This window comes from Psammomys obesus, unplaced genomic scaffold (genome assembly GCF_907164565.1).
Source record: "Psammomys obesus unplaced genomic scaffold, mPsaObe1.curated_primary_1811, whole genome shotgun sequence".
Classification (NCBI taxonomy): Eukaryota; Metazoa; Chordata; class Mammalia; order Rodentia; family Muridae; genus Psammomys; species Psammomys obesus.
In genome coordinates, this window is record NW_026589732.1 from 3,603,041 (window position 1) to 3,747,219 (window position 144,179).

General features: G+C 43.9%; 3 protein-coding genes across 4 annotated transcripts in view; 2 read left to right on the forward strand and 1 right to left on the reverse strand.

The window, feature by feature from the left end:
• Positions 1-29,758: 29,758 nt before the first annotated feature.
• Tgfbr1 (transforming growth factor beta receptor 1) lies at positions 29,759-86,964 on the forward strand. Of its 2 annotated transcripts, none has more exons than XM_055605326.1 (9): positions 29,759-29,939; positions 55,389-55,634; positions 59,102-59,344; positions 66,836-67,066; positions 73,116-73,283; positions 73,845-74,001; positions 75,968-76,092; positions 77,315-77,445; positions 82,702-86,964. In XM_055605326.1, the coding sequence occupies exons 1-9, from the start codon at positions 29,849-29,851 to the stop codon at positions 82,825-82,827; spliced, it is 1,518 nt and encodes a 505-aa protein (XP_055461301.1). In that variant the 5' UTR covers positions 29,759-29,848; the 3' UTR covers positions 82,828-86,964. The 2 variants fall into 2 exon arrangements, with proteins under 2 accessions (XP_055461301.1, XP_055461302.1); XM_055605327.1 differs by having other exon boundaries at positions 59,114-59,344.
• Positions 86,965-138,175: 51,211 nt separating this feature from the next.
• Alg2 (ALG2 alpha-1,3/1,6-mannosyltransferase) lies at positions 138,176-143,197 on the reverse strand. The gene is made up of 2 exons (XM_055605390.1): positions 142,799-143,197; positions 138,176-140,761 (listed from the first exon to the last, which is right to left on the reverse strand). Exons 1-2 carry the CDS (start codon positions 143,141-143,143, stop codon positions 139,862-139,864), a joined length of 1,245 nt encoding a protein of 414 aa, XP_055461365.1. The 5' UTR covers positions 143,144-143,197; the 3' UTR covers positions 138,176-139,861.
• A 294-nt stretch (positions 143,198-143,491) lies between these two features.
• Sec61b (SEC61 translocon subunit beta) overlaps positions 143,492-144,179 on the forward strand; it is a 7,869-nt gene continuing 7,181 nt past the window's right edge. The window contains exons 1-2 of the mRNA XM_055605236.1: positions 143,492-143,586; positions 143,744-143,841. Coding sequence (XP_055461211.1) covers positions 143,584-143,586; positions 143,744-143,841 — 101 coding nt within the window. The 5' untranslated portion in view covers positions 143,492-143,583. The remainder of the gene's footprint in view (positions 143,587-143,743; positions 143,842-144,179) is intronic.

Genomic DNA, 144,179 nt, shown 5'->3' on the forward strand with positions numbered 1-144,179 from the left:
AAAGAGTGCTTATAACAAAAAGGAGACAACTTTGTAAATTCAAATTTATATTCTCAGTGAAATTTTAGAGGATAATAAATTAGATACATTTAGGAGAACCAGAAACAGTCCTTGGAGATAAAAACGAGCCAGGGAGATGGCTGAGTGGGTAAAAATGCCACCGTGCCAGCTTGATGACCCGAGTTTCAGCCCCATCCCCATGGTAGAAAGAACCAGCTCTAGAAAGTTGTCCTCTGGCCTCAATACACATACACACAGATACACACATGCTTGAACACACACTCGGAAGGGGAGTAGATTTCAAAATTACAGCATCTAGGTACCCAACCTGTGGAAAAACCTTTTGGAAACTTGTAACCAAATAAAAATTGATAGAGAATTGAGATCTCACACAGTAGAGGACAAGAAACCACAATAGAAATCTAATGAGAAAAAAAGTCAGAATCATTTACAGTTATGTTCAAAGTAGTGGTTTCTAATGTGTGCCTCATCTGGACTGAGGACCCTTTCCTTTACTATTCTAACATGTGTTGGAAAAGTGTAAGAAGATAGTAAATTCATAATTCACACTTATTTTCATCTAATATGAAACTAAAATGGATACATGAGAAATTACAGTGTGTTGAAGGAACGATATTTTACAACTAATGACAGACTGTATGTTGTTAGGGTCTGTATTATTAGGCTACATGTTGTTAGAATGTACATGTTTAGGATGTATATTTTCAGGATGGTATATTGTTGGAACGGTAAATGACTAAGTTTGCACTCATGCTTCTGGTCATGGAAAACAAAAGCCGCAAGTGGGCGTGTCTTGAGGTGGACTCCTAGACGCAGGAGTTAAGTCAGGACCATGAATCACAGCTATGGCTGTAGCGGGGCTAAAGGGCAAAGGCCGAAATAGGAGCACTTACTGCAACCTCTCCGGAGGCGGCTTCTACCCCTTGTCATCAGGGCCCAGGCACCGTTCTGCTCCATGCAGTACGGGTTTTGTTTTCTGCAGTTTCCATTATCCATGATCACCCACCATCCAGAAATATTAAATAGAAAATACCACCTCACAGTATTCCCAACTTTTACATTTGCATCATTCTGCACAGCACAGACATTCTCCCCATGCTGCTTGCTTTTAACAGTCATCTTGAGACACTCTAGGATCATCTGATAATAGTATTGATGAGGTATTGTCTAGACCAGATCAGCCTGCTGTAGGCATGTTTGTGGGAATTTCCATATACGTATATACACACACATATGTGTGTATATCTATCTATTTATCTACATTTATCTGTCTGTCTAGCTATCGTATATGAATGATATAAACATAGCGCATGAGTGTATTGCCTGTGTATATGTGTGTATACCGCGTACATTCCTTGGAGGTCAGAGAGGTTGTCAGGTTCCTGAAACTGGAGTTGTCGCTGCTTGTGGACCATTGTGTGGGTGCTGGGAACTGAACCCAGGTCCCAAACAAGTGCAACAAATGCCCTTAACTGCTAGATCATCTCCGCAGCCCCGTTTCTTTAGCTGGCTTTAACTGAGGTCAGATGCTGCCCGCGGATGAGCTGGGCCCTGAGCTGTCTGAGCGGAGAAGGTGTGGGAGCATGCCGGCCACTGGAGGCGTGACTAGTTGCCTCAACTTCCCTTGATGTCCCTGCAATGGCAGCCTGTAACCTGGAGCTGCAAGCCAAACAAAGTGTTCTTCCTTAAGTGCTCTTGTCAAGCGTTTCATTACAGCAACAGAAATAAAAGTAGGACACCCCCACTGGTCACCTAGTAAACACCCCAGTATTCCAGAGACTGTCAAAACGTCCACTAACTTCTATTTTGTTTAATGGCCCAAGGCAGAGAATACCTCAGGAGAGTCTGGCAGGCATATTTATGGCAAAAGAAAGAAAATGCATGAATAAAATTAGAGTGAAAATATGAACCACTGACATAGAAGCCATTTTAGAATAAGAAGGATTCTGGGGGGGGGTATTGGAGGCGGCTATGATTAAGATGAGTTATACACACATGTGAAGTTCTCAAAGAATAAATACAAGGTACTGTAAAACTGCAAAGGAGCCTATGTACAATTTATAAATTTGAATTTTAAGATGCAGATACAATGAATAATATGCTGTGAAGATGTCACAAGCACAAGTGACGCAGACAGTCTGAACGTTTTACCAGCTGTAAACTAAACCAAAAGGAATATTTTAAAAATTTGCTCGGCTCCCCATATTCTGCATTTGTATTCATGGGTTGTATTGGGGTGGTTCCTCAAAGAAGGAGGGAAGATGCTACAAAATGAAAAAAAATTGAAGGTGCAAGTGGCAAAACTGCCCACTGAGGCTGGGGATGCAGTTTTGTTGGTAAAAAAAAAAAAAAAAGCTTGCGTACCATGCACAAAGCCCTGGCTTCCGTCCTCAGCACTGCATAAGACATGAGTGACAGCACAGGCCTGTGACCCGAGAAGCTGGGAGGCAGAGGTAGGAGGGTCAGAAAGAAGCTCAAGGATATCTTTGGCAACATAGCAAGCTTGAAGCCAGCTTGGGCTATATGAGACTCAGTCTCAGAAAAAAACAATAACAACAACAACAAAAACCCAAACTGCCCATCGCATCCTACTCATTGTGTTAAGCACTATACATATATTCGTATGTGTGTATGCATCCTCATTTACAATTTCAAGATTGCTCTAACTCAATAAAACATACTCACTGCCTCTTTAAAGATCTACAGCCAAAGTGACACCATTGTATTCAGTCCAGCTGTAGTTCTAGGTTCTGTAGTGAGATCCATTTCTCTTGGATCCTGGTGCTGATTAAATGTTATTAATTAATTACTGGGAAGGTCAGAAAAAGAGCAACTTTCCTTGAGGATTTATATTCCAATGGAGTATATAGAATACACATGTAAACAGGTACATTGATGTGGTGATTCAGACAGTCCCCCAAACTGGAAAAGACAAAGTAATGGGGCTGAGTGGGACTTGGGGGAGCTAGGAGGAGCCCTCTACACTGGAGCGCAGAGGCTGGTGTGAAGGGATGGTATCCAAGTCAAGATGCTCAAAGTCAGATTTTTGAGCTGTCTTGATTAAGGTGTAAATATGAAGTGACTTGATTTCTTGCAGTTGCTGAAATCAGCTCAATCTCTACAGCACAGTCTTCTACAGCACAGATTTTAAAGACTCCTGGGAAAGTGCATTAGTTAAACCCATTCATAAGACAAACAGCACTTTAAATAATTGAACCAAGGGGAATTTGATGCAGACAATTAATTATATGGGTAGTGGAAAAGACGGGAAATGAATGGAGGATGGTAATGTCTGGTCCAGGTATTATGAAAAGACAGGCAGATGGAGAAGGATGAGTTTGCAGAGTTTGGAGGCTAGGACCAGAACACATAAGTAGGCTTGTGCTAGGCCTGGAGTCATATGGGAGAGATAGCCCACAGCAAAGGGATTGCTGGAAAGAGAGGGAGGGGCACTGAGTTTTTGGTTTTTTCCCTTGTGCACAGGTCTGCACCAAGGCAGAAGCCAGCTGAGCCAGCATCTTGGAAACTTCAGCCTGTAGGAAAGTGATGCCAGCCCCATAGAGAGCATGGGTGAAGAAGAGGAGGGGCTGGAGACACAGGAAAGACACAGGAAGATTGTGTAACTTCCTGGTTGTCGAGTCTATTCTCCTGTAAGACCCAACCTTAGCATCCTCTTATAGTGCTTTCCCTTTGGCCCATCCACACAGAGCTCTTTTGAGTTGGCAGCCTTTTAGGAAGGAAGATAAGGAGGCATGTGATCTGGGCCTGAAAGATCACCTCCCCTTCTTTCTTCATGGCCAGCTCGTCTCATGTGTCTGAGGTGAACAGAAAGGGAAGAAAACAAGGCTACTCCTGTGGCTACAACAGTCTTTTCTGGGTCGGCAGTTGCTGCTTCTCTGACTAGTGTAGGCCACCAGGGCCCTCACCATCATGAGCCCTTCAAATGCTGAGAGGAATACCTTATAGGCTCAATCCTAACCACTTCCTGACTAACTCACTGTGTCTAGCCCGACTCTCCTCCACTCAGCTCCCTTCTTCCTCCACCTTCACCTTGACATAAAGGCCAATTATTTCTTACCTCAGTCCAAAGGCAAATAGAATGGCATCAATTTGAGAACATCCCCTCTGCCCAGGACTTCCACCCTACACACCAGATTTGGGGGGCGTGGATAGGTGTATATGTTTGAACACTTGGTCCCCAGTTGGTGGAACTATTTGGTAAGGATTGGAAGGTGTGACCAGCCTGTTGAAGGGGGTGTGCCACTGGGGATGGGCTTTGAGGTTTCAAAGGCCTTGCCAGTTAGCTATTCCTCTCTCTACCTCCAACTTGTGGATACGATGTAAGCTCTCAGCTACTGCTCCAGTGCCTGCCTGCCTGCTGCCATGATGGCCAGAGACCCTCACCCTCTGAAACTGTAAGCAACCCCGATTAAATGCTTTCTCTATAAGTTGCCTTAGAAAGGTCATGGTGTCTCTTCGCAGCAATAGAAAAGTAACTAAGATAGGATCTTACCAAGAGTGACATTGTGAGGAGGAGGGTTTGCTCTTATCAAGAATCCTGGAGTATTCTGAAGGCAAGGGATCATGACCCCGTCTTTCCCTGTAATCCCGTCCCGGGCATCTCATAAAGATTGGGTCAGCAAGCTGTGGAAGTGGAGGGGAGTGTCATGGCCAGCAGCTGTATTCATTGTTTTTCTCACAACTGTTTCTTGTTGATGTGAACAAATACCCAACAGAAGTAAGCTAAGGGAGGAGAGGACTCTTCTGGCTCATGGCTTCAGGACACACAGTCTGCCATGGTGGGGAAGGTGCAGAGGTTTGAAAGATTCTGTTGTGGTGGTGGTAGCACAGGGAGGCAGCTTCTCACACTGTGGCGAATCAGGAAGCAGGGTGCCACACCAGAAGTGGACACGCATATCGCCTTCGTAGCTCTTCCTTTTGCATACCCTCAGGGACCCACTTCTGCTAGTTCAGGTAGAAGACCCAAAGGTATCAGAGCCTCCTCAGACAGTGTGACGACCTGGTGACCAAGCGTTCAAACTCATGAGCCTGTTGGGGACAACAGATAGCTCTCTTGGGAAGGCGTTCTGCTGACAGCCCCTTTGTCCTGACTGAGTTTTAGCTGGGATTCCAGACCACACAAAAGGTTTGGTGGAACAACTTTTGAACAACGGAAAGGAGGAAGAGTCACAACACTTGTGCAAAGAAGCGCTGTTGATTGATTTTACAACAGGAGTTTGTGTGTGTGCATGTGGTGTGGTGTGTGTTTGTGGTGTGTGTGGTATGTGCACGGTGTGCGTGGTGTATGTATGTGTGTGATGTATGTGGTGTGTTTGTAGTGTGTGTTTGTGGTGTGTGTGTGTACATGCATGTCCATGTACCTGCAGAGACTGGACAGAGTTACAGACGATTGCCTGTGGCCTGCTAAGGCGCTGGGCACTGAGCCAGGGTTTCCTGGGGAAGTAGTGTGTGTTCTTACTACCAAGCCTGCTCTCCAGCCCCTGGTTTCTTGTTTTGTTTGTTTTTGTTGTTTGTTTGTTTGTTTGTTTTTGTTTTTATTTTTCTGAAACAGCATCTTACTAAGTTACCTAGACTATTATAGTCCAAGGCCTTGAACTCATGGAACCTTTGCCTCATCCTCCCAAGCGCTAGGATTACAGGAATATATCACCAGGCTTGGCTTTGTTTTGCTTATTTAGCTTTATTTAGGTCTCTGTCCTATTCAGGGTTACTATTGCCGTGATGAAACACCATGACCAAAAAGCAAATTTGGGAGGAAAAGGTTTATTTGGGTTACATTTCCACATCATAATTCATCACTGAGGAAGTCAGGACGGGAACTCAAACAGGACAGGAAGCTGGCGGCAGGAGCTGCTGCAGAGGCCGTGGAGGGCTGGGCTCACTGGCTTGCTCCTCGTAGCTTGCTCAGCCTGCTTTCTTACAGAACCCAGGACCAGAAGCCCAGGCATGTAACCATCTACAGTGGCCTCGACCCTCCCCCATCAATCACTAATTAACAAAACACCCTATAGAATTGTGTACAGCCCAATCTTATGGTGGCATTTCTTAGACTGAGGTTTCCCACCCTCTCATGACTTTAGCTTGTATCAGGTTGACATTAAACTATCCGGCACAGTCTCTCTCTCTCCAGGGTCTTATGTAGCCCAAGATAGCTCAGAACTTCTGCCCCTGCTCCCCCTGTCTCCGCTTACAAGCGCTGGAATGATAAGCACACACTACCACACCCAGCTCTTTATGAGAAACAAAACCACCCTTGGCCCTTTTACATCCGGACACTGTCTCACAAGTGATACACCGTCAGTAGTGTGCATTTTATTTCTGAGACAGATATGCCAATTTGGCTCTTAGATCTTAGCAGATCTGCTGGGTTCAGCAGGACATTTTTGTGTTTGGGGTGAGCAGTATGACTTCTGTACCCTGCCAGGACTGTGGGGAGGCAGTAAATGATTACTGGTTGCAGCAATGTCCCCAAGAGCTTATGATGACATGTTGCCCTAGGCCGAAACAGAAGAGGTGGGAGAAATAGAGAGATTTTGGTAAAAATCAGAAAAGAAAATTTGCTGGAAGGTCTTGGTTCCAGTGTAACAATCCCTGGCTTTGGGCCTGGCTAGCTGCCTGGATAGTGATGCTGTTTCCTGGTATGGGAGGGACTCTACAAGCGTGAAATTTGCTCATATTTGTGTTTGTTTTGGTCATTATACTATCCCCAGGGTGTGGCAGAGTGTCTGCCAGTCAGTCCTGGCTCAATAAATAGACGGTGAATAACTGAAAAGGCAATCATTTGATCAGGGAGTAGTCTGTTGGGCATATACATTTGCAACCTAAGACCAATGGCATGTTGAATCATTCCCTGTGTTTGTCAAACCCATTTGAAAAAGAGAGAGAGGGGAATGAATTTCAGTTATGGTAACTGAGAACCACTTTCCAGGCCTTCTGAAGGAGAACAGCAGGATTCCCTGCACTTGTGGGAGAAGAGTACCTTCTTGTTCTCCTATATGCCCTGAAATCACTGGGAGAATCCACTGAACAACCAAAAACTGACCTGCATCCTGGTGTGACTCCTGCTTCTCCCCATAGCTCCAGAGGAAGGCCCATTTCCCATCAGCTTAGCTCTCTGGCCTCAGCTGTCTCAGAGTTCCAAGAGATTAGGAAGGTCCACGCTGACCCAGGCCCTGCCTTAAAATGCTGCCTTAAAACGGAGTACTCCTTTGTTACCCTCAATCACATCACATCCCCAAAACAGAGCAGTGGTTTTGCAGTTCTGGGAGGAAAAAGGTCAGCAATGCCCCTGCACTCATTGCTGCAGGTAGAGCAGCCTCTTTAGCCACCTTCTGCTCCCACCTGCTCTCAAACAGCCTAGCTTTGATGAGAGTCCTCGCCCAATCTTGGTGCCTGGATGTGATGTTGTATTTTTTTTTTTTTTCTGTGGTTCCTGGCTCATAATCCTCTCCTTGAGACAGGTCATAGAAACTGGATCTCTCTTCCTCAAGATAAGGCATATACTCCCATCTTTCTTAGAGCATCCAGCTTGGAGCATGATGGTACCTCATACCCATAATGTCAACACTTCAGTAGTGGAAACAGGAGGAGCCTGAATTCCAGGCCAGGGGGAGTGGGTGTGTGAAAAGAAACTCTTGAATCTACCCTCCTGACAGCAGATCATAAGACCCAAACCTGGGAATGGGTCCCACTTCATACCCTACTCCATACCCTTGAGCAAGGGATGCTGTGGAGTCTGACAGGCAGCCTCTTGGGCTGCCCCACCCAGGCCAGTGGTACCAGAGCACACCGTTTGTGTCCAGGCCTGTTTTGACAGTTTTTCCTGCTTTGACAGTACCTATGCAATAAAGTCTCCATGAAGACCCAACAGGACAGAGTTCAGAGAGCTCCCACACAGCTAACAAGGAGAATCCTGGAAGGTGGTGCTCCCCGAGGCTGGGACTGAGGCTTTGCATCCCTCTCCCACTTCAAGCCTATGTAGCTCTTGCTTAGGTCTCACGAGCAGTCCATACATCCAGAATTGAGCCCAAGCTAGACTGTAGAAGGACTTTTGGTGGTGAGTTAAAAGCCACCATTCCTCAGGAACTTGTGAAATAGTGTGTGTGTGTGTGTGTGTGTGTGTGTGTGTGTGTGTGTGTGTCACCCCCCCACCTCCCATGCCCAGAGGAGTCATTTCCCTTACCTCTGGCAGAAGGGACATCTGGTTCTCCTATTGGCATATATGGGGTGGCTACCAGCATACCAAAGCCCGTGTTGTCTTCTCAGTTTCCTCAGCGTCACAAGTACTTGGCACACATTTCAAAGTCCACACTGGCCTCCTAGCCCGTCTCATCTCTTCTATAGCCTCCCCCTCCCCAGCACTCATGGACTTTCCTCCTTCCTGCTTCTCACCCTTCTTATAATCCAGATACTCCTGCTAGTCTCTCCCTGTTCCCTCCCCACTCTCTGTCTCTTGCTATCCTCTTGCTCTCTCACTATGCTACATTTTCAATCTCTCGTTTTTCTCTGTTATCTTGATATCTCCACCACTCTCCCCCCTAGGCTTCCTCCAATACATCTGAATTTGAGCCTTGAGTTTGTTTCTACAGAGCCCAAACCTTGGCATCTCCTACCCACACTCTTTGGAATAGTTTTTATGATAAGCTTAAGTATTTGCTTGAGTTTGGTGAGGTGCTCCAGCAAACTTATCAGACCTGAGTAGGTGGTTGTGGGAACCCCAGTTCATAGGGATGGGAAGAGAAGCACATGTTGCCTGGACCTTACAGCTACCATCCGAGGGGTTCGATGGGGTGTCAGTTTGTGGATCATCCTTCAACCTGTGAGGTGTAATGCTGTTTCCAGTAGGTAGTATCAGAACGATTAAAGTAGAGGACAGCAGTTGGAACATCTGCTCACCAATTCGTTGCTTGCTTTCTGCTCGGGAGAAATCTCACCCCATCTGAGTACGCAGAGTGATCTGTGTGCTAAGTGCACAGTAGAAGAAACTGAATTTGAGCCTCAGTCCCCCCAAGTTCTGCAGAGCAGGGGCGGGTTTTCTGGGAACGAGTCATCGTCTCTGTAGCCTGGTATACTGAATCTCTAACTGGCCATTGTACCTCTCCTGAGGTTGGGGGCTCTCTACCAGAAGGTAAGGATGGCTGTGTTCCTAAGAAGAGCAGAGAAGGCTGCACAGGCAGACAGTGGAAACCTTCTTAGAACAAACCAGATAGAACACAGCATCTGGGACCGAATGAGCGTCTGGAAGCTAGTTTTCATTTTCTAACTTAAAGAGGCCAAGCTTCTGATGAGGAAGTGCAGACTCCCTCATTTGAGGAGAGCTTTACTGGTTAGGAAGTGAGGAGGGCAGGCCCTACCTCTGTCACCCAGCACAGAGGCTCTTGGAGAAGGACTCTTCCTCAGGTGGTGACTCAGCCTGGTGTGTCACGCCTTCCTCAGTCCTGCTCCGTCCAATTCTCCAAAGCCAAACAAATAGGAAGTGCGGCAGACGGACCCATTTTAGCAGCGGTCCACTTGGGTTTGTTTTGATGGGCACGAGTCCACTGGAAAGCAGTTCTTTCCCTTTGCATCTCTGCTGCAGCAAAGAAGCACTTTTAAAGGGTGATTTCAAAGAAGCAATATTCCCTGAGCAAAATGGACTCCTTGCACTGCCAAGTTGGATGGGCTAAATGTTCTGGCTTGTTCTGATGATGGACTTTATTAGAACCCTAGCATGCCAGGATCAGAAGGCACCTTAAGACCAACCCTCTTGCCCTCCGGAGAAAGAAACTGGATGCCGGATATGGGCCCATGGTGATTTAAGGATCAGCGAGCTGGAGGTAGAACAGAGACTAACTCAGAGGTCTTTCAAGTTGCCAGACAACAATGCTGCCATCTTGTCAGCCAGTGAGGTAGTTTGTTGTGAATTTGCTTCTAGAAGTCCTTGAAAACATGGATGGAAAATTCCAGTCTGGTGCTACAAGTGAGATGGTTGTGTGAGTTCAATTCTTGCCTGCCAAAAATATCCTTACAAAGAGGCAGCAATATACAGATGTTGTTTGGCTTTAAACATGGAGCCCTTGAGCTTAGCTATCAAGGTCATGGCCTTGCTCAAAGCAATCTCGCTTCCACTGCTTTTTCAGTTCCCAAGTGTCTGAGGTCTAAAGTTGTCTTTAGACAACTCAGGGAGATTTCTCTTCCTGAGTTTTCTACCATCTCTGATCCCCTCACTTCCCTGGCTCTCTCCCCTTTGTCTCATGTGCCAGGATGCTCAAGCCTGGGCCTTGCAGGTCCCCCATCCCTTACCTGTGAGTCTGAGTGCTACTAGATCTGTACCTCCAATTTGACACACCCCTGCCATAGTATAACAGAAGGTTTCTTGGTCTGTTGACACCCTTATCGGTTCAGCCAGCTGCCTGGAGGTGGTAAGGGAGAAGAAATGAGGATACATATTTCCTAGTTACCTGTCTGTGGGACTTTTAAGGGGCAACCACACTTTTCCATCGAAAAGCACAGCTGTCGAGCAGCTTCGCCTTTCCCAGAACTCAGCCTCAAAAATCACAGCAGCTCTCCCTTTCCTCCCCTGTCTAGGCATTGGGGAGGGGGGGTGAGACCTGCTGATGCTTATGCTTTGATGAGCCCTTTGGGGTTCTCTGTTCTCCCCTGTGACTTCTCCTCAACCTGCCATCCCCTTTTAAAACAATCCCTTTACTAAACTTGCCTCAGACTACCTGCCATCCTCTCTGCTGGATCTCACTCCAGACTAGAGCATTACCCCCGGCATCTGGGACTCAGTCAGCGCAAAGAGAAAGAGTCTCCACAGACCACTTTAAAGAGTCACTGTGACCGTGGGGCCCTAGAACTTGAATTCCTCCATCTTGATCACACATTCCTATCTTACTCTTCAGAACAAGCCTCTAAGAAGTCAAGGGGAGCCTTTGCATGGGCATGGCCAAAGACCAGGAAACCAGGCCCTGTCTGAGCCAGGATTAGGTATCCCTTGCAGCGGAGGAGCAAGGACGGAGTCTGGGATGTAGATGGAGCGTCTACCCTCTTAGCATCAGAGGTAGGGTACTTCTTCCTCGGGTTGGATACAGCCAGGGAAACTGATGCAGCTGCACACTTGGGGAGTGGAGGCTGTAGGATTAGGAGTAGAAGGTCATCATCCTTGGCTCTTCAGTGAGTTCGAGGCAGGCCAAGATGACACGAGACCCTGACTCAAAACAAAAGCAACAGCAACACTGGAAAGGGGACCTCAGTGTGTGGTTAGGCCCACGCACTAAGAACGCAAGTGATAATAGGGAAGGGCTGCTACCAGGACTGAAAAGCCCTTGACGAGCTGAATCATAGTCCTCTCCCTCATAATCTACCAGTTCAAACTCATCTCCTCTTGTCTAGCCATCCCATGCGCTCTTAAGCAGCAAGCCCCATTTTTGACAATGACAAGCTATTCAGCAATAGCCACGGTCTTTATTTCCATCCTTCATCGTGCTAGACACAAAATATGTTAGATTGAGGATAATTTATAGTCACTTACAACCTGCTTCCTTCCGACTGCCACTTGAGTATAAAACTGTGTGGATAGCAGTTTCACAGAAGAAATAGACAGTTAGCTGCAGAGCTACCCTGAGTGGTAATATTATCTCACATTTTTTACAGCGTTTCACAGTTTGTCAGACATTTTCTCATGCATTATGTATATTAGTTGATTCTCATAATAAACCCACTATATATATGTATGTATGTATGTGTTATATATGCATCTATGTAAATGATATATACACATACAGATATATGCATGCTATGCATAATGTGTCTAAAGAATAAGGCTTAAGAAAGAAAATGACTTACCCAAGGTCATGTAAGCAGGCAGAATGAATTCCTCTAGGTACTTCTTTATGGTCTCTTTGTGTAATACAATAGCTGTGATGATGTCTGCCTACTTGCATCTGTGAGCTCATTAAGCATGTAGTCTGTGGCTTGATATATATATATATATATATATATATATATATATAAATCCTCTTAGATCAGGACATAAAAGTTTTCCTTTACTTTAAGACTGTTTTGGCCCCTTCTATGTATCTTGCTTTTTCCCTTCTCTGAAACTCCCAGCCACTGTTGTGAGCTTTTTCTCTAGCACATGAATATGCTGTTAATAATATAGCACCTGCCCACATGTGTCATTGAGCTCTGTATGGACAGGTCCGTGGCTCCTTTATTCTCATTAGCTTTCCGTGCCTTCCATATATGCAGTGTCTGGTCTAACATGGTCCTGGACTGCCTTCCTCACTGTCACCTCCAAGGTGTTGAACATGTCTGGTCAAAGTGACAGAACATCTTTGGATGCCCAGTTGTGTTGCATAGCCTGTCTGCCACCACAGAGGAACCCTTTGTAGCCGCAGATCTGGTCTAGGCAGGAGGCAGGCTCTAGTGAAGTGCTTCACTCTTGGGCCCTACAGGCCTGCCGTGGAATTCAGGTATCTTCCGTCATAAGCTCTCCCTTCTAAATTTCCAGTGACGCGTGCCACCCACGGGAGTCCGTTAACCCAACTTCTGCTTCCTTACACACTTTCCCCTCAAATTTCTGAAGAATTCATGCCACATGTTCACAACCATTTCAACAACAAGCAGTTTTTGTAAAGCTAAAGGTTGGTGTTAGGGGAGAGACCACCTTGCCTAGCATGCTCATTGCCCTCGGTTCCGTCCCTCGAGCTACATAGGGTGGAAGGTAGGCATATTTGGATTGTGGGTCATGCACCATTAGTGAGTTCTAGAGTCAATTTAGTGGGTCCAGAATAAAATTCTCTAAAAGAGCAGTACTTTCCCAAACAGCCAATACTACAAAAGCATCAGAATGTGTTCCTAGTAGCAAGGGGCAAATAATCTTTTGTGAAAATTTTGTTTTAGGTATGTGTGTGTGTCCATCCTAGGTCACAATGTAAGATGTTTCTGTTTCTATGGACCAAGTTCAAAACTTCTTCACAAGCCACTGCTCAAGAGGAACATTGCAAGGACAGCGGCTCCTTACTCACCTACATCTGTTCCCTCTCTCCACCATTGTAGGACGATCTGTGGTTTGGATGAGCAGCCATGGATGACCTAAACCAGCAACAGTATTCTTAACTCAGTAGACACCATGAATGGGCAAGAATGAGTGGTTCAGGAATGGGCAGTAACCTTACCTAGATCAACTAGGTCATGCCATTCCCTGTCTGCAGTGGGAGATACAAATGACCAATTCCCTTCGGGGAAGCCAAGCAAACCCTCTCATGGGCCTGAGAATCTTAAAAGCATGAACTGTAGAGAAGCCCTGCGTGGCCAGAGAAACAAAAACAAACAAAAAAAAAAAAGGTGTTCAGCATTTTCCCGACTCCTGCCTGAAAGCAGAGTGTCTTTCAGAGGAGACAAGAACACTAACAAGACAGTGCACAAAGGGACTGCCAAGTGACATCATCAGAAACCAGCTTATAACATTATAATCTGCTGCCCTCAAGAAGGTTTTGTCAGCTGGGCATGGTGGCACATGCTTTTAATCCCAGCAATTGGGAGGCAGAGGCAGGAGAATCTCTGAGTTCAAAGCCAACTTGGTTCTACAAAGTGAATTCTAGCACAGCCAGGGGTACATCAAGAGAAAACCTTAGGGAAACACAAACTGTTAAGAAAAGTATGCTTAGGAAGGAATAAGTTACATTAAAAGGAAGGCAGGAAGGAAGAAAAGAAGGAAGGAAGCTTTGTCAGTGACCATGGGTTCTCTTAGGCTCTACCCCCCATAAAAAACAGTTCATATATTGGAAAGTCTTACATATGTAGGAGGCTGAATTCTCAGGGAGGGAGACAGAGACTTGGGTCATCAGTGTGATGTAGAAGATAGAGAAGCATTTGATTGTTCAAAGAGAGGTATAAGACAAAGAGAGATGGCCTAGAACGTATTTGTGGGGAGCAAGAGTGCTTGGAGACGGGCAGAGGGAAGAACAGTCTAGGACGACCTCACCTGGACTCTCGCTTCATGGTAGACAAAGCGGGGCCTGCCTGCTCTTCTCTCCTGACCTGCCAAGATGGTCTCTGCTCATCTGCTGGACTCTCAGAGCTTTCACAATAGAGCCCTGGACTGCGGGAAGGGGAGGGAGAAGGCCGAGTGCAGTGCTTTATCTATGGTGTGCAGAGTCCTCTCTAAAGGAAAGGGGAGGGGCTGACCTTGGCCACCCTGGGCGAGAAGTGTTACAGCGAACTCTCCTAGAACCGCTAACATCTTGTTTTTCAGCAACGTGACTTTAGTGTTTGGGGCTGAGTGAGACTGTCTTTTCTTTTGATCAGTGAGTGAGGAGGTGGCTAGGTTGGAGTTACAATGACAGGACAAATGACTAATTGTATGTGGCCATCTGCCCCCACTAAACAAGGAGAGATGAGCTGAAAGGGAGCCCTGTGAATGCTGGGAGGAGAAAGAGCGATGAGATGAATGGATGGGGCACTGCCTTTCCTTCCCCCACTGTGCTCTTGAAGATCCAGGAGGAGAGAAAAGTAGACTCCCAGAGCTGCCTCCACAGGGCTTTGCTTTTTTTTTTTTTTTTTTTAAGGAGGGAGGACTTCATTTAAGAGATAAATAAACAGAACCCTAAAGCAAGGTGCAGAGCACGACATTCTAGAAGTTCAGGCACTCATTCCGTAAGGCAGGTGGACCTCTGGTAGTTTCTTCCGTTTCCTTTAGCTTCAGGGCTAAATTCCTCTGGAAAGTACCTAGCCATCTCAACTACCTCACTGCACACTAGAAAGGGCTTGGGACTGCTTGCATTCTTAGGGCTTGAGGCAGAGGACACAAACCGTTCTTGGAGATTGAATGGGGGGGCAGGAGTGGGGCTGGAGGTGCTGACATGAGCTTTTCCCCCCGAGCAGTGTGCTCATCCCTGAGATGCTCTGAAAACTCTCCTAGGAAGGTATTCCGGCCTTAGCATTTGCTCTATGGCTGTGGGACTTGGCGTAGCTCAGCCTTGGCCCCATGAAGAAGCTGCAGCTCATCAACAGCAACCTTGCTTTCCTCTACACCCTCCCCCCCTCCCCCCAGAATCCAAAGATGGCTAGGCTGCTGGCTTCTCGGCTCCTTCCTAGAAATTCATATGACCTAGTTATGATGGGCTCATATGCCCCAGATACTGTGTGCCTATGTATATTGCCTTCTGGCTTTAACTTGGTCTAGCAAGTTCCTAAGCTGAGCCCCACACACAATGAACCCCTTGATTCTCTTGGAGATTGTAGAGCATGGAACACATGAAGGGTGAAAAAAAAAGGGATCAGAGGACCCCTGGGGACACAGTGAACGGATGGGGTTCAGCTGGATAAGGCATTAGTTGGTGAGATGTGGAAGGCGGTTGGTAGGAGAGAGGGGTAGTCCTTTTCTCTTGACAGCACTCACATTTCCCCCAGAGTGTGGCAATCAGCAGCTGTCAGTCTTTGTCTCTAGAGCATCCTTTCTGTAATAGGAACCCCATGACATTTCCTTTGGGAACAGCTTTGGTTAACTTCTCAGCCACTGGTGCCACTGGGTCTGGAAAGTTACCAAATACCACACCCCATTGGTCCTGACTACCCCCAAGGGAAGGCAGACACCTGGGGCTCAGCCAGGCACACTGTCTCAACCCTCTGGCTTCAGTGGTAATTTTCAACAAGAGGCAGTGTGGCAATCTACTCACTGGGCATTAGAAATGGGGGACTGTTTCCATCTTTGGTGACTATTGTCATAGGGTGATGGATGTTGCTGGCGTTTAGTGACCAGGAGTGTCAAATCCCAACAACGACCAGCAATAATCTACCCTATTCTCTATGGCGTCATCCTACACCAAAAGATGAACACCCTATCCTTGTTGGGCCAATCCATCTGTTCCTGAGATTTTAAAAATGTCTGGCAAGGGCTGGAGAGATCTTCCAGTAGTTAAGAGGGCTTCCTGGGTCTTCCAGAGGACTTGAGTTGGGGTTCTTAAAAGCCATAGCAGGAGGCTTGAAATAACACCTTATATTTAGTACCTTATAGCACATTATATATAATTACCAATATACTGTTAAATTATATTAATACACATCCTTAAAAGTATATCACATTATAACATCTAATACTATATATTATAACCTTACCTTACATACTTACCCCAGAGTCTACAACACTCTCTTCTTGCCTCTGTGGGCATGCATACACATAGGCATACTTTAACACAAACACACACAAATTAACATAAAAAATATGAAAACAGGGCAAGAAAGTTCTCTACCTCTGGGTTCACCAGCTAGAACAAACCTGAAACAATGTGGCCACGCCCCACCTCGCAAGGCACGCAAGAAGGTGTTTGAAGGAGAGAACAAGGGTGACATCCAGAAGAGGCTGAGATGAGACTTGAAGGTGGGGTGTGAGGGAGTTGGTAAAACCATCTGTCCTTGTCATTTTTGTGATGACAGCCAATATTAACTTTAAAATTTTCAAATTATAAATTTTTGATTATGCCCTTTGGAGCTGGGTTCCTTTCCGAAGACTCATGCAACCCAAAGAACCTTGACGATACCGATGCTTCAGAAATCAGCGGCCCTCCTCTGTGGGTGACGTTTGGGATGACTGTAGGTTTTGGAGACAGCCTTGGGAGCTGGAGAGAGGGCTCAGTGATTAAGGACACACACTGCTATTATTAGAGGACCCGGGTTTGGCTCCCAGCACCCACGTCAGGCAGCTCACGATGGGCTGTAACTGCAGCCCCAGGTGATGTCTCCTGGCACCACAGGTACTTGCACACATGAGGTACACATACATGTGCTCATGTAAACACACGAAATAAGATATTTTAAAACCCGGCTTTAGCTTTCTCTATTCTTCCCACCTCTCCCTTATGAGTTTTTAAAACAACCCAGGGAAGGGTCACCTATCAAACTAGTGACCGTCATAGAATCTCAGCACGATGTCATTTAGTAAGATAAAGCTGAAACAGAGGTGGAGATGTGACTAATGCTTCCTAGCCCACCTGGCACTCTGGAGAACGTCAAAACCAGGTCCACTGGGAGCAGGTAGCTGGCTGGGATCACCACGGCTACACAGATTGCATCGATTTGGTTTTAAAACTGGAACTTAGTTGGATATGGTAGTGTAAGAGATATGAGTGAAAGGGCAGAGAGTTGCTCATCCTCTAGCTGGGGTTTCCATGTGAGATACTAACAGAATCAGACAGGGGTCTCTAGAGGAAGAGAGTCGGTGTAGGTGTATGTATGTGTGTTAAAAAAGAAAGTTTTGCTAGAATGGATTACATGATGGTGCTGGGCAGTCCAACAGTAACTATCTGCATGCCGGAGAGCCCAGGAACCTGGCGGCTGCCCAATCCACAACGTTAGATCAGGGAACATCAGATTGACATCAGTTGACTAGATGCCTTAGCAGTCACAACCTGGTGCTGAAAACCTAGAATGTTCCTGGACATCTCTGGTCTTCAATCCACCTTTAAGGCCAGGAGCCTGACGTGGGCGAAGGATGACAGCAGGAGGTTAAATAGATTCACCAGCAAGGAGTGAAGAGGGGCAGTCTAAGGGTTTTAGCCTCAGACCTTTCTTTCTCTGGGCACCTGTCTGAAGGTGCCTGGGACTCCGAGAGAGGGTCTTCACCTCTCCAATTGATCCTTTTTAGAAAAGCCATCACGGGTCTGCCCAGAGGGATGTCACTTAGTTGATTCTAAGTACCCGAAGTTGACAATCAAGACTAAGTGTCCTGCAGCTCCATGGGGTCCTGCATTTCCACGAGGAGGCAGCTGACATCTCCCTGTAGCCCAGAGCATCCTTGTAGGCTCCTTGTGGCCAGATTCTACCTAGATGGACTGAGCTCTTTTGTCTTCCTACTAGGCATGCGTGGCTGGGGTTTGCCTGACTTAGCTGGGAAAATGAAGAAACCGATCACTTCTAACTGGCTTCAGTGGTAAAGGAGTGTGTGTGCCTGCCCCTCTGCAGTGTGCACTGTGTATAACCCTGCTACCAGCTCCCCCTCCCTCCCCTCTCCCATCACACAGACCAGCTCCAGAGGCACTGTGGGTTTCTTTGCCAGAATGCAGTATTAACTGTAACAGACATGGGAGGGACCCACTTGAAAAGTATTTGGTCCTACGATACAAAGAATTCTGATTCCGACTTCTCCAAAATTGCTCTCACTTTCTTCTCTTTCAAGCCGATTTCTCCAAATGGTTTGGTTACTATAATACTGTGTGTGTGTGTGTGTGTGTGTGTGTGTGTGTGTGTGTTTTGACTATGCTGTTTTCTCTCAAACATTTGTTATCTATACCCAACTTGAAACAAATCAGAGACAGAGCTTCTGTTTTGGGGGTTTTCTTGGGGTCTGTTAGTTTATGTTTCCTTTTGTACCTGTACCACAAGTACTTGAGAACAGAAAAGGGCTCTGCTCTTTTTCTGGGTGCTTGTGAGAATGTGTATCCAAGTCCTCATCCGGGATCCTGGTAGTCATTTGTCTTCTTAATTGCTCAAGCCACCGGGTTGAGCATGTCTCTGCAGATCTGCTGTGTCCGTTGAATTCTGACATCGGATGTGGAAAACTATGGTATGAATGTAGAGTTGTGAATGTGGACATGAACTGCGTGTGTGTGTGTGTGTGTGTGTGTGTGTGTGTATGTATGTATGTATATGTGTGTGTGTATGTATGTATGTGTGTGTGTGTGTGTGTGTGTGTGTGTGTGTGTGTGTGTGTAAAATTAAACTCTTGCAGGTTTTCAACAAAGAGGCCACATGGGTATCTACCTAAAGCCTTCTAGCTTGTTCCTTTTCCTTGTGCTTTCAAGAATGTGATAAAAGGGGAATTTGGGCTATAGGAAGGGATAATGGCAGTCTCTATTGAAAACCTTCAATTCATTTTGACCACAGGAGCACCTTCCTGATTGACCAGCAGAACAGCCAGGCCCTGCCAAGGATACAACTTGGATGGGGCGGGATGATAAGGAGAGAAGGACCAGTATTGAAGAAATACGAGGCATGTAATCTGGCAGGCAACAAATAAAGCAATAGTGACAGATGACAAACAGGCCGCCAGCTTCAGAGATTCTAGCGAGGATGCAATATGGACAGAGCGGCAGTAATATCTGAGGTGTAGAAAAACATGCACATTATGGAGGTGAGTTTGCCCAAAGCACACATACAAAACCTAGGCTGAGTTTAGGCCTGGGATTCCTGCCTCAGAAAAAGGAATGGTAAGAGGGAGACTGGGCCAGACTGGGAGGAACTGGCATTACAGAAGATGAAAAAAATAGCTTAGCTGTGGACCTAAGGCAGGAGCTTGCCCATGAGCTCACTGAGGCTGTGCCCAGAGAAAGAGGCTACAACAGATGAATGCCCAGTGGTTTGAGGACATACCTGATGTTGGTAGCTTCCAAAATGATAGCCACAGACCACTGATGTGGTGCCAGCTCTCGGAGGCATGGAGAAGCCACAATCTGTAGTCCCAAGCCCTGGGTCAGAGGATGTGAGAAGTCCATATTCCACTTTACTTCCCAAAGGGAGGGTGGTGAAGACCAGAGGGCATGCTTCCAAGGACACAGGGGAAGCAGGAGGGAGTAGGGTCAGCTTAATGCATTTCTATTTTTGGCAGAAAAAAACAAGCAAGGATTAGCTACTGGTATTACACACACACACACACACACACACACACACACACACACGCACGCACATTAAATATACCCATGAATTCACATGCCCAGAAAACAAAGTTTGCTTTTGTTTTCAGGTATTCATGGAACATTTATGAAATTAATCATAAATGTAAAAAGAAATTACTTGCCTAAGTAAAAATAATATGTGTTGGTCATATTCTTTAACAACAATGTATTTTAAAATGAGACATTCATAAGAAAAGCCTAAGTGAAAACAAAACAATACAAAACAAAATAAAACAAAACATTTTCCTAAAGTAACCCAAGCATTTGGGGAGCCAGCTTGAAAGACGGGGGTAGGGTAGACAGCCTGTGAGCATGTTTCTAATGTTAGAGAAGCAGAGAGACAATGCCAGAAGCAGAATTTCTCCGCTACTCTACTGGCAAAATAGCTTTTGTTTCAGTCCTCTCGGATTCCTAGAGTTGTTCCAACGCTGCTCTGCTGTAACAGAAAAACTGCTAGTGATTTTTATTTTGTCTGTGCCATGGGGGAGGTTGCATGAAAGAGATTTTGTTCTTGATTGTTGGTAGTGGTCACTCATGAGAAGGTAAAAAATGAAACAAAAACCCCCAAACCACAAACAAATAAAAATCCCTGAAAATCATAGGAAATACATCTTCCCAACTGCACTTATGAATTGTCAAAGAATGAGTGATTGTGAGTCTTCAACACCAAGGAAGGAAGGAGCTCAGCAGGACTGGAGTGCACAGCTGGCCAATGTTTTGAGGGCCTGTGCTGAGCCACATTCTCTTGAGCTTTGTCTTCTGCTCTCACAGGGGCTAGGAGGCAAAGTTCAGAAGCTAGCCAAGGCCCTTGGATATATCCCCACTCCCAGAGCTGAGACCCAAGGGGCCCACACCTCAGGTGAAATGGTAAACCAGAAAGAACTACTAACTCTGCCAACACCCTGAGTTTTCAGAGGCTGGATATAAATGACAAGATAGTGAGATTGCTGAGAATTTGAAGCCATGAGCTGGTATAGTTTAAAAAACAAACTTTATTTAGTTTTTGTGTGTGTATCTATACATGTTTGAATGCAATGGGGTGCACATGCCATGTCTTCACCCTCCAGTGACTGTTGCCAGGAATTAAAGTTAAATTCAAGGACCAACAGAACCAGGGGACTTGAGGTTATAACGCCCCAGAGCCCTTGACTGGCATTATGCGAAGCTTTTGTTCTGGATAGCTAAGAGTTCAAAGCAGAGACAGAGAAATAATGAAAAACACACGAAGTATTTCTCATCGCTATGACCAGTTGTGCTCAGGATACAGGAGGTCTCATGGCAGCATAGGGGCTGTTTGCACAGTACCCTGGAGCATGCTGCTAAGGAAGGGAGAGGAAACATCTTACCTGTGGCATTCCTTGTGTAGAGTCATTCCTCTCAAGGGAGTGAACAAGGGCGTATGGAAACAGGGTTTACACATCAGGATAGTGTAGGGAAGTCTATTATATGCAGGTTACAATGGGCAGTTGTGTAGAGGTCAGAGGTCAGACCAGACCAGAGTTAATTTTTTTCTTCCACTATGTGGGTCCCAGGGATTAAACTCAGGTTATCATGTTTTTGGGCAGGAGCCTTTCCCTGCTGAGCCACCGCTCCAGCCCCTTTAATTTTTTTCCCTCCCTTCCTTCCTTTCTTTTGAGACAGGGTCTCACTGTATAGGTCTAGCTGGCCTAGAATGCACTACGAGGACCAGGCTAGTGAAAAATTCAATCCACCTGTCTCTGCTTCCTGAGTGCTGTTATTAAAGGCATAGATCTTCCCCTCACATATTTAAATGCCCAGAGTCATACTACCTATTATTTAAAACAATAAATGAATAAAAAAATAAGCCAGCATCTCAATTTACAGTCACCATAGACTAGCAGTTGTCCTGGTGGCTTGTGTGTACATAGAGGCCAGTGGTGTCCTCTGCCTTATTATGTATTGAGGCGCTCACTATACTGTAAGTAAGGTCTCTCACTTCAACTCTGTAGTTCAGCGATGGAAAAGAGTATTCAATAAGTCATACTGGTATAGAAAAAAAATGAAGACAAATTCTTCAGATTTTTCATGTGCATTCATTTAAAGCAGCTTAGGGACTCAAATGTAAAGTCTTAAGTTGTAAACAACAAGAATGCCACACAGAAGAATGTCTTCGTGGTCGTGGCTTGGGCAGTGAAACTCTTCTGCAGGAAACTATAATGTGGGGTACACGGGCTGTTCAAGCCGGAGGACTGGACAAGCAGTGTGGCAGTCCCTCCTTGGATCGACATAAACAATGCATGCCCTTCCTTATAAGGTCCCAATGATACACCGTAGTACAATACCACTGAAGTGCACCCAGAGGAACTAATGAGTTTATCTGGGCTTATCTACAGGAGTGTGGGGGACCCCAAAGTGGCCACACTGTAAAGTCTTCATTCAGGAGGAATGATAGAGTCCCCATAGCCATAGAGATAGAATTCCCTCCAGTTAATCTCCCTAGTCTATACAGCCTAGTACCCAGAGGCCACGTCCAGTTAGGGCAGAATTTTGAACCTCACTGAGAGAAGTGGTTGGAATCCAATGACCCTCCACAACTCCTTCTCTGAAGAAATATGCACAGCCGACAGGCCAATGGCTGCAGTCTCTTGCCAGCAGGCACAGCTGATGTGGTGCAAACGGCGGCTGCTTTGCTTGGAGGACCATGCCCTACAACATCGAGAAGGAACCAAACGCAAATGGATGTGGTTGTGTTTCCATGCAGGCTCGCTGTAACAAATGTACCACTCTGTGTGGGGCATGGGTAGTGCGGGGGTGTGGGGGTAGGGGCAGGAGACGCGTGGGAAGGATCCTCATGTAATTTCAAGTCAGTTTGGCTACAAACCAAGAAAACATGCTCCAAAAAGTAAGGTCAAGGGATGGGATGTGGCTCCGGTGGCAAGATGTTCGCCTAGCATGCACAGAGTCCTGGGATTAATCCCCAGCGCTGCACAAACCCTGAGTGCTGACACACGTCTGCAATCCCAACATTTGGGAGTTAGAAGCAGAACGATGATAAATTCAAGGTCATCTTTGGGTACAGATTGAGTTTGAGGCCAGTGTGGGCTACATGAGACCGTGTCTCAATAGATGAATATAAATAAATAAATAGATAAATAAATAAATAGCCCACTAAAAATAAGAACATGAAAACCAACCAACCAAATGAACAAATGAATCCAGCCAAAAAAGAAAGCCAAGTTGCCTACAAATGAGAAACTATTTGACCGTTGTCTGATTTCACATCAGTAACAGCGGAAGGCAGAACCACTCCGCTGCTCTGGTTGTTGAAAGAAGACAGTCAGGGTAGCATTCTATGTCCAATGAAAACATTATCTAACACTGGTGATGAAAGAAAACCATTTATACCTAACCAGAGCTAAGATAGCATATTAGTTACGCTTTATTGCTGCAACAAGTACTTCATAGAAGGAAGGATTCATTTTGGACTTATAGTTCCAGAGAATTAGAGTCCATGATGGCAGGAGCAGCTGTGAGCTCATGTCCCCAGCCAAGAGGGAGGCCAAGAGCACACTGGGACTAGCAGGAGGCTTTTGAAACCTCAAGCCAATTCCCAGGGACATATTTCCTCCAACAAGGACACACCTCCTCCATCCCAGACAGTTTTCACCATCTAGGGACCAGGTATTCAAATGCCTAAGACTATTGGATGACTAAATGTTTACATGCATTTGCCTGTGTATGAGTGTGAGCGTGTGAGTGTAGGTGCCAACAAGGCAGGAGCTGGAGTTACAAGTGGTTATGTGAGGTTGGATTCTGGGAAACAAAGTGGGTTTCTCTGTGAGAATAGTATAGTGCAGTGTTAACCCCTGCCCCCTCTCCTGCCCCATCTCCTGACCTTCTTTATGACATGTGCGTTTCTAGTTGATTTCCTCTTTTAGGAGTCATATGGGTCAGAGCCCCACATCATGGAAGCTGCGCCCATGATGGCTCTACAATATGGTTGCCTAAACAAGACCCACATAATAACACCAGTTAGCATCCCAACATGGATGGGAGAAATCTCATATGGCCCTACCCTTAGATCAAGAGCTTCATGGCTGCTGAGAGACGGAGAATCAGCTTTCTTCAGGGACAAGCTCCCTAGGAGATTATTAACCCTAAGGGGCTAGTCCTAGATATATGTATATATACATGGACTAAATAGGTTGGTCTGTGTGTGTGTTTAAATATAATATTTAACAAAGAAGAGGTCATTAGTTTGAAAGGGAGGTGGAGGTGAGATGAAGGAGGTGGAAGAGAAAAAGGGGTAGAAGTGGTATAAAGGCAATACTGATTTTTGAAATTTTCCCCAAAGATAAAAAAATAAGTTAAAAATAAGGTGAATGATAATAATATTATTCTTTTAACAAAACAAATATAAATATAACCCTGCAAGATTGCATAGGTATAGGATATGCGTGTATATGAACATATATGTAATAGAATTGCTGAATGTGAGAAGCAAATAGCTAAAGGCTGAAAAGACTTTAGCATGACATAGAAATTGGCAAGAAAAAAAAAATATCAGTTTGAGCTTTGACCAGAAATATTTCAATTTAGAAACTGAATAGATAAAAATCAGGCTGTGATATCGATTCAATTTGGTAACTCCACATCTCTGTGTTCTCAAATATGTGGCCTGGGGTCAATGTTCATAAAATTCCCTCTGGGCCTCAAATGAGTTAAACCATATCCTTCTCATGTGAGTCTCTTGTCCCAGCTTGTTTATACTTATACCTCTGATCAACTGATTCAATTAGATTGCTAGAAGAGCCCACAGATCTCAAGAAAATGCCTAGACTTGCTAGCTGATTGTAAAGAATATTGCAAACGCTGTGAATGGAGAGACACACGGGATCAGCTGTGGGGGAGGGGCAGAGAACATCCATGCCTTGGAAGGAGCATCTTCCAGGAGCCTCCATGTGTTCAGCTACCCAGAAGTCGTCCCATCCCAGCCCTTGCATTGGCATGGTCGAAACATGGATGACCATGTAAAACATGACTGACTGGACAAGAGGGTATGCTATAGAGTGCTTAGCCTGGGTGGAACAGGTTAGCAAGGCAGTCAGTCTGATTCTGCAGCATCCCTGCAGAGCATAGAAAAAGACCCTTAAGTTCAGGTAATTACACCAAACAGGAGAAGTAAATTTCTTTATGTTTAATGCCTCCAAAATAGAAAAGTGTGTGGGGGTGGAGTGGGGGGGGGTCTTAGTTTACATGACGAGCTTCAGGGAAGAGAAATTCTAGTTGCTGTGGCTTACCTTGAGGATGAAAAGAATGCTAGGAATCATGAGTCATATATCACATATGTGTGTGTGTGTGTGTGTGTGTGTGTGTGTGTGTTTGTGTGTGTGTCTGTGTGTGTGTGAGGGAGAGAGAGAACGAGAGATAATTTCACCTCTATGCTTTGACTTTGGTCTCTGCTCAGTTTCTGCTCAAACCAGTGGGATGGGGTAGAAGTGGGCCCAATAATGTGCTAACTCTAAACCTAAGAGTCAAGCAATCTTACACACTTTCTCTAATTATCTTGGATCTTGGCACCGCCATGGTAGCAAGCCCAAGCTAGCCTGTTGGAGGGTGGAAAGCTACCTGGAGGGTCTGACTGGCCCTGGCAGCATGCTCATGCCAGAGCTTAGTCCAGCTGACACTGGCCTGGACCAGAGAAGGCACTGTGCCTACCCACAGTCTCACGGCCAATAATCCGTGTCTATGATTCCCAGCCACTAAGCTGTGAGGGGCATTGCTGCTCAGTTAGGAGCACAAAGAGTTGGCGATATCTAACAAGGGCACAAGTCAGTAATATTCTGCAGGTTAGAGAAGAAGAGAGAAAAATACCGTGACAGAATAGGCAGGCAAGCAGAAATAGAGTGTTCTGAGGTTTAAAACAAAGGCTTATTTTTCCTCGTGTAATAGGAAATAAGTAGGTGCTTTCGAGCTGATGTTGTTGATCACCGATTTACTGGGGTGGAGACCCATTTTTCTTCCTGTGAAACCTAACATGAGCCATTACCTCTGTGCTTACAAAGGCTGCTGTGTCTCCATAGGGTGCAGTTATGTTCCAGGAAGGAAAAAAAAAGTGAGAAAGTGATGTTTGCCCCTTGTTTAAATGGTGTATTAGGGTTCCCTAAAGGAACAGCACTGATAGATTGTGTATTTGTTGGTTTATTAGAATGTCTTATGGGGTGTGGTTTGGGAGTCCAACACTAGCTCCCCCACACTGGAAAGGCTGGGAATCCAGGACCTTCTCAGTCCATGAGGCTGGATATCTCAGCAGTCCTGTTCTGGTGTAAAAGCCTGGAGGATAGTTGGTCTTCTTCAGTCTGCATCTGATGCCCAGGGAAGCTGTTTCTAAAGTTGGTGAAGGAATGCTACAGGAATGGGATCCGTGAACTTGCTGATGAAAGCAAGGGCAAATGGGCAAAAAAAAGGGGGAGGGGGGCTCGAGAGATGGGTCAGCGGTTAGGAGCACTGTCTGCTCTTCCAGAGGTCCTGAGTTCAATTCCCAGCAACCACATGGTGGCTCACAACCATCTATACCCTATTCTACCTTCTTAGAGCACTAATATGCATAAAAGAAATAAATAAAATCTATAAAAAAAGAAAAGAAAAGAAAAGAAAGAACGAAAAGGAAAAAAAGAGAAAAGAAAAAGCTTCCAGGCACCATTAAGGGTGAATCTTCCCACTTCAAAGACCCTGAAGGAGTGGCTAGCGGCTTTTCTTTTAGTAGATTCCAGATCCAAATCCAGTCAGGTTGAAGGAGACCAACTCAGCTGGGAAGGAAATAGATCCTGTTCATGTTTTGCTGGAGTGAGTGAGCTGCTCTGCACGCTCACCTAAGTGTGGCACTGAACAAATCAACGCCCTCCCTTTCTCCCCACCCGTTCCCTCTCAGCGAATTACTTTCCCTAAAGAAGTTAGGATTCTGTTACCAAGCAAGTCTAGGAATGGACATAGAGGAGGCCGCTAGCGCCCTTTGCTCTCTGCATCAGAGAAAGTAGCTTACTTAAGATAGTCACCCAAAGGGAAAAACATCCAGCATAGTCAGTGTAAGGATCGAGAGGTTTTACTGTGGCGAGGGCAAGGCGCTGAAGATGGAGCTCCACGGCTGACTTGCTGAGGGCAGATCCTCTTTCAATTTCCCTTTAAGTCAAGACACCCTATAAGCAGAACACCCTATAAGCCTTTGAGAACCTGTGGAGACTAAGATGGGAATGAACATTTGTGATCGATGCCCTGTGTACAACCACTTATTTAGGCCTCACAACAAAACTGCGTGTAGGGAAGATAATTCTTACTTTGTCGTGGGGAGGGTGGGTGGGAGGTGTGGGGTGAGTGTGTGTGGCTGTGGGGGTGGGGAGAGGGGAGTGCGTGGCTGTTGGGGAGGGAGAAGGGATGGGTATAGATTAGGGAGTGAATAGAAATCAAGCAGGTCACAGACTCGAATCTAGAAATTGTCTAGGGTCGTTAAGGTCTGTAAGTCTCCAAGGCTGGAGGCTTCTTCCCGTGGCCCAGCCTTTCTCCAAATGTCCGTGGCTTCGTTCATTCATTGCCTTCTCAAGAGGCCAGGTGCCCTGAGCAGGAGAACCTCCTTGGCAGCGCAGATTCTTCTCCAGAGGAGCTTAGGCAGGCGTTCCAGGGCCCAGGCCTCGGCTTCCACATCAGGAAAACTGCAAACAGAGTCCACATTTTAAACTGACAGTTTACTGCCCCCTTCTAACACAGCTTATTTCCAGATCCGTCGCTCATGGAAATTTTTCTCCTAATATTGGAAGATACAACTTAAAAAAAGTCTGTTTCTCCTTCCTGTTCCTCAGTTTCCTAGCGAACACACTTAGTTCCATGGAAAATGTCCTGGACCTGGAAGTGTGTCATGGAAGAAATCCTGTTGATCAGTCAGTCCAGGCTTCACAAGGCAGAGGATTGGGTTAACATCATGCAGAGGGGATGGGCAAAGGAAATGGCATTCATTAAATATTTACCATGTCCCAGACACTGCTCCAGACACATTATGTCACTAAAGCACCCTGGACTTGTGATTCAGCCCCTTTCATTTATAAGTGGGTATGTGCTCTTGTGACTTGGTACCCACTGAAGATAATCAGAGGAAAATCCCATGAGGTTAATTATTCATGCATAGAATAAAAATCTCTTGAGATGTTATGCAAGTCGCAGACTAGACCAGGAAAATAAAAGAGGGGAAGGGTGGTCTTGGTGCGTGGCTGTAACCCCAGCCCTAGGGGCTTGGGGGCTGAGGCAGGAGGATTCCAAGTTTTCTAGCCTGGTTTGCATAGGGAGGTCCAGTCTTTACAAACCAAGGGTTGGGGGCTGGAGTGATAACGGAGTGGTAAAGAGCATTGTTGTGCTTGCTTTTGCAGAGGAAGTGGCTCTGTTCTTTGCACCTTTGTCAGGTAGTTTGCAACCACCTGTAACTCCAGTTCCAAAGGATTGGACGCCCTCTTCTGGACTCCACGAGCACTGCATGCACATGGCACGCATACGTAAACACACACAAATCTTAAAAAACAAACAAACAAAACCCCACAAGGGCTGGGGATGTAGCTTTTTGGTAGAGTAGTTGCCTAAGACGAACGAGGCTTTGAGGGTGGGGGTGAGGTGGGGACCGGCACCGGAGACTTCAGGTGTGACAGGCTAAGTCTCCCAGAGCGATTGCATTTGAACCTGGCCAGATTTAATCTCTGCAGCCCCGGTGCACTGGAGCCCGGAGCCTGGAGCTGACGGTTCTGCAGCCCCAGAGAGCAGGCCCTGGAGATCTGGCCTGTTTCAGGCTCAGGCAGGTTGAGGACTTGCTCAAGCGTGTCCTGGCTGGAGCCCATGAGCAGTCTCAGACCCCAGCTCTAACTCCCCACGGTTTCCCTTCATAGGAGACTCAAATTCTTGGAGAGTGGCTGTAAAGCAATTTACCAATCGATGCTAGAGGCCGGCTGATTCCCACTCTCGAGCTTTATTGAATTCCGAGTTCAAATCACACAGAAAATAACATTTTCTCCTTAAAAGGTTCTGCGGAAAAACGCTGTCGGTGCCATGCGGCCGCCTCCGTGGCTGTGTTTGTGTCTGAAGAAAGGACTAGTCTGACAGGAAGAATTACAAATCTGGAGCTCATTTTGGCGTCCCAGAGGGAAGGTGGGTGGAGCGTCTCACAGTAAATTAGGAATTCAGAATGAGAGCGGAGCTGAGTTTATTTGGGTTTTTAGTGACACCTCGAAATCATTACTCAGGCTCGTCGGAGGCAGCTCCAAGTGCTTCGCTCCGGGGCGGGATGCTCCGCGGGGCAATCCCCGCTCCTCGTGGGACTGTCCGCTTCCACGTGGGGTCAGGGAGGGTGGGAGGGAAGGACGGCGGCTGGGGATCCCCAATCTGGGTCTATTTACGCGGATGAGAGACAGAGGGCCGTTTGGGGGGTGTGTCTGAGCTCCGCCTCGGGAATCCGAAGCCGAGATCCGACTTCGGGACTGGAATTTGGGGACGGGGAGACGAGGTCCGGGGCGGACGCGGAGAGCGGGAGTGTTTTGCGAGGAAGAGGAAAGCTGGAAGTTGAGGCGCGGGTTTAGGAAGGGGACGTCGACCGCAGACGGTACTGAGGGTCTGAGCTGCGAGAGTTGAGCTCAGCGGGCGCCGGGGTGCGCCCGGGAAGTCAGGGTGGGGTAGACGGGCACAGTCTTTCCTTAAGCAACTCGCGCGGGCACACCCCGCGCCTAGCCCGGGGCTGCGGGCTGCGGGCGCCGTCGGGCGCGCCGGCTGGACCCTGCCCCCACCCTCCGGTACAGCTCAAGCAGCCCCGGCGGCGGCGGCTGGAGTAGCGGCGCCCAGCGGTGCGGGGGCGTGGCCAGAGGCCCAGCGAGCGCGGGGGCGTGGCTAGAGGCAGAAGCCCGCGGCCGCTCATTGGCCGCCTAGAGGCCCCGCGGGCGGGGCTCTCGGCCGGGTCCCTCTAGGGCCCTTGCGGGCGGCGGGAGGGGCGGGGTCAGCGGGAGCCCTGCAGCCAATGGGCGCGCGTCCCCCGAGCAGTTACAAAGGGCCGGAGCGAGGCCGCGGCGGCGGCGGGGAGGTGGGGCGAGGCGAGGCGAGGCGAGGCGAGGCTTGCCGAAGAGAAGCCGCGGCCGGGGCTGGGCCGGGCCACGGGCGGTGGCGGCGGGACCATGGAGGCTGCGGCCGCTGCTCCGCGTCCCCGGCTGCTTCTTACCCTGTTGGTGGCGGCGGCGGCGGCGACGCTGCTCCCGGGATCGGAAGGTGAGCGGGCGGGCGGGCGGCCGCGGGACGCGCGGGCCGGGCCCGGCCTCTGGCTCGCTTCTGCTCTTTCTCAAACATGGCGCGGGGCCGGGGGCGCAGGTGGCGGCGCCCGGCCAGCCGGGCTCTCCTGACCCGGCAGGCGCCACGCGAGCCGGGGCGGGGAGGAGAGGCGGGGCAGGAGCGGCGTCGGGCGCGGGCGGCCGAGCGCCGAGCGGAGGCCGGCTCTCCTGGGCTCCCGGGGGCCGCGGCGGGCGAGCCTGCCCGAGGTCGGGGGCTCCCCTCGGGGCGCGGGGCCGGCCGGGACCGTGGCCCCCGAGTCCCTGCCTCGGTGCGCCTGGGCCTGAGGCTGTCAGAGCGTGGACGGGCAGCGGCGTGGGGAGCTCCCCGGAGGGTCGGAAGGGGCGCCCTGGGCGGAGATCCCCGGTGGGCCGCGCCGCCGTGAGGGTCGGCGCCCGCCGAGGGCGACCCTTCTCCAGCCGGGGGCTTTGTGTGAGAGAAGCAGGCGCGAAGATGCGCGGAGTGTTCTCTCTTCGTGCGTCTGCGAAGAGTTGGGAGTCCAGTAACCAGAAGGCTTGCTAGTGGGAACTTGAACGTTTGCTGGCTCAGTCTGCAGGTTTGGGGACGTTTGAATGGGAATGATTCTGCACAGTTGATCAAATGCTTCATTTTCTCGAAGGGATTCTTAGGTGAAGGTAGTTTTAGAGTCAGATCTCGTGTGTAGCTGAGTTTTGAGGGAGATGTTGTATGGTTTTCCAAGGTATTCAAGCCGGTCTTGTGGTACTGGTTATCACTCCGTAGAGTCGGAAGAGTGAAAAACTTTGTCAGTAACCGAATTAAAATAGGAGAAAGCAAAATATTGAGGCTCAGCATTAACAACTAAAATACAGTATTTACCTTTCTGTTGCTGAGATTGGGTAACAAAACTCAAAAAAGCAAAACAAGCCACCCCAAAGTCTCTCCAGACTCAATGTCAGCTACTATTACCTTACTAGTTCCTGTCAGCCATTATTAACTTAATAGTTCCTGTTTATTAGAAGTGATTATAATGCAGATGCAAAGGTGTACCATAGTACAATGTCCGGCCCCCATAAACGAACCCTCAGGGCTACCAGTATTTGTCCTGTAAGTTGACTGAGGTGCAGGAGATTAAGTTCTTAGTAAGTGCAGAAGTTAGTGTTTACACTTAGGCCTTTCAGAGTTCAAAATCAGTGCACCTGCTACACCAAAGTAGCATTAGCCCACTTCAAGAACGGTTAATGTTGAATACTTCAAACTTAGGTATTTGTTTCTTAATTGACTTGAACTTTCCCTTTGCATAGGTCTGCATTAGAAGATGAGGTGGGGTTTTTGACATTTGCTTAGGAAGGAAATAACTGTGGGTAAAGTGGGGGGATCGTTATAATTATGCATCAAATACAAGTGGCCATTACTCTACAGTTATCTGGATAAAGGAATTCATTCTTTTCTACGTAAAACAAAGCAGGACACATATATTTAGCAGTTTTTTGTTTTGTTTTGTTTTTGATGCTGAGAAGATTGGTCCATGCACTGGAGGACTTTACAGCCTCCTTAGACAATTATGTAATACAAAACTAGCCTAGATGTTTTTATTACTCAAAGATGCTTTTTGTTACTCAAAGCCTAGACTAGCACTTCATAAACTTTTCCGGTTCCCCACCCTCTTTTCTCAAGAAATTGTATGTAACTTTGAGTATATTGATAAAGAAAGCTGGTGTATAAATCACATATACTGATAATAGATTATTAGTAAAATTATTTTAAAACAAATTATTGGTACATATAGTTTTATTAGAGATTAAAGCAAATTTTCTTAGTAATGGGATGGCTGAGTTTATTCTTACATAAAGAATTCAATGCCATGTCACATAATTACATATGTTTAGGGCCATTTCAGAAGTTGCTGGAAATTCTGTCTTAATAATAAGATGAAATTCATTTAACAATTTTTAAAATGAGACAAATATTAAGTTGTTGAACTTGAACATTAGTTTTTAAAATCAGACATTCACAGTACAGTGGATACACCACTTTGATACACATGAAGGATGAAAGCCTTTTCTGTAGTCAACCATATGTTTCTGGAAGAGTAGGAAATTTTGTGTGTACAGTAAAAGCATTAAAACTCATAAGGTAATAGTTTGGACTGTGTTATCACTGCATGACATGGTGACATGTATGTTTAAAACCAAGGCTGTAGTAAAATTGCATCATGCAACACAAGCATGCACTGCCAGAAACACCTCCCATTCATTACTCATTTGATTTTGAATTAATTTTTGGGTGTTGTACATTCAGAAGCCCTTTACTGTTGCCAGATTGTTGTGTGACCCTCCCTCCGCACCTCAGGATGGAGTTATGACTCATTTTAAGAAGCTATGGCCAGCTGGGTGTGGTGCCACGTGCTTGTGATCCCAGCACTCAGGGAGGTAAAGGAAGGTGGATCTCTGTAAGTTTGAGGCCAGCCTGGTCTACAAAGCCAGTCCAGGACAGCCAAGGCTACACAGGGAAACCCTGTCTCAAAAAACAAAAAATACGGCCAGCCGGGCATAGTGGTGCATGCCTTTAATCTCAGTACGCAAGAGGCAGATGCAGGCAGATCTCTGTGAGTTCAAGGCAGGTCTGATATACATAGTTCTAGGAAAACCAGTGGAGAGCTTTTCTCTAACCACTCCCAACCACCCAAAAAAGCTGCAGCTATGGCCTACATATGTTCATCTTGTCTGTTTGTCCTCATTGAGTCAGATGGCTGTTGCAGTGTAGCCTTCTTATTCAGAAGCTCCCATGTCTTTTAGTTTCTCTTAAAACTTGAAATTGCTCCTTTTTGAGTATTATTTATATTTCTCTGATAGCTTCTGTTCTCTCCAATATAGATTTTTATAGGGCTTTTGGTTCCTTGTCCGTGGTACACATTATTTTTCTGTTTATATTTGATCACGTTAGAATGCTGTTTGCTGCCTGCCGTTTTCATGATTTTCTTGAGGAAAAAAATGCCTAACATCTTTCTCTTTCCCTCTCTCCTGTTGAGCAACCCTTAGTGCTGCCAGGTGCTCCCTAAGTCTACCTTTTTTATTGGTATTGTTTCTGTCATGGAGGATTCTGTATGGACTGATGCCAGACTATCCTGGGCTGCCCAGTGAGGTTTTGAAGGTTTTCCATGTGAGGCTTGTGATTAGGGCTGTCCCACTTGAGAAATACTGTCTCTCTACAAACTCAGTTCTGCTGTTACTGCTTTCCCACCAGTTCCCAACTTTTTAGCCTCTTTGCTGCATGTTTCATTTTCTCTCATTTATGGGAATTTGAGGGCAGAAATTCTCAGACGTGACATTCTATGTAGGTTTCATTTAGCTTTGTTTGAATTCCATCTCTTGAAACTGTATAGCATTGAAAGTTTGTGTTATCTGTTGCCACCATCTTGCATTGTGAACTAGCTGTATTTGAGTATGTATTGAGTATCCAGGGGGTAAATTACACTTTTATGTCCTCAGAACCTAGCCCTGTGTCTTACATTCTGTTCTACAGAAATGTTTGTTAAGTGACTTCTGTTTGACTGAGCAATCCTATTTATGTAAGTACAGATTATGCTATATTAATTTAGAGTTACATATATGTATATATATAATTGGGGAAAGTTGCATGATATGGTAAACAAAACAGCTGCTTATTTTGTGATGCTTGTATAATTCATGAGATTGTGGAAATTAGATGAGAAAAGTATGTGTATTTAAATTGGTTTTTTAGCAATCAGTAAGACTTGTGTATAACCACTGCCCACTAGGCTGCTTGTGTTTTGATTGGTTAGATATCTATTCTGATTGGCTAATGCTCTTGTAGTGCCCATTGTTAAATGTTCTTAATATCACCTTTTGTGGAGAGACAATATTTGATGAGAAGTGGTAGTATAGGCTGAGGTTACCGGAGAGGGCTTTCCGGAACACGTTCTGACTGAAAATGACTTTGAAGGGTCTTTAGAATTCAGGGAGGCAAAGAAGAGGATTTGGTGATTTTTGTTTTGTTCTGTTTTTCCAGACAGGGTTTCTATGTGTAACAAGCCCTGGCTGTCCTCGAGTCCATTTGTAGACCAGGCTGGCCTCAAACTCATAGAGATCTGCCTGTTTCTGCCTCCAGAGTGCTGAAATTGAAAACATGAGCCACCACTTCCAGAGGATTTGATGATTTTAAATTTCTTGTCTTTATGTTCTCAATTACTGCAGGTTAAGAATTAAGCGAAATGATTCTTTAGTTTATGCTATATGTTTGCATGTATTAACTTGTATCATCTTTCCCCCAGTTGTCAAAATTCTTAACATGTGGCTGGAAATAAGACGGAACTGTAAATAAGTGGATGGATTTAGGAGACTAACATAATGGGATACTCGCCATCGCTAAGCATTTCAGTGTGAAGATTATAGGAATAAAGCATCATTTCAGTTTTCCATGGAGGATCCTGAGAGTAATTGAATTTCTCAGGGTTCCATGGTGCCAAACTAAGAAAGGAAGGAACTTTTATTTCCTAATTCCAAATCTTGTGTCTTGTCCTGTGCTTTAAAGTTAAGGACTTGAAGATAAAGGCGTGGTGGTTCCCCTAAGTCAAGCTGGTCTTGAATTAAGAGAATTTAAGAAAAGTCAGTTTTGTGGGAGGGGAGGAAGGAGGCTTACAGGTGAAGTCTCCAGGGAAAGTCACTACTTTTTATTGCTAATTAGGTAACTTGGTGTAGTGCTTACTAATTGGGAGAAGTGGGCGGGCAGTAGTTTTGGATTTGTCTTGGTTAAGTAAGGTGTAGTTGGATTAGGTGTAGCTGTGGGACAAGTTGCAAACTGTGAGCCCTTTGCTGCTCTTGTCATGGCTTATATAATGCAGTGTTTTCTGGACAGATGGACTGTGGTTAATATCATGTGATTGGGACACATTCTTACTTCCTGTTTCTGGAATTAAGGGCAGATGCTGGCATGTTTCTCAGGGATGTTTTTGCTTTTCCTCATTTCTCAAATGTATAGTCAGTTTGACCCACTCTAACTGCAGTGTTTAGGGCAACATTGAAGTCTCCCCACCCCTTTTTTGAGAAAGGATCTGATGTAGCCAAGGTAGCCTCAGACTTGCTAAGTAGCTAAGAATGACCTTGAACTTCTGTTCATACTGCTTCTACTTCCTTGAGTGCATAACAAGCCTATACTGCACAGATTGTTTGTTTATTTGTTGGGCAGTATTGAGGATTGAACCCAGAGTTGTTTTTGTTTGTTTTCAGCATACTAAGCAAGGGCTTAACCACCTGAACTAGATCCTTAGCACTGGATGCCTCTCTGAGCTGAATTTTCTTAATGACACATCCAAACATGTTCCACAACAATTAAAGTTTGTTTTGCTGAAGTAGATCCATATTTTAACTGTGTAGTTAGTTGGCCTTCAGTCCAGGCACTATAGGTTGGTCTAGTGACTGCTTCATTGTGAATTTGTAATTTGTTGACTTATCAATTTTTTTTGTTTTTGTTTTTCCTTACATCCATTTTTTAAATTCTGGTGGCATAAAGTTGATTATATGAGCCCAATTTTATTGATCTGATATGGTCTTTTATGAAACTGCTCCCTATTTGGCAATCTGAAAACAAGACATGCAACAGTAATTTCTAGCTTAAGTGACAGTTGTAACTTCCGGGCTATACAGATGGGCTGCATTAGCATTCATTAGAAGAATATATTACAAGAGTGTGCCAGGCTTTTACTACTTTGTCTCATTTAACCTAGTAGCCAACCCTGGATGTTAGTTAAATAGTAGCACACAAAAGGAGCAGCTTCTTGTTTACACGCTAATTCCAAAAAGACTGTTTGTTGCTACAAATCAAACCCAGGACCTTGCGCATGATGGGCAAGCCTTCTGTCCTGAGCTACATCCCTGAGCCCACGAAATGACTCCATTTGTTCCAAGTCTGGGCAGCCAGTGCTCAGAAGGGAAATGTGGAATTTGATGATATGTATCCTTTTCAGTGCTTTTTAACATCGACTGTAGATACTAAGGTTTTGTGTTTAACCTTTTGATAATAGAAGTTTTTATAATGGTATGACTGTACTTCAGTTAGAACAGCTATAGACTAAATAGTCTAACTACTGAGATGCAATATTACCATTAACCCCTTCTGTCTGGGTAGACAGAGCTGACGAGTTTGCTTAGATTGGGACCTAGTTTGTATCCATGAAGATGGATAAATGAGAAGTTCTGGTTTACATTTGACAGTCAAGGAAACTAAAGTTGTTGTTAATGAGTGATGAAGCTTGCATTTGAACGCTCTGGTTTAAGTTCTCTTTTCGTTGTGCTGCTGTGATATGCAGTGAGTGTATTGTTAGGGTTACTTCAGCAGTAAGTCCTTCCTTCCATGAGAAAATGAATCAAACTGGTTGTGTTAGTGTGAGTGTAAATTGTGTGCCCGTGTATGTGCGGAAGCCAGAAAGGTGCATCAAGCGCCTGTTCCTTTGAGACAGAATCTCTCCCTGAACCCGGGGCTCACATTTTCTCAGCTAGGCTGTAAGCCAGTAAACGACAGCAATCCTCCCATTTCTCCGTCCCTCAGAGCCGGGGGTATAGGCTTTTGTAGGAACCCCATTGTGCTACATTTGTGCTAAGACCTGCACTCTGGTCATCATGATTTTGTATCAAGCTATTGTAACTCCTGAGTCATCTCTTTAGCTCCCTTCCCCAACATTTTGTTTTTAATAGTTTTGAGACTTGCTACTGCTATGGAGCCTTTGCTTGCTGCTGTGTATTCCCAGGCTTTCCTGAGGCTTTCTGCCTTTGCTACTTGTGGGCTAGGATTACAGGCATGTACCACCATGCCTTGCTGCTTCAGCTTGTCTTAATTGCAGTTTGGTTCTGCAACTGCACTTGACTCCGCGTGTAATCTGTTCTTAAAGTTGTATTTTTGGGCACTTGGAGTATCACTTATGAGCCCAGTGATAGTTGATCACTTTATTTGTATTGATTTGTATAGCCCACAGCAACTCCTGCTTTTAAAAGTCAGTACAAAAGTGAAAACAACTAAAATTTTGGATTAGAGAAAAGAAAAACAGAGAACAAAAGGTCAGCAATCATTAAAATGGATGCTTTTTGCATTCCTGAACATTAAAACAAAACTCCTTTTTTTCAATTATCTTATTTTATTTTATTTATTTTACATGTGTGTGTGTGCAGGTGCCTGCGCTGTGTACTCTCGTGCAGATGCCAGTTGCTTTCCTACTGCTTTCTAGTCCTTTTTGAAACAGGGCCTCTGCAAGAACTTGGAGTTCGCTGTTTCTGCTAGCCTGGCTAGTGAAAATTCTGGGAGAGCGCCACCCGTCTCTGCTTCCCCGGACCCTTCAGCAAGGGCTGGGATTATGGATGTGTACAGCTATGCTCGACTTTCTGTTTGGATGCTGGGGCTCTTAATTCACCTTGCCACCCTTGCACAGCAAGCACTAACAATGGAGCCGTCATCTACCCCCTGAAAATACTCTTTAACCATTGTGTTTAGAAGTTTATCAGTGCTAATAAAAGTGCTTTACATTGGCAAACTTTCAGCTTGAAGAAGAAATTTTCCTAGCAAGTATTTGGTAATGATCAGTAAGATGGGAAGTATAGAAAACCTGGATGACAGGCTTTCATCTAGAAACCACAGTGCTGAGAAACAATGGTACTCAGATAGAGCAGGACTCCTTTGATGCTCAGATAGACAAGGACTCCTTTGCAGAGATGGTAGAACAAGGCAGAGGCCTTGCAGGGCAGCTCCGTAGGGTATAGTGGACTGAGAGAGAAGCATTCCTGGACTGGAGAGGATGTCACGTGTGGAAAAGGACCATGATAAAGTTTTAAGAATTTTAAGTGAGGAAGTAAAAGTTTGTTCGATTGGGGATGGGTGGGTAAGAGAATTGTGAAAATTGGGCTGGCAGTTTTACTGTGGAAAAAGATTATTTAACTGTACCACAGAGGAAGTGGAGCAGGACAGCTGCCGAGGGAGACTTTGGAATTGGTTTGGAGATGTTGGAAATGAAGTGGAAGGGGAGCTCTATGATATTATAGCCAAATCAGAAATATTCTGTTCTCTGGTTCCTGAATGGCCTCCTCTCTCACCTCTGGAAGTCGCTGTGATGTCCCTTTTTCTCATTGAAGCTTGTTCAGACCCATTTCACAAGTTGTTATATTCTTTTTCTTTTCTGTAACACTTTTCTTTTCACATGTTTTATTTACTTATATAAATACTATATATATAATATCTGTTTCTCTTTTCCTACTAGAAAGTAAACTTAAAGAAAGTGGGTATCTTTTTGTTTGTGTATCTTAAATGCATAGAAAGTACATTGTATATAATTAAGGTCTTAGCAGTAAAAATAGAGTGTAGAGATTAAGAAGGATTCCATGAAAAAAGACTGACAGGCCTGGGTACCTGGAAAATGTCTTTTAAAAGGAAGCTGGAAAGAGAGAGATAAAAGAGAAATGAATTCTGACTTGAGCAGATTGAATTAGAGGTAAAGATAGCCGAGAATAGTTAAGGAAGGAGTCAAGGTACAGACCATAGGCAAAGAAATGCCTTACCCTATTTTTCTTTCATCTGTTCTGTTCTTTGGCTCCTGGTAGTCTAAAAAGCCACCTGGAGAGGAGTGTTCTAGCTCAAGTCCTAGCTTAGATCTGCATCCTGCGTGGGTCGCTGGAATGCTCCTCACTTCTGGGTTGCAGGGCCTTACTTTGTATATTTTCCCTCTTTCCTAACACAAAAGATGTGCATTCAGAATGTGACATTTTGGTTATACTGAACTAAATAAACATGTCCAGTCTGTTTAAGAATATGCTTTGGTTCCTGGCTAAGATAGAAGGCAGGAAGATTCCTGTTTGGAGCTTAGGTTTATGCCATTGGCCTCAGGTCATGGTTGCTGATATTACAGGAATCTTTCTTGGAGTTCTCTGATCCTTGTACTGTTAATTTTTTTTTCCTGCTACTCTTCTCCATAAATCAAACATTGGTGCTGTATATCTCTAGACTGTTTCATTTTCTATTTGAATTGCTCTAACTGAAGTTTGTTTTCCTTCCAGTTCTGAAGGCAAGTTCCCAGAAAGTTACTAGAATAGATAAACAAAACCTGGCGTACTTTGTTTCTAAGAATAGATAGACAAAACCTGGCGTACTTGCCTATAATTATCTTCTAATGGGTGTGTTTCTTTGGGAAACACTTTTCAAGGGTTAAGTGCTGGTTTGGATGGCCATTGTGAAGATAGTACACAGCAGTGTCTGTCCTTCCTCACATGAGTCTGACATAGTAGATATTTAATAAATGGGAATTAATTACATATTTAAATAAGTAAAGAAGCAGAATTGTATGATACGCTGAAGCAATTTTCAGCTCAAGATAAGAACTTTCTTAATAGTAGCTGTCACGAAATGTCTGTCACTGCAGATATGCAGGTAGAGGCTGAAAAGCTGCAGAAGAAATTTCTTGAATTATGTGGAAGGTTGAACTTGATTATATTTAAGCTGTTTCTGCTGGCGAATTCTGTATATTTAGGTGTAACCCAAGCTTCCTTGCTGACTACTGTTTTAGCTAATATACAAGCTAAGTCCCAGTAGGATTCATAGTTTCAAGATGAGCATTATCTTCATGAGGCTAGAAAAGATGGCTCAGCAGCTAAGTGCCTGCTACATTTCCAGAGGACCAAAGTTTGGCTTCCAGCACCCACATCAGGTAGCTTACAACCTCCTGTAACTCTAGTTTCAGGGGATCTCACTCCCTCTTCTGGCCTCAACAGGCAGCTCTACTCACATGTAGGTACCCACACACAGACACAAATATCCATATACACACACTCACTCACGTAAAGATAAAAACCTTTTTTGAGCACTATCTTCTTGTAACTTCCTTATTATACAAGAATATTTTATTTATTGATTGTGTTGTACACTGGCCATTTTTTCAAAAAGGGATTTATCTTGAAATAAAATGAGACCAGAGATAAGGACTAGGAAAGATAAGAAATGGTAGCAAAAACAAAATAGTTGTCTACACTGTCGCTAAGGAAGGCGAACACAACACTGAGTTAGCTCTTAATTTTCTAGCAGCAAGGGGAAATGAGGAAGCTGAAGATCTCATTGCCTATTACTAAGAATTCATTAATATCCCCCACCCCAAGCAGCAAGATTACAGTACTCAGAATATCCAAGGGATAAAGTTATTGCTGGACTTGGCATTCCTGATTTCTTGTTCTGAGGCTCAGTCTTTAACACTTTCCTGGGGTTCAATTTAGTACCTACTGCCACTATCTTTCCTTATTGAAGGCTCTGATCCAAGCGTGAACATATGAATCCCTAATACCAATGGAACAGCTGATGGAAAGCTGGGACATTTGAATTAAGCTTTGCTAGAAGCTAGAGGATAATGGATATAAAGCAACATGAAACTATTTGGGCTGGCTTATAAAGACATTTTCCTAATGTTCTTAATTGACCTGTATCCATCTGGCAGACATCATCAAAGAATGGTCACCAAAGATGTACAGAATCAGATGTGTTTTTCTTCCAACAGGTCCAGGCAGGCCAGATGTTGAGCCTGTCTTTGCTGTGGGTTTCCTGTTTGAAAAGTCATTTCTGTGTGGTGGGCATTAAAAGTGATTACTTTAGGGGAGATGACATATACCCAGAGTGTGTTCCCCTGCTAATCCATCTTTATGTAAGCACCCTGGGAAATGAAGGATTTGTGTTTGTTATTCTTCATGACTTAGAAAAATATCTTTCCCTTTAAATTTTTTATATTTCTATCATCTATCTATCATAGTTGTTGACTGCTTTAGGTCCTTTTCAGCGTTCCCTTGATTTCAGCAAAAGGGCAGACCTAAAGTGCACCCTGTTTTTGATTACTTGCTTCAGAATAACTGTTTCATCTGGATTCTTAGGTGTGGACCTCACTGGTTACATAATAGTGTATTTATAGTTGTAGGACACCTTGTACAGGCATCCTGTTACATTTCTACAATATAAGATCCTTAAATATGCATGGAAATTCAAATAGATCCTGTGGCAAAAGCAAAAATGAAAAGCCTTTCTACTAGAAACTAAGACTGATGGTCATATTTGAGAGCACGGGACATGGAAGTTGTAGCCAGGCTTCTCAGAATATAGAGACAGAAGAGTAGAAACTGTGGCTTCTCACTTGTGTGTTCGTGCATATATATGTATATTTTTTGCTTGATTTATTCATTTCCAAGTTGAACTGTAATGTGCTCTAATTGAGTTTCTTTGTTTAGCACATGGCTGTTGATTTGAATATTCTCCAATTGAGAAACTGACACTTTAATTTTGTTATTCAATGTGCAACAGATTTAAATAAAACATCAAGATGGTCTATTGTAGACTTCCTTTAACAGTAATTATATGTAATTATTTTTACCAAAATAAACAAGTTAAAGTAGTTTTGGTTATTTTATCTAATTTTATATTTGGAAAAAATTTACAAACCAGGGGCCAATTTGCTTGTGTTCCTCAGTGAGGAAAAAATATCCTGATTGCAAGCTACACACAGCTTTGCAAAACAGGTCCTGGTACTGACAAATAAATAAAGACAAAGCATAATGTGATGGATTTCTTTCTTCTTTCTGTATTGTGAATTGAACCTCAGGCCTCACTCATTATAGGCAAGTGCTCAACCACAGAGCTTCATCTATCCCCAGCTGAAATATAGCTCCTCCTGGCCTCCTTTTAAAACCTGTTTGTTTGTTGGTTGGTTTGTTTGTTTGTTTGTAAAGACAGGGTCTTACTCAGTTGCCCTTCCTGTCTTTGAACTTGTGGTCCTACTCTCAACCTCTCAAGTAGCTGGAACCTAAATCCACTGGGCCTGGCTTATGGATTGCTTTGTTATGAACAAGTACTTGCTTTTTTTTCCTTTTTCTATTATTTTGTTTAGCTTCATGTGTTTTGCTTTTGTTGTCTTCCTTCTCGTGCCTTGTCTGTTTTGCTGTCAATGATCACCATTGGGTGTTCCATGGTATCTTTTTATTAAACAAAAAAGGCCAATTAAATATTTTAGTTAGAGCTTATCTATCATTGAACTTTTTCTTCTTCCTCTTCTTCTTCTTCCGCTTCCTCCTCGTCTTCCCCTTCCTCCTCTTCTTTCTCTTCTTTCTCTTTCTCTTCTTTTCTTCTTCTTCTTCTGAAACAGGGTCTTACTATGTAGCCCCAGTCAGTCTAGAACTCATTTAAAACAAGCTGGCCTACAATTCACAGAGATCCACCTGCCTCTGCCTCTTGAGTGCTGGGATTGAGTCAAATCCAGCTTGCCTTTGCTTTATGATGGGAAATGGAAAGAAGGAAAGAGGTTGGTGAGGAGGGAGTAGGCATCAGGCAGAAATATCAGAATTAGGAGTGCATTGCAAATAATGTGCCCTGAGGAAATAGTCTCCCTAAGCAGCTGGACGCTTTCCTCTAATTTAGCCTGGAGCCCCTGGAACTGGGAAAACAAGTCTCACAGAACATATGTGTGTAATCACCTGTGATCTATCTATCCTGCAAACATAGCTAGAGCTTAGTAATTAATGACTGTACGAAACTGTCATGATTCTGTAAGAGGAATCTTCTGTGCTGTATCTTCTTTTCTAAGCTTTGACTCCTCTGACACCAGCAGGTCTTTATCTTTCTTCCAACACTGCAGGCTTTCTGCAGTAACCACTTATTAGCAGCAGTTGGAAACCTGTCATATACCCACTGCCAAGTTTTTTGACATCTAGGTTTCCAGGTCTGAACACTTACTCTCATCACAGATTTTCCTGTACACATAGTTTAGGCTAAAGGGGCAAGTGTGTTCCCCAAAAGGAGTTCAGTTATTGTAAGGTGGTTGCTTCCTCACCCAAAGAGAGTCCATGATTCAGTGCTTTTTAAAAAGTATAGACAGGTTGAGAGTTGTTACAGAAGATTTACTTTTGGTGACTGAAGAAACCGCTTGCATGTTTTTTAAAATTTTTTATTATTCATTACAATTTATTCACTTTGTATCCCAGCTGTGGCCCCTCCCTTGTCTCCTCCCCGCCCTCCCTCCCTCTTCTCCCCCTATGCCCCTCCCCTAGTCCATTGATAGGGGAGGTCCTCCTCCCCTTTTGTTCCTGTAGGAGGGACTATAGCTACTTGCTTTCACACTTTGCTGAGGGAGATGAACATATTTCAGATGAGAGAAGACAAGAATACACAGACTTGTGTAACTACTATTTGTTGTCATTTACTGAGTTTGCAAGCTTTCTAATTGTGCCTACCATCTTTTTTTGCTAGGTTCAATCAATTTTTCACTCTGCAAATAAGTAGGAGTTAAGTAAAACTAAAATACAGAGAGAATCAAACAAAGTAGAATGAATTTGTTTCAGTAGAGCAGGGAATACAAAGAGTTGAATGTTGGAAGTGCTATTTTTTCTTAAATTAAAAGTCTTGGAGAATTATTTAACACTGTAAACTGTACATAGTAGCTTTAAAAAATCTAAGTACAGGGCAGATATTAAGCCCATGAATACTTAATAAATTTGAAAGGTTAGATTATATTTTTTTTGAAAATTTTCTTAGATCGTATTAATGCACACAGAGGACTGAAAATCTACCTGCTTCCGCACTCCAAGAAATAATACCACCTGAAACTTCAAAATAATATATATAAAAAAAGGCAAATCTAATAACAAGAAAAGGTAGCTATCGTAAGATTAATTCCAGACTGAGTAACAGTTGAACTGCAAAGCCTTAAGCTAAGAGGCATTTTATGCTAAATACCATTCCCCAAGATGTGTTACAATCTTTATGGAGCTAATAAAATATGTATATATGACTAAGACTGTTAGGCTATAAGAAGACATTTATGAAACCACTGTAGATTAAGAAAAGCAGGATTCAAATCACAGAATAAAGATTTAATAAATTCTAATTTTGTAATCATAAATAGCATTCTTTCAGAATAGTTCTGAATTTTCCAGAAAGCTTACCATATGGAGGTGCACAAAGAACACTCACATAGGAAATTAACAATAACCAAAAATAAATAAATTAAAGCAAAATAAATATATTCACTGGGAAATTTTATATTTTTTCAATAATTTTTTGGTTAAAGGAAATCTAGTTACAGATATCTAGAAATGAATATATACCCCACATATCAAAGCTAGTAGTTCTGCTAGAGTAATTCCTAAAGGAAAATTTGAAGGCAAGAAGTTTGAAAATCAAGCTGGAGGTAGAACATTTTGGTAAATATAAAGAAAATAGAAGTGCAGAAGAAAAATCTATTTGATTTTTAGTAGTTTATCTATCAATAAACTACTAAATTGTTTTTTGTTAGACATTATTAAAATAGATATTTGGTAAACTTTAAAAAGGAGATTATTTGAATAGAAAAAATGACAAAAAGGAGAATGGTTTCTTAATTTAACTTTAGTTCTTTCTAAGGTTGGTGCCAAATTGTCATTGTGCCTTCCTCCCCCAGTGTTCTCAAAAGTTTCTTGTTTTGCCTTTCTCATTAACATGTGGTGGGCTGCCATGCTCCTGTATGCAATGCTGGGGACTGAACCCTGAGCTGCTTTATGCTAGGCTCTACCCACTGAGGTATATCCTCAGCCCCTCCAAGTTTCTTTTGTTATGCAGTTTGCTAATAGCTTTTTTGAAAAAAATGAATATGTTGGTTTTTATGTTTTTTGTTTGTTTGTGTATTTATTTATATTGACTAAACTGCTATTTTCATTTGTTCCTGTGTCGTCTCCCCCAAGTGGTTTTCCTTTCGTTAACTTTCTTCCAGTTTAGTGTGGGTATCTTTCTTTTCAGAGAGCTTTTCCATTTCTATAATCACACTGCACTTTGCATGACATTCACCAGTGGTGTGTAATGTGGTAAACTAAAAGGCAAGAGTCTTACCCTCCACATCCTCCGAAGGGTGTTCCTTTTTGCTATGTGGGTTACACGTGACATTTTATGGAGGAAAAGCCACTAACCACTAATTTCTTCAGCAGTGGGTCCCATAGGCCCTGAGCTGTTTGTTGGCCCAGGTGTTATTTCCTGTGCCCTAAGTCAAAGGCAGCTCTGGAATGTAGTTATTACCGTCTTCTACCTCAGTTATATCTCAAACTGCAGGCTTAGTCAGGACAATCTTCTACATCCCTACACAGCCAAGGCATAGTGTCACCTACAGCTACTCTTGCTTTCCAGAGAGAAAACATGAAGTCCTTCATCTTATGCTATGTAGGTTTTCTCATCCTTTTTGTTCTTTTTTATTCTCCCAAAAAAATAAATATAAATTTGATGATGTAGCATTTCATCATCTGTTTCATCATCTGTAGAATAATGGACTAGAATCATTTCATGACCCACATTCTGGTTTGAATTTAACTAGTCAGGAGTGTTGCATATAAAGGTACTCCCAGAACCTATGTGAACTTGGGTCGTAACTGAAGATGTATTTCCTGTTGATACCTTCTGTGCTTCCACAGTAAAGTTCTTTTGCTAGTCTGGTTTAGGTGTTACCAAAAAAAACAAAAAACAAAAACCAAAAAACAAACAACCATATTTTTATAATATATAAATATATATTTTACATATAAATATATATTTTATAATAAATATAATATATAAACAGAGAATGTATATAGTCCACAAATGGAGAGATGATAGCTCTTGTGAGTGCCCACTGCTTTTGTGCCTGCAGTTTGTGTTGTGCCCTCTGTCAGAGCCTCCTAGAGCTGCCTGAAGATTAGCTCTGCTTGTTTGTGTAGCTTCTAAAATGGGTAGTAGTATGAAGTAGATGCTCTAAAGTACCTGTTGAATGAGTACATAACAAATTTGGATTATTAAGTGCTTTTAATACTGTGCTAGTATATAACCCCCAAATCTACATTTAACCCTCAGATCTCCTGTAATTAGTACTGTTACAGAGCATAAGTCAAATTTAGGCTTGCATAAATTAGTGACTTTTTCAGATTTACTTTGTGGTTGTCTTGAGTTGGAGTTCAATATAAGTTTGTTTATGAATTCTGTATGCTCGATGATTATGTTCTTATAATACCAACTAATCAAACTAAAATCTGCCAAGTTAAAGTGTTAGGATAATGTAAGAAATTCAGATATTATTTCATCACTAACCATCAGAAACAGAAGTTCCTCCTTAGGTTCTAGTGCAATGCTGCTTTCAGTACACCAACCTGCTTTAAGCACGCCCAGACTCAGGAGTATAGAGCAAAACCAAGAACTTGGCAGAACTGTAATTATGCCACATGGAGCTTTACTTCCTGCAGTTAATAACACGATCATTTCCTGTCCTTAAACATGCTGGTAAAATCAGTCTTCTGTATCTGATTGTGTCATAGTTGAGGTTCTCATTGCATTGTCATTCACACAGGTTTTTCAGTCATAAATACTGCTGGACATTGTTGTGTTTACGTTTTCATTCTCATTTCCTTAGACTAAATTTTAAGGAATGAAATGAATCAATTAAAAGGTAACTTTTCAAAGGCTTTGTGTGCTGTGACTGTGTGCAAATTATTTCCCAGAGTGAACAAAATTTTGAAATTGGCACAAAGCATCCCTAGGATGCATATGCTAATGCAGAGTTGTGAAGGAAGTCTAGAGAAAAAGGATGGAACATAGTGAAGCATCTTAACTATCTTTTCCGGCATCATTAGGTAAGTACACTCATCTGTTTGGAAGTTCACACATTTCTCGAAATGTATGTGTGGTAAAGTCTTCCACCCATCCTCTACGTACCCAGTACTTTCCTTTAAATTTATTTATTTATTATTACTGTGTGTGTAGGGTGTGTGTGTGTGTGTCTGTGTGTGTGTGTTATGTATGCCACTGCTAGAAGTTGTCTGTAAAGTGAGGATTTGTCTCCATGGCCAGGGTAACTTTCTGTTCCTACTTTAATTTTTTGATTATCTGAGAGTTTATGTTCAAATGACACTTATTAATACATAGTCACTTAATAACATTTTTCATTCTTTGAGAACTGTTGTCAGATTCCCCCACCCTGTTAAGTAGATCTTTATCTGGCACTTCTATAATTTATCTCATTTTGAACTTAAAACCTTTGTATTACTCCCTTCTATTGTTTCCTCTGCTCATTGGATAGCCTGTTCTTAGTGCCCCTTTGTGCATTACTAGTTAATACTATGTTAGCTAATTTCATGGAGTCTTTAAAAAAAAAATAAGTCTTATGAAAACTGTAATAAGGTCCATGTTTTTCCTTCCGCCCCCAAACTCCTATAATAATGACACAGACTCAAAATATATTTACAAATACCTAGGCCATATAGCTAGACTAGTTCATAACTGAAAATAATCCATTTATCCTGATCTACATTCTGCCATGTAGCTCAGGTACCATGCATCTGTCCCCCCATCCTCCTCTGTATCTCCCACACCTTGCTCTATCCCAGCATCCTTTCTGCCTGCCGGATGTTGCACCTCCTGTTCTAGCCTATTTTATTGACAGGTGTTATTCTCTTTCCATCTGTTCTCTTGAGGGTTGGACATATCCTATATCTGACTTAACTCTGTCAAATTTTTCTCTGATTCATCACTTTGTCTGCCTTTCAATTGGATGACATTGTTTGTGATTAAAGGTGTATGCTAAATTCCAGCCAGCAGGATTAAAGGTGTGTACTGAGGGCATGTCTGTATTCCAGCCAGATCAGGAAGAACTTTGCCAGTTTAGCCATATTACTGGATTAAAATTTCTCTACAACTTCATTTGACATGCCAGGTGTTTGGTATCTGATAGCCTTTCACATCACATCAAAGTCTGTAAAACTTAAAAATTCTGACTAATTCTGGAATATTTGAAAACATCACTGGCAGTAATTCTTGGTATTGAGCTGAGTTGTTGTTGTTGTTTTTTTTTTTTTTCTGTGAAAATAGTATTTTCTTTCTTTTAGTGTGGAATTGAAGTGAAATCTATGTACAGACATTTTAATAACCATCAAAATTTTAAGACTGAGTTGCAGGAAAGCAATCAGTGCAAATAATTAAAGTGATTATATGAACAATACCATCTGTGGTCATCCCTGTAAACAAGGGTGCATGAAAACAATGAACTAGACCACTCTGTGGGTAGAGAGAAAGGGTAAATAAAAAAGACGGTAAGCATATCCTCTAAACTCAGGAACAAGACTGTCCACTGTCTCTGCTTTTATTCAATATATTGCTTGAAGTCTTAGCTAGAGTAGTAATACAAGAGAAAAATAGGAAACAAATAGGAAAAGAGGTAAGACGTAAAGTTGTTACAGTAAAACACAAGATACAGATTGTGTTAGGTACATTTCTGTTGCTATGGTAAATATCTTGACAGAAATAACTTAAGGAAGAAAGGGTTTAATTTTGCTCCCAGCTTGAGGGTATAGTTCATCCTGTCAGGGATCATGGCACCTCAGGAGCTTGAGGCAGTTGGCCTATGTTATGCTACAGTCAGAAAGTCAAGAATGATGAATGCTTGTGTTCAGCTGGTGTTTGGGACCCCAGGTGCCATCCACACCTAGGCTGGGTCTTGCCACCTCATTAACGTGGTATAGTCAGTCCTTCACTGACATTTATAGATGAGCCCTCACAAGCATGTCTAAAGCTAACCTAATCTGGATACTCCCTCACAGGTATCCCCAGAGATGCTAGATCCTGTCAAGTTGACAGTGTTAACCATCACATACCCACAGTAAGAACTTTGTGTAATAAATTCCAATAGAATGGAAGTAATGCAAGAAACGATAAGTGGGAATACATGAAATTAAAATCTTCTATACAGCAAAGGGGATAATCAGCGGAGCAGAGAGAGCCTACAGAATGAGGCTGAAGAGTCTGATATATAGAATATATAAAGAGCTTCAAAAATTAAATATCAAAAATAATCACCCAGTTAATAGGTGGACTACTAAACAGAACACATTTGTCAAAAGAAAATATACAAAAGGCCAATAAATACTTGAAAAAGTATTCAACATTTTTAGCTATTAGCACATTGAAACTGCTTTGAGATTCCATCTAACTCCATCCAGCTACCATCAGGAAACCAATTGATAATAAATAGTGCCAAAAATGTGGAGAAATGGGAATCCTTATCATTCATTGTTTTGGGAGTATAAACTAGTCAAGATACTATGGGAGTCAATGTGTAAGTTCCTTAAAAAAATAAAATAAAATAGAACTACCATATGATCCAGCCATACCATTTCTGGATAAATGGACTTTGTATCTTAGCACAGATGTCCTAGTATATCCTTCAGAGAAAGTCACTGCTGGTCTAGCAGACAGTGAAAGATTAACGTCCTCAGCCACAGGTGGAAAAGGCACTCTTTCAGGGGGTGGGGGTTAAGTTCTCAGCTTCAATAGGGTCCTCCCACATATTCCCAAGTTATAGGATCCTATCCCAAGTTATAGGATCCTATTCCTTACCAATTAATGTTTTTTCTTTAACTGTTGATACCTTTTGAGTCTGAGGCTTGAATTTTCGTTGTAATTTAGCCAACCTTTTAAAAAGACCTTCAGTTTAATTTTCTGCAACTTGAGCTCTGTGGCTGTTAGAAAGATGATTCTCTTCCAAAGCATACTTAGAAACCTTTAGACTGTTTATGCACATCTGGAGCAAGTCAATTTTATCAGAGCCCATTGTTGTCTTTCACTGTATTCCGGGATGCTAGAAGTTGGTTAATTTTTATCATGGCGCTCATTCTTTCCGTTTGTCAATTAAATGGAGAGATCTTAGGAACAGCCATTCAGCATCATAATTTTTCTTATTTTTCCACAAATTGTCAAAAATTTTACATGCTGGGCTGGCGAGACGGCTCAGAGGTTAATAGCACTGGCTGCTCTTCCAAAGGTCCTAAGTTCAATTCCCAGCAACCACATGGTGGCTCACAACCATCTATAATGAGATCTGGTGCCCTCTTCTAGCATGCAGGTGTACACGCAAGCAGATCACTGTATATATAATAAATAAATATATTTTTAAGTTTTATATACAGAATCTGTTACCTCTCACAACTGGTGAGTCAGGATAATTAAATACATTGTCTCCTTAGGTTTGTAAAATAGTTTAGTTTGTTCGTTTGTGAAATAGGACTTTCAGTGCGCTCAGAGCTCCCAAAAGAGCTTCAGTAACCGTGTTGGCAAATTGAAAAGTCTATTCTAGATACTTAATATTCATTCTTCTACTTCTGTCCCTTTAGAACCCCACTCCTGGTACTGTTTTGTCTATTACTGTGATAAAACACCACAAACAGAAGTAACTTGGGAAGGGAGGAGTTTTATGTTTCTACATCGCTGTTAATTTTTCAAGGAAATCAGGACATTTTTTCAAGGAACTTAAAATGGGGCAGGAACCTGGAGGCAGGAGCTGAGACAGAGGCCATGGAGGAATGCTGCTTACTGGCTTGCTCCACATAGTTTGTTCAGCTTGCTTTCTTATAGAACCCAGGACCACCAGCATAAGGATGGCCCTACCCACAATGGGCTGGGCCCTCCCCCATCAATCACTAATGTTATGGAGACATTTCCTCAGTTGAGGCTCTCTGCTCTCTGATGACTCCAGCTTGTGTCACATTGACATACTAACCAGGACAACAGAGATACTTGCATATTCATGTTTATAGCTGCACTGTTCATAACAGCAAGGGTATGTAACCCCCTTAGATGTCCATCAGCAGATGAATGCACAAAAATGTAGTTCATGTATTCAACGGAATTTGGTTCAGTGGTATTCATATAGGAAAACAGATAGAACTGTAAATCATGTTGAATGAAATATGCCAGAAACAGAATGACAGATGCTGTTTTCTATCATGTGAGACCTGGATTTAAGTGTGTGTGATGGATCTAGAACAGAGATTGTGAGGATGTGAAGGATCTAAAGTGAGAAGGTAATGGAATACATGTGACATAAAAAGTGACTCTTTGTAAAGGGAAAGGTGATAGGAGGGCCTGGGGGGTGAACTGCAGGACAGCATACTGATACATACGTGTGAAAATCCAGTAATAACACTCATTACTTTGTATACTATCTAAAAAAGACTTAAAAATTAAAACTAAGATCTAGTTTAATTAAAAATGTGTTGATTACGTTTTTATTTGGGGTGTGGTGTGTGTAAGAGAAAAATGTGCCACTGCACGTGTGTGTAAGTGAGAGAACAACTTAAAAGAGTGTGTTTCCTCACTCTACCCTGTGGGTTCTGGGGCTCAAACTCGGGTCCCCAGGCTTGGTGGGACGTGCTTTTAGCCACTGAGCCATTTTGCCAGCCCTGCTTGATTAAAGAATGGTTTGTGTGTATGTTGGGGTGTATGGGAATGAGTACATGTGCATCACTGTGTGTGTGAGCAGAGGTCAGAGGACAGCTCTGACAAGCAGGGCTGGAACCTGGAGGCAGGAGCTGATGCAGAGGCCATGGAAGAGTGCCGCTTATTGGCTTGCTTCCTTGTGGCTTGCTCAGCCTGCCTACTTACAGAACCCAGGACCACCAGCCATAATGGACTGGGCCCTCCCCCATTAATCACTAATTGAGAAAAATGCCCTACAGCTGGATTTCATGGGGCATTTCATCCATTATGGTTCCTTCCTCTGTGATGACTCTAGAGCTTGTGTCAAGTTGACACACAAAACCAGCCAGTACATCATGTAATAGCAATGTTATATTCAATCATCTGATTTAGATTGGAAAAAATGGACTTTTAAAATTCCCGTAAGAGCTAAATTCTTGCCTTGCTGTGCATTGTGTTACATGATATTTATATTGTCTAGCAACCTTTCTTCTTGAAAGAGTAATAGGAGAAGCTCTTCAGCATCGACTGTTCTAAAATTTTATTATATGCTGACCTCTTTGAAAGGAAAAGTGCAAAATGTATTTTTCATAGTGTTTCTTAAATTGTAGACATGAAAACACAAAACTTAATGTTTTGGGCTCATTTACAGTTATAAATTAAATCTGTAAATTAAATACAAAGAGAACTACAAATAACAAAATGCAAGTTAATACAGTTAGTTGGCATGACAGTTAATGTTTCTGTTTCATTGTAGACATAAAATGGCCTTAGCTCTGCCTCTATTTTTCTATCTGTTTCACTGTTCTCACTGCAGTGATAATAAATGCTGCAAGTGGCTGGTCTCATCAGTAATGTTCAAGATAGTATTAATGACCTCAGGGCTTGTTGGTAAGTTCAGAATAATGAGATCCTGTACCTAACCAAAACACTTGCTAGCAAGCATTCCTCAAATATCAGTTTTAATGAGATGCTTTGTTTACTGGAAGATAGGGCTCACATTATACTATTATTGAAGTCTTTACTAAATGGTTTTCTAAACCAATTGTTGTTGGAAATGAGAAGAAAAAATGTCGTTGAACATTTCAGCCATATATACTGCTGTGAATGTTTGCAAGGTGTCCTACAAAGAAGGGCTTTATGTAAGGCTTACATGGATTCAGGGCACTGGCTATATCAACTCTTACAGTTTTACCTTGTGCTGTGCTCCTGTGATTTAAGTTTTACTTGTGTGTTTTTGTTGTATGCATACGGTGAATCTCACTGTATGTAAACTGTGTCAGAAGGACATTTGACCTGAATGTGCAGAAATAGCAGTGAAAGCTTTGTAATGCTTGTGGAGATAGACGGTGGTTACTCAGGATCCAGAATGCTTATCATTGTTGATAGACTTATCTTTGGAATGAAAATGTGTAACTCAGACTGCTTTCTCTTCGTATGTTTGTGACCTCTTAGATGGGAAATCATGTAGCAAATGTATTTTTCTGACACCACCTAGGGATTCAGAATAAAACAAAAAGGTAAACACTGCCTTTCCTAAAGTAATGAGAGACTAACAACAAACTATAGACAGATTTTTATGCATCTTTGAGGTATGTAGAGCTATTGTGGGAACAAACGAAACCAACCGCAGTTATCTGAAGGGAGGGTGTTGAGATCACATGTAGAGAGGATCTTTGAATAGGATCTTGAAGGATGAGAGACAGAGGAGAGGTAGGTTTAAGTAGGCAGAAAGAACTAAAACTCGTTGTGTATCTCTTTTGAACAGTTTTCTGTCTCTTTTCTTGAATTTCCTTCATACTTGGATAGAGTTAAGTCAAATGACTGAACTCTAGGAAGAAAGAAGAGTCTTCAATTTACTATTATTATTTATATGTGTGAGGGAATAAACACCAGTCAGAAGATAACTTTTTGGAGTTGATTCTTTCCATCTTTTATATGGGTTTGGGGGACTGAGCTCAGGTCAGCAGGTTGTGTGGCAAGTGCCTTTAACACACCAAACCATCGCATTGGCTCTGAAAATATTTCTTACAATCATCAAAACAAAACTTTGTTAATCTGTTAAGATAATATGCAAATGTGCTGATTTCAGCAGCAACCTTTTGAAGCAGCTGCTCGAGAAGAACCTGATGTTCATTCCCGAGTCAGGAGCTTAGCTGTCAAGTCAGTTCAGGGTCCCCAGACAACACACCCTTCGCTATGATGATTTGGTAGAAGGACTCATGGTGAGACAGTGTAGAATGACAGAAAAAATTAAAAGGCTGTGGGAAGGGAAACAAGTAAGAAACACAACTGATAAAATCAGAGTTGCTACAGAGAGTACTTTTCTTCCTACAGTCATCTCGAGCAAGATGCTCCAGATAACAGACTATGCTTACTTTGGGCTTGAGTGTTTGTGTCCACACCCTAAATCTAATGAAACCACCTTACATCACCACTTAGAGAAGGGAATTCTCAGCTGGCTCTCTTGAGCCTTGGTTGGTGTCCAGGGTTTTACTGGGGAATCAGTCATCAACCAATATAGTGGTTAGACTTTTCATTGACAGAAACAAATTGAGGATTACTGTCATTAGTCTTTAAGGAAGGGCTTAGTCTGTTCAGAGTTTTAGAGATTTCAGTTATCAAGTTGGGAAGGGCATGGCTGAACATCATCTTAAATGTGTTTATGTCTGTCTGTCTCTCTCTCTCCTTTTCTCATTTTATTCTATTCAGCTCTCCAGAATATAGAAAGATAACACCCACATTCAGAGCAGGTCTCCCTACCACCACGCAAAACCTCTCTGGAAATGCCTTCAGAGGTGGGCTTTACAAGTTTCCTAGGTAGTTCTCAACCCAACCAAGTGGATAATTTAGATTAACTATCACAGTCCATAGCCTTATAGTCTGCATTACAGCTGAACTAAGTAAGGACTTAACTGCCTCCATCTCAACAAACAAAAATAGGTCTTGTCTGTGCATCACATTGTTAATACAAACTATCTGGTCAGATTGGTACTGTATGACCCAAAGCCTTACACATACAGAAACATTCTTATCTGAGAGCATATCCCAGAGGCTCAGCACTCACATCCAGTCAAGGACAGTTCTACAGACATGCTATTCTTGGGAATATGCTGGGTGTTTAACTCAGGCCTGCTAAGTAAACTTCCCTGCACAGCATTAGCCATTCAGGAAGATGGCTTTCTTCTGGCCTGCTGTCTGCCTAGTTATTCCTTTCCTATACATAATCAACCTTCCTGGTCTCAACATTGTTGTCCATTCCCCTAACTGGACTACCCCCTTGCCTGTGAAAGTCCAGGCACCCTATTGTGTTGTTCATTCAGCAAGCAGTTTTGAATGCTGCTGTCAGGCATAGGGCTATATGGTGGATTTTCAGGATGGGTATAGGTCTCTGAACTCAAAGAACTTAAGTTTTCATAAGGAGGAAATAATAAAATTAGCATTTCGGTTAAGCTGTGTATACTTTGGGGAAGCACTTAGCATCAGAGGATATGGGTGTGTCTGTGGGAAGATGTTAGTGACAGCATATCCTTCCAAAAAAGGGTCGTTCCTAGGGTTGAGCCGCAGAGATCTAACAGATAGAGTGGGCATGTAGCTCGGATGCCCATGTGGTTGGAACATAAAAGTTGTTGCTGGAATACTCTGCTCTATACTACTTAGCAGATCCGTGCCTCAAGGTTTGCACCTGACAGGTTTCTATCGCATGAATAGAAAATGTGTGGCTCAATATGAATCTCTTCCTATTACTTTATCATCATCAATCCACTAAAATGGTGTTGCCAGCTTGTAGTGAGTTTGTGGCAGTATTTTCACACATTGTTCCCCAATCACATTTGGGGGTGAGTAGGTATATATGTGATTATATAATTTAACACTAGGAATAAGTGTAATTAATTGTACCATGTTTCAAATGGGAAGGCAAATGCTTGCCTTATCTAGATGACATTTTGTGTAATTTTTTTTTTCTAGGAAGCAAAAATTTTTTTGGTGGGGGATGGGTGAAGCCTAGGTTGAAATTTCACTATTTTGGCTTCCATGTGTATGTGATTCTTAGACATTCTAAGTGAATAAATTGTGTTATAATAGATCAAAAAATATATTAATAGTGTAAATGTTGAACTTTTAAACTAAACCTTGGTATTGTTTTTCCTAATAAAATTTTGTTCTCTTTTCCAGCATTGCAGTGTTTCTGCCACCTCTGTACAAAAGATAATTTCACCTGTGAGACGGATGGTCTCTGCTTTGTCTCAGTCACTGAGACCACAGACAAAGTTATACACAATAGTATGTGTATAGCTGAAATTGACCTAATTCCTCGAGACAGGCCATTTGTTTGTGCACCATCTTCGAAAACTGGGGCTGTTACTACGACGTACTGCTGCAGTCAGGACCACTGCAATAAAATAGAACTCCCAACCACAGGTAAGTTGTTGTAGTAGCATCCTCCCTTCTTTTCTCCAGGATGCTAAAAGAAAAGCACCTCGGCTGCCTACAAATTTAGAACTGCAAGTGTTTACAGAAACCAACAAGCCTGGCTTATTGAAGGTAGAGACAGATGTAGAATTATGAGTGGCCAGGAGCCTGACTCTTGGGTGTGTGTTAGGACACTCTCATGAGAGCTGCTGTGTCTGAAAGGGTAGCCTACTCAAAGTGAATTCTAGACTCTCATAGGGCACCATGTCCTTAGGATTTTCCCTTGTCCTCAGAGTGAATTTCTCATTCCTTGTATGGTATGCCTACATCTTTTTTTGTTTGTTTGTTTGTTTGTTTTGTTTTTTTTTTATTTTATTTTTCTTTTTAGTTACATTTTGTTAACTCTGTGTCCCAGCTGTATCCCGCTCCCTCATTCCCTCCCCAACCCCACACTCCCTCCCTGGTCTCCTCCCTGCCCCTTTCCAAGTCCCCTGATAGGGGAGGACCTCCTCCCCTTTCATCTGACCCTGTTTTATCAGGTATCTTTAGGGCTGGCTGCAAAGTCCTCCTCTGTGGCCTAACAGACTGCTCCTCCCCTGGGGGGAGGGGGGTGTCAAACAGCCTGCCCTTGAGATCCTGTTAGAAATAGTCCGTGTTCCCCTTACTTTGGAAAACTACTTGGTTACTGAGCTACCACAGGCCACATCCGAGCAGAAGTTCTAGGTTGTATCCATAGATGGTCCTTGGTTGAGTGTATGCCTACATCTTAAGGCATTCCAGTCAAGAGCCTTTTAATGGGTAGAAATCAACTACACTAAACAGTCTAGATGGTTTTTTTTTTCTGATATTTTACCATATTTATGATCTGTATGTGTAAATTAATTCTAATCTAAATCACTAATGATGTCTAGTAGTACCATGTATTTAATACTTTTTTAAAAGGCCCTGGAAGGGCTAGAAAGATGGTTTAGCAGTTAAAGAGTACTTGTTACTCTTCCAGAGGACCCATGTTCAATATCCAGTACTCATGGTGGCTCACAACTATCTGTAACTCCAGTTCAGGGGATTTGATGCCCACTTCTGACCTCCTCAAGCACCAGTCATGAATGTAGTACACAGCATACGTACAGGTAGAACACTGGTAGACATAAAATAATAGCAAATGGTCCTGGTAGAGCCAGTGATTTAAAGCTTAAGGTTCTTAATTAAATGGAAATTGGCCACTTTCTCCAAGTCTTAGATTATTATTTTAATAGTCAAAGGAATATAAAATGGGGAAAACCTGTATTTTTGCTAGTAGAATATATGAAGAATGAATATTGTTCACACACCAAAGCTGTGAGTAACTTCTGCAGTGTGTGTGTGTGTGTGTGTGTGTGTGTGTGTGTGTGTGTGTGTGTACATGACACTAGACTAATAAAAATTCTTTGCATGCCTCAGTTTAAGAACTAGGGATAAGTTGCTACAGGAGAAAATGTTACTCTCCATTCTGAAGCACTTAGTTCCAGAACTCAGGGTAGACCCTAGTTAGTGTTCACCGCCCACCATCCACAGAAGGGAGGCAGCTGCCCTCTTAGTTTTAGCAAGCTAATGAAGCTCTGTGGTTACACTCTGGGACTCTGCCAGCCTGTGATTTCTTTGTGACATTTATATAGGCATCTATAGTTATGGCAAAGAAAATGGTAATTCCTGAATTTCTCATTTCTGTTGTTTGAACTTGAAATTCTTAAGCGGAAATTTATAGAGCTCTTTGGAGAACTCACCTCATTTCTGGTTCCAGTTAGCAAACAGCAAAGGAAAAAAGAAAAGATTCAGTGGTTCAATAGATGTAGCCTGGATGGATAGGATCAACCAAATGTCCTCCTGTGCTATCTAGGCTACCACTTTGTCAGCAAAGAACTTTCAGTTTTCAGTTACTAACTACAAAATGAGAGAGTCAAACCATTATTTCAGTGCACAGTGGGAGCACACACCCTTAGTCCCAGCACTTGGAAGGCGGCTCTCTCACTTCAAGAGACTCTGGTCTACAGAGTAAGTTTCAGAATAGCCAGGGCTATCCACAGAAACCCAGTCTTGAAAAACAAAACGAACAAGCAAACAGATTATTTTCAGAGAACCAGTTGCTGTACAAATAGATTTGATGAGAAGTTGAAAATAGGTAGTGCAAAATGCTTATTAAATATCCAGGAAATGACAAGGAGAGCCCACAGAAAAGAATAATAATCAAAACTAATGAAATACAAACAATTAGTAAAAATTGTTTTCTTTTTAAATGCTTAAAAATCTACAAGTGTGTGTGTGTGTGTGCGCGCGCGCCACTGTGAAGGTGTGGATGGGAAGAATATTTACAGCTGAGTCCTATACACTGCACTGGGAGAGCTCCTGACACACAGGAGGCAAGACTATCAACCAGCCCTTATGGGGTAATCCTCAAGCCATGCCACTGCTACTGCTGGGCCCAGCCTTTTCAGCCTTCTAGAGCCTGCTCTGAGCTGCTACACTTGTATCCAGTGAAGAGTGTATTCATAGGAACCTTGAGTGGTTCTTTGTGAGAGAGGTGTAGACACTGGGATGTTTTAACAGTAGTTTTTTTTTCTTAACAATTTTTTAAAGTTATTATTAACATGAATTTATTCATGTATTTGTTTGTTTGTGTATGCGTTCAGGTGCACATGTGCCACCTTGTTCGTGTGTGTGTGTGTGTGTGTGTGTGTGTGTGTGTGTGCGCGCGCGCACGTGTGTGTGTGTGTGTGTTAGTTTGGGAATGAATTCATATGGGAATGGATTTTACTTGCATATGTATATTCTGGGGATTGCACTTATGTTGCCACTTAGCAGCAAGTACCTTTACCCACTGAGACATCTTGCTTGTGTGTGTATATGTGTGTGTGTTTTGAACACCTATGTCAGAGGATACCTTGTAGGAATTGATTCTCTCCTTTGTGGTTCCTGGGGACTGAACTGAGGTTATCAGACTCAGTAAGGCGTCTTTTCTTACAAGCCATGTATATATTAAAATATGAACCTTTGAAGAATCACAAGGAAGTCGATAATTTGTAAAAACTTTATTAACTGTATTTATTTATTTATTTATTTTTGTCTGCTATAAGCCTGCAATAGACCTGGAATAAGAAGAAAAGACCAAAGTGCCTTATAAAAAAATGAATTATTGGACGTTGTTTCAAATCATTGGTTCCTTTACTAGTTTCTCTGCGGTGACAAATGGGAAAGGAGGTCTAGGATGTTGGTTGGCTGATGAGCTCAGTGATGAGTTAAGACAAGGGGTGGGGATGCACAGGAAAGAAGAGGGTCTGAAAAGGGAGGTCAGAGAAGAGGAAAGGAAAGGTTGTTCTGGCCCTGACCCCTGCAAGCTCTGCGCGCAGTGACAGTAATGAACAAGGGAAACATGGAGGCTTTGGAAAAATTTGAGTGCCACCTACATTGTTTCTGTTTCTGTGATGTTTATTTCATTTGAGGACCTTTTTCAGAAAAGCAGTCACCCAGCCTTGGTCCTGTGGAGCTGGCAGCTGTCATTGCTGGTCCAGTCTGCTTCGTCTGCATTGCACTTATGTTGATGGTCTATATCTGCCATAACCGCACTGTTATTCACCATCGTGTGCCGAATGAAGAGGATCCATCACTAGATCGCCCTTTCATTTCAGAGGGCACCACCTTAAAAGATTTAATTTATGATATGACAACATCAGGATCTGGATCAGGTAATGTTATTGTTTACTTTTTTCTTAAGACTTAATAAGTCACTTTTGCTAATTTATTGCTAATTTATTTAATTACTTAGTTGGTTGAGGCATTTGCTTTAATTTGTTAAACCTTTGGGATAGGGTGAATGTTTATTCCAGATTGCAGCCTAATGAAGGTTGTTGAGCTTGGTGTCTATCTCATTGCATAGTCTAGTGTAGATAAATTGGAGCTTGCTTTTACTGTTGAAACAAATAATTCACTTCCACAGTTGTGCAGACTTCAAAGCATCATCCCCGATAGAGTGATATTTGCTTCTCCGGAGTCTGGATGGTAGAAAGTAGGCCACCATTATAAAGGTAGAGCTGCCATTAGGAGATGCAGCTACTATTCTGCAGTTCTGGGACCGTTGGCCTGGAATTTGGAAGCTGATTAGCCTTTTTAACATGATACAAAATTGTGTTTTAACAAAAAAAAAAAAAATTGTTTTATGTGTGTGCAGGCACATACCTGCCAGTTACAGTGTACATGTGGAGGTCAGAGGACAACTTGCAGTAGTCAGTGCTCTCCTTCCACTGTATGGGTCCTGGGGAACAAATTCATGTCATCAGGCTTAGTGGCAAGAACCTTCACCTACTGCGTCATCAGACCAGGCCATTTTATTACTTAAAATTAAACTATTGTATTTTTTTTTTTTTTTACCTTCTACATTTAAAAAAGCTTAAGACCAAGAAAAAAAAAATTGGGGAATTAGTCCTATTGGGGAATGTGCTATGATGTTTGCTTTTTGAGTTTTGTTTGTTGCTTTTTGAGTTTTGTTTTTTGCTTTTTGTGGATGCAGAAATAGACTGGCTGATTGCCAGAATCATCCTGAGATAGATGTTAGCATAATAGTGTTTTGCTTTTAAACCAAAGGGAATATTTTTTTTTTCTTGCCTGTAGTTTGGGAAAAGACTGAGAAGTGTTCCTGCTTTATAATTTTGGAATTTGGGGGCTAGAGAGATGGCTCAGTGTTTAAGAGCACTGGCTGGTCTTCCAGAGGTCCTGAGTTCAATTCCAAGCACCCACATGATGGCTCACACTGTCTGTAACTGTAGTCTCAGGAGATCCAGTGCCCTCTTCTTATGTGTAGATGGACATACAGACTAAACACACATATACATAAAATGCATAGATACATTATAAGAAAAACTGTTTTGGAATTTGATGTGTGGCTAGCAATCAACGAGTCTAGATTCTGACACAAGCTCTGTGACTTTGGTCAGTCCATGTTTTCTCTTTGACTTCTGTTTCCTTATAGAAATATAGAATACTTAAAAGTGGTTTACTGAGGTCTCGTATGGACTACTGTCATTTGAAAACTATTGATTAGTTTCAAATAAGGGCTAAATTTGTGGCTATAATGAAGATTTGGAAACAAAATATCTGGCTGATTTTAAAATAAATAATAGTAAAGGAATGTTAAAGTAGGAATTGTGACTGAGGAATAATATAGCCCTGAAGCACAAAACCACATTAATGCATGGGAACACTTATGTAATAATAGACATTTTTATCTTAAGGAAGTTAATACATGCTGGTCTGTATGCGTACATGCTCTCTCATTTACGTGAGGAGATTGAGTCTACTGTGACCTAAAGCCTTTAGTAAAATGGGGCAATGAATACTCCATAGTGTGTTCTTTCTCTAACTGGTAAAACACGTGAGAGCTTGCACACAGAACCAGGCAAGCCTCCCAAGGCAGCTGTAGGGACTATTTAGTTAGTCCAGTATGAGAGTCAGGCAATGAAGTTGGGACTGGCTAGAGCAGCCCAAATACTGGAGATATGCCAAACTTTGGGCAGGAAAACTAGGCAAAAAAGTGTGTTAGGACTTTTCTAGTTTCTCCGTTGATTCTGAATTAGTGCAAATAGTTCTAAAAGAAAAATCTTCTCACAAGTGATTCTGGTTCATGATAAGTAGGACCCAAAATTACAGAAAACTAGAGTGAGTATAGGCTATTTGGACTTAGTCCCTTGGATCTGTTCTCTTATTGCCAGACTTAACACCCAGGGAGATTACAACAGCTTACACTCAGAAAGCCGACTGACAAGATTCCAGAAACTGCCGTGTAGATGACAGTTGAGTTCCAACATAGGTCAGTTTGTCTTTGCAATGTAGCTGTAAGAATTGGAGAATGGAGTTACTCTCCTGCTTTCCATATACTTCTAGGGACACCAGGGGTTTTCTGTTGTCTGTGGGCTTCCCCCTCTTTTCAGACGTTTCCATGCAAAAACTTATCTCCATCATTTGCTAGCTCTGTGACTTTGTACAGCTGATGCCTCATGCTTAAGTTATTCCATCATTAAAGTAAAAGCAATGAGCAGTGCATGTCATTGGATTGCTGTGAAGTTCAAATGTGTGTGAAAGGACTTGTTAAAATGAGTTATGTCCACTTGACAGGTATTGGTCTTATTTTAAACATACTAAAGAACGCTGCACTGTGCAAGGTAAAAAAAATTAGTTTAGGATCTCTTTGTCATTTCACAGTGTGCAGAATCCTCTCTGCACTCAAGAAAGGCATTCTCTTTCCCTGTATTTATATTAAAGCTTTAATGCCTTTTTGTATGTAGGACTCATACCTGTGACTATGTCCTGTCTATTCATAATTCTCCAAAAATTCTTTCACTCATTGAGGAAAGGTAAAACTAATCATACTTTGCTTTGAATTCCCATGTGTATTGTTTAGAACTATTAGTGTATTGGAGGGAGGTCCTAGCTCTACCTTGAAAAGATACTTTTTAATATTGAGATCTAGAGAGCTGAAGACTTAAGTTATAATACCTCTAAATTTGAAGATGATGACCTATTCCCTCCTCCAATAATGTTAGTCACAGGTCGCATAAATTCCCATATTTAACCTGTAATTAGATTGTAAAATAGATACTGGTCTCATAGGCCAGAGTCCTTGAGGACGTGTACAGGTGTATGGTCTCTTTAGCACATGATTGTTAAAGCCTTATTTTGATTATTGACTGCATATAAAACTTCATGTTGAAATTTTCTGTCAAGCAGCTTTAAAAGTATGGAAGATTAAAACAGAATATAGAGATCTAAATTAGGCTTACTTGTGTTTTTAAAAAATGTGTTCTTACATTTATTTATTATATGTGTGTTTCTGTGTGTGTATATTACATGGTCTGTGTGTAAGATCAGAAGTCATTTTTCTCCTTCAACTATTTGAGAACCAGAGATAGAACTCAGGTTCTTGGGATTGGTAGCAAGTGCCTTTATCCACTGAACTATCTTGCCAGTCTGGCTTGTTTATTTCTATAAGAAAATTGTTACATCTAAAACTGCTCAGTTATTCATATGGGTTAAGCCCAATATAGGTAATATGAAGAATCTAAATTTGTTTTCATTTTGTATTCACAAAGAGGAGACACAATTTTTGCTTGGCTAATAGCTTTAATTAGTCATTACTGTCTCTGTCTCTTAAATCTGTCAAACTTTTTCAGATTTCTGTTTATGCTTGTTTTTAATTCTTCCCTTCCTCCCTCCCTTCTTCTTTTAGGTAGGGTCTCTGTAGCTCAGGCTAGCAGTTTTCCTGGCTTAGCCTACCAAGTGCTGGTATTACAGGCCTGTACTGCCACACCTTTACTTAGCTTATTTTTTTGCTTATTACTTGCCTTCCAGATTCATTTCTTGAAATGAACTCTTTTATGGTCCTACTCTTTTTCTCAGAGTAGTTCATATTTTATTATTTTTTATGTGAATTTGTGTGTGTGTATTTGTGAATGATTGTTATGTGTCTGTGCTCTTTGAGGCCAGAAGAGAGCATGGGATTCCCGTAGCTGAAGTTACATACAGGTCATGAGGGCTGAGAACTGTTGAGGTCATCCACCCTAATGTATGAGTGTTGAGAACTCAGCTTGAGTCTTCTGAAAGAGTAGCATGTGTTCTTAACTATTGAGCCATTTCTCCATCCCCCTGAAATGGACTCTTCAGGATGTTTTGTAAAGAAATTTTTTTTTTAAATTTTTGATTGTTATTTGTTAGTAACAAATGAAGTGTGTATGTGTTCATGCATGTGCATGACACTGTATACATGTGGAAGTCAGAAGTTGACTCTGGGGAATCAGGTCTCTCCTTCTACCACGTGGGTGTTGGGAACCCAACTCAGGTCATCAGGATTGGCAGCAAGCCTCTTTACTCACTGAACCATCTTGCCTGCACTTAAGATATTTTTAATAGCCAGACATGGTGGCACACACCTGTAATCCCAGCACTCGGGGAGGCAGAGGCAGGCAGATCACTGTGAGTTCAAAGCCAGCTTGGTCTACAAAGTGAATCTAGCACAGCCAGGGCCCTGTTATACAGAGAAACCCTGTCTCTAAAAGCCAGGAAAAAAGGGGGAAAACGGTTCTTTTAATAAATACTGTGGTCCTATACAAGGCTTTGAGAAAACTTAATAAGTCAGTATTTACACTATGCCATGTGAAATAAATGATTTTTTAAAAAAAATTGGGTGTTGTATGAGTTTTTGCCTGTGCGTGTGTATGTACTGTGTACATGCCTGGTGTCCTTGGAGGTCAGAGAGAGTATCAGAACCTCTGGAACTAGAGTTAGAGTCGATTAATGCGCCACCATGTGGGTGTACACAAAAGCAATGCTTTCTGCTAAGACTGCCAACTGCTTTGTAGGACATCAGGAGGGTGGATTAGCACAAAGAGGAAAAACTCATGTGAGAACTGTTGTGGGCTGTAGTGTTTGGATTCATAAATATTTCAAGTCAGGGAGCCAAAGAGGGAGTGGCTTCATTTACTGTCAATGACTTTATTTGTCTAGTATGTGGCTGCCTTAAGCTGTAATAAGACACCATAACCAAAGCAACTTATACAGTAGAGCGTGTAATTTGGGGCTCACAGTTCTAGAGAGTCCATGACCATGATGGTTTAGAGCATGGCAACAGGCAGGCAAGCATGGTGCTAGAGAAGTAGCTAGAGCTTACATCTTGATCCACAAGCAGATGCAAAGAGCTCACTGGGAATGATAGCATTGAAATCCTCAAAGACCACTCACTCTGGTGACACACTGTTTCCAGCAAGGCTATATCTACTTCTTCCAACAAGGCCACACATCCTAATCATCTAAACAGTTCCACCAAGGATCAGGCATTTAAATACATCAGCCTATGTGGGCCGTACTCATTCAAACCACCATAGTGGCTTTGAGTGTAGAGTATGAGTGACACACATTTTGTGCCTATAAATTACGTAAAGTACTAATAGAACATGATGTACATTGCTATTTTACTTGTTAGTGTCAATGTGAGGTGAAATCACAGTTCCTGGTATTGGTAAAGCACTTTTTCTACAAGCATCGGAACCAAAATTCACCCTCCAGAACCCATGGTAAAATACCAGGCATAGTGACACAAACACTTGTAATCCCACAGTGGGGAGGCCAGCCAGCCTAATTTGTGTAAGCCCCAGGTCTCCATGAGAGACATTTGCTCAAAGAATAAGGTGGCTGGTGCCTGAGGACTTCACATACATGCGTACACACATGTCCCTAATATACACACAAACATGCACACCCTCATGTACATACACACAATAAAACAAAGTAAACACTAAAATGACAACTCCTTAGTGGATGAGAGACTATAAATTACTGAAACTCATAATTGTTACAAATATTAAATCTGTAAATCACTAATCATTTACAAATATATACTGTAGAGTAAGACAAGGTCAATTAATTTAAAAAGCTCAACTACGTTGTTTTCAGAGTAAGTTACTTTGTATCAGTGTTTCTCAACCTGTGAGTTGTGAACCCTTTGAGGGTCAAACGACCCTTCACAGCATTCACCTGCATTCACCTACGACCATCACAAAACACAGATCTTAACATTATAATTCATGATAGTAACAAAATTACAGTTCCGAGTAACAATGAAAATATTTTTTTGTTTTTGGGGTCACAACATAAGGGACTGTATTAAAGTGTTGCAGCATTAAGAAGGTCAGAGACATAAGGACAACTTAAACAAAAGGTTTTAAGGACACTCAGTTTTTGTTGTATAGGGGTATATTGGTTTTTGCAAAGACGCCTTGTGGTGAATTGCTTTCAAAAGGTTTGGCAGGTATTAAAGTACTAACTTACTCAGTCTGCATGCCAGTCACACACTCTGAATGGGACTGTTTCAATGGCTCCGCTGATAAAAGCAAGTTCTCTTGGCATAATGTTTCGTGCACTATGCAAAGTTTACCCTTATTCATTCAAACGCTGATTTCTCTACTCCGCTTCTGCTTACAATCCAGAGATAGCATTGCAATGACTGTTTTAACAATGACTGTTTTAAGTATCTCCTGTCTCAGGTTTGTATAAAAACGAGCACCATTTGTTCTTTGTTTTGCTAATAAAATACTGTTTTGTATCATTCTTGCACATACTAATTCAGGTAGGTAGCCAGGTTCTAGCAAGTACATTGCTTGCCTTGAAATGGTTTCTGTGGCTTTTTAAAAATGATTTAATAAAATTCAGGTCAGAATTTACTTCTGCTTGTTGTGTTCATATTATTAAATAAATAAAGCAGTTACTAGATTCACCTTTCTAAAATCAGTTTACAGTCACTTTACCTATTCATGGCTGTGTTTTTAGAATCTTTCAGCCCTCCTGTTGTAAAAGTAGGGGCCTTTTCTAGTACCACCCTAACTACCAAATAATCGATGCAGAGACCTGTTAGATTCTTTAACAAGCCTTATGCACTCACGGTAACTGGGCAGATATTCATCTAACTTGTCTACACTAGCCTGGCTATTTCCTAGCCATGTACCCATTACTTGCCATCTAGTCTCGCCCTGGCCTTTCCTGCTCCAGCTTTGTCCTCATGGAAACTTCCTCATCCTTCTCTTCTTTCTTTGCCCTTCTTCCTCTCTCTGGTCTCTACCTGAGACCCCCTTGACTGGGGCAGAAGTCCTGCCTCCTGTTCTTTCTGCCCTGCTATAGGCTGATAAGCTTCTTTATTAATCAGAGATGACAGAAAACAATTTTTACACAACATTAAGACAGGAGATTTCTTCATAGAAATGACAGGGCTCACGTCCGCACTGCAACCAGATCTCGGCACAGAAATCAGCATCTGAATACACAGTACACAAGACTATCTCCCAACACACCCCATTGGTCATCATGGATTCTTGTCTTTAGAACCATTTATTTTCTGGTACAGCTTACCTTTTCTTTCACTGACATTCATGTCTTTTCTCATTAATGAGACTGGTACCAAAACACTACTTTGCTCCTTTCTTTCATCTGCTTTTGCCTTATCCCTTTAAGGAAAAGTTCAGCTTACTTCCCCATATCTCTGGGCAGTGTTTCTGGATTCTTTTACTATATTTACTATTGTTTTTTGTTGTTGTTGTTTCCTTTTTACTTTTTGGGGTTGGAGAGGCAAATGTAGTCTGCCTTTCCAACCCTCTCTCTGAAGTATTAATGATTTCTGTTGTACTGATTTCTGTATTTAGGTTTACCATTGCTTGTTCAAAGAACAATTGCCAGGACCATTGTGCTGCAAGAAAGCATTGGCAAAGGTCGGTTTGGAGAAGTTTGGCGAGGCAAGTGGCGGGGAGAAGAAGTTGCTGTGAAGATATTCTCTTCTAGAGAAGAACGTTCGTGGTTCCGAGAGGCAGAGATTTATCAGACTGTAATGTTACGCCATGAAAATATCCTGGGATTTATAGCAGCAGACAACAAAGGTCAGTGATGTTTCCTTACTCCTGTGTGTGTGTGTCCGGGTGTGTGTACATACATGTACTTGTGTAGGGGTACATGAATATGGAGGATGTTGGGTATCTTGTACAATCACTCTCCATGTAATTGTTTAGGTAGGGTCTCTGTTGTAATAATTAGTCCACACAAAATACCTGGTATAAAGGAAGTTTAGTGTGGGAAAGGGGGAGGGGAAAGAGCAGGAGGGAGATAAGGGGGACACCCATGACAGAGAGAAAGACAGCAAGAGAGCACCAGCTGGGGTGGCAGGCAGGCCCTTAATATCCCATGGGCTTGGAGCACCTGGTGCAGGTGATGACAGAGGACAGAGGCCCCTGAAGGCCCCTGAGGGCAGGCCAGTTTAATTGCCTATACACCAACAGTCTCAGTGAACCTGGAACGCATCTGTTTGTTTAGACTGATTTGCTCGAAGCCTCAGGTTTCCACCTTTCTAACACTGGGATTACTATCACGTCTGGATTTTACGTGGATGCTGGGAATATGAACTTAGGTCCTCATGCATGCATGACAGGCGTGCCACCCAGCCCAGCCCCATTTCCTCACTTGTAGTAGAATGTAACAAAGTCTCTGATTTGGTGAGAAATGGATATTTGTAATAAAAGTAAGGTCAATTAGGTCAAATACAGTCTTTTAGAAATAGGACATTGTTAAGATCTCCTTATGACAGTGCATTTTAAATACTATTTTGTGTGTTTCTATGCACACGCTAGTCAGAGGACAGCTTATAGAGTCCTTTCCCTTCCACCACGTGGGCTCCAGGGATTGAACCCAAGTCATCAGGATTGGAATGGCAGCAAGTATCATTACCCACTGAACCGTTTTGCAGGCCCAGGACAATATATTTCTAAATCTTTTATTGATTTATAAAATAGGAAAGACCTATATATATGCTGTATACTTTTGTCGTTTTAAATCTGGCCATTAGTTGAGTATAGTCATAGAAGGAAAAAAATATGAACTATAAACTCTGGTTGTTCAGAATTTGAGGTGAGACCAGTAAGACATCTCAGTATATACCCCCCCACACACACACACACACACTATAGTGCTGTGGTTTGTAGGACATCTCAGTGTAGATCAGCCTCCCCTCGCTCCAGCCAGTACTGGAGTTAGTAGGACATCTCATTATAGACTAGCACACATACCCCAACACACACACACAGTGCTGGGTTAGTAGGACACCTCAGTGTAGATCAGCCTCCCCCAACTCAGTTCTGTGGTTTCAAGTTCAGGGTCTTCCTTGCACATACTAGAAAAGTGCTCTACAGCCAGGATGCAGTTCCACTCACAATGACCTTATTCTTGAGGAGATTAACAATAACTTGTCAGTGTGTTCTGTTTTGACCTGGCAGGGGTTAAATACCTCCTCAGTCCTATAAGGAAACTCAGGTAAACTGACGTGATTTCTCTCAAATCACCATGCTACTGGAGCCACATGAACACTACAGACAATGTTGTCCAGGTGTCAGATGGGGTCAGGGCACATGTTCAAAAAACAAGGAAGCTGCATCCATGGAGTCAGAATAGGGGTGACCTTTGCAGCAACTGTGGACCCTGCTTCTTCTTCATGGCTTCACAGTTAATACCATTCTGCCACAACATCTGTTGGGGACTTATATTGTGAACCCAATTCCATCTTAACCCCAAACCAAATGTATTTCCTGCTTTTCTATTAAAAATAAACAGCAGGGCCTGGAGAGATGGCTCAGAGATCAAGAGTACTGGCTGCTCTTCCAGGGGACCTGGGTTCAATTCCCAGCATCCCTGTGGGAGCTCGCCACTGTCTGTAACTCTAGCACCAGGATTTCTGACATCCTCACACAGACACATGCAGGCAAACCACCAATGCACATAAAATAAAAACAAATCATTTAAAAAAACAGCAACAGAAACCACAACAATCAACAATGACTGTTATTTGTGTCTTGGTGAGACCTGCAGTAGCCCATCCTTCCCCTTTTCTAATGTCAGTTGGATTATTGGGGGGGGGGGGTTGTTTTATATTGTTTTCACTTTTCTGTTTTGTTGTTGTTGTTTTGTTTTTTGGTTTGTTGTGGTTTTTTTTTTGGTTTTTTGTTTTTTTGTTTTTTTAGCTTATTTATACCATGTCATTAGCTTTAGGGGCTGTATAACTTAACTTACCTCATTACTGTGACAAAATCCCTGAAAACAACTTTTAGGAAGGATGGATTTCTTCGGTTCATGATGGGAAGTCCATTCTGACGGAAGGCCTGGTGACAGTGGCGTGAGGCCGACGGTCACTGCATCAGCAGTCAGCCAGTAGAGGCCGTGTGCCGCCCGCTCTCCTGTTAGTGCAGCGCGCAACAGTGCTGGGTCTTGGTACCTCATTTAAACCTATCTGACTCCACCCTCAGACACACCTACCTCCAGGTTTGTCTCTGAAGATCCTAAACCATAGTCAAGTTAACAGTTAGGATTACCCTCTACAGAGGCTGACTCTGATTGGTTTTATTGGTTTCACAAAGTACACACCAGCTGTGCTGTAAACTTCCTGGACTGTCACATCAGGAGGCTTATGGTGTGTGATTGTAGTAGGAACAGTAATGAATGGTAGGTAGAGATTATCAGTGGCTCCTAACATCCAGTACCTCAGTGAAACAAGGAAGTAAACAAAAGTAGCAATCACAGCCCGACTGCATCCTTGGCTCTCACTTTCTTCTGTTTTGATACTGTTTAACTCCCTCTTCCAACTCTTGAAATAACATTTTTCTTATTGTATTTATTTGTTTATTTAGTTACAGTTTTTTGAGACAGGGTTTCTCTGTGTAGCCCTGGCTTCCTGGAACTCACTATGTACCCACCACCACCATGGGCTTTTTTTTTTTTTTTAAGATGGCTGCAGCTGCATTGATCTTCCTTACTCCATGCTCCAGGGCTGAGATTACAGTGTGTCTCAATGCCAGCCTTCTCTTATTTCTGCTATTTGATTTTTTTCTCAGTCCTGGTCTCTTACTTTTATTGTTATTGTTTCTAATACCAATAGTAATTGTTCTCTTAAAAGGCTAGCCCAAATTTGTGATTTCAAATTCTACTATAGTGGTGACTGATTTTCTTGCATTAGGCATGTTTCAAGTTACAACATATAGGTGCAAGCGGCTGAACCTGATGTGGCCTGAAGTGTCGTTTGTTCAAGCAGCAGTTGAGTGGATGCCGTCATCTGCTGGTCACAGTGGGAACTAACCGACTCTACTGACTCTCCCCTACCTTCGTTTTTCTTTTATTAGGTGAAAATGGGCAGAACCTAGAACCCCACTTCTCTTTTCTTTATTTTCATCCTCTTGATTTGGTTAACTTTGTCTAGGCCAGCCTTAAACAAAAGAAAATAAAAAGGCTTATTTTTAATGATATGTATGTGAGTGTATCTGTGTATGTGTATGTGTGATTGAGTTCAGGTGCCCTGGTCAGCCAGATGGGTAGGTTTTCCTAGGGCTGGAGTTACAGGCAGTTGTGAGCCCTCTGCACACTATTGGCTTTTGTGAACTGAACTCTGCTCTCAAGAGCAGTATTTGCTCTTAACTGCTGGATCTCTGCAGCCCCTTGAGCAGCTCTCTTTGTATGCACAGCCTCTTCCTTCTTCCCCTCTGGCTAGATATGTCAGGAAATCTTCCTTTCCTGCTGAGTCTCCATTTGCTGTGTTTTTAAGGCTTTCAGACCAGTTATGGTTAACAGACATAGTGATGTACCCATACCAAGAAAAAGAATTTAGGGAATGCATGAAGAACAGTATAAAAAGAAAAAAAAAAAAAAAAAAACATGCAAAAAAAAAATCCAAAAAGAAAAAGAAAGGGGAAAAAAAAACAACAAAAACCAACTAACTAGTGTTACTAATCTCTTAAGTTCTTTTGGAGCTAACAAGAAATACTTGCATGGGGCTAAAGAGTGATCAACAGTTAGTGACACTGGCTGTTCTTCTAGAGAGCCCAGGTTCAATTCAGGTTCAATTCACTCACAGGCTGGCTCACAACTGTCTGTAACTCCAGTTCCAGGAAATCAGTTCTTCTTTTCTGGGCTTCATGAATACTAGGCACACAAGTGGTAAACAGCCATGCATGCAAGCAAAACATATAAAATATATTAAATATAAACATATAAAATATAAACCTATCAAATATAAAATAAAATTAAAAAGAAAGGAATCTCTTCCAGATTATAAAGTTCTATCTTCTTTTTTGATTCCCCCCCTTGCCCCTTGTTGTTTTTGTTTTTTCTGAGACAGGGTTTCTCTGTGTGGCTCTGGCTGTCCTGGACTCACTCTAGACCAGGCTGGCCTCTAACGCAGAGATCCACCTGCCCCTGCCTCCCAAGTGTTGGGGATTAAAGGCATGCACCACAATCTGCAAAAATATAGACCTTATTTATGTTTTCTTTTGTTTATAGCTAGTAGAGAACTGCATATTTTAAGTTCTCATGTGGCAAACATTATATTACCTACATTAAAAAGAAATTTAGTTCTATATTCTCTTTAATATTTTAAGAGTCTTCAAACTAAATTGTTATTCTTGTTGTGTAAAAGAAGAAGCATAAGCCCATTGAGAAACGGGTCTGAGGCCATGTAATCAGTAGTATACAAACCCTGGACTCCTACGTGGGTCAGTATGATTTGTTTTAGTTAGGCTTTTATATTACTGTGGGCAAACACCATGACCAAATGCAAATTAGGAACAGAAGGGTTTATTTCAGCTTGCATATCACAATCACAGACCACATGAAAGAAAGTCAGAGACAGAAACTGAAACAGAGACCATGGAGGAATACTTTTTTTTTTAACTGACTTGGCCCCCTTGGCTGGCTCAGCTTGCTTTCTTTTAGCAGCCAGAACCACCAGCCTAGAAGTGGCACTGCTCACAGTAAATCCACCGCCCCCATTGTTCACCAGTCAAAAAAAAAAGTGCACTCCAGGCATGTCCACAGGCCAACTTAATAGGGACATTTTCTCAGTTGAGGTTCCTTCTTCCCAAATGACTCTAGCTTGTGTCAGACTGAAATAAAATCAAGCCAGTACGTGACTTAAGGGTATATCTTTTCCTGAATTGTGTTGTCTCTTGTTTTCCCATCTACTTCTAAGTTACATAGCATTTACCAGCCAGTATAGCCTAAGAGCCTAACTGGCATCCTTACTGTTACATTTCAGGTGCATGCATCAGCTTACCACAGAACTCTTAGCACTCACATTCCAGGTTGAGGTTCCAGATCACTTTGTAAAACACGAGGTTCAGCTCCAGTCTCTTTAGCCTTCTCTTCTGACACTTCAGTTCCTGTCAGTGGTACCGCTATTCTTGTTTTTTCTGAGTTAGCAACAGTGAAATTATGATCCTCTTGTCTGGCATCTTTGAGAACTGTACAGTTTGTCACTAAATCGTGTCAGTTCTCACCAAAGCTCACTTCGGTTCCGTCACATGCTATTCCATCCATACTGAGTCCATGCTGTGTTCCCTTTTCCTATCCTTACTTCCTGCTGCCCTTCTTCCTCCAGAGCAGCAAGGAGCACTAACTAATCTGGACCATGTGCCTTCTTAGGCACTAAGGAATACGAGCTCTGCTACTATCTATAGGATGAAGAAAACAGCATTGTTGGAATATGATTCCTTCTCTCTTAAATGGGATTATTCTTGCTTTATCTCAGGAATAGGGGTTACTGAAATATGTACACATAAAAGTGTAGAAAAACTGAATATAAGAGAATGTAGGGGCTGGAGAGATGGCTCAGAGGTTAAGAGCACTGGCTGCTTTTCCAGAGGTCCTAAGTTCAATTCCCAGCAACCACATGGTGGCTCACAGCCATCTAGAATGAGATCTGGTGCCCTCTTCTGGCATACAGGTGTACATGCAGACAGAACATTGTATACATAATAAATTAATAAATCTTTTTTAAAAATGTGGAGGAATTCATGCAAACTTAAGGAGTTACCATGTTGCAGTTGTGAGATAGATTGAAAAGTGTAACAATTTGAGTAAGCTGTATAGCCCAACTAAAACGTGTATTCTGGTTTGCAGACAATGGTACTTGGACTCAGCTCTGGTTGGTGTCAGATTATCATGAGCATGGATCTCTTTTTGATTACTTGAATAGATACACTGTTACTGTGGAAGGAATGATCAAACTTGCTCTGTCTACGGCAAGTGGTCTTGCCCATCTTCACATGGAGATTGTTGGTACCCAAGGTAACACTTTCTACAGTTCTGTTATTTAAGCCTAAGTTCATGTGAATGTAATATGTATTCAGAACTTGAAATTAACTGGGGACATGTAGCTTTTAAAAATTTGAATGTTTTTTCCAACGAAAATAAATCACCAGTGGTAGTAGTGGTACACCCCATTAATCCCAGCAGAAGCAGAGGCAGGCGGATCTCTGTAATTCAAGGCCAGCCTGGTCTACAAAGCGAGCTCCAGAACAGCGAGGGCTACATAGAGAAACCCTGTCTCAAAACAAAAATGAAAGGGGGGGGGGGGTATTAAAAATTTGCAAGTTTACTTAGAGTTCAACACACAAACCAATATTTTACCTTGGTTGTTTAATTCTTAGATTTATGTTGTCGGAAGATTTAAACAGAATTTCATCCCTTTTGGTACAGTGAGTCACTGAGCTTAGTAATAGCCTAGTTGTTACATAGGTGATGTAGCTCAAGTGCCTTCACACTGGGAGAGGCAAGGCTTTTGACCTAAATGTGAATTGTGATTGGTGTCTCTTGCTAAGCAGTCCTCTCTAACTTTGGGTTTCCTAGGAAAGCCAGCTATTGCTCACAGAGATTTGAAATCAAAGAATATCTTGGTGAAGAAGAATGGAACCTGTTGTATTGCAGACTTGGGACTTGCTGTGAGACATGATTCTGCCACAGATACAATTGACATTGCTCCAAACCACAGAGTAGGCACTAAAAGGTACACTTAGAAATAAATGGTGAAATCCCAGCACTCGGGGAGGCAGAGGCAGACAGATCTCTGTGAGTTCGAGGCTGGCCTGGTCTACAAAGCAAGTCCAAGACAGCCAAGGGATACAGGGATACAAAGAGAATCCCTGTATTGAGGTGGGGGTGGGGTGAAGATGTTTAATAGCCTGGTGTCATCTTCTTTTTACCTCTATTTTCATATTTGTGTCTCTTCTGAAACTCAGACTTGGTCCTTTATTAGACTGTTCATAAGTTTTTAGGGTCTTGGCTACTCTGAAGCCTATATACCTAACTTAAAAATGAGCCTATTAATAGGGCAGCCCTTACAAATGTTAATTGTAAGAACAGTAATAACTAATAGTAGTTGGTAGCTTCCCTCAATTTCTGAACTATAGCAAGCCTGTTTCCATATTTTCTTTTGTCTTTCTTCCTTAGAACATTTGTGTATGCTGTCCTGGAACATACATCCCATACTGTTTTCTTAATATCTCTCCATTTCTCAAGGAAGCCTTTCCTGGTCCTCAGGGCCCTTACATGTTCCTGGAACAGCACAATAAGTAGCTCTTTGAGGCATTTACTGTAACTGTGTTCTCTCGTAATGGTCCATTTATGTGTCTGGGTCTGTGTATTACATTGGATTGCAAGAAGCTTAAGATCAGCCTTGTGTTCCAGGTATTTGTTGAAGTGCCTCATACACTTTCATTAGTATTTGTTTCATGCATGTGTTCTCAAACAAACCTCTGTAGATAGGTATCACTACTAGTAATTCAGATGAGAAAACCACCTTATTAAGGTTAAGTAATGTGACCTGCTTCGTGTGGCTGATGAGCTGAGATACTCTACTCAAAGCCTTACTTTGTTTAAAAATCACAGCACTAATGCCTTGAACTTGGAGAAAGCCAGGAGCTTTAGTTGACCTAAATTGTACTTAGAGTTTCCGGGTTCTGTGGGGACTGGCAGAACTCGTGGCTAGCTGAGTGAGCCACAGCCGTGTTCTGTGGGACCTATAACTATAGCAGAGTTGAGAGAGTCCAGCCGGGCAGTGGTGGTGCATTTACTTCCGCCACTCCGGAGGCAGGGGCAGGCAGAGCTACAGAGTGTAGGCGAGCTTGGTCTACAGAGCAACAGGACAGCCTGGGCTACCCAGAGAAACCCTGTCTCGACAAACTAAAAACAAAAGGAAGAAAGGGAGGAGGAGAGAGAGAGAGAAAGAAAAAGAAAGAAAAACTACAGAGCATGGTCATCGGTAATGTAGCATCAGCATGACTGACATTCCTTTTATCGTTTAGTTTGTCCCCAATAAAATCTCCTCTTTCCTTTTTTTGTGAGAAGGCTTCCAGATTAAAATATGTGGTCCCTAAGCAGTACATGAGCATGGTGTACATAAGGGTATTTGTAATAGCCACTGCTCTTAATCTGTGTCTTTCATAAACCATATCAGAAGGCAGATTGCATGAAACTACCATTTCAGCATTTCATGGGATTTAGTTAACATCATTAATTTGCAAACCAGTTTATATGCTTAATATTTTGTTTGGGTCTGATATGATCTCAGTTATATGCTATTTTATGTGCATCTCTGTGTATAGGGAGGTGTCTGAAAAGACTGACCCATGTGTTTACACGGTAAGAGGATGATTTTTTTCACCTTGTACTTTATGTTCTAGGGAAATTTTTTAATAGGAAGTGTGACAGCAGAACAGACAGCAGAACCACAATAAAAAAGGGAAAAAGTTTGCTGTGTTTGGTGGTGTACACCTTTAATTTCAGGCTCTTAGGAGGCAAGGCTAGGTGGATCTCTAAGCTATCCTAGTCTACATAGTAACTTTTCAGGCCAGCAAGGCTACATAGTGAGTGAGACTGTGTGTCTGTGCTTTTCCCAGAAGGAAAAGCAACGTATGAAGCAGTTCAAAACTAATATACTTTATAGTTGACTGAAATGATGACTTCTTTTTTAGGTACATGGCCCCGGAAGTTCTAGATGATTCCATAAATATGAAACATTTTGAATCCTTCAAACGTGCTGACATCTATGCAATGGGCTTGGTGTTCTGGGAAATTGCACGACGCTGCTCTATTGGTGGTAAATTGCTGTTCTTCCCCCAATAGTTTGTCATGAGAAGTTAGTTAGAATTGTTTTCTTTCTTCTGAAATTCTACACTGACAGGTGACCACTGAGGATGCCAGAGGGAACAAAAGATAAATTCCGCCAACGCAGAGCTATATCTCGCTTCTGCTGCTGCTGTTTAGTCCTAGACAGTGTGAGAACCAAGGCTCTTGTTACCTTGGATTGTAGTTACTTGAAAGGCCACCTGAGAGGCTGTTTCTCGTATGGACTCTGCTAAACAACTTCTTTTTAAAGACTGGTTGTTTTTCTCCAGCTCGATTATTGAATATGTATATATAATGATAATTTCAATAACATTGCCTGCTTTCTAGATTAAGTTTATTTTAACTTCTGGCTTTACATTAGACTGAGAACTTACGTGTCAGTGTGTGCTCAAAACACTGTCTCTTAGGCTTAGGAATCTGGGCTGAGACTTAGGATGTCAAGGTTTTTAGATGGTGATGTTTAGTTTTGAAGCAGTATTATTATCAGGCACAAGCATAGGGAGGGATTTGTACCTCAAGCTAATCCTGTGGGATTCACATCTTCTTAGAAGAGTATGTGCATGTCTATTGAGAGACAGCAATCACAATAAGATTTCATCTTCTGCCTAATAGAGTTACAGCAAAAATGTCAGCCTGGTCATCATAGCACCCTCAGCTCAAAGTTGTCTTTGTTTCTTTTCCTGTTGCTGTGATACAATCCTCTGACAAAGTAGTATAAGAGAAAGGTTTGTTCTGGCTCATAGTTCCAAGTTAAAGTGTATCCTGCAGGGAAGTCACAGTGGCAGGAGTTCGGGGGCTGCTCACATCACATCTGCATGAGGCACAGAGCAGTGAGTGCATGCTGAGACTCAGCTTGCCCTCTGTAGTTTATACACTCCCGCATCCCTGCCCAAGAGATAGTCCTGCCCATAATTTGGATGAGTCCTCCCATGTCAGTTCTGTGAATCAAAATAACCCTTCACAGACATGCCCTGAGGCCTTTCTCCCAGGCGATTTTAGATTTTTGCCAAGGTGACAACACTATCCTTCACAGACGTGCAGGCCCAGTAGTAACTCAAGTGAGTGGCTTATTGATGACATGTGGGTGAGTTTCAGAAAGCTGTGAAGCCCCAAGCACCTACCTGATGTACTGATGTAATCTTTTCAGTGGTGGGCAGTAGCTGATTAAGTTGGATTTTTTTAAACCAATACAGGAATTCATGAAGACTACCAGCTGCCTTATTATGATCTAGTACCTTCTGATCCGTCAGTTGAAGAAATGAGAAAAGTAGTTTGTGAACAGAAGTTAAGGCCAAATATTCCAAACAGATGGCAGAGCTGTGAAGTAAGTGTTTTCTTTTGATTCTAGGCTGTTTGCTAAACTGTTTCTACTTAGCAGGCAGATATTTGTCACTTTTCTATAAGAGAAAATGCTAGGACTCATTTACTTTTTCATAAATTAATAAGTTAAAAATCAAATAATTCGCTTTACTTAAAAGTATTAAAAGGACCATGAAACATTTTCAGTGGCCATTGGTGTGTCTGAGCATGGTTAGATCTGCCAAATGAAGTACAGTGCCTGCTGTTGAAATGGATGCCTCCCTCCGGCCAGTGCACCCAGAGTACCGGGATAGACACTGGGCAGGATGAGGATGCTTGTCAGTGTTAGCTGGGCTCCCACTTCAGACTCAGACATGGACAGGGTGCATCAGTTCTCTGGAACTTAGTACCCCTTTGTAAGATGAGGAGCTTGGGTTCACTCATTGCAGAGAGCTTCAGATGGGTGACCTATGTTCCTAGGGTTGTGTAGGGCTCAGAAGGGAGGCGGTGCTTTCCAACAGAGTCTGGCTATGTCGTCCCCAGCTTTTACATAAGACAGATGTTATTAATAGCTGTTACTGTTATATTAGTGCTTCAGGGTGTGCCTTCCAACTTTAAAGTTTCATAGTTTAGGTGAACTCTCAAAAATGAAAGAAGAGCTGGATACTTCAGTGTCTCTTCTGACATCACTGTGCTCCTGGGCTGAGGCTGAGGTGGTAGAATGCAGACTTAGTCTGCTAGAGGATGGGGGTTGCTTCCCAACATCACTTTAAGCCAGGGTGGTGGTACACGGGCCTGTCGTTCCAGTATTCCAAAGGTCAAAGCAGGAGATTCAGGAGTTTTAAGCTCAACTTCCCTGAGTTCCTGGCCAATCTGGGCAATAGGAGGCCCTATCTCAAAATAACAACAAAGTTAGATCTCTTAATGGACCCCCAAGGACTTATACTAAGGTGGTATTTTGTGACTTTAGGAAAGTCCCTCTTGTAGTATGGTAATTTCTACAAAGCTGTACTGTGCATTGTTAGGAAATTACCAAACATATGCATTCCTAGAAAAAAAAATTACAGGTGGGACTCTAACCCAAATGTTACAGATTACATGGGGAAAGTGAACTTAACGAAAACGGATGTTTCCCTTTTTCATAAGAATTTTTTTTAAGTTAAAAAAAAAGTATGACACCTTAAGCAAACGAAGTGTGCAGACCCAGAGCAGACAAGTCAGTGTGCCCAGAATGTGATAGGAACTCAACACACAAGACTGTGCTTTAAAATTGTCTCTGGGTTTGAGAGCACAGACTGGAAGTACTCACATATACATTTAGGAACTGGAGCAGTTAAAGACAGACAGCTTTTAAGCAGGAAGAAATTGGCTAACGTTAAGAATGTGCAGTTCGAAAAGCTTCTGTAAAGCAAAGGACACCATCATCAAAACAAAACGACTGCCTGCAGAGTGGGAAAGAATCTTCACCAGCCCTTTATCTGACAGAGGGCTAATATCCAGTATATATAAAGAACTAAAGAAGCTGAAAAGCGGCAAACCAAGAAATCCAATTAAAAAATGGGGAACAGAGCTAAACAGAGAATTTTCTGTAGAGGAATATCAAATGGCAGAGAAACATTTAAAGAAATGCTCAACCTCATTAGCCATCAGGGAAATGCAAATCAAAACGACCCTGAGATTTCACCTTACACCCATCAGAATGGCCAAGATGAAAAAACTCAAGTGACAACACATGCTGGAGAGGTTGTGGAGAAAGGGGAACCCTCCTCCACTGCTGGTGGGAATGTAAACTTGTACAACCACTCTGGAAATCAATCTGGCGCTTTCTCAGACAACTAGGAATAGCGCTTCCTCAAGATCCAGCCATATCACTCCTAGGCATATATCCAAAAGAGGCTCAAGTACACAATAAGGACATTTGCTCAACCATGTTTGTAGCAGCTTTATTTGTAATAGCCAGAAGCTGGAAACAGCCCAGATGCCCCTCAACTGAAGAATGGATACAGAAATTGTGGTACATCTACACAATGGACTATTACTCAGCAATGAAAAATAAGGAAATCATGAAATTTGCAGGTAAATGGTGGGACCTGGAAAGGATCATCCTGAGTGAGCTGTCCCAGAAGCAGAAAGACACACACGGTATATACTCACTCATATAGACATATAACATAAGATAAACCTACTAAAATCTGTACATCTAAAGAAACTAATTAAGAGAGAAGACCCTGACTAAAATGCTCAATCCCCATCCTGAAAGGCAAAGAGGATATACATCAGAAGAAGAAAACAGGAAACAACCTAGAAACCTGCCACAGAGGGCCTCTGAAAGGCTCTGCCCTGCAGACTATCAAAGCAGACGCTGAGGCTTACAGCCAACTGATGGGCAAAGTGCATGGAATCTTATGTAAGAAGTGGGAAATAGTAAGATCTGGAGAGGACAGAAACCCCACAAGGAGAGCAACAGAACCAGAAAATTTGAACATGGGTCTTCCCAGAGACTCATACTCCAACCAAGTACCAGGCATGGAGATAACCTAGAACCCCTGCACAGATGTAGCCCATGGCAGTTCAGTGTCCAAGTGGGTTACATAGTAATGGGAAGAAGGACTGCCTCTGACATAATCTTATTGGCCTGCTCTTTGATCACCTCCCCCTGAGGGGGGAGCAGCCCCACCAGGACACAGTAGAGGACAATGCAGCCACTCCTGCATGATGGGATCTGATCAGAAGGAAGGAGAGGAGGACCTCCCCTATCAGTGGACTTGGGGAGGGCATACGTGAAGAAGGGGGAGGAAGGATGAGACTGGCAGGGGAGGAGGAAGGGGCTTATGGGGGGATACAAAGTGAATAAACTGTAATTAATAAAATAAATAGAAAAAGAATGTGCAGTTCACAGTTACAGTTACGGCACTCTGGTTAATGCCATTGCTTCCATTGTTATTTTCTCGGTTAGCGTGAGAACGCATGCGTTTTGCAGTTATTGGTAGGGCATGCTGATAAATGCCGTGGCTACCATGTTCTCTTCTCGATTTGGTTATTAGTTTTCTGTGTATTTATTGCTGTTTCAAGTTTCTACTTTCCTAGGGTTTGAAAACCCCTTAGTTGAAACACATAAGAGTATGGAATTGGCTAAGCTCGCTGGCACAGGCCTGTGATCCTAGCTGCTCAGGAGGCTGAGTCAAAAATGTCACAAGGTCAAGTCCTGCCTGGCTACAGAGCTCTAGTGTATGGCCAGCCTTGGTACAATATCTAAATAAAAATGAAAAATACCCTAAAAGATTCAACATACAGTTTAATGCTAAAGTGCCTGCCTAGTGTGTGTGCGCGTCTCTAGGTTCACTCTGCATTAAAACATGCATAGCAGGGAGAGATGGCTCAGAGGTTAAGAACACTGACTGCTCTTCCAGAGGTCCTGAGTTTAACTCCCAGCAACCACATGGTGGCTCACAACCATCTACAATGAGATCTGGTGCTCTTTTCTGGCCTGCTAACACACATGCAGGCAGAACACTGTGCAAATGATAAATAAATAAACCTTTAAAACCCCAAACTGATAATACATACATGTCTCTTCCTGGGTCTTCTGCTGTTTCCAGTCTGGACTGTTTGCTCTTAGGGCTACTGTGTGGTTTTTTTTCCTTAGAATTCCTTTTTATTTATTTATTTTTTCCTTCGTGGGCCTCCACCTTCTTGTTTGTTTGCTCCCGTTATCAGGACTCTGTTCAAATTAGGCATGTCCCTTCCCACTGAGAATAGTGCTTACCCCCCTTGGCATGTCCTACCTCCTCTACATTGTTTGTCTTCTTGGTATTTATCACCTGGAAGGTCTGTGTTTCGCAGTAATTTATTAATTGGTTTATCTCTAGAATGCAAGGTGTTTGAGAACAGGGATTTCATAAGCTTGCTCACTGCTGTATCTAACACAGAAACATTTGTTAAATGATAGGCTTTCAGAACTAGTTGTTTAGCTGAATGTATATGTGTGCACCGGCACATGGTCCTCTAAGCCTAGAAGCACCTTTTCCTAGGAAGTACTTCTGAAGTAGTCTTAGATAGCCTTCCATTTCCTTTTCTTGTTTTTCTTCACCTTTGGTTACCGGAATATAAAACTTTCCACCCTCCATTTCCCCCCCCACTTATTGGAAGATTTATCAAATTCATATTCCAATTCAGTTTTTCCATGTATATTCTCATTCTCCTTTTTCCCCTCCTCCCCATACCCTCACCTTACCTTCTCTCATATTTTTAATTTCCGGAAGTAATTATTTGTTTTCTGAATGTTCCTCCTATTTACCACTTACAGAACCTTATTTGTCTATCAGTAGACACAGGGACTGGAGGAAGCACTGTGGGAGAGTAAAGTAACGCTGAGTATGAAGACTACGCAGAGAATAAACTTCAACAAAACACGTGAACCATCGATAGATCTCAGTGTTTTGGTGGTAGTGGGTCAGAACACCAGGCCTTCTACATACTGTGCAAACACTGCAAAGGAGCTACGCCTAACAATAGAGCTTTGAAACGCTCTGCTCACATCTTGTTTCTCCATTTCACATTAACTTTTTTCAAATGTATGATCAGACCCTTTTGCACTTTTAAAGAGGGCCTAGGTGCTTATAGAACCCCTGTGCTGGTGACTGGAACTTATGTGTGTCCTCTCTAAGTGACCTCTCTGGGTTGTTTTCTTAGAAAGTCACTGTTGGTAATCTGTCAGGCCTATTCTCTTGGACTGCCCACATCTCCCTGGAAATCCCCTCAGAATCCACCAAGTAGAGCGTGCACAGGTGCTTCTACCCTATTCCAGAAGAAACCTTACAGTCTGAGAGTCCAGCATGCTTCCAGTGTGAGATGCCTGCCCTTCTGCTCCGCAGCCAGGGATGTGTCCTTCCGCAGACAGAGTGCTCAGACCTTCTGCTGGGCTCAAGAGGTGGCTGGGTTTTAGCACTTTGCATCTTCCCCTGCTGTGTGCACAAAGATCTGCTCTGAAGTGTCTCACAGCGTGGTTACACTCTTACCTAGTGTCTCAGGCGCCTTTCTTGCAGAGCTGACTCGGGAGTCAGCATTTTGAGGTCCCCTGAGAAAGCTCCCCGTCCACAGCTCCTCCAGCAGCTGGAACCAGGGTCTTGACAGAAACTAAAGGTCTCCCTTGGTACTACAGACAGTGCTAGGATAGAAACCTTCCACATATCATTTAAAAAGTGGGATGGACGTTCTTACCAGATGCGTAATTGCAAGTGGTCTGTGTTCACTCATTATTTTTCTTCTGTTTTCTTTGTAGGCCTTGAGAGTGATGGCTAAAATTATGAGAGAATGTTGGTATGCCAATGGAGCAGCTAGGCTGACAGCTTTGCGAATTAAAAAAACATTGTCACAACTCAGCCAACAGGAAGGAATCAAAATGTAACTGAAGCTCCGTGGGAACTTTGCTCTCTTGTATCTGCTCCTGAGTGTGTGTGGGAGGTCGGTTGCTCTACCTCACTGAGAGAACGGAGGCCTTTGCCTCCTCTTGCTGCAGTGGAATATGGTCAATTGAAAGCTTCCCGGGGTTGCTCTGGGCCCAGAGGCAGCCATGGCTCCGTTCTGTGCACTATGGATGGATGCTTCTTCGTGGACAGTTACACAATGTTGTGTAGTCTGCTTGTTTCTGTTAACACAGCTTGTTTTACAAGATGACCACCAGCCCTTTGGGAGTGCTGTGCTGTTGGCCATCCTATGAGGGTGAAGGGGCTGGAGCGCTGACTTAGATGAAGCACTTCTAGTTTTCACTCCTGGTAGTACATTCTAGAGGATTCCAACCACTAGAGTTTCCTTGATTTGCTTTGAATGTACTGTTCTATAATTTTTCAGGATCTTAAACTAACACCTTAAACTCTGTAGTCTAAGAAATATGACCTCGTGTAGGCAGGGGGGCACAGTTGATCAGTTGTGTCTGTGTGCTGCTCCTGCTCCTGCACTTGGAACACAACACACCTTAAATGTGGGGTTGTGCTACACCAGTAAGTGCCACTTCTGCGTCTTTCTAAATAGAAACAGAACTGCTTTAAGTCTGTCAAATCCTGTATCATGTTCATTCAAACAGTTTATTTTTCTGGATAACCTAAACCTTTTCTGGGTTTATTTTTGTTTTTAAACACTTTTTGGGGTAGATGTCATTCAGTATTTATGCCTTTCTCCTACCCAAATGTGCTTGAACCACTGAGGCAATGAAGTAGCATTAATAAGTAGGGACTGCTCATGTGGGAAAATCCCCCCACTGAGCTCTGGAGCTTTGCACTTGAGATGTGTTTCCTGAGTTTATTTTTAAAAGTTAAGTGGCACTCCAGACACGCACAGTGCTTTATGGATTTAATCATTGTGACATACAGACTCCGTCTGAAAGGAGAAGTTTGTCTACTGCCTTGTGAAAAGTTGCGTGCTATTCTGTAAGCCATTTATTTTTCTTTATCTGATCAAAGACAGTGTTTTGTTTTGTCTTGTTCTGTTCTTTCTTTTGTGGAAAGGGTTTGCATTTAAAATTCAAATGTGGTTAATGTTAAATGATAGGCCTTTTTCTAGGAAGGCAGAGATAGCTAATTTGAATATACAACAGGTGTAGGTGACTTTCACATGTAGCTATAAGAGTTTGTGGATTCTGTCTTGGGAAGAATAGAGTTAGTGGTGCTTTGAAGTCTCACTACACTTTGAGGAAGGCAGCTTTTAAGCCGGTCTTTTTTGTTGTAACTGCCTGATTTACATGGTGGCACTGAATTTAGTGCACCCTTGATACTAGGAGAAGTGGCAGCTAGTAGCCATTCTGAGTAGAGGCTCTCTTCATGTACTCTTGGTCATATGAAATGTCAAAGTCAGCCTATTCTCTCCAGTGCTGGAGTTAGCTGGTTCAAGCCTTCGGTTTTACTTCAGTGCTGTCCAGTCTTTGCAGGGCTCCTGTGGCTTTTAAAGTTGTTTTTTTTTTTTTTTTTTTTTTTTTTTTTATCACTGTGATCATATTCTAGGGGGAAAATGTTATCATTGCTTGAGACAAGATGTTGAACATCGTGATACCAATTCCTAGATAAAAAGGTCAAAATAACCTGTAGTGTTTAGCCAAGACGAGATTGTGACTGTTGATATGAAATGGCTGCATTCTGTTAATGTCTTATCTCAAACCTAGCATAAATTTGAAGACTGGTCTTAAACCAAAGTAACTGTAGAATGAATGACATGTTTCCTAGGCATTAGTCTCAGTTTCATGCATTTAAAAACATCATGAGAGAAAGTGCTTAGAGTTTAGTGGTTTTGAATACAAATTTGAGTTTTTCCGTAACTATAAATGATTTCATCAGCATTAAGTAGTGAGGGTTTTTTTGTTAGAGTTGTGTGTGTCACCTACTTAACATGCTCTTGTGTTATGATCAGGTACTTTTGGGGCCTTTGTTTTTTGTTTATTCTATTCCTAACCCTTTGAGATCTGCTTTATAGAAATCCAGGGGACCAATGCATTTTATCACTAAAACTTTTCATGTAATTTTAAGACCGTACCAAAAGTTGTCTGAGTTAAAGTTGTAATACATTTCTCACTTTCATACAAGGAAATGGGTTTTTACTGAAAACACTTCTCATCACATCAGAGGTGAAGAATCATTATGTTTTTGTCTCAGTAGATAAAATGTGCTTTTGATGAATCAGGGAAATTTTTAAAGTTGGAATTTTGTTCTCAATTGAGTTTACATGTTTGCAGCTAATTTTTTGTCTAGGGATAGTTTGATAATCCCCCGGTGGCCAATACTGAATATGAAAATAACTTAAAAGCTGAGATAGGTCATGGTTAATATGACTATGACTATAGATACATCTAATTAGGAAAATACTTTTATGTCATTTTGTAATTAGTCTATCATTTATATTGCTTATCAAAGATCCTCTCCTGTCCCTTTCCAAGATGTAATGTGGCTAAAACATAGCTTCTGACAAATACATATCATCTTGTCAATACTGTGGCTGACCGAGCATGAGGGAAGTATGACTGACTAAGGCTTAGACAACTTGTGTTCCTTAAATCTTGAGTTCTGTTTTTCCCACTCTGCTGGCCCCTGTCTGAAAGACTGTTGCCCCTCACCCCACCTCCAGCCTTTGGACATAAGAGCTGTTCTTGAGACCTAAAATGAAGTGGAAGCTATGTGACATTCTCCCACTTCCTTGAGTCACTGGGCATCACAGCGAGTGATGGTACAGATATAGGGCTGGGGATGCTCCTGCTGGTAGCGCTGCTTTGAGTTAGACCTGTGCAAAGAGTAGGGTAACAGGCAAGTGGCAGTGGGAGTTGACCTCAGAAGCAGTGGCCAGCTGTGTTTCTAGTAGGACAGGACAGTAGGATGTGAAGAGCTGAGCCTATAATCCTGCTACTACAGTAGCACTCAAGAAGTGCCTTGAGGCCTTGTGTGGTGCCGTGGCCATCAGGAATTCCAGACGTTGGTTCTCACTGCAGATTTAGTGGTCAGTTGACCATTTTGCTATCCATACATGCTTGACTCTCCCCCTGAAAACTGTCAGAGATGTAAAACCAATGACAAAGTGCTAATTAACATGCACACCAAAATCTGCCCAGTAGACGTAGCGAAAGCTTGTGTTTTCACTCCACGTACTGAAAGAATGATTGTAAATCATTTCTTTGTTCCTTGGTCATGGGAGTGTTCTGGCTCCACATCGTGGAGACTCCAGATGTTCTGTCACAGCCCAGCAGAACACATTGATGTGTGGAGACGTGGAAAAATAGTTCTGGAATACAGTGCCATGTCATGTGTTGAAACTTCCGTGGGCCTCTCTAGGGAAGCTGTGGGCTGTCGGAACATTATTTTCAATCCTTGTTATGCACTTACTTGTAAACATTTTTAAAATATTGTAATATTCAGCCTCTTCTTAAAACTTAAAGTGGGTTGCTTTTATTTTTTCAATGAAATTTGTGAGTTGAATATCATGAACTGTGTTTTGATAATCCCTTTTTCACATTGTGCCAATGGAATGGAGTATTTGATTTTTCTTTATATGTCAAGGAGATGCTTCAAAATGTCATTTGCTTTAAACTTAAATTACCTCTCAAGAGACCAAGGTACATTTACCTCATTGTGTATATAATGTTTAATATTTGTCAGCATCCTCCAGGTTTGCAGTTTTATTTTGATAAAGTGTGAGTATTATGTTGCTAAGTTACTCAGATGGTACTGTATTGTTTATATTTGTACCCCAAATAACATCATCTTTACTTTGTTTTCTGTATTTTATTGTATTTGTGCAAAAGTCTTTTGACTCTGTTGGTGTGATCTCTGCCCTTTCAGATATGTACAGATGTCCATAGAAATTTGCATTTAGGTTGAATGATTTTGAGAAGCCTGTGAAGAAGAAAAAAAAAAAACTGCATTTCCCCATAAGTTTTTAAAATTGTACATTGTATGTGTAGTAATATTCCAGATGAACTGTAAATAGAAACTAGGGAGATGCTTAAGTTTCGTCCTAACACTACAGTAGAAAACAGAAGCAATGCAAATAAACTTACTTTGTCCCACCAGTGCCAGTGGGTGCATTCTTTTTAGAAAAGATTGAATAAGCTCCCAAGATCAGTCAGATTGTCATAAAAATCCACTGTTTGATGAGTGTCTAGAAGCTACCCTCTCTCCTTGGCTGGTTCCCCTTTCCATTTACCCAAGCCAGCCACAGCTGCAGATCCTTCACACATTTCCTTCTACATTTCATCTGGTTCTTCTACTTTGCTCCTGGGCCTTTTGAGGCAAATTAGGATGTTCTCCTGGTTAGTAGTCTCTATTTCATCACAGCCCTTCCACTTCAGCACAAAAGGTTCATGCTGGGTTAAATAACCAGATGGCAAGTATGGGGAGACATTGGGCTACCACAGTAAGTATGTGTTTTCTTTACATTAAGTTGCATAAAGCAATAATTACAACACTATACTGTTGAGTCTTCATCATAGATACAGCATGTGATAGCAGCATGGCAGATTAGGAAATGGAACAGTAATGGAACAACCTGTATTTATTGGAATTGCATGAACCTCAATCCAAAAATTGTGATTGACATGCAAATTATTGCAGCTGAGACCAGCCACTAAAACATCACTAAAGTTTGGTTAGAGTAACAGCAAAAACAAGAATAGTACAGTGAAGATATTTAACATAAAGGACAAAACAGAAACAAAAGGGCTCCAGACTTTAGAAGTGTTTGCAAAATGGCAGACATGAATTAACCAATCATTCATTAGGCTGGTTATGCTGTTGCATGCCTGTAATTTCAGCACCAGGGAGGTAGAGATCTAACAATCCCAAGTTTGGGAATACCCTGGGCCTGTGTTTCTCAAGCCAGCATGAGCTACAGAGCACTTGTCTTTAAACAAAATCCAAAAGCTATAGGTGGTAGAACTATCAGAGAATATCAGCAATCTAAAGAGACACTCTTTAGATTCAGATGTAAATCTTTTGAAGGTGAAATTATAGGGAAAATACAAAGCAACGATTAAGATACTGGAAGTCCTCTATTAATACCAAAGTGGGCTTTAAGGTAAAACTAGAAATGAGTGGAACAGGCTGAAGAAGGGTGTCATAGCAGGGAAGTGCTGGGGCAGAGCTCAGTGGCGGCATGCTCACCTAGCAGGTCTGAGGCCCTCATTACCACCAAAGGAAAAAAATCCCAGGGCTGGGGAGATGGCTCAGCTGTTAGAAGGGCACACTGCTTTTGCACAGGACCTGGGTTCAGTTCTCAGCACCCATACTGGAGTCAGTTGGTTGTAACTCCTACCTCCAAGGGATCTGACCCCCTCTTCTGGAGAGTTTGTTGGCATGAAGGTTGATGTGCAGAGCTGTGAAACAAAAGGTCAAGAAGTAAACACTTGTAAGAATACTGGAACATACTAAGATGACCCAGTAGGATAAAGAATAGCATTCAGTAGATGGGGCTGGGGCTGGCCATATTTCAAAAGGAAAAAGACAGCAAGAGGGTTAGTTAAATTCTTACAGTCTTCCCAGTTTTGCATGCAGTTTCTAGAAGGAAATATAAGAAGCAAGCAAAAGACTTCAACAAAACCCATTAAGAGAACAAATTGTTGAATTGGACTTTGTCAAAATTAAGAAATCTTTTAGGGTAAACAAAACACCATTAAGAGTAAAGGGACAAACCAGACTGAAAACATCTGCATCCTGTATGCCTGAGAAAAATTGTTGCGGATATATTCAAAAGGACATTAAAATTACATTCTGTGAGTGCGCACGCGCCGCATGTTGGCGCACTGTGCATCTTGGTGCATGCAGCAACTTGGGGGATTAGGCTCTTCCCGCCATGTAGACCTGTGGGGCTCGCGCTGTCAAACTCAGGTTGATTAGGTTGGTGGCAAACATTCTTTGAGGCATGTCAGGGTGCGAATATATGAACTCGAAAGTCAGTAAGTAAGATAACCCAATTTAGAAATGGCCGTCTCATAACCCAGCTGTTCCTGTCCCAAGTATCTATGTGCAATAGGCCTGTCGTAGAAGGTACAATATTTTCAATGAAATTTGAATACCAGATAAACAGAAAAAAAATGTTTATTGTAAGAATATCCTAATATAGCGAATAGAATAAAATGTGTTGCTTTTTTATCTGACATTGAAATGTAACTAGCCATCCTGTATTTTCACTTGCTAAGTCAAGCAAATGAAAACATCCCCACACAATGACTTACATGTGAATACCTAAAGCAGCATTATTCATAAGAGACAAAATGTTATCCAAGTTATCACACTCATTAATGAATTCTTGCCTCAAAGGAACAAAAGAGATGGTTTATTCACCTCTGAAACAGAGTACAGCAGGTGTGGCATCTGTGTAACTGGTGTTGACAGATTCCAATCTTCCTTCAGTTTTCATTTAGTTCATGGAAGCTCGGAAGAGCTAGAGATAACTTGCTGCTTTATAGGTTTCTTTTTCTTCCATCCTTCTCCATCCTTATTAATCCCCTAACACTGGACAGGAGAGAAAAATGGGTAGAGGGGAAAGGGGGCAAAATTAGCGTTAGACCACTTCCTGCTCATTAGGGGCATCAAGTTCCTTCGGGCAAGTTTGATCTTTGCCAGTAAGATATCTAAATTCTTCTTGTTTCTTTGTGCAGGACTACTTGACAAACAGCAACTAACAGCATCATCCAGCCACCAACCAGCCAACAACAACAGCGCCACCTCTTGGGGCCCTAGCATTTATATCCTCTAAAAAAGTTCCCAGAATTCCAAAATGTCACACACTCACAGAAACTATCTGCAGCTGGCAAACCCCACCCCTGCTAGAATACGAGGCAAATCATAGTCACCTGCTATAAAGCAGCCACAGATCCCCACGCCTGGGATTAAAACAAAACCACATTCTTATAATATTCCTGTGTTTCTTGAAGAAACCAAAATTACAAGATTCTCACTGCAAATAACCATCTCTCTTTGTGGCTTTGGGCTTTAAGCAGACAAGGGGGAGACAGGAAAGCTGCTTTTAAGCACACATTCTCCACTAAGTTCATTTAACTAAAAGTCAGCACACCCTGGTAGCATATTTTGGGATGGATCTTAGTGTCTTTTCTAATTGCAGTGATAAAATACCATTAAGTTAAAATAAGTTTAATGGAGAAAGGGTTAATCTTGGCCACAGTTCAGGGTACAGCCCATCACAACAAAGCCAAGGCAGCAGGGACTTACAGCAGCCACTGGTCACTTCGCAATCGGGAGAGTGATAAAGGCATGACCCTGCGGGTTCCTCTCCTCTGCTTCATTTACACAGCCCAGGGTCCCAGCCAGGGGATGTAGAGCCCACGATGAGCATGTCTTCTCGGTTCAGTTATTGTGATCACGATAATCCCCAGACATGCGCAGAGGTTGATCAGTCCCAGCTGATTCTAGAGTCTGTTCGTAGACAACCCTTACAGACAGGTTGATAGCCCTGCACTCCCTCTCCATGGTAAATGAGCAGCAGAGCTAGAGGACTCTAAGTGTTAGGCCCAGCAGGAGCCTAATTTCCAGAAGGGATGAAGAGAGCTCAGGAGACCAGGTCTCATCAATGCAAAAGCACAAGAGGTTTATTTTAACCGTTACACAATGGGGTCAGCCCTGCTGGTCAGCGAGGAGTGGCCCTGGGAGACAAAGGCCTGGGGTTTTTAAAGGACAAGGCTCGGGAATTTTCAGGGGTTACAGTCTTGGCAATTCAGGATTGGATGAGGAAGCTATAAAGTAAGATAATTGGTTAGTCTTAGGTGCTCAAGCTTGGACAGTCCTGCCAAGTGTGGATGCAGCTGCAATTAAAGGTGGGGGTGATTAGCTCATCCTTGAAGATTGGGGCTTCGGGCTTTTGGCCGGAGGTCAGGGGCTACTCAGAAGAAGGATTGAGTCCATCTGGGTTGGTGCTAAGAAACACTATCTCGAAGACAAGGGTCTGGTCATTCTTTTTGCTGAGTGAAAGTCATTACTTGCTTGCTTTTTTATCTCTGTCCTTACAGATGGCCAGGGTCACATTCCTCTGTTCTCTGGAAAGGTACTACGAGGATTTAGCTTAACCTGGACCTAAAACTCAAAACTATAGGCTTTAGAAGACATATAGGTTACAAAGTTAGTCTGATCCTTTCACTAAGACTGGCACATGCAATGGGTAATTTCTGTGATGTTTTAACTTACTCCTTGATAAATATGTTAAAAACAGAGCCCGCCTGCTGCCATTGTTCTCACCCACTAACTGTCTGTGTGGCTGCCATATTGAATGACTCTTGTGCATGCGCTTCTTGCTATTCTGTTTCTGCCTAGTTTGATTCTGGAGCCACACTTGCACTCTGCTCTGCTGATTTTAATTATCCCAAGGCTCAGCTCCAAGGCCATTCCTTCCACAGTTCTTCCCAGGCAGCCTGTGGTAGCTCACCTATTTTCTGTGGGCTCACTCTTGCTGCACTTCACTTCCACTTTAACCCCCATTCTCCTGAAAGAAGTGGGTGTTTTTCCACAATTACTGAACATCTAAGAATTAACAAAATATCCTCACTTAGATGCTAACTCTGCTGTGTTTTTGGGTTCTCCAGAGTTTGGCATATTTGAGGTGCTCTTTCGGCACAATGCTGCTTCTGAAGAGTCTCTGAATGGCTCCACAATCCACTTGGTTTTTCCTCTCCCAAGCTACTTCTAAACCACGGCTGTTGCTGAAAAAAAAAAAAAAAAAAAGTGAACACCCCAAGAACAAGGGTCATATCTAATCCATCTCCACAACCCTCTCACCTACCCCGTAGTTGGGTTCAGAACAGGCCTGAGTTGTTGAATGGGTGATCAGAGCCCAAGGCCTGCCAGTCTTTAGGAAGCTTTATCATGTTAAGTACTTGGATTCTTCCTGGGCTCTTTGCAGTTGTGGCTGTGTTTGAATCATTCCAAAAACCAATCCGGGTGACTTTGGGGCCTTGCACTAACCAAGAAGAGTTGGCACCAGAAATACTTGTGAAATAGTACACTTGTGTATCCAGAGGCCCTCCAACATGCAACATCTTTGCTGGGACATATGGGGTGGAAAGGCTCAACTTCAGTCACCAGGGGGAAGTCACTGGTTTCATTTAAGTATTAATTATGGAAAGTAAGGCTTATTTAAAAATTCTTTCTAGTGTAGCAAAGCATCTCACAACGTCAGTTCTGCCTGTGTGTCTTCCTGGACCCACACCAGGCCTCAGAAAAGCCGAGTTAGAGATTTGACCTCATGTCCCACTGGGCTTCCTGCTGGCAACCCCACTATTGGAAAAGCAGAGGCAGGCACATCTCTGTTAGCGTTAGTTTTTAACCTGTTTTTTAAAAATGGCTCCTTTTTTAATATGAGTGAAACTTGCTGTTGCTTCCACAAAGGGGGATCAACAAGGAACCAAATGCTTTTTGGATCAGTAGTTTCTGCTATACCCCAATAAGTCTCGGCTGCTTTTAACTGGCAAAACAGAGAATCCCCTCTAGGAGTGACGCGGGAGAGAAACCAGCGGTACAAGCCACAGTAAAACTTTTCCTGAAATGCTGAAACAGTATATTCGTTTTTCTGTACTCTGCTGCCTCCTCCTCGGCATTGGAAACCTAGTTTCCCATTATTCCAAGCCCAACGTCTGGGCGCCACTTTTTGGCGCTAGTTTTTTAAGCTATTTTATTTACGTTTCTTACGCTTGTTCCTCCCTTCACACCAATTCTTTCCAACACCTTTATTTAAATAAGAAAGGTTAGTGGAGAGAGGGAGCAGAGTTTTCCTTAGCTACTTCCTGCTGGTTAGGGTCGGCAGGGTCCTTGGGACAAGTCCAAACCTCTTTTCAGGGTATCTCCGACTTCAAACTGCATCAACAGAGATGTGGAACTTCAGGCGGGACGCTCCAGCAGCCTTCTTTCTTGCAGCCCTTTTTCTCCCTCTCTGGGTTCTGGCCTTTATTCCCTCAGATTTAAACTATCTGCTGCTGGCAAAGAGCGCCCCTCAGAGCCCACATGAGGTAAATAGTCTGCTGCTGTGGACAATCTGAATCAGTGCGATATCCCATACCTGGGACTAAAACAAAACCATGTTTACATATTATAAACCAAAACTTCCACAACATATCTCTATGAGTTTGAGTTCAGTCTGGTCTACTTAGAGATTTCCAGGCCAGCTAGGGCTACATAGTCAGACCCAATCTCCAAAACAAAAAAACAAAACCTGTCCTAAACATTTTCCCATGCCTGCTCAGGCTTCTCTCTGTAAGCACCACGTCCTTCCTCCCACTGATTACATGCTTATGGTCAAAGATAGGCAAGTTTTCAAGTCTCAAAAGATAATGTTATGCAAAACAAATGTTGTGCAAAAACAAAAAAACTCCAGCAGCAGAAAGACCTCAGAAAGACTGCAAAGTCTCCAGTACATCTCCACAAGGGGGCAGTGCTGCTCTTCCAGGGTTTTTTTGTTGTTGTTGTTTTGTTTTGTTGTTTTTGTTGTTTATTTGGTTGAGGGGTTGTTTTGAGTTTTGTTTGGTTTTGCTTTTGGTATGGATTAGAATTGTTGAGGCTTTAAATGAGTTCTTTATTGGTCAGTTTGACTTATTTCATTGGTGGTCTTTCAAAGAGCAGTACACTGACTGCAAATTAGGTACATCTTTAATACTTTCATAGTTCTAGATTAAAAACTTGTACATGCTTCTAAAACTTTCATGTAAGTGAAGGAAGAAAAAAACCCAAGCTTGCCAGGTGTGTTGCCATGCATATAAAATGTATACACATCAAACATCTGCAGCATTCATGAATACACGCTTGGCACTGGCAGGCTCGTGTCATCCCTCCTTTTCTGCGATTTCTGGTTGCTTCTCCACAGCATGTGTGCCACACCAGTACATAAGACCCCCCACGCTCCTCACTCACAGGGTTTACAACCTTTCCATCCTGCTTTGGAGACACGGTCAAGGCTTTTCAGACTCCAGCTCCTCAATACTTAAACCCAAGAAAACCAGCATTAACTACGGTGCTGTTATGTGTGCATAATCCTCACAGAATGTGATCTGATCTATAGAGGAAGGGCAACTCCACCTACCCAAAGCTGGCCTCTCCTTTGCCAGGGCTCAAAGCTTTCCTCGCTTCTCTTCAGCCATCTCTCTCTTTCATTGGTTTGCCTTAAGTTACCTGTGCCTTCCCTACCCCGGAACCACACCCCCAGGCCCGTTCTCACATTTTGAAATTGCATTCTTAGGTTCCTTCTGTTTTTCTTAGGTGCTTCCTGGAGTGATTTCTGAGTTTGACTGTGCAAGGAACAAATGTCCTACAAATACAGTTGATGGCTGGTTGAATCTGGAGTATAAATTAGGCCCTGATTTACTTTCCATTGGACCTTTAAGGGCCTGGTTTAAAATGTTTCTGCTGGGAAGTCTGGTGGATTCCTCTGTGGATGAAAGTTTTCTTTCTGGAAGCTTGGGACACCTTGTTTTTGTTTTGTTTCCCTTGGGCCCCTGAAGTTGCTACAAGTGTCTAGATATGAGTCTTTATCTCCATTTATCCTGTCTGGCATCTGGTAGGCTTGTAAAACCTGAAGAGTGTTTTTTCCCAGCTCAGGAAGGGTCTCTCCTATGTCTTTGATTCCCTCTCTTCCCTGAAACTCCCTTTCTTTGTATTAATTTCTGTTGAATTAATGGATACTGACATCTGAATCATTTCTGTCCCTCAACTCTTCTCCCATCTCTTTACAGTTTCCTGCTACCTGTGTGCTCAGACTTCCTGATACCCTGCCTGCTTGTCAGCCATTTTCAGTATCATTTTCTTATTCGTTGTTTGCTGTATTGGGGGGAAAATGACCATTATTTAAATTTTCCAGAAACTGCTTCTTGTTTTGGTGGCAATTAGCTCTGCTTTCAGTGGTTGCCCATTCTCTCAAGTCTCCAAAGACACCAATTATTTGAGCTTCCTTCCCTTTTTGTATCTTTCTCTTTGTGACATGGTCTTTTCTTCTTGCTCTTTCTTCAGTGTGTGGCAGCTTTTGGCTGTAGGTACACTTTCTTAAATGAAGCCATCCTTATGGATGTGGTCTCTCCCCCTAAAGGGCAGGTCTGACTTCAGGTTCCACAGTGGTGGGGCCCCATCAGAAGCAGGCATCTGCCCACACTGGCCAGGGCACTCAGGGGCTTGAGCATGGACTGAGAGTTTAATGCTGTGCTTTCTCCCTGGGTAGAATAGTTTCTACTCCACCGCTCCCACCCCCATGCCACACACCTCAAGCTCTACTCTGCTTCTCTTGAGTTCCAGCATCCATAGTTAATATCCTTTCCTGGATAAGCTACCTGCTGCTGGTTGCTTCTGGCTGCAGAGAGTGGGAGGAGGAGGCAGGTCCTGACTCTACAGTTCCCATGCATGCTTTCCTTTCTTGGCTCTGGGTTCAGTGTTTTTTGAAGCTCCCTTGAGAAAGAAGGTCCTCCGTTTTTATGCTTGGGACGCATCTCTGCTAGTCCTCTTTGCTCTCTAGTTTCCAGTGTGCTCGCAGGCTATCTGATCGGTTGCTTCCTGTCTTCTCTAGCACTGGAAATATTTCACTGCTCTAACAATTCCTTGTATTTTACACTAATGGCCCTGTGGTATAGCGGGGAGTCAGATTTGAATGTCAGTTGGTGACTTCAGGTTGAACGTAGTTTTAATTCAAGTAATATATCTTACTTTTCTATGCTGTGACAAACACCATGACCAAGGCAACTTATAAAAGAAAGCATTTAATTTGGGGCTTGTAGTTTCAGAGCGTTGGAGTCCATGACTGTTGTGACACAGAATACGGCAGCAGGCAGGCATGACTCTGGAGCAGTAGCTGAGAGCTCACATCCCGATCCACAAGCATGAGGCAAAAAGAACAAACTAGCTGGGAAGGGTGTGAGCTTTTGAAACCTCAAAGCCAGTCCCCAATAACACACCTCCTCAAACTATCAGACCATACTCCTCAAACTGTTCCATTGCCTGGGACCAAGTTTTCAAATACATGAGCCTGTGAGGGCCTGTTCTCATTTAATCTATCACATGTAACTCTAAAAGTGTATATAGCAATATAGCCCAGCTGGTAGAGTAGACACGGCCCTGGGGTGAAGCTCAGTCGGTAGAGAGCTTGCCTTCCCAGCACCACATAGAGATTAGAGGCCAGCTTGGTTCCAATTCCCAGCACTGTCTTTGTTTTTAATTTTTTAAAAGGTATAGAAGCCAGGCTGTGGTGGTGCACACCTTTAATCCCAGCACCTGGAAGGCAGAGGCACATGGATCTCTGAGTTCGAGGCCAGCCTGGTCTACAGACTGAGTTCCAGGACAGCCACGGCTACAAAGAAGCCCTGTCTTGAAACAAACAAACAAACAAACAGTATAGAAATTAAATTTTTAAATGGAGCACCCTTTTTATTCCATCCCAGATAAAGATTGCTCATTGCCCTTGTAAAGCAATGTCACCTTTTCCTCTGAGCTGCTTTCAGAGCTGCTCGGAGAAGGAAGGCTTTGATAGGGTGTGTCAGTGTGGAGTATAGGTGAGCAGTAGCTATGTGTTTGAGCCTTTCACTTTCTTGATCTTTTTTCCCCCACTGCACCATGTGGAAGGGCATAGGTCTTGTCCAGGCACAGGAGGATGACACTTAGGATGAAGAGCAACAGCATGGGTGAGACCTGGCTCCTGGCACTTGCTCACTGTTGTCTATCCTGGGCCATTTCTTATGAGAGGGTCATAGGGATTAAGAACAGCCTCTGGAGTAATCGGCTCTCTTCCCTGGAAGTTATCAACGCCGCTAGATGCTTTCCAGGACAGTTGATGCAAAAAGTCAGAAATACACGCACCCGTCAGTGTGCACCTGTGTAAATGCGTGCACACATACACTACTCTGGCTTGAATGTGAAATGTCCCGCATAAGTTCTTAGGCTTGAACCTTGATCTCCGGCTCACTGTGCTGTTTTAGAAGGTCGGGGAACCTTTAGGAAGTGGAACCTGGATTAAGAAGTGGGTCACCGAAGGTGGGCCTTGGCATTCCACAAATGCCCCACTTCCCGAAACCCACGCTTCCAAACTGCAGATGCGGTGTGACCCGCTGTCTTACACCTGCCACCACGTTTTTCCCACCGTAAGGAACCCTATCTGTCCAAACCACAAGCCCACATAAACCTTTAAAAAGGTTTTTATTATGTATTATTATTGTGGGCGGGCATGGCCCGTGGAGGTCGGCTGTTAACTTTGTGGAATCAGTTCTCTTCTACCTTTACATGAGTTCTGGGCATCAAACTCAGGTCTTCAGGCTTAGGGACAAGTGCTGTACCTACTGTGCCATCTCATGGACCTTAAACCCTTTGGAAAAATTGAGATTCGTCTGGTATTTTGTCATAACATGAAGAAAAGCAACTAACACAGAGACTCACAGGGCACTCTCTGTTTCCACATCACTGAGGTGGTCGTGCTCTGCCTGAAGGCGGATGGCTGGTCACAGCCCTCAGCATCTTGTGTTCTTGTGGACAAAAGGAATTCTGCCTCCAAGGGTGTACTCCCTAAATCTGGCCACTTCCTGCTGGGCCTCTTGTGATATAACCACTTCCTGAGCCTGCAGGAGGAGGTTCATCAGCCTTCCCTCCCCGAGAAAAGAGATTGTATACCTTCTAGCCACACAGGATAACCTCTCCTTGAAGTTCCAGTGAATTCACTTGCTCTCACCTGGCATCTCTGAGTGACAGTAGATGGTTTTCCAGATGGAACTAATCATTAACTCAGCTTGAGCACTGCGCTGCCTGTGGAGTTCCTGAGAGGAGGTGTCTCACTGACTCCAAGCCCCTTGCCTCTTTTTCTCCCCTCAACCACATTCCCACACTGCCCTGTCCTGAGCTGATCCAGGACAGTCTCCTCTGAACAGTGACCCTCTCTAAAATGGCAGAGATGGCAGGAGTCGTCTGGGGTTCTTTAGAGAAGAAGGGTCTTTAGGTCTGCAGCCCTAGAGCTGAAGGCCATTGTACAGGCTGGTTCCTGTGTGGTCTAGCTTGCATCTCCCTGATTTTCTCCAGTCCTGCCTGGCTCAAAGCCCAGAGCCTCTGCTCTAGGCAGCCTTCTGTCCATGCTGGACTATCTCTGTCTGTATGTTCTGCCTCTCTGCCACACACACACAGAATTTCTAAGTCATTTCTTTGTTACCACAGTCCATCATAGAGGTACTCAGGATCTTCTTGAAGAGCCAATATTTTTAAATAATGTTTAATTTTTGAATAGATAATGCACCAGCAATTCAAATATCAAAACGTTTTTCACTGAACTGTCTTGCTGTTTCTTTTTGCTGCATCCCACCCCCATTGCCAACTACAGCCACTAGTTGCATAACTCGCCACCCATTCCTTATATCAATATGAACATATTTGTAGTTTTGCCTCCTTAATATGCACAGGTATCTAATACTATGCTTTTATTATTTCCTAACATAACCAGAGGGTTTTAATTGACAGAAGATCCATTTTTCTCCTTCAGAATAAAACAAGGATAGCTCAGATCCCTGCTTGTCACAGTAATTGATTTCTTTGTGAGAAAAATGTATCATTCTCTGACCTCTTCCAGAGAGGGAGGCTGCAAGAGAGGAATTGCCTCTGTGAAGGCAGAATGCATAAACCAAGAACTGGGCTTGGGAGGCAGAGAGACCCCAGGGACATACAGAAACTGTCTTACCAGTGGGCCTGAGGGCTGGGAGACAACCAGCCTACATTTCCTTTGTGAGAACAGCTGTCAGGAAAGCTGAACCTAACAGGGCACTGTCCTCCAGTCTTTAATGACATTAGTGTCGTAAATTTGTGTGACAGACTGGCTTTAAACACCAGCAACTCTACTTGATATGCACTAAGAGATCTGCTGCAGAGAACTGATTTATGCAAAGATGGGGCTGGCTAGGAAACTCCAAAATTCGAAACCCACAGGAAAGAAGGCTGGGCCCTGGGAGGAATCAGAAACCACACCCAAAGAGAAGCCTTCCTCCACAAGGAAATCTTCAGGGCACTCTTCAGGGCACTCTCAGCTCAGCCCCAAAGCCTTCCAACAGGTGACCCAACCCCACTCTGCTTCTCAGCAATACTCAGGTACCAGTTGGCCTTCTAACTTCAGTGACATCTGCAAAACACTCTCATCACACTAGACCAGCATATGAGCATTGCCCTGGCTGTCCCAGGCTGATGTATTTGGAAGGGTTGAGTGAGGCACAGACTTCGGGGTTGGATGTTGGAGGGAAGGGTAGAAACTAACTTCATTTCTCCAGATAACAGCATCTCAGTGTGGTCTCTGATTCGATTGCTTAGTCCTTAAACCCATGGAGTGAAGTGACTGGGGCCAGGCTCATCTTGGGCAATACCCACCTTTGGAAATGTACGGCAAGAAGTGTGAGTTGCACATCTCCAGGGCCCCTGCTGGCCATCCAGAAGGTCAGTGGTCAGTGCCTCTGCTATTTTTCTTGCTCTTCATTCTGGTGACTGAAGGGTTAAAACTAGGCAGCCCCTGCTGGCCTCAGGGGTTTCTCCACACTCTGAGGCCATTAATCATCCAGGCCCAAGGCTGCAGGAGCGACACTTACCAGCAATTAACCTGCAGTACAGGCACATTCACTCCCGCCCCTCATCTGCACACCCAATTACTCTAAATTAACATTTACCAAGCAAAGTGCCCCTTAATTGGAAGGGCAGTCGAAAGAAAGGCCACACACCTACCCAGTCTAACTTAATAACCTCAGAGGCAGCCATTAATTAAGGGGGAAATGTTTCTGTTTAGATCTTGTTTAGAAGACCTGCATGTTAACTTTGTCTGAGTTTTAGAGCTCAGCTCTGCACCCGCCCTCCTCTCTGACCCCCATGCTAACAGCTCAGAAGATGAAAAACAACAACCACCACTCATTAGCAAAACTTTCCTTTGAAGAATAGTGCCCCGAGACAATCTTATTGTCTAGGAGAGAACCGAGGCCAAGGAAAAGAACAGGAAGGGCCCAGAGTCAAGGGTGGTGACCCTGTCTCTGCTTGACAGGCTGTGCCTCCTCTCTTCTCCACCAGGCCAGTCAGGTTTGCTAGCTTTTGTGACACTAGAAGTAAAGTACAGGAGGTTTTTACACAGGACAAAAAGAAACACAGAGGAAAGGCTACACCCCTGAAAGAAATGTCTGAGGAAGTCTCCAGTCTGGCTCCTGACTTGTGCAAGTAGATTCGCTGTCACTGTCATCCCCAGCAGTACCTAGAGGGCCCTGATTGACAGGTAGACGGCTTCACCGTTATGTCAGGCTTGAGTCCTGCGCACTTGGTATTGGGAGCCATTGAATATGCTTTATTTTCTTTGCACACTCACAGCCTCAGGCACAGCAAGGCTTTCCCTGGTCCATGGCCCATGGGAAACTGGTCTACAGCCTGGATGTTCCTGGTCTATGGCCTGCCTCGAATTTGAAATTTTAAGAAGACTCTATTTTTCCAGGCTGCCTCTAGTCAGTCCCCTGGAACATTCACTGCAGGCTGTACAGCTTCAGGATTTGACTTTTCCATCTGCTTCAGTCACCTGCCCTCCTCTGTGCCCTTCGACAGGGCTGCAGCTGCTGGCTAAAGCAGCCAGAGCTCCCCTACCTGAACCAAGCCTCCTTGGAGGTGGGGGAGGAGCGCCCTCTTCTTCCTTTGTCTCCAACAGCACTGGTGTGACTCCTCAATCCAGGTAGCCAGGTGTGGTAGGGCACCTTGTCATCACAGTTACTTGGGAGGCTGACTTGGAAGGCTCTCTTGAGTCCAGGAGTTTGAAACCAACCTGGGCACAAAATAAGAACTCAGCTCAATCAAAGTTAACTGATTGACTGAACTGAGAAATGATGGACATGAAAGATGAGACAGAGCTGGGTCTCTCTCCATTCACACCCCGGATACTGTCAGGAAGACAAGAAGCCTGGAGGAGAGATGTTCTAGAGAAGGTAAGGAGCTTGTTAACTTCAAGCTCTGTGCACAAACTCTAACCATGCAGAGCCATCCTGAAACGCCTACATTTTGCAAACACTCACCGCTGGGTAGCGCAGCATGCCCACAGGCACAAGAAAGAGCCCTTCAACCTCACATGCCAGCCTGCAGCTAGCCAGGTCCGCCAGGCTCCTCATCTCACCAGCTAGCGTGATGCACTGGAGAAATTGTGGTAGGAAGATGCTAATCTCCATCCTGATTTTCTCACTTAAAAAAATTAAAAAGGGTGCTGGAGCGGTGGCTGAGAGATGGTTAAGAGAGCACACTAGTTCCCAGCATCTACAATGGGTGACTGGCAATCTTCTCTAACTCCAGCTACACGGGCTCCGACACCCTCTTCTGGGTTCTGTGAACATTGCTCTATTCCAACACAGACTATATATGCATAATTTTAAAAATAAAAAAACAAATTAAATGACCATCTAGCCAATGATATTGGTTTTTCTGAACTTTGGTTTTGGTTCTGTGTGTGTGTGTGTGTGTATTTTCTGAGACAGGGTCTTTCTGTGTAGATCAGGCTGACCTCGAACTCAAGAGATCCACCTTCCTCTGCCTCTCTAGTGCTGGGATCTTTAATCCCATCACTTAGTGGTATCTGTCTTCTATCTTAAGTCTCATAACACTCTAATATAGGTATTGCTGTAGGCATTATTTTTTAAATATTTTATTGGGTTTTTTATGCCTCTATTTTTTCTATTTTACTGGGTTTTTTTTATGCCTCTGCCTCCCTTCGAAACCCCCAACACTAGGTAGAAGAGAAAGGTTAGAAAGGAAAGGAGGCAGAGATCTCTGTAGCAACTTCCAGCTGTTTAGGGTGGTTGGGCTCTTTGGGGCACTACCAATCACAGTCATCATCTAGCAGTCCATCAAACAGCAGCTGGACTGACAAGCAGCCTTCTTCCTCCTCTGACCATCTCCCCCAAGGGTCTTCCCAAGTGTCCTCAAAGCGTCCTTGGAAGCCTTTGTTTCCCTCTCTCTGTGTGTTGTTGTATCTTCAGAATCTCCTACCTCTCCCTTGGCTCTGATATTTATCCTCTCAGAGTCCTCAGAATTCCACTCACATCAGCTGGCAAAGGCCACACCCCTCATGAGACAATTATCAACAGTAGATAAACTAAAAGCAGCTCCACATCTCACGCTTGGGATTAAAACAACAACAACAAAAAAAAAAAAAACTGTTTATATAACATAGTTGAGTTTTTAAAGAAACCAAAACTTCCACTACAGTGGACTTATTCGATAGATCAGAAAAAAATTGAGTGTTACAGGATCCAGCTCATGAACAGGGACCACAGAGTGACATTTCCATCACTGACAGACCACACACATGAGCGTTCCCTGAAGAGCAGAGGGCCCAGTGACCTTTGGCCAGCTTCATTTGTAGATGTGCTCTGTAATGTTTGCACAATGATGACATCACCCAATGGTGCATTTCTTAGAATGAGTCCATGTCCTTAAGCAAGAGATGATGTGACTAGAGCAGGATTTGAACTCGAGTCTCACATTTCCTATGCCATTTCCGTGAATTCACAAGGAATCAGAGTGGCGACCAGTCTGAGCAGGCCACAGACTCAAGAGTCCCTCTTGCCTTTTGAAAGTCTTCTGTGTACTGGTGTGTACTTGGGGCCTGAGCCCCCACCTGAATTCTGGATCAGAGACAGTCCTCTCCTGCACCTTACCTCAGAAGAGACAGGGATGACAACCAGGCACAGGATCAATAGCATCTGTCAGGCTCCCCCTTGATAAGCTAATCTTTACAGTGAACATTTCATTATTTCTTGCTAGCTGTTGCACCTGCTGATGTGAGCAGGATGAGGGAGGGGTCTTCTGCTTTGAGGGATAGCTCCCATGTCAACAGGGCCCTCGACAAACCAGCTGAGCTCAGCTAGAGTTTCTTTGCCATGGAAGAGTCCATATTGTCTTTCAGATTTGGTAACTTCTGGAGACGCTGTTCTTGTTTCTTTTAGCTGTGCTCGTGAGCACACTCTCTCGGCCCACTGTCCCGTGATCAGTTCTCATAGCTTTTGCCTTGTCTCATCCCGCCATTCCACCTGCTGCCTCCCCTACTGACAATGCCTTCTATGTGAATAATCACATTAGCCAGTGTCTAATGAGCACTCCTTGTATGTCCTGTGGTCCGAGCACTGGGCTGAGTTATCACCTTGCAGATCTCACTGCAGGTCTATGGGTGGGTGACCTCACCTTTGCCCATTTTGCAGGTGAATAGAGTCAAGGGTAGAGGCTGAGTTATCTCACCCCAAAGCCCAACTTAGCTGATCAGGGGCATTGATTCCCTTGGGGCGAGTCTGATCTTCACCATCAGGATATCTCCAACCAGCAAATGACAAACAGCAACCAGCAACAGGAGCAACCAGCAGCAGCCACCACCTTTCTCAGGGCTCTGGCATTTATATATCCTCTGAAGAGCTCCCAGAATTCCAAACATTGCCACAGCTGGCAAAACCATGCCTCTGCCAGAGCACGAGGCAAATCATAGTCTGCTGCTGTGGACAATCTGAAGCAGCTCCATAACCCATCTGGGATTAAGACCAAAATATTCACATAACATTTCTCTTATTTTAAAGAAACCAAAATTCTTACTATACTTTCCTCTGAAGATTAATTTTTTTTTTTCATCACAGCAATGGGAAAGAAATAAATACACTCCGACTCCGGCACAGTGTTGTTGTTGTTGTTTTGTTTAATGTTATGTACTAAGTACATGAGTTTAATTATCCTTCATGACTCCCAAGCCAGTGGAGACAAGAATCGGGTGTTTGTGTGGTACTGGAGAACTCTTCTCAGCTACTTCCTAAGCTACCTGCTGGGAGTCATTCCCATTGATTCTGGACAGATCTAGGATGGGGGGTGGGGAACAATGACATCCTGCTGTGAGATGGCTTCCCAGGTGAACCAAAAAGGAGGAGTTGCATGCAGCTTGTGGCTGTCCTGCATATGTGGAGGTGCCCTGACTCTATTCTTTAGTCCCAGATTGCTGAGAAATAACCCACGGGACTTCTCACGGTTAGAGCCTAATGTTCCTGGCTTGGAAGCATGCACAAAAGCTCCCACTAGCCAAGCAGATGGAAGCCAAGCAACAAACACTGACAACAGAAAAGTCAAGTCAATCATTTATGGTTTTCTTTTTTTTTTTTTTTAAACCTAGAATTAATCATGAAAAGGTGTGGTGTTGAAAGCTTTCAGAGTTTCTTCTAGCTGCATACAATACACAGGCACAAAGGAAGACGGTCAAACAAGGCGCATGGTTCCGTGACCAGTTATCCTTACACAACCACACTTGGATCATTGCTACCCAGGGCTCACAAGGGTATTAGTGGCTCTGGGGTGAACAAATGCACGCGGAGCTCGTGATCTCAAGCGCTCACTAATGAGTACTTGTTACGTCTAAAGCTATGTTTTAAGTTTAGATCACTGTGCTTAAGAGAGCTACAAGAAGAAAATGCCTCTGACCTATAAGCCCCACTTGCCCAAGGACAGATAACTTCCTGGAAAGCTGGGGCTGTTGTTCATGTAAGATAACAAGCCGTGTATTCTCACTTCTGTAAGCAAGCTTGGTTGCCCCAACTGTACAGGCTGGAGCACACATAGGTGGGATACAGTACCTAGGCAGGAAGTTCTTCAGGATGTATGCTTGTCCTCACTTAGACAAAGGCAGGAAGTACATAGCCTTGTGAGTTTTCCCTTGATAAGCCCCTGAGTAACGTAATTTACTGCCATTCTCTGGGAATCCTGGGTATGGGCACTGTCCAGTGTCCATTGTTGTGACCAGTATTTAATAAAGTTTGCTTCAAATGTGGCTCAAAAACTGTGGTAATGGTCTTATTCTCTCCCAGTGGGATTAACACGGTCCTTCCTAACAATGCTGCCTGTGACCCAGGTAAGCACATATATTCCTGCGAGCTTACCTGAGATTTCCCTAGAAGGCAGGCTGTCTCAGCAGGGACAGCAGTGACTCTTCTCCACGGCTGTCCAGTGCACGGTAGGCTCTTTCGTGACACAGATATCTGGGATGTCTACCACTACACGCCAGGAGCATACCTCCTTCTGCTACGGTGGCCACCAATGTCTCCAATCTTCTTCTCCGCGACAAAATTATACCTGCATCCAGAACCTCTGTCTTTAGGGTAAGGAGCTCAAGGAACAAGACTAATAAATATGTAAGGGTTTTTTTTTTTTTTTATTTGAAAAAGTACTTGTAGAGACAGCAAGGCCAAAAATAAAAGCATGTTTAACTAAAAATGACAAAAAAGACATCCTGATAATCAGACAATAAGTTATCTGACTATTTTATTTTTTTAATTACAAGAGTGAGGCTGATATATATACATATTTATATATGTTTGAATATGTATATACACACACACACATACAGACAGACTTACTAATGAGACAGGGCCTAACTGTGCAGGCCTGACCGGTCTGGAGCTCGCTATATATGTCCTGTGGTCCGAGCACTGGGCTGAGAACTGGGGTTGAAGGTGTGCACCACCATGACAGAGGGATGATAACAAAGCAGAAAGCATTGTTTGTACTTATTGGCTGTTGTCTATTTGATGGATTGTTTTTCTTTGTTGAGATCAGGTTGTGCCTGGCTCTAAGTTGCCAGTGTTGTACACAGCACTGGTTTTCAGGCCGAGAGGCTCCTTTGCACACACAGCTTTTGTCACCATTTTGAGTCTGGAGGGTGACTCTGAACCTGAACACATGACTGGCACCATTTGTCTTCGACCAGACACACGGCACAGACTGATGAATGACCTATTCCTGGGAGTAGGAAGGGTGCCACCTGTCAGGTTATTGTTCTGAACTGGGAGTAGGGAACATGGACAGTAAATCATACCACGAAAACCAGGCCTAAGAACTTGTCAGACACACCAGACCAAGGGAAGGGCGCAGCTCCCTCACCCGGACCCCATAACGAGGGACACCTAGCATTGTGATGGTAGCAGCCACCACAGGACAGTCACCTGTCCATTGTGTGTGTGTGTGTGTGTGTGTGTGTGTGTGTGTCTGTTTACTTGAGTGTGTTGAAGGACCAGTAGGTACACAACACTGACTATCCCTGGAACTTCAGCTTGGCTGCCTCCACTGTTGACATTACCTACTCATTGTCATCTGCCTGTCTACCGGCTCACCCACCTGGACTTACTGTCCATCCATCATAGCTCATGCCTTCACTTAGCCCTTATCTGTGTTTCCCCCGACCTCTTCCCTGAAGCTCCCCTCTGAGGCTGCAGCCAGACTCATGGCCAGCATGAGCTGCTTTTGCAGCTGTTTGGCTGTCCTCATGAGAGACTGTGAGGTGTATCTCTCAGTTTCTCAGGCTCAGGCCTTCTGAAGCCTTTTGATCTCTGCTGTGACCCCTTAACTCTTTTTAGCCATGCTGCAACTTACACACATGCACACGCGCGCGTGCGCGCACACACACACACACACACACACACACACACACTGTGAAGTGTGGTGTGTGATCTAAGAGTTAAGGTTAGTAATTAAGAACAGAATAAAACAATCTGTGCTCACCCATGGCTCTCATGAAAAGTGGAAATAGCTGACAAATTGCTGCCATTGAAAACAGCTGTACCTTATAAAGGTATTGCTATCCAATAAATTCTGATTATGGAAAGTCACTAAAGTGCTGGTCTGTGTTTCTGACGGTGGGCTCACAGCACTTTTTATTTGATATTTTTTCTTTGGGAGCATTATTTTTCTCAGTTTTTCATGTTTGTTTTTGCAACAGAGTCTCATTATATAGCCCTGGCTCGCTTGGAATCACAGTACCTTTTAACAGACTATAACGTGTATCTGCCTTTCTTCTCTCCCTATTATCTTTAGGCTTGGATACCTGTGGCCTCATTAGTCTTAAAATTCTGACAGTGGTCCAGGCTGGGAGAGAATCATCTGCCTTCCCCCAAGAAGCCCTGCCGGCCCCTGGCTTCTCATGCTCTTTCCCACTAGAACCTGTGGATGTTGTTAGTGTTTTGTGCTGGTCTGAGGCAAACGTTCCAGGCCTGAGAACAGTCGTGGGAGGGAGTCCTGACCTGGGGCCTGCTGATAATTAGTTCAGGTTAATTATTACCAATCGGTAGATGTGTAGCTTAGGAGCTGCTTCTCCAAGCTGGGGCCTCCGGAGGCTTCCTTTATGAGCCTGCCCCTCGAGGGAGGTCTTAGTGTAATGAATTTTGCTATAATCAGATTTAAGGGCCTGGTCCCTGAGCCATGCAGTCGATTGCAGAATTGAGCACCAGCTGGTTAGTTTGGCCACGGGATAGGAAGCTAAGACCCAAGGCCTCAGGTGAGTGTATTGAAAAGTAGCGGCCTCTGGTTCTATTACCAAGACAGAGGCCATCTGGGAGCTATTTTGAAAAGAATAGGCTGGGTATTAGTGAGTGGGTCCTCTCCACCTGGGGGAGGGGGGAGAAGGGAGGGAGAGGGACCTCAGTTTCACCTTCAGCTTGAACTTTCTGCAAGAGCAGCACAATTTACACGTTTCTAGATATTTAATTTGTCCAATATTTGTTTGGTACACATTCACCTGTTTATTTGTTCATTCTCTCATTCATCACTCCCCATTCAATCAGCAGGAGGCAAATCCGGGTAGCATGCCAAGCAAAGGCTGGGGACTGCCCTGTGACTGAGCGGGAACCCTGCTCTGTGAGTCTCAGCATTGTGCAAATCAGAGGAGTGAAATCTGGGAGTGAAAGCGGCTGAGTGAGTGGGCCAGTGGGCTGGGCAGGGAAGGAACAACAGGGTACAGTAAGAACTGCAGAAGCTGAGAGCCTGTCTCCCTCCCAGGGACACCTCCAGCCCACATGTCTCAGCAAGTTTTCAAGAAATGTCCGAAATCCAGATTTGGTGGGGGACTGATTGGAGATACTTCTCCATCTTAAAATCTTGGCTCACATTTTTATTGAGCATCTCTTTGGCGAAACAAAACATTTCGACACAGTGTTCATAGCACAGGCAGCTAGGTGTGCCCAGACACAGCCCCACTGAGTACTGAGACAGTCTTCTCAATAGGCCCACCTATAAGGAAGACTGTGAGAAAACTCCCTATGTTAGAAACCAAATAAAGGGAAGGAGTGGTGCTGAGGGCAGAGAGATCCACACCTGAAGCCTGGGCTAAACGGCTCTCACCTGCTTAAGTGTAAATGCTCTGACAGCCTCCTGGAAGCCAACAGAAAAAGGTGCTCAGTCCCCCTGCAGAAGCATGGGTTCCTAGCAGGGCACGTGGTTACGCCAAACAGCATGGGGCCTCGTCCCACCAGGGTGAGGAGAACAGGCCATGGGAGGCACCTAGCAGCCCTTGACACAGCTCTAGGAAGACAATGGGTGAAAGAAAAGCCCTCTTTCCTCCCAGCCAGGGTCCTAGGCCTTTATTAAGGGACAGCTAAGACCCAACCCTGTGGTTTACGTGCCTCCCTAAGCTCTGGAGAATATTAAAGGACAGTTCTGTCCCAGAGGAGTGTGGGAGACAAGAGTAGCACCTTAACTGATGATGAGTGAATGAGGGAAAGAACCCAGGACCAAGACAGGGCTGGGAGGAGTACAGCAGCCTCCCACTGCCATGCAGTACACGAGGTGGCGGTCAGGTGGGAGGGAGGCTTCATCTCAAAACAGTTGGGAAACTCTGGTTTGGACCAAGCTCATGAAGTTTTTGATTGCAGCAAAGTTTGGGCTCAGTACTCTGCTGGGTTGCCTTGTGAATTAATTTTCCTCCAAAGAGATCATCTCCAAGAATATCTAGCATATATAGAATATCTAGAACTCAGAGAATCTCAGGATAGGCATCGGATGGAGGAAACAATGCCAGACAGTGTTGCAGTCAGGAGCTGTTTGCCATCTTGCTTTCCCTAAAGCATGGACACCGAACACCAGAATCTTCTCCTCCCGGATCCAGAATTGCTGAGTCACTGTCTCAGGCCCAGTTCTGACATTCACATTTTGCTAAGCTCTCTGAGACACCCTCCATCTCTCTAAAGTTTGGGGTCCATTGGGTGGCAGAGCCCACCTTACCAATACCACGATGGCTCGATCAATTTCCACCCAGGCTCTTCCTCCGGGCCCCCTCAAAACTCATTTCTCTCCCCACCACTCGCTCCCTGATCATTTCCCCAGTCCTGCTCACACAGCTGGCATTTATCTTTATTGCTGCTCTGTTTATTGATTTAGGACCATCTCTGCAATTCGTCAAGCTTGGATCCCATTTTAATCTGGGCCTCCGAGGTGGCAAAGATCCCTTCCAGCCTTGGTGCTTGCAGAAATGTGATTAGCTGGGTCCTTCTTCCATCCTTCAAGCCATTAATGGAAATATTAAATGGTCCTGGCTTGGCACGAAGGTCTTCAGGGTCTCAGGGGATGTATGACTCCCTTGCCTGTCATTAGCTCTGCCTAGAAATCGCACACATTTCGGTAGTGGACTGTTGCCTCAGCAACACAGATCTATGCCGAAATCCTATTTATTAATTGGTTCACTCATTCAAGGAAAAAAAAAATAGCCTGAAAACATGTCATTTTTTCCTTTCATAAATGCCTTGATGACCTCAGGGAGAGGACGTTTATGGGCAGGATGTGTGTAGAAAAATCATGTTTTGGCCAGATGTGGTGACTCACACCTGTAATTCAAGCACCAAACTGAGGCAGGGGGACTGTTGTGAGTTCCAGGTCAGTCTAAGTCACAGTGTGAGACTCTGTCTCAAGTGCTCCTACCTCCTAAATGTTTTGCATGGATTGTAGCTTGGCTTTTGAAAAGCACAAGGGACAGTCAGAGTTCACTTCCCCAGGTTTTCCTTCATAAAGGCCAGAAATAACGTTGCCACTCACTCCATTCTACAAGGTGGGCGGGGTTGTTGCTGCTGTCCCTTCCCTGCTTCTACAGGGCAGTATGAAGTGCAGGGAAAGTGTGTGAGGTGGGGGTGGAGTGGGGAGGATGGCAATGAGTGCTCAGGCAGCCCGGCTTTGAGGCTGGCTAGCTGGGCACCACTGTCTTGTATTGCTACATCTCTGTCTGGAAGAGCCCTTTGCCAGGGAGCTTTCCCAGGGCTGATCTCCAGGAAGCCCTGCCCTAAAAGAAGACAGGCTGAACTGCTGTTACCCAGAGTACTCCTGGGAGATGGGGACACTGGACAGGCAGGTGGAGAAGCTGAAGTCGGTGTTCAGCCCACCGGTGGCCTCATCCTGCAACACAGTGCCAGCAGACCTGGCACTTACAAAGCCACCTTTCTCCAAGGAACCCGACCTCCCTCCAGATAGACTGACAGTGGGCGTGGCCATCCTCTCAGTTGACACACCCTTTGACCCCTTTGCTTATTACTTGAACGACCTGGAGCTGACTGGTGCCCAGAGCTGAGCAGGACACTTCCTTGTATATTCAAACAAGTAGACAGAAGCCTCAGTCCCGGCTCATTCAGACAGAGGTGGACAGAGGCCCCCATCCCTGAGCAAGGGAGGGGCAAGCCAGCTGCCTGAAGGAGGGGCACAAGAGTCAGCTCCCCGCTGACGACTTCGATGACAGCTGAAGGGTGAGGTGGGGCGACAGGGAAATGAACACTCACCCTTCAACCCTCATGAGTGCCGGGGCAGCGCTGCGGGCTGGTCATTTCCCAAAAGCTTGCCAAGGCAAGCGACATAAATCAAATTTTCATTTCATTCCTTCAGGCTCAGCCCTTCCGTCAGGCACTCAACAGCTGCCTCCTGAGCAGATGTACAGCTCATTAGTCAGTCGAGCTGCCAGAGCCACGTCTAGGACCCCAGCCCCCATTCCGGGGCCAGAGAGGAAGGAAGGAGGCTAGCAGGCCTTTGTTCTTCCACTGTCCAGCACTTTGCTGCTCAGCCACAAGAGGGCGAGAGCTGCACACACATCGTTGCTTCCCAGAACCCGCCCACGCCTAAATCAGCACCGCGTTTGGAAGAAGACCATGATGGCTGATCCAGGGCTGGGGAGATATGAACACAGGATGAACAGGTGTGGTCCTGCTTCCATCATGACTCACACACACACAGAGATCTGCAGTTGCTCACTGTCTCTACCCATCTGGGCTTCAGAAAAGGAAAACATTCTGAAAGAAAGCAAGAAGTTAACAAAAGAAAAGAAAAGAAGAGAAAAAGATAGAAAGAAGTAGCCAGAAGTAATAACGCATAGATAATGGGGGAAGTAAATTAAACACTTAAAACTGTGCAATGAGAAACAGGGGTGACAGTTGCATCAGGTCAGAGCTATGTTTAGTTCTTGGGGTTGTTTTCCACACTCTTCCTCAGGGGCACCAGGGGCTACTCTGCATGTGGACAAGGCTTGGCAGGCATCAGGGCCCTTGGAGCAGGGTGTCTTGTGTCAGGCTCATGGCTAAGTGCCAGGCACTCACTAGGCTATAATTGCCTTCACAGCCATCCTGAGACACGTGGTCATTTTATAGATAGAACTGGACACTGAGAAGAGGTGAGCAATGGAAGGGACAGCAGTCTTCATCCTGCTTTGAGACACCTCCCCCGAGTCACAGCACAATGAATGATGTGACTATTGTCACTGTGATAGCCTCCTCAGCAGAGTTACTTCTCCCCTTCTTCCAGGCCTCCTGGTTATGGGTAAGACACTTTACCAGGTGTCGCTCTGCCTCTGGTACTAGAATGGGATGGATCTAAGCATAGAACAGGGGCAGGAACACTCAGAAAATTTTCACTAAATCAAATCTTCCTCTGTTCTAGTCGCTTTACTGCACCAAGCCTTTCTGCCTTCCCCCCATAGCTATCATTAGCCTCTATACAGCTGAGCTACTATGATTTGAATTTTGGATGAGCCCCAAAGGTCTACCTGTTGAAAGCTTGGTTCTTACTGTGGGGCTTTCGGGAGATGGTGGGACCTTTAAGAGGCGGAGCCTAATGAGAGATTTGCAGGTCACTGGGCCCTGCCACCAGGAGGTGGCTTTGTACCACCACTTGTACCCACTGTGATGTGATGCCTGTCAGAGGCCCAAAGGGATAGGCTAGACCCTGCAGGCCGTGAGCCAGTATAAAGCTGCTTGTCTCCGTTTGTTCGCTATAGCACCGAAGAGATGACTCTGCTCGTGCCACTCCTGTTTAAGCTAAGTCTCCAAGGACAGACATCTTTGTGGACACGCCCAGCATCTTTCCTGAGCCCTACTATGGCCTCTTTCTCTAGGCCAAGACTCTCTCAGTGCGCTGGTCATTTTGCTTATTGCCTTCTGCCTCCATTCACAACCTTCCTACCCAGGCAGGGAGCGGTCCTCAGCTTTGTCCTCACCATCTGCCCCCAAGGCAGGGACCACCCAGCCCCAAAGGGGGTATGGGAGCTGCTCCTTAAGCAGAAGCAAATTCATATTCAAAGGGAAGCTGCATAGTCACTAACACCTTACACGCTGCTGTGATGATCCACAGTGAAATATCCCCTCCCCTCTGGGTGGAATTATCATTCCGAACCACGGAATACATTAGGTTTTATGATCTCCTTGCTTCTTTGGGGAATATAAATCTCAAAACATCATCTTCATTGACAGGGCAAAGAGTCCCTGGGGACCCAAGATGTTTAAGAATGTTAACTGAGAATCAGAAATAGTTGGTGATTAATATTGGGATTTTGTTTATGGGCACAAATAAATCCTAGGTCTGGGGCTGACCTGTAAAAATCTGCCTGTGACAAAAATTCTGATGGCAAATGGTGGGATGGGAAACAATATGAATTTAAAAAAGTGATCTGGGGGGCGGGGCGGCAGCGTTTAGAAGCTCATCTCTTCTGACCGTACATTTGAATTCTGTTCACACATCTGTAGTCAGGGGCTGAAATAAAGATGATAGAAGGTAGGAATTTATGCCGATGGTCTATAGTCATGCAAGCCTTGTGACTAGATTGAGTAAAACAGGGGTGAGTAAAACAGGGAGTATTCTTTTCAAGGCTTATTTGGGGAGGGGGGATGCTCCTCACTCTTCTTTCACCACTAAAATGGAGAACCATTTAGTGGCCATCTGGACAGTGAAGGGAGATGGGAGGATACGCCATCACTCGGGCCTGACTCAGCCTCATACTCTGAAATGAAGGTGAGGAGTCTTCATGGAATGAGTCAGCTTTGCATTCGGAAACGTCCTTTCCGAGACCCGCTTTCCAGTCCCCCAGCTATTGTCTGACCGGAACTGGCTGGCTTTTCCTGGGTCTGGAGCCCGTCACAGAATACCCATGACTTCTAGAATGAAGACGATTGCAGCCTGAGCTGGACGTGGCAGTGTGTGCCTGTAGCCACAGCACTTGGGAGGCTGAGGCTGGAAGACTGCAATCAAGGTTAGCCTGCTTTACAACTGGACCATGTCTCCAAAAGAGCAACCAACCAACCAACCAACCAACCAACAAACAAACAAACAAAAAAAAAACAAGCCTGGAGACAAATGAGGGTGGGAAACAAGCTCATTAAAACTGGCAACCATGGCTCATTCTCCTGTTTCTCTTCATTTACACATCACTCCTGTCCCTATTCTTTCTCAAACCTGCCTGGCACAGCTGCAGACACAGTATGGGCACTGAATTAATGGTAAAGATAAAATCACTTCTGTCCACCTGCTAATTCCTGCATAAGGAAGTAAAGACATAATTTTAAGTTGCCTGCAAAAGCACACCACAACGGACTACATTCTAAGGAAACACACTTTGCGTATTAACATTGCAAATTAACCTTGTCTTTTCTTCCTAGAGTCAGGCATCTAACAAGAGCTTGCTGTTCTCTGTCCTGAGATGCCCTAACCTTTCATCTCCTGGAAGGCCTGAATCCTTGCTCTTTCAGCATCCTGTCCCAGTCTGGCTACCTGCTGATCACCCTGAGAGCCTCTGCCTTGGAGCAGAGCTCATGGACAAGAGCAACTTGATAGGAGAAACATATGTTCTAAGCTGGAAAAGCTATGCAAAAGAGCTAACGCTGAAAAACACTTACTTGGAGTTAATATGTGAAACCTGGAGTAATGAAAACATAACCAGGACCACTAGACCCTGTTTGACATTGAAGTAGACACACACACCAAAACAAAACAAAACAACAAAAAAGAGTGCAGTTAAGAGTTAAGAGCACTGGCTGCTCTTTCAGGCGACCCGAGTTTGATTCCCAGGCAGCTATATAACACGGCAGCCAGTAACTATCTGGCTGATGCCCTCCCTCAGGTATATAGAAGAAAATACATAAAATAAAAATTAGAAAAATCTTTAAAAGATATGAAAAGTCTTAGAAATTTTTAATGATTTGAATACAACTGATATAGCTCATTGTCTTATACTAAAGGAAAGTACAACTCAGAGAATGTGGACAGAAAAAATAAAATCATCCTAATCATGAAGTGACTGTCACACTGCTGTGAGTCATTTCAGAGTGTTTTCTATGAAAATAAAAATGGTGCAGCTTTTATCAGTGAGCGCTGTCTGCGTCCGTGGAATAGCCAAGTTCTTATAACCCAGGGTATGAAGGAGGAACCCTCATTTTACAGGTGAAGAAGCTGAGGCATGGAGAGGTCACCCCACAAAAGCCCAAACTCTTCACTGCCAATGCCTCATCTCCCCCATTACAGGACGCTGTCCCACAGGCCCCTGTTGGGTACGTTGTCATCCATCCCTGTTACAACGCTGTTAGCATGACTTCATGGCTTAAAACAGCAGGCTCTTCTCCTACAGTTGTGAATGTTGGGCATCTAAAATGAATCTTACGGGGCTAAAATCAAGATGTGGGCAGGTCTGCAGCAGAGCATCTATTCCTTCCTTCTTTCTACCTCTCGAAGCTCGAGTGAGTTGCCCCGGTTCCACCCTCCACTCTATCATCTCTTTGCTAGTCTTGTCTCCTTATAGAGACTGTGACCATCCAGGGTCCCCCAGATGGCACGAGAGAACCTTCCCTTCTCACAACCAGCAACTTAGTTATATCTGCTTCTTTCCCATTGAACCAGCATATTAACTGGCGTCAGGCAGTGGGATGTGGATGTCTTTGGGAAGCACCATTCAGCTTACCCTATGGCCTTTCTACCCAAATATCACTTTAGGGTGACCCACACCCATATTTCATGACCCACCAAGGACCCTGAAGTTGTGGAGAAGGGAGGTAAGAGGTATCCAGTGCTGTAAATCAGCTGATGATGGAGAAGTGTGTGGGAACTCTGAAGTGGGTACACTCAGACAGAGAGGGGCTGTGCCTTAGAAAGCAGTGTGTCCCTGGCACCATCCACTGTGCCCCTGTTAGACCTTGGAGATATAAGGGAGAGGTTGTACATCTCATGCCAGGCCAGAGCCATATATTCAGCAGTTCTCTAAAGAGATCCTGGCCTGCAGGCCCAAGTGAGTAGACCACACTGTGTCTCTTCTTACCCTGCCCTTTGTCTCCCCAGCACATAGCTTTTCTCTATTCCCTCTGCCCCTGCCTTGCGGCACTAATCCTGACTAGGATGTTCAGGGTCAGTAAGTAAGGGTGGATATCAGGAGAGCCTGGGTTACATTCCCATCCCTGTGCATTTCCTCTCTCTCTAATCAGGCTGGGGTAGGAATTGGGCCTGGCTGCCAGTTTGGGTGATTTGGTTTTTGAGAGCCCATGAAGTGTGGGCTGTACAACTTGGGTGTGTAGTCAGTCCCAAGGGCTTCCTGATTCCTCCCTGACTCCTTTCCAAGGAAGCCAGGCTAGGACCTGAGCCTTTTCAGTGCCTGTGGGCTCCTTCCTGGCTGAGCTCTGCCATTTGACCTAAGCTTGGATGTGGAGCAGAGAGTGCAGATGGGATGAGTCTCACAAGCCTCCATTTGTTTCTCCACTTACCCCTCAGCCCCTCCTCAACATATACTCAGAATTTTTTTGTGTGTGAGGTTCCAATACTCAGGGCAGAACAACCTTGCATGTGCATGCATCATGGAGAAACAACGAGTAGAGAAGCCAAATTCAGAGCACCTCAAGTTCCAGGAAACTCACAGCTCTTGTCTTTGAGCCAGAGAAATGCCAGACCCAGAGCACCTGTACCTGCTGGTGAGGTTTTGGGGTCTGAAAGGAGTGAGGAAAGATGGGGAGAGGAAGGATCCCTCAGGTTCTATTCCTTTGGGGGATTGCAGGTTTGAGTTTTGTGCTTCCCTCTCTAGGTAAGCAGGGGGTCCACAGGAGACTGGCTTTCGGCAGCACTGGCTTCAGGCCACAACATAAAGTGAAGAGAATTTGGGGATGCATGACTATAAAGGGTAGGCCAATCCAACTCCAGATGCTGGTTTTCGCTCACCAGAAATTTTACTGGTGAGGCCTGTTCATCCACTGAGCTCCTTCCAGGATCTAGCCATGGTGATAGTCCTGTCAGCACTGTCCCAGGGCCACAGTCTTAGGCCCTCATAACAACTTTAGGCTGTCTCTGGGCTGCAGTAAGGCAGAAATAGAGCTGCCAGCAGAAGGTATTGCTGCCTCATTTTAGCCCCTACCAGTCCCTTCCCACATGGCTCTCAAGTGTACATGTGTCCTCTCTCTGTCTCTCTCTCTCCGACTCTGTGTTTGTGTGTGTGTGTGTGTGTGTGTGTGTGTCTATGTGTGTGTGTGTGTATGTGTGTGTGTGTGTTTGTCTGTTTGTGTTTCAGGGGATCAGGAACTACCTCTATGTCTGCCATTCCCAGCTGGAGAGAGGCTATATCCAGCACCAGTAACACTGGGTTGCCAGCAGGTAAAGCTTTCTCAGCTCTCAGAAATGCCAGCCCCAGCTAGACCCTGAGCCGACTGTCAAAGTTAACCTGAGAGTTCAACTCCTGTGCCAACTCCTGTCCTGCACCTCACAGAGAGAGGGCACCTCCTTCATGTTCAAGGTTCTTTCCCAGTCTTGTCGTGGGACAGGGGGCAGTGGCAGGTGTAAGGACAAAGAACAAGTGTGGATGGAGTAGAGAGGAGGCCAGGACACTGATGATAGACAGCCTTTCTTTTTCTTCCATGTCTGCTGGCCTAGTGTCTGATATCACAGAAGGAAATAGAGGAACTGGAGGAACAACTAGGTATGACTGACCTGGGGTAGGAAAGACACGGGGGATGAGGCTGACAGGAAGACCTTCCTGTCTTCCCTGACACCACTTAATTTGGAAGCCAACCAATCCCATTGCCTACTGTTTTCCTCTAAATACCTCCATTCAGTCTCTCTTCAGACTCTCTGGGGTGCCACCTACCCCTTTTTTTACCTTATTCTAGAGGGAAGAGGTTGAAGTTAACCCCACCTACCTTCTTAACCCATGGTACCCCAGTATCAGCACCCTGGTTGTCCCTGGTCCACCCGCTGCCACACATGGCCTTCATATTTAAGGTGATCCTGACCTCTGCAAGTGATGGAGAGAACCTCCCCAGTGCTGCTGAAAGCCGTCAGGCACAGTGTAGCCAACCCTCTTAGTTGCATCATGGTTGAGTTTGCTTTTCAGTCTCGGTCAGTTGCAGCATCTGCTCCTTCTCATACTGCACCATCAGTATGCCACCATCAGGCACCAGTATGTTAGCAAGGCACTGATCCATTCCTGCTGTACCACAAAAATACTTTAGGATAGGTAATTGTCCCAATGTGCTTTCTGTTGCTGCGCTAGTGTATACCATGACCAAAAGCAGCTTAGGGGGGAAAGGGTTTATCCCAGCTTGCCATTGCAGTCCATTGCAAAGGGCAGGAACTCAGAGCAGGAACATGGAGGTAGGAGCTCAGAGGTAGGAACTCAAGCAGAGACCATGGACCATGGTCCATGGCACAGAGAAAGGCAGCTAACTGGTTTGTTCTCCGTGGCTTTCTCAGCCTGCTTTCTTCTATACCCTAGGATTACCTGCCCAGGGGTGGGCACCACCTGCTGTAAACTGGGCCTGCCCACATCAGTCACTGATCGAGAAAAGGCTCCGCAAACTTGCCTACAGGACAACTGGATGGAAGCTGCTCCTCAGCTGACCCTCCACTTCCCAGATGATCTAAGCTTGTGTCAAGTTGACAAAACAACAATAACCACCATGACAGCGACAGTAACACCAACAACAAAACCCAACCAGCACCGTAATTCCTAAGCAGCAGAAATGCACAGCCTCTGAAATGCTAAGTCACGTGGGTCTTTGTCCTCATACAGTAGGAGGGCGGAAGACAGAAAGGTCCTCCTCCCAACTATTTCTTAGCACACAGATCCAGTCCTGAGCCAGAGAGCCTGATGCCTCCCTGGGCGGGCTGGCACTATCTCTGGAGGTGGGGGAGGGTAGGGGCAGGTAGGAAGCCAGCTGAGCGTCACTGTTCATCTCTGTTTCCTGATTACAGGCACGGTGTGACCAGGTGCCTCACATCCCTGCTGCCACACCTAGAGCTACGGCCAGCACAGTCTCTGCCCCACAATGGACTGTACCTCACACACTGACCCCAAATCAACCCTTCCTTCCTGACATCGCTTCCATCGGGCCTTTTGTCACAGCAACTATAAGTGTAATTGACACACCATGTTTTGTGAGAAAACCGTGGTCCCCTCAACTGTTGGCTCCTGGGCCATCTAGTCCTCTTTGGTAGTGCAAGAAGGAATGCTAGAAATTGCAGTCTGTACTGAACAGTTTTGTGTCAACTTGACGGAAGCTAGAGTCCTTTGAGAAGGGAGAACCTCAACTGAGAAAATACCTCCCCTAGATTGTCCTCCAGGCCAACCTGTGAGGCATTTTTCTTGATTAATGATCATTGCAGCTAGGTTCAGTCCACTATGGGCTGTGTCACCCCTGGGCTGATGGTCCTGTGGTCCTGGATGCTTTAAGAAAGTCTGAGCAAGTTGAGCTGATAAACAGCATCCTCCATGGCCTTCTCCATTTCCTTCCTCCTGTTCTCTACATTTCCTCTGCTCTTCCCTCCCTCACATGCCCTGCCCCTCACCTCCCTTCTGCCATTTCAACAGCTCTGGGCTCAGGACTGGCTTTGGTCTACAGGAACAAAAGGGAGTTTTACCTCTATTGACTGTCCTGGCTTCACAGTCGGGATCCCCCTGCCTCTACCCCTTGAGTCTTAGCCTCACGGGTGGCAACTACCACACTCTCATAAATTTTCACAACAACCTGAAGAAAATTGCATTGATTATATGGCTTTAAGATGTAAGTGACAAAACCCAAAAGCACAGTGCTGTGAGCCATGAAGACAGGACGCAGCAGTGGTTATGTGGCTGCCTCAGTCCAGCTACCCCGTAGTGACAGCAAGGACCCATTGGTCCTGCCACCTTTCTTTAGCTTTATCTCTTGACAGCTACAGAACAGCTCTGGGGCCTGGTATCTGCATTCAAAAACCAGAAGCAGAGCAGAGGGACTATAGAGAGAGCTTTGCTCTCTTGTGCTTAGCTCTTTAGAGCAAGAACATCTTTCCCTGAGCTCTCAAGTCATTGGCTTAGGATGGCTTAGCGGCTAATATGAGGTGAGGAAACTGGGCCTCTAGTGTGTGTAGACTCTGCAGTGATCTAAAGAGAGGGTATTGGGGATTTTCTTTGTCAAGCCTTTTATGTGTTCTGCCTCATTACTGACCCACTTTTTACTGAACAAAACCTGAGCTCTGAAAAAGTGTCATTTGCCCCAAAGTCACAATGCTAATACCTATAGACAAATAACTTGACCCCTTGTGGCTTTGATTTCACATTCATAATGTTTTTGTTTGTTTGTTTGTTTGTTTGTTTGAAATATGGTCTAGATGTCCTGGAACTCACTATGCAGACCAGGTTGGTCTCAACCTCACTCTGTAGACCAGGCTGGCCTTGAACTCACAAGGATCTGCCTGCCTCTGCCTCCAGAGTGCTGCAATTAAAGGTGTGCACCACCAGGCCTGTCTTCATAAAGGCTTTTCAAAGAGTAACTCCAGTCAGACTTCCCCTTCCTCTCGCACCTCAAGATCCACCACAGGGAGAGTCTGTGAACTTCCTGGCTTGACGATCTGTACTTAGATGGTATACTGGCTCTTTTTCTTATTGATGGTACCAAATTTCTTACAAAAGCCATTTAATGAATGACAGCTTCACCTTGGCTCGAAGTCTGAGGGTACAGTTCACCATAGTGAGAAGCCATGGCAGTAGGAGCAGCTGACCATACTGCATCCTCAGCCAGGAAACAGAGAAGAGGGTGCAGCTGGTGCCCAGCTCCTTCTTTATTTTGTCCTTTATTTTGACAGGCTCTTCATGGAGCCCTGGCTGGCCTGAAACTCCCTCTGCAGACCCAGCTGGCTTCAAATTCACAGAAGTCTCTCTGCCTTTGCCTCCCAAGTGCTGGTAATAAAGATGTATGCTACCATGCCTGTTCTGGCTGTTTTTATGACAACTTGACACACCTGTAGTCATCTGAAAGGAGGGAACCTCAATGGAGAAAATCTCTCTATAAGATCCAGCTGTAGAACATTTTCTTAATTAGTGATGGATGGAGGAAGGCCCAGCCCATTGTGGGAGGTGGCATCCCTGGGCTGGTGGTCCTGGGTTCTGTAAGAAAGCAGGCTGAGCAAGCGATGGGGAGCAAGCCGGCAAGCAGCACCCCTCTGTGGTTCCGTTTCAGCTCCTGCCTCCAGGTTCCCACTCTCTTGAGTTCCAGTCTGTAGGATATACTACAGTATGGAAATGTAAGCTAGATAAGCCTTTCTTTCTCAGCCTATGTTTGATCTTGGTGTTTATCACAGCAACAGAAGCCTTCACAAAGACAAGGCCCAAGCTTCTCTTTCTCTCTTTTTATTCTGTCTCGGGACCTGGCCACCATAGAGTGGGCTCATCTCATGCCAGCTAGCCTAATCTAGAAAGGTCCTTACAGACATGCCCAGAGACCTGTCTCCTAGGTGATTCTAGATCCTACCAAGTTAATATTAACCATGTCTGGTGGAATTCTTTCTTTCCTCTGCCAGAGCCCTCTCAGTCTGGACTGAATAGGTTTTGTTTTTTTTTTTTTATGTCTCCCCAGAAAAAGCCACACAATATCCAAGTCGAATGGAGCAAGTGACTCTGTCACCTAGGCAGGGAGTGGCCCCAGCTCAATGTGATGTGATTGGTGGCTTTCTCTCTAATAAGATCACAGAGGAAGTACTGTGGGCTAAGAAAAACACAAGTCCTGTGGTCTCCAGAGTGATTTCCCTGAGCACTTGTCCACGAAGGTGGCTCATCAGGGAGTAGACAGCCATTTAAATAGTGTCATTAATCTTCTAGGGGTCACCAATTGCTCCCTGATTGGATCTGAGGCCTAAATGGGTAGAACATATGCTGTCACTACAGACCTGTCAAAATTGTATGGCTGGGGAGGTCACAGGCTCTGTGGGAGAATCCATGATGGATGGACATTTTGCCAAATGGATGTGTAGTTTGAATGCCTTCTCAGTATATGTATGCTTACAGCCATGCACCCCTGCAGCTCTCAGCTTTGGCCTAAGAAGCCTCTCTGTGCAGTGGCCATCAGTCAAAGCCGGGCCTCACACCTGGTCAACGTGTTTAGATGTCCAGTCTCAAGTGGGGTGTATGTGTCATCCCTCTGAGGCCCAGGGAGTGTCATGGAAAGGAGGGTGTTTAAGAACTGTGGGAGCCAAAGCATGAGGAGGACTGTGGTACGACGCTGTCCTCTGGATATGGTACGGAGGCAGTCATGAATACACAGCAGCCTACACTGCCTGCCTACGGCTGAGGGAGGGAGTGGAGGAGAGTAAAGGAAAGAAGGACTACTTGGAAAGAAGGAGGTGGGCAGGGATGGGGTGAGAGAGGATAATGAATTTGAAGACAGTGAATTATATATAAGTGTAATATGTTGTCAAAATTAAAAACTTTATTTACAAAAACTTACTCTTCTCTGAAGATGCTACTTTTTCTCCAGTTGCCCCATTTCCCCTCTTACTCAAGTTGCCACCGCTCCCCACATGGCTTTGTGGCATCCATGGGCTGGGAGTGAGAGGAAATCCAGCTTCTTACAACTTGGTGGGCCGTCCAGCCAGCTCTGCCCTGGCCTTCACCCATCCTTCACCGTGAGGGCTGCAAATGGCAGCTGCTCGCATCTCCCTCTCCCTCCAGCAGCGCTCTGAGCTGGGCTCTGGCCAGCAGACTTATTGCCCTGACTAGGAGCCCACCAGAGGATGCTGGCAGGGGTGTTGGCAGGGGTGGCTGCCCGTCATGTTTTTGGGTGGCAGGTGGAGCGGCTCCTCTGAATCACACATCAGGAGGCTAGAAGTGCCAGTCCTGGGGTCTCCGGGGCACCAGGATTGCCCCAGTGCACAGCTACCACGACTGGTTTTAGGTCCCCTCATAGACTGTGCATGGCCCAATATTCTGCAATAAGTTTCTTTCTCATAAGTAAGTCAAGAATAGATGTCTATTGTTTACAAATAAGGATTTTGGCTAAAATCTGCCAACCTCCAGAAAGCCACGGAGGCAAATTCTAGTCTTTAAAAAAAGCAGGCTTCTGCTGAACATGAAAGAAATGGCTGACTCAGTTTTCTAAATAAACCAATAATTTTATAGATTTTTTTTTGACATATAAAGACTTACAAAGATAGTATGCTGCTAATTTTATGTCAACTTGAGAGGAGTCTAGAGTCATTGGAAAGGAGGAAACACCAGAGGACAAAATGCCTCCATAAGATCAGGCTATAAGCCTGAAGGACATTTTCTTAATTAGTGATTGATGGGAGAGGGCCCAGCCCATGGTGGGCATGAGATCCTGGAAGTAGGTAGTTCTGCCCATTCCCCACGGAGGAGCCACTGCCTCGTGGTTCTTGCCCTGCCTGAGTGCGTGTCCTGACTTTCTTTGATGATGAACAGTGACGTGGAAGGGTCGGCCAAATGAACACGTTCCTCCCCAGCTTACTGTCGTCACGGTGATTCATCGCAGTTATAGTAACCCTGCCCGGGATGGATAAACATGGTGTGCTCTCGGGGCCGCCCCGAGCTGTTTTCTTGCTGCTAACATCACAGGCTGCTATACCACAGTTGTCACAGTTAAGGAAACATTTGTCATTATTATTAATAAAGGTTCAGGCACGTTCCGATCTCCTTCATGTTTATCCATTCCTCCCGCTGTCCTTTGGATGTCCCCAGCATCCGACGTGGGATTGAACATTCCACCTACTATTCTGTACTTACTTACACATCTATTCAATCATTTATGTGTATCAGTGTAGACTCCGGGACATGTATTTTATTCATCGTGGGACACATACTTCTGTTTTTGTCTTTGTTGGCCCTGTGTCTCTTTGATGTTCCCCGATTCCCCACAGATGTGGGCTTGTAGTTTAAAAAGCACTTTTTTACTCTAGCATTATGATACTTCAGGTTTCTCTTTCGTAGCTCATGCATCAACCTAGGGTCAGCCCTAAGATCAGCCATTTCTCCAAGGAGCTTGGTCGTCCTTAGAGAACTGAAGGATAATTAAAGTCCAGCCAGGTGCAAAAGCGCATGCTCGAAATTCTAGCATTGGGCAAGCTGAAACAGGAGGATTACCATAGTTTTGAGGCCAGCCAGGAAGACCTTATTTCTAAAACAGGAAATCTGAGTTCTGAATGAGGATAGGAACACAACCATGGCTAAAAGAATGGAGAAAACCAGCAACCCCGGGCTCAGCCACATCAAAGATACACAGAATTTACATGTCCCCAAACCAAGTTCTCCATGGAGGCAAAATTTTAGTTCTTTTGAAATGTGTTCTTCAAATTACATTTATTAAAATACAACTCCAAATACAGCTTTAAAGACTTTGAGATATCACCCTCTGCCCCTGAAAAGCGATCTAATTATCCTGTGCTCATAATTATCCCAGTGGCTCTGGGGTGAGGGGCCTGAGGTCTGCAGTAACCTCCCTCATCAACCCAGCCCCTGGGGATTCAGAGCTCATCTGACAGCGCTTTGCCTTTGATAAGCACCTTTCTTATTCTAATGACACCTTTCCCTCACTTAACTCCGTGCCTGGCTTCCCTCAGACCCCAGCCTTGGCTCCACTTAAAAGGAGCTCTTGGAGGCAGCTGGTGGACAATGGTGCTTCGGGAAGGCTTAATCGGAAGGGAAACCTGTAGAGAGGCTTATCTGGGGTGAGGTCTCAAGCATCCAAGATTATGTCCCTGTCACCCAGTGACCCATCTTCTTCATGCCACCTTTTAATTTTGGTAGCAATTACGGTGTATATGGATAATGCCCATTAGCATATTCATAGTCATCTCTTCATATTTATTGTCCACACAACTCATTAATCTTCATCTACTTTGTGTGCTTGACAGCTCAATCTATTTTGCAATCTCTGGGAAGCTGCCATAACCCTCCAGAGTCTTTGTTTTCCTGTAAATAAACTGTGTTGGGGACCAGAGGACAATGGTGCATCCTGTGGTGATTGACACCAGCCATGGCTACTAATCAGGATGCGACTTCATTGCCAGCTGAGTCGAGTGCATTATGGTGCCATTGTTCCACCGCTGCCAGGGCAAGAATACACACAGCCAGTCACCTTCGCAAGATGGGCTGATTGTTCTTCAAGATTAGTGTGAGTTGCCTTATTATCTGTGCTAGACAACAAGGCATCTCACCCAAACACACGCATTTCAGGAATGGCCAGTGCAGCAGCCAGATTTGAATTGCTAATGTATAATCTGTCCACACAGATGTGCAATGAATATTTGGATGTTGTTTTGCCCGTCAGTTGAGGAGGATAAATTGATGAGGTGATGAGAGTTCTGAGATGGGTCCTGGACGTTGGCCAACAACAGTCTAAGCACTCACACGGGGGATGATCGGGGAACTCGGAAAGTGCTGTTACCACAGAGCAGCAGCCAGTCTGTGACTACCTAGCAGGGCACAGTTCTGGTGGTGGAAAGTTCCCTTTCTATTCTCTTGCAATTCAAAGTTTTTCTGACTTGAGGAAAGAGACTGGGGTTGCCTTGTTTTCCCTTATGTGACATTCTTTATGGCTACACACACACACACACACACACACACACACACACACACACACAAATTGGTGTGGGTGTCAACTTCTTGGGTTTGAACTAACTTGGCTCCATGATTTCCTAGCTTATTTATTAAGGCTTTTGTATCTCAACTCCCTCTTCTGTTAAAATGGATTGATTTTTCACCAATCCCGTAGGACTGATGTGAGTACTGAGCCAATTGCTGGGCACAGGACAAGTCCTAGAACAACTGTAACATGGTAAGAACTCAATATGTGTAGCCACCCTCAGATTATTAGCGACTTCCCCCCTCCACCCCATGGCTTTGTGAGACAAGGTTTCTCTGGGTAACAACCATCCCTGGCTTTGAATTTGCTTTGTATACCAGGCTGGTCTTGAACTCACAAAGATCTGCCTGCCTCTGCCTTCTGAGTACTGGGGTTAAAGGCATGTGCCACCACACCCAGGCCAAGTAGTTGTGGATATACTGGAAGTAAAGTCAAACCATCCTGACAGCCTCCATGTTCTCCAGGCCTCCCTTAATGATTTTGCCTGGCACCTTTCTGATAGCATAGACTCTTCCCTAGCCCTATACTTAGATGAACATGGAGCCTTTCTTACAGAAGCATTTTTTTTTTCTTTTTCTTTTGCAGCTTAGTTCCTTGATATTTTATCAGGAAAACCTGACCTAGATGATACTACCGCATTTACAGAGCTTTGAAAGAACATGATTCTAGAATTTTATGTACAATGTGAAGACAAGGAATTGTGCGCATGCACCATGCATCCTCTGTGGGAAAAACCACTCAAGTGTTCAACAGAAACAAAGCCATGGAGCTAGAGTGGGACTCGATGTCTGATGGTAACTATCACAGATCCTGAAATCAATGGACTGAATTGTGAACAAGTCCAAACAGTCGCAGTAAATAGAGAGGATTATAGTCTTGTTTATCTACAGCCGCAGTCAGAAAAACAGCAGCGGTCTGTAACAAAACATTCAAGGCAATACTATTCAAGGCAAACCCAAACCCAAACCAACCCCAAACTTCCAAAACTGAAAGCCTAAAACCAAGTGACTCCTAAACCCAACATTTCTCTGCTTGTGAGACAAATAACCAAACAAGCAAAATTCAAGACTTGTTGCAGAAAATATAGATATTGGGGTAATGGTGTTTATTATTAAATAGCATATACTTGTGGCGGTATTATCTAACCCGATATCAAATCAATAAAAGACACAAGACACCTGAGAAATGTTAGAATAGCCTTGTTTCCCCTGGATCCAGGTAGATACTACCCACCAAGCTACCCCATCATCTCCCAGCCCCACCCCAGGCATCTGTTTTAATACTTCTAACTGGGCTACCTCCCATTCATAATCTCAAAATGCTTGCTGACCTTCTTCATTTGGGCTTCTTTCCTCCATCCATGCCAATTCAGCCATGTGCTCCTCTTCATGCTAAGCCATTGAAGCTCTCTCTTCCTTCCTCCTTTGGTACCTGTCTCTCCTTCTCAAGACTCTTCTGTCCCCAAAGCCCGTAAACCTTGGCAAAGCCTGCATCTTTTCTGCCCTGCCCAGGTGTAGCTTTTTATTGGTCAGACAGGGAGGCCAGGTTATACTGCATCATTTGGGCTATGTGATAGTTTGCTCTTAAGAGACACCAAACCGACCTCAGGGAGCAACATCAAATACAAGCAATCAAATACAAGCACCAGACCATGCTGGTACAAAGACTGAAGTCTCCCTCTGCTTCCCCAGATCCAATCCCCTAGTCTCCTCCTCAGCTCTGAAACAGCTGCAGCCTTCCTTCTCCCATGCCCACATCTCCTGTATATCCACAGACCAAACACTCCTAATCCCACACATTCATTGCTTTGTCCCAGCACCTGAGCTCAGATCCACACCTCTCCTTCCGCTCCTCCAGATTCAGTTCCCCGAGTCTCACCCTGAGCTCTGTAGCAGAAAACCTGCTACAGTCTTCCTTTCTTCTCTGACCCCATCCCCAACAGATCACAAAGATCTTTTTTCCCAACCTCGTTACCCCAACTCATCCCCCAACCTCCAATATCAGCAGATATTCCCCGTGAATACACTAGCTGAGCAGGCCAGGGAAACAGGTCAGCTGAGTGAAGACCTTCACCGCTCTCTCCTCTTCTCCAAACCCAATTCCCCAAGTCCAATCCCCATCTGTGCAACAGAAACACCTGCTGCAGCCTTCCTTCCCTTTCTGTCCAGATTTCCCCTCTAACCTCCCTCTCCCAACCTTTACCCCAGCCCCCAGTTCCAGCAGGTACTCTCTGCTAAGCCGCAGACAATGCCTGCCAGGGAAGCAGGCACACTGTCTGAAGATCTTCCCCTCATTTTCTGTTCCTCTAGATCCAAACTGCCACTCCCAGTCTCATCCCAGCACTATATTAGACCCTCTGGGGTGACCTTTCTGAACTGTCTACTGTGCAATCCAAGGATATGAAGTAAGCAGGTCCTGATTGAACACTCTTCTCTCCTCCTTCTTCCACCATGACCAAATAGACTTCATCCCATCTCATTAGATGCTGAAAAAGCCTTTGACAAAATCCAACACCCCTTCATGTTAAACATATTGAAGAGATCAGGGATACAAGGCACACACCTAAACACAATAAAGGCAATGTACAGCAAGCCAATAGCTAACATCAAATTAAATGGAAAGAAACTTAAAAGAATTCTACCAAAATCAGGGGCAAGACAAGGCTGCCTACTCTCTTTTCAATATAATACTATATCTTTTCAATACAATACTTGAAGTTCTAGCTAGAGCAATAAGACAACTAAAGGAGATCAAGGAAATACAAATTGGGAAGGAATAAGTCAAAGTATTAAAATATCTTTATTTGTAGATGATATGATCTGTACGTAAATAGCCTAAAAAGTCCACTAGGAGACTCTAACAGCTGATAAACAACTTCAGTTAAGTGGCTGAATACAAGATTAACTCACAAAAATCACTACCTCTCCTATATGCAAATGACAAACTGATTGAAGAAGACATCAGGGAAACAGCACCTTTCATAATAGCCTCAAATAATATAAAATATCTTGGGGTAACTCTAACCAAGCAAGTGAAAGACTTAAATGACAAAAACTCCAAATCTTTGAAGAAAGAAATTGAAGAAGATATCAGAAGATGAAAAGATCAGAAGACGAAAAGCTCTCATGCTCACGATTCAACAGGATTAACATAGCCAAAACAGCCATTTTACCAAAAGAAATCTACAGATTTAATGCAATCCTCATCAAAATCCCAACACCATTCTTTATAGGCCTTGAAAGAACAATTCTCAGTTTTATATGAAAAAAAAAAAAATCCCCAAAACAGGAGAGCTAAAACAGTGCAATACAATAAAAGAACTGCTGGAGTTGTTGACATTCCTGATTTCAAATTGTCCTCCAGAGCTATAGTAACAAAAACCACATGGTATTGGCATAAAACAGACACATTGATCAATGGGATTAAATTGAAGACCCAGACATAAATAAATGTACATATCTATGGACGACTGATATTTTATAAAGAAGCCAGAAATACACACTGGAGAAAAGCATCTTCTACAAGTAATGCGGGTCAAACTGTATTTCTGTTTGTAGAAGAAAACAAATAAATGCACACTTATCACTCTACACAAAACTCCAAACCAAATAGATCAAAGACCTCAACATGAAATCAGATAGATGTGGTAAACGTGGTAGAAGGGAGAGTGGGGAATAGCTGTGAACTCACTGGCTCGGGAGAAGACTTCTTGAACAGCACATGGATAGTCATTTGTACAAAGTGGCAGCCTTATCAACTCCACATCTGATAAAGGACCAATACCAAAGTATATTTAAAAGTCAATAAAATAGATATAAAAATATAACCTAATTAAAAATGGGATAAAGTTCTAAACAGAAAATTTTCAATGGAGGAAACCCAAACAGCTCAGAAATATTTAAATGTTCAACATTCTTATCCATCAGGAAAATGCGAGCCAAAACTACTTTGAGATTCCATCTTACGCCTGTCAAAATGGCTAAGATCAATGACACAAGGGACAGCTCATGCTGGTGAAGATATGGATTAGGGAAATACTCCTCCACTGCTGTTAGTGCAAACTTGAACAGCCACTATGGAAATCAATATGGCCATTCCTCAGGAAGTTCGGAATGAATTGACCCACCTCGAGATTACTCAACTACATCACTCTCAGGCATATATACCCAAAGGAAGTTCCATCCTACCATAAGTACACTTGCCCAATCATGTTTACTGTAGCTTTATTTATAATAGCTAGAAACTGGAAACCACTAGGTGTCTCTCAACAGAAGAGTAAAGACAATGTAGTATATTTACACAATGAATATTACTCAGGTTTTTTTTTAATGACATTATGAAATTAGAAGGCAAATTCTAATTTGAACAGCACTAGAAAAAAAAATTATCCTGAGTAAGGTAACCCAGACCCAAAAAGTTAAATATGGTATATATTCAATTATATGCAAATATTGACCATTAAATAAGTGATAACCAAGCTACAATCTGTAGACCCAGACAGGTTAGGTATAGAGGAAGGAGCTAGGGGACCACATGGATCTCCCTGAGAAGGGAAAACAGAATAAATTTTATGGGTGGATTCCGGGCAGGTGAGGACAGGAACAGGAGGACTGGGTAGGAAGTGAGGGAGGAGACAGGGTTGAGGGGTAGAATGTGGTGAGACATCTGGAATTGAGGGGCATTTGAGGAATGATACGGAAATCTAGCACAGTAGAAACTCCCTAAATATAGAAAGACAATCCTAATAGGGTCCCCTAATAATGGGGGATACGGAGTTATAACTGACCATTTCTTGTCATCAAAGAGGCTTCCAGTAGTGGGACTGGGTTGCATTCAATGAAGTTGTTAAGGCAAATCCCATGGAAATCCCCCAAAATTCAGGCCATTACTAAGATAATGGGTTGCTCTCCACAAACTGACAGCTGGGTCCCATTACCAGGGACAACACCCACACAACTCATTAAGCATGGAGAAGTCAAACTGGGTCTATATAAAACCCTTTTCCCTATGTTCTAGTCTCTTTGGTGTGGGAAGGTACTCTGCAATTTACCAAAAGAGAAACATGGACACCAACCAAGTCATAACACCTTTGGCCTACAATCTGTTCTCCCTGATAGAGCAAGGGTGGCACAATATTTGTGGGAATAGCCAACCAATGTCTGTTAATGTACTTGTTATCTATTTTATTGGGGTTCTTATGCCTCTACCTCCCTTCTACACCCCAGTCCCTTCCAGCACCCCAACACCAGCTAGGAGAGAAAGAAGTTTAGTGGGGAAAGAAGGCATAGGTCTCCTAGGCTACATTGGGTTCCTTGGAGCAAGTCCAGTCTTCATAGTCAGGATATCTGAATTCTTCTCATGAAACTGCAGCAAATGGCAAACAGAACCTGCATGGTGGAGCAGCAGCAGCCTTCGTCCTTCAAGCGCCCCTGACCCTTGGTCTGGTATTTATACCCTCTCAGAGTCCCCAGGATTAAACTATCTGCAGCTGGCAAAGATCATGGCCTTTCAGAGCCTGCATGAGGCAAATAGACCACTGCTGTGAACAACCTGAAGCAGCCCCATACCCCTAGAAATAAAACATAAACATGTTTACATAGTATAATTGAGCTTTTAAAGAGACCCAAACTCCCATTACATTTCCCCCTTTTAGTCCCAAACTGGCTTTTTTTTCCCTCTAACATTAATGAGATTTATTGTTGCTTTCTTAAAAGATTATCCTATATTATATGTCTAACATCCACTTATAAGTGAATATATACCATGTGTGTCTTTCTGATTCTGGGTTATCTCACTTAGGATGATATTTTCTAGTTCCCACCATTTGCCTGCAAATTTTATGATTTCCTTGTTTTTAATTGCTGAGTAATATTCCATTGTGTAAATGTATTAAAATTTTTGTATCCATTCATCAATTGAGGGACATCTGGGTTGTTTCCAGATTCTGGCTGTTACAAATAAAGCTGCTACGAACATGGTTAAGCAAATGTCCTTGTTGTATACTTGAGCATATTTTGGATATATGCCTAGGAGTGGTATAGCTGGATCTTGAGGCAGGGTATTAAAGCAGATGCTGAAACTCATAGCAAAACTTTGGGCAGAGTACAGGGAATCTTATGAAAGAAGGGGGAGATGGAAAGATGTGGAGGGAATTGGAGCTCAACAAGGAGAGCAACAAAACCAAAAAATCTGGGCACGGGGTCTTTTCTTAGACTGATAATCCAACCAAGGACGATACGTGGTGATAACCCAGAACCCCTGCACAGATGTAGCCCATGGCAGCTCAGTCTCCAAGTGGGTTTTCTAGTAAGGGGAACAGCAGCTGTCTGCAATGAGCTCAGTGGCTGGCTCTTTGATCACCTCCCCCTGAGGGGGAACAGCCTTACCAGGCCACAGAGGAAGACAATGCAGCCAGTCCTGATGAGACCTAATAGACTAGGGTCAGAGGGAAGGGGGGAGGACCTCCCCTATCAGTGGACTGGGGAAGGGGCATGGGAGGAGAAGAGGGATGGACGGCAGGATTGGGTGGGGATGAGGGAGGGAGTTACAGCTGGGATACAAAGTGAATACATTGTAATAAATAAAATAAAATGTAAAAAAAAAATATTACCAACAAACCAAATGCTTTTCAAATCAGTGGTCAAGTTTTGCTTTTAACTCTTGGCTGCTTTTGTCTGGATTGGCTGGTAGTTTTAGAGAGAACTGAGTGACCCTTCTGATTTTCTTATTTCTTCCTTTCCACCCCCTCTCAGGCCCCTCCGTATCCACTTGCAACTTTTTCAATTGTTAACCATTCTTACAACTTTTTTGAAATAGAATACAGAAAGCAGGCAAAGCAAAAAATAGAAAATTTCCTCTGGGACAAAGCAGGAGAGAACCCAGTGGCAGTGGCCACAGCAAACCTTTTGTCAACTTGCTGAAGCAGTATATTCATTTTTGCCTCCTTTATGGCATTAGAAACCAAATTTTCCATTATTCAGAGCCTTATGTCTAGGCACCACTTGAAGGTGTACTTTTTATCTGTTTTATTTGGGTTCTTATACCTCTATCTCTCCTCCAACCCTTATCCACCCCAATCCCTTCCAAACCCCCAACACTAGGTAGGAGAAAAAGAGGTTAGAGGGGAAAGGGGCAGCCTATGTCTTTTAGACTGTTTAGAGAGGTAGGTCCTTTGTGCAAGTCCAGTCTTTGCAGTCAGGATATCCAGAAGTCTAGCAAACCAGCAATAGCAAACACAGCAGCAGGACAGACCACCACCACCAGCAGCAGCGCAGCAGCACAGCAACAGCAACAGCAGCAACAGCAGCAACAGCAGCAACAGCAGCAACAGCAGCAACAGCAACAGCAGCAGCAGCAGCGAGAGCAGCTGCTGCCTCAGACCTTCACAGGGTTCTGGCATTTAAACCCTCTCACAAGTTCTTAGAATTTAACTGTTTGCAGCTGGCACAAATCACACCCTTGCTAGAGCATGAGACAACCATAGTTAACGGCTGTGGACAATCTGAAGCAGCCCCATATCCAACACCTGGGATTAAAACCAAAACATGTTTACATAACATAACTGGGTTTTTAAAGAAACAAAACCTCCCTCTACCGATGTCTTATTTAACTTAAGGCACACTCCATAAGAAGGAGCTCATACTGGACACTGATTGGGTGACCAATAATCAGAGACTAGATAGCTCAGAGATCTATGGTAAAACTAAACACTACTGGTCTAAAGTATCAATAAAATATTTCCTAATGATATTCTGCTATACTCAGAGATCAGTATCTTATTAAGTCATCATCAGATGGCTGTGCCAGATGGGAACAGATGCAAAGACAGACATTATGAAGAGAGAGAGTCCTTGGAACACAGAGCTCTAAATTGGGGGTCTTCATCAAACCTTTCCCTTCAGAGCACAGGGAACCCCACAGAAGGGGAGGCCTAGAGTACAAGGGCCAGAGGGGATGGAATACACCAGGAGAACAAGGACCTCTGAATCAACTAAGAAAGACTTACAGAGTCTGAAGCAGGAAGCACAGGGCCAACACCGGTCTGCACCAGGTCCTCTGAGTATATAGTATAGATTTCAGCTTAGTACATTTGTAGGACTCCTAAGTGTGTGAAAGAGTGGATCTCTGATTCCTGTGCCTGCTTTTCAGGCTCTTTGTTTGTGTGTGTCTGCTAGGTTTACTCATCCAGCCTTGATGTAATGGTTTTGGCTTTATCTTATTATATTTTTATTTTTCATGTTTGTTATCTCTTAGAAGCTTGTTCTGTTCTAATGAGAGACAGAAAGGGAGTGGATGCAGAGGGGAGGGAAAGTGGGGAGGAAAGTGAGGAATAGAGGGAGGAGAAGCTGTAATCAGGATATATTGTATGAGAAAAGAATCTATTTTCTTTTTCTTTCTTTTTTTTTTTTTTGAGACAGGGTTTCTCTGTGTAGCCTGGACTCTGGCTGTCCTGGACTCACTTTGTAGACCAACTCGGCCTTGAACTCACAGAGATTTGCGTGCCTTTGCCTCCCCAAGTGCTGGGATTACAGGCGTGCACCACTGCAGACGGCTAAGAATCTATTTTCAATAAAAGGAAAACAGATAGAAAAAACATCAAAACTAAGGCATGGGGGCTGGAGGTATGCATCAGCCAAGCCTGACAAGTTGACTTTAAGGCCTGGAATCTACATGGTGGAAGGAGAGAACCGATTCTCTCATGTAGTCTTCTGAATTCCATATGCGTTCCCTGGCTTGTGTGCATGCACTCCCACACACAAAATAAAGTGTAAAAACTTACAAAAATTGAGATATGGATAAAATATGGTTTCAAATGTGAGCAAAGAAAAAGTCAGGTGTGAATAAGGCTGTGAAGGGACACAGAATTACGTAAGTCCAAGAATGTGAAGCTATTGATGTAATTTCTGTTTCTCCAGTCTCCTGCACATGGCAGGTCCTAAGTACACATTAAGTAAGATTGGTCACAGAGCAGTGTATATAGAGTAGAGGGTAAGTGCTGGGTAGCTGTCAGAGCCCTTGAGGGTTGTAGTCCTGAGCACTGGGGAGGCCAGACACTGTGTCTGCCTAGCTCTCTTGGGGATAACCTTCTGCTCCCAGCTAGATACATTATGCTTTGAGGTGGCCATAGGTTCTGGTCTTAGCCAATGAACTCCAGGTTAGCTCATTAGATGAGCTGAGCCTGAGAACATCTCTTGCTTGCCTTTGGGCCTCCTTTGCTGAAGCCAGGGATATCACCTGTACCAAGAGAGTACAGCAGTTCTTCACTGACATCTTTCCTGAGAGAGGGCTGGCTCCCTCTAGGTGAACCAGTAAGATTGGCTGCTGTTGGAGGAACATGTTCCCTGCCCTGAAAGCTGTCTACTATGAAAGGCTATTACAGAAGTGTGCTCTGGTGACATCCAATTTCCAGGTCACTTAGAACTTTAAGCTTAGTGACATTCATGCATGTCTAATTTTCCATGTACCGTGTGATCTATCCCAGAAGCTTCTAGACATCCTCTCTCTTCTGCTTACAGCTGAGCTTCCAGCCACTTGCAAGCATGAATATCACATTGCTCAGCGTTTCAGAGGGTGGTTCCCAGGACCTCACTGTGACTCTGTTTTACCCTATTGAACTGAAATGTGCTCATGATTTCTGGATTCCATAACGCATAGGACCTACAATTTGGCTGGATCTGAGTTCGTTAATGTGGTAACTTGGATTGAAGATCATTATTAAAGACAATTTTCTTTTAAGAATTGGATTTGTGTGTGTACATGTGTGCCGGTTGCAATCTTCATCTTTTTTTTTTTTTTCAGATTTTTGCCTTCCAATTTTGCTGTTCAAAATTTCAAATATTTTTCTTTTAGAATTTAAATCCATCATCATTTCACTGGACTGCTTATATTAGCAAAAAAGTTGAAGCAGTCTGTAGTGGTTTGAATAAAATGGCCCCCATATACTCTGGGTGTGGCACTATTTCCTGGTGTGGCCTTGTTAGAGGACGTGTGTCACTGTGGGGGTGGGCTTTTAGGTCTCATATGCTCAAGTTGTGGCCAGTGTGGCACATAGTGTCTTTCTTCTGCCTGTGGATCAAGATGTAGAACTCTCAGCTCCTTTTCCAGCACCATGTCTGCATGTTTGCCGCCATGTTTCCTGCCATGACTATAATGGACTAAACCGCAGAAACTGTAAACCAGACTTAAGAAAATGTTTCCTTTATGAGAGTTGCAGTGGTCATGGTGTCTCTTCACAGCAATAAAATCCTAACTAAGACACAATCTCAATATATAACCATAAGAGAGTATTATGAAGAGAAACATATATATTTCAGGGCATTACTGTCTGATATTATGGATGTGTGTGTGTGTGTGTGTGTGTGTGTGTGTGTGTGTGTGTGCAGAGTCCCACTGTGTAACATTGGATGACTTGCTATGTGGACCAGGCTGGCTTGGAACTCAAGAGATTCACCTGCTCTGCTTCTCCCAAGTGCTGGGGTTAAAGTCATACATCATTATGTCCAGCTGAAAAATTGTTCCAATTCTAATTGTTTTCTTTTTTAACATGTGTGTACGGGTATAGAAGTCAGAGGACAATTCGTAGGAGTCAGTTCTCTTTCTACCATGTGGATCTCAGGATTGAATTTAGGATGTCAGGCTTGGTGGAAAGCACCTTTACCCGCTGACTCATCTCCTGGGCCCTAATTTTTTTTTCTCTCTCAACCTTGAAGTGCTGGTATTCAAGGTGTGTGCCATTATTACTACCTTAAAAAGTTTTTAGTTGTCTCATGTCCATATTTATGGCATAGCATGATTTCAGTACATGTATACATTGTGAAATAAACTATCCACTAAGACTAAATAAGCAAAACAAACAAATCCCAAAAAAGAATTATAAAATCAAAAAACCTGGCCTGGCCCCCTTACTGTATGCTGTCTTTCCTTCCTGATCCTGGCTTTGTGGATCCTTGGGGAGCTGCTGGCATGAGCATCTTTGGCTCTAGGTAGCTTGGGAAACTCCCATTTCTACTCTTCCCATACAACACTGGCTGTAACCAGAGAGCTCCTAATCCTCCACCTACCAGATGTGTGAGTGTTGCCATCCAGATAGTGGCACTCAATGGGGCACAGAGCTGCAGGGGGTTGAGTAGGCACCAGGAATAAAGGAGTAAGTCCAGTTTGGCAAGAGACCAGTGAGTGTAGGTATAGCTGGAAGAGGGATCCACAAAGACGACTAAGGAGGGCTGCACCTGCAGGCAGGTGGCTTTCTCCCTCTGGGCTTGTTATCCATCTGCAGAAGAGCAAATTATGTTGGCTGACCTCTGGAGTCTGTCATATTCTGGGAGCTAGAAATGCACAAAAAGGAGGCCTCAGGGCAGACACTGACGGGTATGAAGACCTGCTGCCAGCAGCTGGGACTCAGGACAAGAGGACTGAGTAGAGGGCGGCAATGGTGTTTGATAAACAACTGGAGTGAAACAGGTGCTAGCTCATTGGCACAACTGAGAAGCTCTTGTCCTGGGCTGTACCTAAGTGTGGTGGTTGAATAGGTATGGCCCCATAGACTCATGTGTCTGAATGCATAGCCCATAGGGACTGGCATGATTAGGCATGGCTTTGTTGGAGGGAACATCATCGTGGAGGTGGGCTTTGAGGTCTCATACACTTAAGCTACACCCAGTGTGACACATAGTCTCCTGCTGCCTTTGGATCAAGATGTAGGACTCTCGGCTCCTTCTCCAGCTCCTTATCTGCATGCTTGCTGCCATGTTTCCCGCCATGACTATAATGGACTAAACCTCTAAAACTCTAAGTCAGCCCTAAGTATTTTCCTTTCTAAGTTGTCGTGGCTTCAATTGCAGTGCTTCCCACTGTATATCTGCCCTCCCACCCCAAAGGTGCCTGTAATTGCCTTTGAAGGATGCTGAGAAGAAAACACATCATCCCAGGGTGAGCTCTACAAACTTTTAGGCCACCTGGAGAGGTTCAGAAGCCACAGGGCCATCACCAGGCAAGAACAGCAATGATGCAGCCTGCCACTGAGGAGTACCTTGTATCTGAGCCCATCCTCATCCCCACTGGGTGCACGTGTATGATGGACATGTGATATTTGTGTCTCAAGAGAAGCAAACTGAGGAATCCTGGCCAGAGTGAGGTCTTGAGGCAAGGTGGGTAGAACCTTGACTCTGACACTTTTCAATTGTGTTCGCTTGGCTATGGCTTCCATTTGTCTGGGCTGTGTGGAGATAATGGAGAACCACACCAGCCTTAGACCTAGGATCAAGTGGAAAGCCTTTCTGAGCCTGAGGGCCTGAGCAAGCACAGCAGCAGTGCTGTGCGACCAAGTGTGAGACAGACAAGAACAGAGCTTGCTGACTGAAGCACGTAGGGTAGGGCCTGGCCATCAACTTTCAGGCACTGCCCACCTTTCTAGGCTATGATGAAGCCACAAGTTTACCCACAGTGATCTGCAAAGGGACACTGGACTTCATACAAGGAATAAACGACTATACAGTGTGCATCTCTGACAGTGTGCTGAGAAGGGCCAATTCCCTCATGCTAGAATTACTACTGATGAAGCCACAAGTCAGTCCCCATGCTCCATGCTATTTCTCTACAGCATGCAGTCTTGCAAGTTCTGGACACCCCTCAGGTGTTTATCTAGGAGCCCAGAGTCAAGGCATTCTGAGCAGACAGGACTCTGCAGTCCTTCCAGGCCTGTAGAGTCTTCTGTTATCCATGGAGGCTCAGGACAAGAAAGACAAGTCCCATGGACCCAGAGTTCATTTTAAAAGGGTAAACACTCAAAGCTTTAGATTTTGTGCTTAGAGTAAGTGAGCAGCTGCTACAGATCACGTGACCAATTCCACCAGTCTTGAATCAAAGGCTCAGAGCTATCAGGTTTTCCTGCAAGGCTGTAATTCTCAAACACACATGGACCAAACCACAAAATGGGGAAGACCCATTTTGCTGGATCTTTAACAACACTAAGGTACCAAATTTCATTGAACCAGGTATGACATCCATAGTATCTTCTTTTTGGTACTGTGCTGGCTGGTTAAAAAAATATCCTGAGATATAGGTAAAATTGCCTCTCTAAGGAACCTCAACAAAGTAGTCTCTCAGTGTGCCCTAAGCCCCCCCCCCCCCATGAAACTTTCTAGTCCTTTCCAACTTTCAAGGCAGTGGCTATGGATAACATCTCCTCACCACACGCCAAGCATTCTTTCTGCACTGTGTCTTGTTGAAATCTGCCACACCACCCTTCCAGGGAAGCACAACAGGACGATTACCTCACTACACAGATGAAGGAGTTGAGTTGTGTGCAAAGACAACTTTTCTCTATGTCAGCTCTGTGCTCTCAACCATAAAATGGAACACTTGACTACAGCTATTTATTATATTCTTACAGGTGAATTTAGCTTTAAAGGCTAAATCCAATTGAAAATTACTTTAATATTTGCACTTACAAGCAACAGGTAAACAATGAACAGTTATGACTGGGCAGTGTCACAGGCATATGGAAGTTGAGGGGCAAGTGGAGGGCCAAGCAAGCTTCACACAAAGGCATTTCAGGGACAGACCGGGAACACTGGCATGCTAAATTCCATACAGAATACGGCACAAACACTAAGAGCTGGAGACTCAGATGACATCAAGAAACACGTCTGAAACATGATCCTCGGACACTTTATAAGCTCAATGTCCTCTGTGGTGGCCATTCTTGGTTGTCAACTTGGCTACATCTGGACTAAAATCCAAAACTGAGAGCGCGTCTGGGAGGGATTTTTTTGCTTAACTTGAAGTTGGTAGATTCTCCTTTAATCTCAATCTTGAGGCTCTAACCTGGGCCACACCTTCTGCTGGAAGCCTATATAACGGCTTGGTGGAAGGAAGCTTTTGCTCTTTGCTTGCTTGTCCTCGACTTGTTAGCAAGTACATTCCTTCACTGGCATTAAGAGTCTACTTCTTTAGGAGGACCAGCCGAAACACCCAGCCTCATGGACTGAGCAACTACTGAATTCTTGGACTTTCTGTTTATAGCCATTGTTGGATAAGTAAGACCACAGTCTATAAGTCAATTTAATAAATTTCTTTTTTCTGGGAATTCATTCTGTAAGTGTTGTTTGTTCTTCTAGAGAACCCTGACTAATACATCCACCAAAGGCCTGTGCCCTGAAGCTTGGTCCCCAGTCCATGTTGTTACTGAGCGATGACAGGGCTTTTAGTAGGTAGGGCTAGTGGAAGGAAATTAGGTCATTAAGGGGCATTCTCAAGAAAGGGATATTGGACCCTTTCTGTCTCTTTTTTATACACTGTCCTTTCACAGGCTCAAAGAAATAAGGCCAAACATGGGCAATCTCTGACACAGTAAGCCAAAACATATATGATAATATTTCTTCTCCATGTCAACTGTCTTGTTTACCGTAGTCTTCTGACTTCTGGGTTAGTTATTTAACAAGATGAAAGCAGAGCATGGAGGCCCAGACCTAATATTCCAGTCTTTTCCTATGCCAAACATCTTTTATTGTGTTGCAGTAAGAAAACAAAAGTACAAAAACCAATAAATAATACTGAGCACTCTTGCTACAGATCCAGGCAAAATTCAAACAAAAATTTCCTAGCAGCTACTAGAGACACTTTAAATACACTGAGTGTGGGAACCACAGAGGCCTCGTTCCTGTCACACTCTGAAGTCAAATCAATCGACTGTAATAATGGTCAGACCTAAACTAGTAAAGCCAATTAAGGCACTGGATGATTAAACCTTTATATATAAAGGGACAATAATCCAGAAAAATAGAATTAAAATAGTCTGCCGGCAGCAGATTTCTACCATTCTTTCAATAACACTGATGAGATTTGGAATGATTACAGCATTAAGGATATTTTCAGAGAATAACAGGTAGGCTACTGGACAGGAGGTTCACATTCAGGACTCAAGTCTACTTTAAAAAAAAAAAATGATCTCACTAGCACTAGATTCTAGCTCCTTTTTTTGGTTTCAAAAGTGCTTCTACAACCCATAAGAAGGATTGCAGGGCAAGTAGCATACAGACCCTACAGTATACTCTCCTGACTACACCAGCTGGGTGACATAATCAAACAGCTGATCTGCAAACGCCTCAGCAGAAAACTTCTCCGCCACCCTGGCTTTTCCAGCTAGGCCCATTGTAGATTTTAAGGATGGTTTGTAGATGAACTTTTCCATTGCTTCTGAGAAGTGCACTGGGTCAGGCTCACACAGAAATCCTGTGACCTTATGGACAACAGTCTCCAAGGGCCCACCCGAATTAACAGCAATGACTGGGCACTGCATGTACATGGCTTCCAGAGGGACGATGCCGAAGTGCTCATTGCTTGGAGTGTAAAGCACACATAAACAGGCGTGGAGGAGCGAGATCTTCTGTCTGTCTGAGAAGGACCGCAGGAAGGTCACATGCCGCTCAAGGTCTGACTGCTGCACTATTTTCTTCAGCTCCTTATAGTGTTCCACGTTCTCCAGGATTCGATCGTCGTAACCACCGGCCATGAACAGATGAACCCTCTCCCAGTCTTGAGATGGCAACCGACTACGAAGCTGGACGAGGGCGCTCAGTGCCAAGGGCAGATTTTTCTTCCTTTCATATCTGTTGATAGAGAGGAACAGGAATTGTTTCCCCTTAGGGTGTAGGTCACCCAGCTTGTCAGGAACAGCCAAGTCAAAGCTGGCGATATTCAGAGACGGGTAGAGTACATCAGGGTTTCTGTGAGACAGGGTCTTGAAGGTTTCCTTAAAGACGGAAGCTGTGTACTGGCTGTTGACCAAGATGCGATCTGCCATGCCTGTGGTGTATTCCTCGATCCAGTCAATGGGGACCCTGTAGAACCGCTTCAGAGCAGAATTTCTCTGGGAAAGCAGCAGATCCGGGAAGTGACAGTAAAATATGACCCTCTTACGCCGTCTGGTCAGTTTGAACACTGGGATGCAGGCAGACACCTAACGAAGGTAAAACAGTAGGTAAGAGACTGGTCATCTCAGCCGCCATGGGCACACTCTTCTGTCTGTTACAGCCCGGCTGCCTGGTATTACTGAATCACAGGATCTGGGTAAATGTCTACATTAACCATGAGGATACAGCTTCCTCAGGGTGGCTCACTGCAACTCAGGATCATAAACCCCAGAGCAATCAGCACCTGTAAGCATGGTTTAGAGTGTAGCAGCTGACAGAGTCCATTACAGATCAGAGCATGGGCAGGTCTAGTACAGACTGGGGGAGAATAAAGTCACACCGTTGGGAGGAGAATTTGGAAACTGCTATTGACATTTATGAACTACTTGATGACCCACACCCCCAGGAGTTTCCTCAGAGGACTGTGTAAGGAGCGAGATTAGTGCAGTATGAGGCTGCCACATCTAGTCACTCACACACACACACACACACACACACACACACAAAACAAAACAACAACTGGTTGCAATGTCAGTGTCCTTTAGAGAAGACTGGAATGCTTACAGCACATTTGCATAAAGGGGACTTTCCAGCCACTTAAGACACTGATAGAGAAGAACAGGAATTGTTTTCTCCGGATCTAGAATATCAATAAGCAAGGATATCTCCAAGTTTTGCAGAACACAAGCAACAGCAGGTGAATTGAATCCCAATTACGTACAAGTAAGATGTAGCAGGAAACAGACACACATATACTGGAGTAGCCATATATTACTTCTGAAAGATGCAGAAGAAACTGCTCACAGTGGCTCTCTCAAGGATGGAAACGGGATTTTTACATTATACTTCCTATGTGAACTTTTACTCCTGAGTAAATGTTAATTCTCAATTAAAAAAAAAAAAAAAAAAAAAAAGATGGGGCTGAGGTGTTGGCTCCAGGAACTCAGGGTATGGCCCTCATACCTGCCAGAAAGTCTTGCCACATCTTTAGGTTTCAGCGAGAGATCCTGACTCCAGTGTTCAGGTGGCGACGGAGAAAGCTATCTGACACTGACCTCCGGTTTCCACATGCAAGTCCAGACACTTGTACAGACACAAATATACCCACCAATCTCCTGTCAACACCCAAACGCTGAGCTGTAACAACATCTAAGAAACAAGCCTAGTATGGCTACAGGGCAGAGTGGGTTGAATGCTATTTACTAAAAGCTTGGACTTCAGTCCAGGAACGTGGCCTACATTGGAAACTCAGCACTTGAGAGGTAGAGGCAAGAAAGAGGATGTCGGCTGGGAGGCCAGCCTGGGGCCACTTATCAAGGCATAACAAAATAACTTTGGACTTTTCTCCAAAGACTGATGGAGACCACAGTAAAGTTTTAATGGGGCATGATATGTTTAGCTTGACTTTAATCCATGGCACTGCTAAGTACTGGAATGGCGGTATTAGGAAGACTGGAAAGGGTGGGATGGATGGGACCTGAAAGCAGAGACAACAGGAATAACAGAGAAGAAAGAAAAGAGTAAACGGAGTCAAGGATACAAGGAGTGCCCAGAGGCGACTTTTTTAATGCCAGCGAGGGCCCCCTCAAAAACCAACCAACCAACCAACCAACCAACCAACCATTTCAGTCCCAGGACTAAGCATGTGAAATGCAGGTATGTAGCCGGGCATGGTGGCACTCGCCTTTGAGCCAAGTACTCAGGGAGGCAGAGGCAGGCAGATCGCTGTGAGTTCCAGGCCAGCCTGGTCCACAAATAGAGGACCAACCAGGACAACCAAGGCTACACAGAGAAACCCTGTCTCAAAAAACAAAAACAAAAACAAAAACCCCAAAATAAATAAATAAATAAATAAATAGATAGATAAATAATAAGGGATATGAGCCCTACCTCAAGGAAGGGTCTTCAACCCTTCAACCAAGGCGTGGGTGGGGGAGGTGTCCTTGTGATCTGCCACTTTACAGGGTCCATTACTAAAACTGGGGACAGTTCTCTCGCTGGGGACTCCTGCTGGACAGTTCAAAAAAATAATCCGGAACAGAGGTCCCTCCCCGCCCCCAGCCAAGAACTGGTGGCCGCCTCACCTGGTCGCACACCACCACATCGAACTCCTCGCCGGAGAGAAATATCACGTAGAGCGCCAGAAAGACCATGCGCACGTAGGCGCAGATGGCGGCGCCGCGGCCGCCCCAGCCCAGGCTGCGAGGCAGCCAGTCCCCGGCGCAGTGCACCGGGAGCTCGCGGCTCTCGATGAAGCAGTGGCATGGGTCGTAGTGCGCCGTCCATATCTTCACGTCACAGCCGTACTCCTGCAGGGCTAGGGCCGCGTCCAGCACCACCCGCTCCGCACCGCCCACGCCCAGGTCTGGGTGCAGAAACAGCACAGATGGGGGATAAACCCGCCGGGTTCGGTACAGGTTGTCGGCCATGGCAGAGAAGCCGCGCCTGCGTTCTACGCCCGAGCTGCTGCAAGCTCCGCCCCTGGCCTTGGGGTTCCAGAAAGCCCACCCAGTTCAACTACGCGTGCGTCAGGTTAGGACACATCAGCGGCAACAGTGTGGGCGCTAGGGAAATGCCTGACTTAATTTCTCGTGTGAACATGTCCAAATCTTCTCATTTGGTGATATTAGACCCTATGAAAGACAGTGAAATCAAACAAAAGAGGAGAAAGGCCTGTGGAGTTACACGGTTCAGTTATTCTCGGCATAATTTTCACAGGCATATCTTAAGACAGCTCAGATATCCTAGTGCCTGCGAAGACCCTGCCAGCCGGCCGGGGGCGGTGCCAGAGTCTGTCTGAGCTAGTGCTCTGAGTGCTCAGCAACTTCGCGACTGTCTTCTTCCGAGCTCGCTGTTCTAAAGCACCAACATGGTGCGTGGTACCCGTTTCCAGGCGCCGCGCTAGCCCCTGTCTTGGTCTCCCTCCCTTTCCGGGACCTCATTGCTTTCTCCAGCTGCCCGGGTGGTTGTGCGGTCGGGGGTCTTAAGAGGGTGGGCATTGCTCACTGTCTGTCTGCTTCTCTTTGCAGCCGGGTCCGACGCCCAGTGGCACCAACGTGGGCTCCTCAGGGCGCTCTCCCAGCAAAGCGGTGGCCGCGCGGGCGGCGGGATCTACTGTCCGGCAGAGGTAAGTGTCCCGGGAGTGGTCCCGCTGCGGGCTGGGACAGGTGGTGGCCTCGGGAGTTCGCATTACCAGAAGAGCAAGGTGGGAAGATTCATATGGGCCGGGTAAGCCCGAGCTGACGTGGCCAAACAGTAGTTAAAGGCCTTTTGGTAGGGAGACAAGGTTTCCCCCTTGATCAGTTTAACGCACCATCTTAGTTAAAGGGAACTTAAGTTAGACCAGGATCAGGAACGACTTTGGGAAAAGCAATGGCATAAGGCTGGTGTCTGGGGCTTTACCTTCAGACTTCCATCGGGAGGTCCCGTACACACTCAGTTTAACAAAGTTTGCCTTACACGACA

What these genes read in the sequence shown, in the direction of transcription:
- Tgfbr1 (XM_055605326.1), top strand. Translation starts at nt 29,849, where the DNA reads ATGGAGGCTGCGGCCGCTGCTCCGCGTCCCCGGCTGCTTCTTACCCTG. An exon ending in GCTGCTCCCGGGATCGGAAG is followed by an intron (nt 29,940 to 55,388) that starts GTGAGCGGGCGG and finishes TCTCTTTTCCAG; the next exon opens with CATTGCAGTGTTTCTGCCAC. An exon ending in ACGACGCTGCTCTATTGGTG is followed by an intron (nt 76,093 to 77,314) that starts GTAAATTGCTGT and finishes AAACCAATACAG; the next exon opens with GAATTCATGAAGACTACCAG.
- Alg2 (XM_055605390.1), bottom strand. Translation starts at nt 143,143, where the DNA reads ATGGCCGACAACCTGTACCGAACCCGGCGGGTTTATCCCCCATCTGTG. An exon ending in ATGTGGTGGTGTGCGACCAG is followed by an intron (nt 140,762 to 142,798) that starts GTGAGGCGGCCA and finishes TACCTTCGTTAG; the next exon opens with GTGTCTGCCTGCATCCCAGT.